Source organism: Alligator mississippiensis, chromosome 1, assembly GCF_030867095.1.
Source record: "Alligator mississippiensis isolate rAllMis1 chromosome 1, rAllMis1, whole genome shotgun sequence".
Lineage (NCBI taxonomy): Eukaryota > Metazoa > Chordata > Crocodylia > Alligatoridae > Alligator > Alligator mississippiensis.
The window spans coordinates 125,479,721-125,601,616 of NC_081824.1; the positions used below are offsets into that span (position 1 = coordinate 125,479,721).

The following is a 121,896-nucleotide window of genomic DNA, read 5'->3' on the forward strand; positions in this document are numbered from 1 at the left end:
AAAGTTTGGTACTGGATGAATTTCATTGTTTTGTCAAATGTAGAAATATTCCGGGTCACAGATCATTATGCTCAGACTATCAACAAAAGCAGTATCTCTTTTCAAGTCTTAAAAAAGATTAGTACCAGAGACCAGAAAATGTATCTATCTGACTTCAGTCAGTATATTGGTAAGCCAAGACCTCTCAAGCAGAAATCTCAAAGGCCTTAGACAAAATGCAAGTCATGAACATTCTGAGTTGAAGTTCAACCCATCGTTCTGTGCTCTCCTCCCTTTTCTCTTTCCCTCCCACCTCTGCTTTATAATGACATTGCACTCAGGTACCTCAGAAAGCTGCACTGTGGCCAGATAAGTGCTTTGGCATGCACATATGTATTTATGGATTGATTTGCTTTTTATGCTGCCTTTCCCAGAAACGGATTAGGCCAGCTTACAATAGAAAACAAAACAAATAAAGAAACAGAATAAAACATTAAAATAAGAAGATATAACAAAACAAGCCCCAAGCCTCTAAAATTCAAAAGCAATCTATCCCACTTACTCTCAGGAGTGGGTCCCCCCCTACCCAACCTAACCTTGCTTCCAAACCACCTTCAATATCTTCATAAAGGAAAACAAAAATCCCTGGTTCCCTCCACCCCATATTTCTCCCACTCCTTCCTGTGCCTCATACTCAGGGTAGTTTTTCTTACCCTCACTGGATGCATCCAGATGAACCTGCATGTGCCTCTTGCCACATCTCAAAGCAATTTGAGATGTGGCAACAAGAGGCATGCTAGAAGCAAAAAAATGTTGCTTGCACTGCATATTTGCAGTGCAGGCTCAACGTTTGATATCTGGATATCCAGGTATCAAAGAAAAAAACCAACCCAGAAAAAAATGGGGCAGGGCACAGGTCCATGGAGGCAGGACCCAGCCTGGCATGACAGGTAGTCCCCATGAGCAGCACGAGGCCCTGAGTGACAGCCCGAGTGGCCTGGAGCTGCCTGAAGGCACACAGTCCTGCACTGAGCAGGGCCAGGCCTGTGCGATATGGCACAGGCAGCATCAGATGCCAGGTGGCCAGGGCCGAGCCATGCGACCCCACGGCACACAGGGGTGGGGGGGGCTGTGCCTGGAGGGCCCAAAGTGCCCCAATGGCTGCTGCTGCTGCAGGTGAGCTGTGGGCCATGTGGGAGGGCTGTGGGCCATGCACGGGGGGCATGAGGGCCCTATGGGGGGGCATGTGAGCCCTGCAGGGGGTGCATATGGGTCTTGCAGGGGGGGCCTGTGAGCTGTGTGGGGGGCTCATGTGGGCCCTGTGGGGAGTGCATGAGCCATGTGAGGGGGCTCATGAGGGCCCTGTGGGGGGCATATGGGCCCTGCAGGAGGGGTGGTCTGTGGCCCTGCAGGGAGGAGTTATGGGCAGTCCATGTGCTGTGTGGGGGGGCTGTGCCCTGTGGGGGGGCATGGGACCCACCCCTCCTGGGAAGCCACCTACACAGTCCCCCACACCCACAGTCTCCCCACAATTCCCCCACACCTGCCCACAAACTCCATACCTCCCCACATCCCTCCACATCCACCCACGTACACACGCACATCCCCCCACCCCTTCCTACCTCCTCATGCAAACCCCACACCCTCCCATCAGACGTCCATCATACCCAGTAGGCCTGTGTGAAGCTTCAGTAGTCAATTCAATTCAGAGGAGATTCGGCCTGATTCGGTGGTCAAATCTCTGAATCTGAATTGAATCGGGAGAACCATTAAGGTCTGAATCGAATCGGAAGCCTCCAAATCAATTTGGAAAGGTTAGGTGCCAATTTGGAGATTCAGCCATAAGCTAAACAGGCAGCAGTCCTCAACCACACTGGACTCTCTGAATTGACGCCAAAACTTCAGATCCAATTAAGCCAAATCAAACTGGGACAGTGACTAAAATCATCAAAGTACCTCTGAACTGCTTGCCAGGGCAGCTTTTTATACCACTGAGGCCAGCACTGAAATTTTATTGCATAAAAAGATGATTATCAATAATAAATCAGATCAAACAAAATTCTTCAGCCATAAAAACTCAACTGGGCCCCCATGTTTTATAAAATATTTGGGATGATTTAGGTATAATGAAATCAGCTTTTTACTGATACAGGTGAATAAATAAAACAGCCCACAACACATCCCTTCTAAACAAACTAAGACTTGGATTTATGTACCAAGGTGAAGGGGTCCTATCTTGAAATAGTAACAGATAATCCCTTCCACAATTTAAAATGGATTTGTTTTTATACGGAAGAAAGCACAGTCTCTGAAATTTTAATCTATATTCCAAAAATTTCCAAATGTATCCTGTGCAGTGGAGAAAGTTATGAAGGCATCTCAAATTCAACTTGCCAATGACAAACCAAGATGGTGACTGTCTATTGTCATTCAACAATTTATGGAAATTTTGCAGAGGTTGATATTTATCCTTGGTATATCCCTGACCCAATCTAAATTTCAGTAATTCTGTTCTGCCCACAACTCCTTCTAAGGTTTCAAATTAAATCAGTACCTTTAATCTCTCCTAAATTGTAGTTTGCTATAAAACTACTGCATTCTCCTTACCCCACCCCTATTGCATATTGTTTATATTTCTGTTGTGAAGGACATAATAATCCTTATTCTTATTATCATCCCCACAGCCTGCACAATTCAATGTTTAAGAATATCCTAGTTTCTCTTTTCTCTGACATTTTATACTGCTGGGGCCAGCACAGGTGGCCAGCGCAGGTGGCCAACACATGGACCAGCACAGGTGCTGGCCCCAGGCTCTAGCTCCCCCTGGCTGCAGATCCAGGAGGAGCTGGGCAAGGTTATTTTGCCCCAAGTGGCACAACTTGCCCCACACCAAAATGCATGTTGAGGCATATGCACTGAGGCAAAAATCCCCAGCTCAAATTTGTACCACTCCTATGTGAGCTGCTGCAAGTGCATGTGCCTGCATGTGCGGACATGCCCACAATGTCTGTTCCAAGACAGGAAATGCTGGGAAAATCCTAAAAGAGTAGCCAAAGATAAAACAAAATTAGCAGGTGCTTCATATAGATAGGGATCTATCCTATTTGCGATTTTGCAGTTTTCAAGGAAACTAAAAAAAACAGTTTCCATGAACTCCATAACAATGGTGATCACCATTATTCTGGCACTGAAATCACCAGGAAGAAAAACAACTTACTAAAAATAAAATGCTGGCTCCCCAGTGGGAGCCAGAGATCCTCAGGGCCACTTCAACCCAGCCTTACAGCCCACAGGGCAGGGGGAGAGCCACCAGCATGAAGTGGTGCAGCAAAGATAGCAGCCATCTCCCCCCACACCCCTCTCTGCTGATTGGCTGAAAGAACTGCCTGTTGTGCAGCCCCTCCTGTTTCTGCCAATCAGCAGCAAAGGGTGGGACTGCATGATGAGCAGCCCTCTTGGCTAATCAGTGACAAGCAGTGGGGCTGCCAGGACTCCTTGGGCAATCGGGGCAGGCCACTGTGAAGACTGCAAAAATTGTAGTGTGTGCTGTGAGTGTCTTGCAATTTCTCCTCACCGCTGCAGGAATTATGTAGATCCTACATATAGGAGGATGGCTCTCCCACCTTCTAGCCTACTGACCTAGTGGCTAGGGCACTTACTCATGGAACAAGAGAATCAGGCTGTAGGCTCCCCTCATGCCAGGGGTGGGAGCATTTCCCAGCAAAGTGCTCTAACTAACTGGTTATGGGAAAGGCTCCTCATGAAGCTGACCCACTGGGCACCCAGAAGAGGAAGATATGTGAGACCAGAAGTATAGCAAACTAATGTCTTCTTAATCTATTTGAGCTATAGCTAGAGATCACTAGACTGAAATTGTCCTGAGAGTGAGTATCATGTACTGAGGTCTAACATCCAGCTATGGCTGTATGGTCATATGATTGTACTCAACAAAGTTAAAGTAGAGCCTTACCCTTTTCTTCCCCCACACTGTTGTGATGTTTAGCCTAAAATAGAGTTGTTTCCTAGAGGAACAAACATTACAAAGACAGGGAGGGCAAAAAAACAAAGAGGTAATGGCTCAGTGACATGGTAACTACCCTAGATTCTGGCTGCCATTTCTAATGGCTTGTGTGCATCTTACTAATATTTATTAGACAAAGAGCAGGATGGCCAGGGTCAAAACTCCAGGCCCTCTCTCCTCTATGGCAGTATCCATCCCATTGAAACATCAACATCCCATTTATCTTTCTCTTCTGACTGGAGAGTGTTCTGTGCCAAGCCTAGATCATGGCCTGGTGCTTAGATCTTTTTGCTGGAAATTGGGAAATATGAATTCCAGCCACCTTTGACGAATAGGGACTTACAACTCTCTGCTCCCTTGCCAAGTGCCCCAACCACTAGGTTATTGGGCACCTCCTCCAACCAAGAGGCTTGTGGCACCTCCTCAACTGGTGCCAAACATCTAATAATTGTGTTTTTTCTGCCACATAAGATGTAAGACTTATGCATTGTTTTGTATGCATCTGGGACAGTTCTATTTCACTTGGTGTATAATATCTGTACATGTGCAGGCAGGCTCCTCTGATTCACTCCAATGTATTTACAGCACATTGGAGCCGACTCAATTAATCACCAGGAAATCACCAGGAAAAAAAACAACTTACTGAAAATAAAATGCTGGCTCCCCAGTGGGAACCAGACTTGATTAATCAAGTCTGCTGGAGTGTGCTAATTAGCACACGCCCAGCAGCCTCTGCATCTCATGTATCAGTGTTTTTGTGCTTCAAAATGGTGACGGGGGTCCTTTAACTAAAGGTAGTTTGATGTGCTTTAGTTAAAGTGCTTCTGCTGCTATTTTGAAGTGTGGGGATGCTGATACATAAGATGTCATAGGCGTTTTAATTAGAGCAGATCTTGCAGCTGCTCTACTGAAGCACTCCCCCCACCCTTGAAGTACATGTAAAAACTCTCTAAGTGGCCAGAGAGGAGATTTCTGAGCATGCTCAGAATAGAAATGCAGAGAGAGTATATAGCCATATAAAAGCCAAACTCTTTTTAAGTGCCAAAAGTTGCACCAGTGTAGCTACACATGAAGAGGTAATAAGTGTATCTCACTGCCTAAGCTCCTCCTCTGTTGTTATCTTAAAGACCCTTTCAGATACTCCTGCTTCTGTCTTGACTTCTCTTTTCACAGGGAACAAAAGCACACACTGCTTGCCTTATCATGCAGATAGAAGAAGTGCTGAAGAGACCGGAATATCAGTGCCCACTGAGGCCTATGATCTGACCCAAGCATGGGTAGCTGGGAGGGTCAAGTACCCTATCCCTACTGTTTGTCTTCCCCGACGTTCCAACCCAAGGCAATTCATAGCATGACAAAATATGGCTTTTTGCTTTATAGTGAGTGATTACTTGAACCAAAGTGGAGCTGTTTAAAAAACCCCCAAAGATATTTAATTATAAATTATAAAAAGATAGAAAACACTACAGAAAGTGCTCCCCTAGCACTAAATGGACCACTAATATAAAATAATTTGGAGCATCATGCTCCATTTCAGTCACCTACCCTTTGAAAACCATGGAAAAACTCCAAGGAAGGCCAACATGGTTAGTAAGAAGCATGGTAAGATCTGTGTATTAGAGATTGCAAAAATATGGCTCCCTTAGCCTGAGATGATGAGGAGAGAGTAGCTGTCATTGTGACTAACGTGAGGAAAATTACCCAATCCTCCCTCTGTATCCTGCCCCTGATGAGGAGAACAAGAGAACAAGCAATGATATTAACTTTCAGACAAATGAAAGGGAATCATGCTTTTGAGTCCAACCTGTGGGATTTACTGGTGTGAGAGGTCAGAATCTACCAATTGTGAGTGACTTTTAAAAGAGATGAATCAAGGTTCATGTGATTATTAACCACCATTTACAGCTTAGCATGCTGAAATAATAAGAGCAATTGAATATCATGCTTCGGGGTGTTAACTAATTGCCTGCAGGGTTCTGGAAGGAATTTTCTCCCCCGTACAGTATAGAGCATAATTGGATAGGTAATAGGCATTATGAGAGCATTCCACCTTCCTTCTCAAAATTCACTTCAGAAGGCAAAATCTCATGCTAGATGAGCAAATGATCTGATCTAGTATAGTAAGTCCTCGGTTCTTTTATCACTATGGTGGACAACAAGGCAGAAGCAGAATAACATACTGCTATTGTAGAAAATTATTTCTTGAGTAACTTGGGTTGCCATTTTTTTAACCTGAGATGCCAGAGCGGGTCCCAAAAGGCTTGAAATGTCGATTGCTATGGCAACATACATATAAACCATTGTTCAGCCACAGATGAATATGTACTTATGCTCAAAGGGGATCCAGAAGTGAATACTCTGTATTTTAAAAGCACAATATCCCACTGATCCCTTTAATCTTCTTTCTGCAATACTAAGTTTAAGGTAATGGAGAGGCACAGTATGAGCTCAATTAATTTAAAATGTTATCAATGTAATTGGGCAGGATGACCTATATTAGTCCATCAAAGAGAACAGAATTTCACATTTTAAAGTTACTAACTCAAGTTTACAGTCAGCCAAATACAAATAACTGAGTAACATTTAGTAACTGATATTAAGTAGTAAACAGTGTTTCTACATAATTATTTCTGATACTTATCAGCAAATTACTTCATTATGATTTATTAGAGTTTTGTTTATTATAATGAATAACATGTTTCTGGTTAGACTCTGCAGAAAACTGAGTCACCTGCAAATAATTATTCTCTCTTTACAAGTAGCTTAAAAACACAGAAACAAAAAATAAACCAAAAAAGCCCTTCTTAACCACCCAGTGCTAAATGTTACACCAAAATGTCTCACCTCTTCCACCTCAGCATAGGGGTGCTTCATAGAATCAGTAAAGTTCAAATGATAAATAGTATGCCTGAAAGGCCAGCCATATAAATGACCTGACTACTTTCCTCACCCGTGAAAAATTGACCTGTCCTCTGTTAACACTAAACTTTGATTCTTCAAACTTTTTATTTCTATCTATTTTTTTCTGTATGTGTCAGCTAGTTGGGATTCAAATCTTCCACTCTAATTTTTTCTTTTACCAGGCACTCATTCCTATCCTTGTAAATGGAATCATATTCTCTATTCAAAGTCAGAATAATTTGTGTTACAGAAAATTAAGAGTTCATTAAGCAAAGAATGATACCATATCCAAGGCATCTACTTTCTAGCCCAGCCCCAGTCAGATGCTGGAGGGACTTGCAGTAGCTACTGAGCAAGTGCTGCATTTCTTTCTGGTCTGTTATTAAACCAAGGCCTGAGAACATATTGTTATCCTGCTTTTGGAAATACCATTCTTGATATCAAATGTTATAAATTTGCTGCATTCTAACTCATTATGGTTACTTAATATCCCATACCAATCCCATGAGAATAAAAAATACCTACTGCCACCATTCCACTGTATCTTGGCCAGACACTAGTTCGACGTAATGTATTTTTCAAACCTTATTGATGGCTACAGAATGGCATTGCTTTTGGGAATTGACTTGTAGGTAAAGTAGATTGCATTAAAACAATAGTCATGGGGAATGGCAAGGGTTAATTGATTTCTAAAAGCCTGTTTGTAACAAAGTTTCCTTCAAGGCCCACTATGTCTGAATTAAGAAGACATATAGGGTGGGAAATTGAAGACATGTACCACACTGTTTCATAACATGAACAGTGTACCCAAACAAAGATAAGGGACTCTGCAGCATTGGTACTGGGTCACAGTGCCCAACCACAGAGCCCTTGGGATTTCCAGTTTTGGTGAGCAGACCAAAGTAGAAGGCCCAGTAAATAACCACATTAAGATATGTGCATGTGATGGGTCTGTTGAAACAAAGGAATATGCTGACAGGACAGTATAATGACCATAGGGAAACCAAACAATGATGCATGAAGATGAAGAGTCATCAAAGGGGAGAAAGAATACAAAAGAAGGGATTTCAGAGCAACAAAGGGTCCTTGAGAGGGAAACCCAAGGCTATCATGGACAGAGGGAACACCATCCCATTTCACCTACTCCACGGAGGGGAGGGGAGGTGGTAGAAGAGGAGCCTTGGCCCTTGGCCACCAGGATGCTGATATTTGACATTCAAGAGAGAACCCCAGGGTGAAGATCATGTGCTGGCCAGACATACTTTCCCTCTGTGACAGCTCTATGACTGGTAGGTATACAATTGTTTGCATTATTCTTATCTGCTATCACTGTGTATCAATAAAATTTACCTATTATCAAATGCAGGGGTTGTGATCAGTCTGAGGGTTTGGGTCCACCCAGAACAAGGTATCTGGGTCATAAATCCAGTGCCAACACTTATTAAATTTTTGATACTGGCCCAATTTTTCAGAAATGTTCACTAAGTTGGGGTATCTAAGCACATTCCTAACATGGTAATTAGCCTTAACAGTGGTGTGAAAAAGTGGAGGATAAATGGCAAACTCTCACACCAAGATCACTTTAAACAATCCAGAGAAGAATTGCTTGTGAAATAACTGGGGATAAAACTACAAGTGTGAAGGTAAAACTACAAGGGTGAAGGTGTTATAAGCCTATAGCACATCATAGAGTAGCTGTTTGCTCAGTAGCATAACTAAGGTGGGGGGAAACTGGGGCAGTAGCTCTGGGTGCTGCTTTTGTGGGAGTGGAGAATGCAAAAATTGGTGCAACCACAATGACAGCTGATTGCACTGCTGTATCCAGCACTGCCTCGGGCTTCACATGAGTGTCCAGAGAGTGGAGCTGCCAAACTACCTCTCTGTATTTGCTCAAGGCAACCAAGCTATTATATTACTTGTTCACCTGCCCCCTTGAGATACTGAAATAGCCTATTACATAGAGTAAGCAAGAGATAACTGCACATTTGTCCACTCAAGATCCCAGGTGTAACATATTTTGGTGTACCAAACCAGTATAAGTTACATTGGTGTACATGTGTGATTTGTCACAGTCCTAACTTAAAATACCTAGGGCTTGAATTTGAGAGAGGTGGAAAACCCAAGTCATTTTGATGTAAAGTGGAAATGTTGAGTTCAACTGCTCTGAAATTCAGCACTGAAGAATTACCTATGGAGTAACAAAAAATCACAATGTCCAGAAATTAGTGGACACCTTTGCAAATGTTAGCCATAGCGGGCGCTTGTACATGCGATGAAAATTGCCCTTTTGTGTGACTTAATGGCATTACACTTTACAAGTACACAAATTTTTGGAGATGTAAATTAGTTTACGTCATCATAAACTAATACCCATCCTGATGTAGGTTAGTTTGCAACAATGCTACTTGGAATGGTGCAGCCATTAATCTGTCATGTGTACATGGTAATTCACTGAATGACATGTGGTGAGGCCTTTTGTCCATCAGGTGTTGCTACAATGTTTGTATAATGAGCCCTTTTGTCCACCAAGTGTCACTACAATTTGCAGGCATTTGTAATTAATGAATGTTTTAAGACATCCTTGGCAGGCCAGGGGGGAGCCCTGTTGAATGCAGCTGACCAAAGCTTGCAACAGTTGCAGAGCATAGCTCTTGTGTTCCCAGCAGAAATCCCCAGACTTTGCCTGGCAACACCCATGAGGAACGCCTGCTCCCCTCCACCCTGCACCTCTAAAACATCTCTTTTCAGCTGGCTGTGGTGTAATTGTCCCTCTAATGCCATTAATTCATTCAGTGGTTTTACATAACCTGACAAGTGGAGTTCTGTGAACGTTAAGCATGCCCGCTATAGATTTCATAGACATTAGGGCTGGAAGAAACCTCAGAAAAACACTGAGTCCAGCCCTCTACCCCAGGAACAGGAAGTCAGCTAGGGTCAAAGGATCCTGCAAAATAAGCATCCAAAAGTTTCTTAAAAGAGTCCATGAATAGCAGGTGAGTTCTGTCGGCTATGTTTGAATTGCTCAGCAGTTCAGATCATGTGCCACTGGGAATGGTGTCTTGACACGTGGGTCACTGGGTAGCCTGCTGTTGTGCCATGCCCTGACAGGGAGCCTGTGGGACCCATCAAGGGCCTCCCTCTCAGTACACAGCTCATTGGGTAGTCTGCTACTGTGCCATGGCATACACATGGCTAAAAGACCTAGCATGGCTAAAAGACATCCAGAACAAGTATGCCTATAAAATACAAAGTTACCCCTGGTGCAGACCCCTCCCCCGCGCCCTGCCTTGACCTGCCTGTGGCCAGTATGTCCAATGTCCAAACTTTGCTCAGTAACAACAGGGTGGAAAGGGGATGAACTTCCAGTGTCACTGTCACATCAAGACTTATAAATTGAGCACATAGCTCCCAGGGGTACCCCTTATTGGTTCAAGATGTCTGATGTTTGGGGAGAATAGAGTGGACTGGGGCATGTAGCTCTAGGTCCAATTGGACCTTTGCTGAAACAATGAGCCTGAGGTCATGCACCAGTTTGTCAAGTGGGAGTACAACAGGACAGCAGTCCTGTGCCATGTCAAGGCAAAGATGCTGCAGGCTGATTTCCACAGGGATGTCATCAGAGCACAGTGGCAGGGCACCCCACTGAATGATGTGACCCATTACAGATACGTCCAGCCACCAATGGAGGTACTGGATCATTGTGAAAGCACAGGGACAGAGGTCTCTGGGGTGTCCTTGCCTGCTGAGACATCACCAACCAACGCTGTGACTCGCAAGGGCTCCAGAGGAGAAGAAAGTGCCAGGGTCCCAGTCATGTCACCTGCCACTTCTGAGGAGGGTAATAGACCATGGAGCTTGATCTCCACAACCAGTGTGTGAAGCTTGGGGGACCCTTTAAGTCACATGTCAGCTGAACTGACAGCTACAATTAGGCTGTACTGTGAGCTGAAGGGGAGTAAGGGGATGGTGTAGGACAGTGCTTTAAAGACCCTGGGAGTTAGTAGGCAATGCAGGTAGATACAGGGCAATGCACAGCATAGAGGCACATTGGTGGCCAAAGCAGGTGGGCACTTGTTTGCAGCCACTTAGGGCCTGCTACCACACATGTCCAGGCACCCCTTCTTGGTCATTTTCATAGATTTCATAGACATTAGGGCTGGAAGGGACCTCAGAAGATCATTGAGTCCAGCCCCCTGCCTGAAGGGCAGGAAGTCAGCTGGGGTCATAGGATCCCAGAAAGATAAGCATCCAATTTACTCTTGAAGGTGTTCAATGTAGGTGCTTGAACCACCTCCAATGGCAGGCTATTCCAGACCTTTGGGGCTTGGACAGTAAAGAAATTCTTCCTTATGTCCAGCCTGAAATGGTCTTGCAGTACGTAGTTTATAACTGTTTGACCTCGTCATCCCTTGGGGTGCTCTGGTGAACAAACGTTCCCCCAGATATTGGTGGTCACCCCTGATAAACTTATAGGTGGCCATAAGATCACCCCCGAGCCTTTTGGGCTGACTGCTTCTTATCCACTCTCAAGATTTGCTGAGTGCATCTTTTTAGAGTGCTGAGCTTCCTTAATTCACTCTATTTCCCACGTTTCTTGATTTTTAGCTCTGCTTGTAACACTGCCATTGAGGACATGCAGGCTACCGAGGCAGGCTGCCACCGATACACACATGGACAGATCGTGAATGTCCTCAGGGACTATGAGCACTAATGCATGAGATGGTGAGACAGATCTGTCTGCTATGGAAGGATTCATGGCCATCCAGCACGACAGGAATCACTCCATGTCCAGGAGGCATTCCCAGATCCGGGAGAACTAGCAAATAATGTTCAAGTTCCTTGCAATGATTCAATGCCTGCTGGTCTTTGGCCCTGCTCCTGTCTGGGAGAGGGACAAGCTGGTATGGGTCTGTGCTCTGCCGTCCACCAGTTCACAGTCAAGCTCGGAAAGTCCACCTTAAAGCTAAGGTCTTTTAGCTAGAAATGATTATTGTTTAGATTGATTTTTTTTCACAAATCTTGCATCATTCTGGTAGTAAAAAGAAATTCCTCTCTTGTAGTAATTATCATTATCTTAAAAGCTGATCTGTGGTTTGTTTAATTATGGTTAATATCTGGTTTGTAAATAAAGGTTTCTATTTGCTTTGTTCAATTCTTAACTTCATGTTCCCTGGGTGTAAGAGGGGAAGTGCAGAAGGATGGGGTAGGGAGTTTGCTGGTTTATAGAGTGAGGGGCTTGCATGAGCTGCTGACAGGTACGCCTGTCTTTCACTAGTGGCAATTAGCAGTTAGTCAAGCTTTCCTGCCTGGTTTTGAATTTGCTTTGTTCTCCTCCATTGCCAATCACCAGCTGAACTCCTGATCCCTGAGAAGCTGCATGAACCCAGAGGAAATATTATATGTGTTGTGCAGCACCCACTGAATTACTGCTCCCCACATTAACAAAATTCCGGGACAACCCACCACCACTCAGCCTTGGTTTGGCTGCTGTGTCTTTTTCTGGTCACAATAATAAAAGCCTGGGCCTTGACAGCCCCTACCCACTGAGAGCTACCCTTTGGGTAGGATGGCTGGGGAGCACTGAGCAGCTGCAGGTGCTCAGAGGAAATATTATGGGCACTGTGCAGCACCCCCAATTACTGCTCAGCACCATACCCCATGATACCCACATTCTGGGCAAACGACCCCACCCCCCCCATCAGTTCAGAGGTGAGCGTGTCCTCTTTTATTAGTGCAATGTGTCTGAAACAAGCCTTGTGGCAGCCTGCATGCTCCACAATATTTGCAAGACCAGAGGGGAGGTTTTCAGAAAGTCCTGGTCTGACGAAGTGTGGGAGGCAGCAGGCAGACACAGATGTGGGCAGGCAGGACATGGTGCCACCTACGATCAGCATGCAAATGATGGTTAGGGAGCCATTGTATGGAACTGCCTGGCAGCACACATTCTGGCTGCTGTAAATGGTGAGGGTGCTCTGTAGGCCACTGATCCATCAGTGATGAATGCTAAAGCATTCAGCAGGTACCACTGAATGTTTCTGTAAATAAAATTTAAAAAATAACAAAATAAAAAAATTAGTGCAGCACTTCTGTCTGTCTCATGACTATATTGTCTTTAGTGGGGGATTGGTTCAAGGGCTGAAGTCTACAGGCTTTCCTTTGCTTTGTGTGCATGTGGGGGGGGAGTGAAATGCAGCAAGGACATTAAAATGCATTGCCTACTGCTGGTCATGTTAATTCAACACCCAATATGCAGGCAAAGAAATAAGAAATTCACGGAGTGCTGATTCATGCACAAATAAGTGCTCGGAGAATTTCAGCACCATGTACAGAGACGGGTGAGATGATAATGAAGTGACTCCCTGCTCTTGTCTCCCAGGGAGTGTGGTGGGGATGTTCAGTCAGAAGGCAAGGACCTCTTGTTAGCTTGGGGGGGAGCTGGGATGGTTGGTATGTGGATTTGAATTTGGTGGCCAGAGCATGGGGTACAACCCTAAGAAACTGGGACTTGGGGGGCTATGGGAACAGAGACCTAAACACAGATGTGATGAGCAGTGTCAGGGGATGGAAGGGAAACACTGAATGAAACAATAACCCCCAAAAGTGAAGGCATGTAAATGCACAAATTTGGGTGCAGAAGGGCAGGCTCCAGGGGTATTCCGGGATTGGGACCCCCTGTGAGATAATGCAGGGAGCACATTATTGGAGCTCCAAATGGTGCACCACAACACTCCAATATGCATGTTCAGACATATATAAGAAATTAATGGGGTACAGATTTGTGTGAATATTATAAATCCTTGGAGAATTTCAGCGCCCTAGTCATAGTGTTGGCACCGGATTTATGATCCAGATACCTTGTTCTGGGTGGACCCAAACCCCCTGATTGACCATGACCTTTCCATTCAATAATAGGTAAGTTTTATTGATACACAGTCATAGCAGATAACAATAATGCAAACAAATCTTTATCTACCAGTCCGTGAGCTGTCATCAGAGGGAAGCTACATCTGGCCAGCATGCGAGCTTCACCCTGAGGTTCTCTTTTGAACATCAGATGTTAGCAGCCTGGAGGTCAGAGGCCAAGGCCCACCTCCCCACCATGGGGTGGGTGAGACAGGCTGGTGGTATGTCTTCTGTCCTTGGTGGCCTCATGTTCCCCTCTTGGGGACCTTTGCTACTCTAAAATCCGTCCTTTTGTATCTTTTTCCCCTCTGTGATGACTCTTCTTAGACTAGCGTTCAAGATCAAAGATAATAAAAAGTCCTTTTTCAAATATATAGGGAGGAGGAAGAAGGCACCGGGAAATGTGGGGCCCCTGCAAGATACGCTGGGCAATCTGGTGGTTGCACCAGAGGAAAAGGCAGACCTCTTTAACAAATTCTTCACCTCCATTTTCTGGTGCAGGGACCAGGACTCCCCCACCGTGATTCAAGATGGACTCAAGGAGAACGCCTCCAGACCTAAGGTTGAGGAGGACCAGGTTAGAGTGTTTCTGGAGGGGCTGGACGTGTTCAAATCAGCAGGTCCAGATGCTCTCCACCCCAGGGTGTTGAGGGAGCTAGCAGGAGTTATTGCAGGGCCCTTGGCATGGCTTTACAAGTGCTCGTGGTGCTCAGGCCAGGTGCCGGATGATTGGAAGATAGCCAATGTGGTCCCCATCTTTAAAAAAGTGAGGAGGGAGGACCCGGGCAACTATAGGCCCATCAGTCTTACCTCAATCCTGCGGAAACTCTTTGAGAAGATCATCAAGGAGCACATCTGTGATGGGCTGGCATCGGGGATGATGCTCAAGGGCAACCAGCATGGTTTCATTAGGGGCAGGTCATGTCAGACCAACCTGACTGCCTTTTACGATCAGGTCACAAAAGCATTGGATGCAGGTGTCGCCATGGATGTAGTCTTTCTGGACTTCAGCAAGGCCTTTGACACTGTCGACCGCCCCATCCTCATTAAAAAACTGGGTGACTGTGGCATTGATGCCTACACAGTCAGATGGATTGCAAATTGGCTGAAGCGTCATACTCAGAGGGTGGTGGTGGATGGGTCATATTCAACCTGGGGGGAAGTGGGCAGCGGAGTCCCCCAGGGCTCAGTCCTTGGGCCCGCGCTGTTCAATTTCTTTATCAGCGATTTGGACGACGGGGTGAAAAGCAACCTGTTCAAATTTGCTGATGATACCAATATTTCATAGATTCATAGATGTTAGGGTCGGAAGGGACCTCAATAGATCATCAAGTCCGACCCCCTGCATAAGCAGGAAAGAGTGCTGGGTCTAAATGACCCCAGCTAGATACTCGTCTAACCTTCTCTTGAAGACCCCCAGGGTAGGGGAGAGCACCACCTCCCTTGGGAGCCCGTTCCAGACCTTGGCCACTCGAACTGTGAAGAAGTTCTTCCTAATGTCCAGTCTGAATCTGCTCTCTGCTAGCTTGTGGCCATTGTTTCTTGTAACCCCCGGGGGCGCCTTGGTGAATAAATCCTCACCAATTCCCTTCTGTGCCCCCGTGATGAACTTATAGGCAGCCACAAGGTCGCCTCTCAACCTTCTCTTGCGGAGGCTGAAAAGGTCCGGTTTCTCTAGTCTCTCCTCGTAGGGCTTGGTCTGCAGGCCCTTGACCATACGAGTTGCCCTTCGCTGTACCCTCTCCAGGTTATCCGCATCCTTCTTGAAGTGTGGCGCCCAGAATTGCACGCAGTACTCCAACTGCGGTCTGACCAACGCCCTATAGAGGGGAAGTATCACCTCCCTGGACCTATTTGTCATGCATCTGCTGATGCACGATAAAGTGCCATTGGCTTTTCTGATGGCTTCGTCACACTGCCGGCTCATGTTCAACTTGGAGTCCACTAGGACTCCAAGATCCCTTTCCACCTCCGTGCCACCCAGCAGGTCATTCCCTAGGCTGTAGGTGTGCTGGACATTTTTCCTCCCTAGGTGCAGCACTTTGCATTTCTCCTTGTTGAACTGCATCCTGTTGTTTTCTGCCCACTTGTCCAGCCTATCCAGGTCTGCCTGCAGCTGTTCCCTGCCCTCCGGCGTGTCCACTTCTCCCCATAGCTTTGTGTCATCTGCAAACTTGGACAGAGTACATTTCACTCCCACGTCCAAGTCGCTGATGAAGACATTAAAGAGTATCGGTCCAAGGACCGAACCCTGCGGGACCCCACTGCCCACACCCTTTCAGGTCGAGACCGACCCATCTACCACGACTCTATGGGTGCGACCCTCTAGCCAATTCGCCACCCACCGGACTGTGCAGTCATCCACAGCCTCTTAATTTGTTCACCAGTATGGGGTGGGATACCGTATCGAAGGCCTTCCTGAAGTCCAGGTATACGACATCCACCCCTCCTCCTGTGTCCAGGCGTTTCGTAACCTGGTCATAGAAAGAGACTAGGTTGGTCAGGCACGATCTGCCCGCCACAAACCCATGCTGGTTTCCCCTCAGCATAATTTGTCCTGCCAGGCTCTCACAAATGTGAGCCTTGATAATTTTTTCAAATACTTTACCAAGGATGGAGGTGAGACTGACCGGCCTATAGTTGCCTGGGTCCTCCTTCCTCCCCTTTTTGAAAATGGGGACCACGTTAGCCCTTTTCCAGTCCTCCGGGACTTGGCCTGTGCGCCACGAGCATTCGAATATTCCCGCCAGTGGCTCTGCAATGACGTTGGCCAGTGCCTTCAGCACCCTGGGATGGAGCCCATCCGGGCCTGCCGACTTAAAGGCATCCAGTTCTTCCAAGTGACTCTGCACCACCTCAGGATCTACGCATGGAAGTCTGGCACCTTGCTGCTGCCTCTCTACAACCCCAGTGAGAGACTTGTCGTGCCCCTCGCTTAGGAACACTGAGGCAAAGAACTCGTTGAGGAGTTCAGCCTTGTCCCCTCTATCTGTCACCAATTGCTTCTGCCCATTTAGCAGGGGTCCTATTCCTCCCTGGGCCTTCCTTTTACTCCCTATGTATCTAAAAAACAATTTCTTGTTGTCCTTTACTTGGGTTGCCATCCTCAGCTCCATGGTAGCTTTGGCCCGCCTAACTGCCTCCCTACAAGCACGAGCAGAGGAGGTATATTCATCTTTAGTGATCTCACCCTGTTTCCACTTTTTATGTGCTCCCCTTTTGGCCCTTAGGCTGCCCTGGATTTCTCTGGTCAGCCATGGAAGCCTCCTGGCCCCTTTCCCTCTTTTGCCTTGCTCGGGGATCGTCTTGCTTTGTGCCCAAAGGATCGTTTCCTTTAGGCACAGCCACCCTTCTTGGGCACCCATCCCATCAAAACTCCTACTCTGCAGTGCTTCCTTGACTAATCGCCTGAGTGCAATGAGATCAGCTTTCCTAAAGTCTAGCACTTTCACCCTACTAGTTACCTTACCCACTCGCCGTCTTATGTTGAATTCTATTATAAGGTGATCACTGTCTCCCAGATAGCTACCGATCTGGAGGTCCCCTATCATGTCATCTCCCGTTGCCAATACCAGATCCAGTATGGCATTCCCCCTAGTGGGACCATACACCTCCTGTGTCAGGTGGAGGTCCTGTACACAAGTTAGAAACCTGCGTGAGCGATGGGACCTTGCTGTCTGCGTCTCCCAGCAGATGTCCGGGTAGTTTAGGTCCCCCATGACTACCGCCTCTTTAGCTTTTATGGTCTCCGAGAGTTGCCTCAGGAGCCCCGCATCTATTTCTTCCCCTTGGTGTGGGGGTCTGTAACAGACCCCTACCACCAAATCCCTTTCTCCTTGCCCCCCATGTAGCCTAACCCACAATCCTTCTACTTCCTCCGCCTCGGATTCTGTCTTGATGAGGGTTGATGTATATTGCTCACTGACATAAAGTGCAACCCCCCCACCCTTTCTTCCCCGACCTGTCCTTTCTGTACAATCTATAGCCCTCAATATGTACCGCCCAGTCATGGGATGAATCCCACCAGGTCTCTGTTAGCCCCACTAAGTCATAGGTGTTTAGTGCAAGCAGGAGCGCTAGTTCATCCTGCTTGTTCCCCATGCTCCTATCATTAGTATATAGGCACTTGAGCCCTGCGACTGGCGCCTTTGCTGCCCCCCTGCTCCCAGTCCCATTTGAGGTGAGGTGGGCACATTAGCAGGGAGGGAAAGATTGCAGAAACACCTGGATAGGTTGCAGGGGTGGGCTAACAAAAACAGGATGCGTTTCAATACTGACAAGTGCAGGGTGCTGCACTTGGGCAGTAGTAACCAGCAGCACACTTATAAGATGGGCAACTCCCTTCTTGAGAGCACGGAGGCAGAAAGGGATCTTGGAGTTATCATTGACTCCAAGATGAACATGGGCCGACAATGCGAGGTCACGGTCGGCAGGGCTAACTGGACTTTATCGTGCATCCACAGGTGCATCTCAAGTAGGGCCAAGGAGGTGATCCTCCCCCTCTACACGACACTGGTCAGGCCACAGCTGGAGTACTGTGTCCAGTTCTGGGCACCCCACTTCAAGAGGGATGTGGACAACATTGAGAGGGTCCAATGGATTTGGACAACATTGAGAGGGTCCACAAGTTGTTGGAAAGTAGGTTTAGATTAGACATCTGTAAGAACTACTTCACAGTTAGGGCGGCTAGGATCTGGAAGCAACTTCCAAGGGAAGTGGTACTGGCTCCTACCCTGGGGGTCTTTAAGAAGCGGCTTGATGTCTACCTGGCTGGGGTCATTTGAGCCCAGTTTTTTTTCTGCCCAGGAAGGGGGTCGGACTTGAAGATCTACAAGGTCCCTTCTGACCCTACTTCTATGATGCTATGATTCTATGATTCATCTTAGGGCATTGCTGGTTGGTCTTTCTGTGATCGTCATCTTGTCCATGTTCTGTCATGTCAGGATAGTCTTTTGTTTCACAAACCCATGACGTGCACACATCCTAATTTGGACTTTACCAGTCTGCTCCTAATGTGATCTGTTCCCCCAAAACTAGAAACTGCAAGGGCCCTGCAGTTATATTATGAAACAGTGTAGTACATGGCTTCAATTCCCAGCCTATGCGTCTCCTCAATGCTTGCCTTTATAGACACAGTGGGACTTGAAGAAACTTTGTCACAGACAGACTTTTTAGAAATCAGTTAACCCTTGCTGTTGCCCTGGACCATTATTCTAATGCATATCTACTTTACATGTAAGCTAATTCCCAAAAGCAAACCTCTAAATATCATTTTCTAGCCATCAGTAGCGGTGGTTATTTGAGTGAAATAAAAACAAGCCAACAGATTTACATACGAAATAAAGTTTACTTGATGACAGAAAGATAGTAAAATAAAAAAATAAGATACGAATAAAAATAAAGATAGGAATGACAAAAATAAACACAAAATAAGAATAAAAAAATAAAAATATTGGTGTACAAAATTAAAGAATTAAAATGTGTAAAATATGTGTAAAATTAATTAAATTAATGTAATTACACTTAATTCAATTAATGAAAGTAATTAAATCACAACACTTTTGGTCATTTGTACATATCAGTGAGCTGTGTGCTTTAGACATCACTGGTTTGTAGAGGGGATTAGCAGTGTGTCGCACCCCTTGCTGTAATTTAGTACAAAGAGATCAGCGGGGTGCATTGTTATGTGGCACCCCCTGCAGTAATTTACTATGAATAGTGCGCTGCACATTTCATGAGATTTAGACCAATGACCTGTAAACAGTGATAGAAAAATAAAACCACTATTGCAATTTAGGGGGCATAGAATCCAACCCTGAAGGACTAAATCTCCATCACGTGTATAAGGGCCCAGTGTTCCTAGTCACGTGACTAGGAGTAAGTGACCCAAATAAGTGACAAGTCCCCCCTCTGTAAGGGGTCTTAAAGTACAAACAATAAGCAGACCAAGGATGAAACAAAGAACGCTGTTCTCACATTGCAACATTAGCTCCATATTCGTTTTAAGCTCCAGTTTTATCTAATTTCCTCCTCAAGTTTCCACTGAGTTATTGTTTAATTGTCTTCTTAACTTCAGGGTAGCATTGCAACACATGGGGCGTTTCTACACATGCACTTTAATGTCCATAAACATATTTGAATACGCATTAAAGGGTCACAAAAAATGTGTGCTTTTGCTAATACACATTAAATAGGCTAATGTGCCTTTTTCTAGTACCTCACAAAGGAGGTACTAAATTTAATGTGAATCAGCAAAAGCTCATTAATTAATATGTAGCTGTGCCCACTGTTAACAAGCTGCCATTTTCTACTCTTGAGCTTTCTAGTGGATGCACTTCAGTACTGGCTGAAATTATTCTTATAAACAGACCAGATAGATAGTGAAATGCTGTGGGTCCTTTGGGATGACAGGTGCTGCAGAGATGTAGGCTGTTATCCTCTAAAAAGGAAAAATGGATTGACAGCCTGCTGAAAGGAGTGAAAACTGACAGAGGAAAGCATAGCCCTCTGCCAGTGTATATCTAACAGACTGTGTTGGCTTCATTTTGGAGAAACAACCCCAAACTAATGTAAGGAGTGTCACCTTCGTCAGCATTTGGTTTCATTTTCTTCCAAATAAGTGATAACAGAGAATCTATATTAGAAACACATCCAAAATAAGCAAATTATCTTCTATAAGAGACGAAGGCTCCCTTCAAGAGCTCACAATGAAGTATCTAAAAGTTGTCATTTGCCACTTTAAATATGAATCAAGCCTTTCAAAAAACCTCAGCCAGTGCAGTATAGCATTTAGTCTGACACCAGTAAAACTGCAAGATCCCCCAAATCAAAGAAAGACATAGCATGGGCACATCGCAGGAGAGAGAGAGAGAGAGAGAGAGAGAGAGAAGGAATCAAGTTAATTTGCAAGAAATGTTAAGAGTAATGAATTAAAGAATATGAGTGCTCTAATGACAGTTCTTCTGGGACACTCACTTGTGCATACAAGTCAGTAAGGAAGGATGATTCTGATATGCACTTCAACATTAAAACCCTATTTAAAAAAAAAGTTTTGTTATGTCTTTCCTTGTGAATTTCTTACTCCCAGTGGTGAACTGTTATTCTTATAAACAGCTTTGCCAAAGTCAAAAAGAACTAACTGAGTGAATACCTGCTCACTTGTCAGGTTTACAATCTTGCCCTTTCTGTACACATTACAGCAAGAATCTCCAGTCAGCCAAGTTGACATTCTTTTACTAACTGACTCCTAAATGATACATGTAAAGGGCAGTGCTCCCAGGATTGATATACTGATGAGCAAGTGTAACACCTCAACCACCCTCCTCCCTGCTAGCCCAGATCAGTGAGAATAACGATATTGTGGGATGTGTGGACACCAATTCTATTTTTTCACAATGCTTAGCCTTAACCCATGAAATGACCATTCAGACCTATGTAACGTGTTCAAATAGTACACCTTAATAGGCTTCACAAACTACCATACTTTCTTGCATAGCACCTCTCTAGATAAGACACACAAATTGTTTTGTGAAGGCAGAATGAAGGAAAAAAATATTTTTCTAGAGCCATGGCTGAATTCTGGCCACCTGGAGCAGGGTCAGAGTTTACTTATCACTGCGTTACTTGCCCTCCCTTTCTTGCTCAGCCAAAAGCTAGAAATATAACCCTCACAGCTGCTGCTAAATTGGCAGCAGTTTTTAGCCACTTAATATAAACTGCCAATTTGGCAACGGCTGTGAGAGGGTTACACCTCTAGCTTTTGACTGCACAGCAGACTCCACGCCTTTTCCATGTGGCCAAAGGCCAGCTCCCAGGAGCCACTGCAACTCCCAGCAGCCAGTGCAGTGTCTCCATGCCTCCATTCTAGTCCACCCATTCTCCATCAGCTTCTTCACTTAAAACACATGCTCCAATTTTGTGGGGTTCATTTTTGGGGGAAAGTGCATGTGGTATAAAAGTAAATATGGTATTATTACTTGTAACACCTGGGAACACCAGTCATAGATAAAAATCCCTAATCATAGACAAAAAGCATTTTACGAGGTGCTTTATAGACACAAAGGAAAAGGATGACCCCAACCACTAGAACTAAATACATTTACCTTCTCTGAAGTACACATTGTTATCCCCATTTACGGATAGAGAAATTGAAGTACAAGGAAATGTATCACCATGTAGTTGTGTGTCACATGGAAGGAGAACACTCTTGAAAAGCAGAGAGAAAGGAATCTTCTCCTGGACTAGAGCAGCTTCAAGGCTATTTAGGCCCATCCAAACACAGAAAGGAACAACTAATGAAGTAAGTTCTCCATGAGGTGCGTCTACAAGGGCTCCTGACCATGCAGTACTTGCCAGCCCCGGCAGCGCAAGGGTTATATTCAAACCTACTGCATAGTAGTGGTGGTGTCATGGTTAGTGCCCACTGAAGCTCGTCACTACAGTGACACAGCTTTGCATATAGACGTGCCCACAGCAGTTGATCCTTCAACCTCACCCACCTATTTCTTATGTATTCAAAGATCCTGCAGGTCTTTGTGCGGCAACATTCAAGCATCAAGTCTTCCAAGTGAGTCTCTCTGAAGCCTGCCTACAACACAACAGTTTCACAGTTCTTTCCTTGCAAAATACTGCTTGAGGTTACCACAGAGAGCAGGGCTCTTTTCAAGGTTTACATTCAAATGATTTAGCTGAGGGGATGACTATGAGGAAAGATTATCTTTCAGCCTTTCCAGATTGATTTATAAAATATTGTAGAGTGGGAATGTGCCATCACATTAGGAAAACGAAAAGACAAACTAGGGGCTTTGTTACACATTCATTTTAAGCAGCTCCTGGAGCTCTGAACCCTTGGATTGTCCGCACATTAACGCATAAAACTAGTTTTAGGAATCCTTTCGACAACTTAAAGCTACGCCACTCCAGGGCAAGTTTATCTGTGATCCATGTTAGCCAAATCATGTTACACTAACCTGTGGCCACTCTAGGCTACACATCAGTGTAACACCTCAACCACCATCCTCCCTGCTAGCCCAGATCAGGCCTACCATCCCACACCACCATCCTCTACCAGACTGGATTGGACCACTGTCTCCTGCTCCCCCAGCCCCCCAGATCCCCACTCACACCTCCCACCCCCCTTCCACAGCCCTGGACTTGCTGTTGCTGCCAGCACTATCCCGGGGGACCAGGCAGGGAAGGGAAATCTGCCCACCCAGCTGCTGCTGCTGCCACCACTGCTGCTACTTGAATCACCACTGCAAGCCAGTGGTGACAGCCAGGCAACCAGGTTCCCCTTCCCTACCTGGTCCCCAAGGACAGAGCTGGCAGCAACAAGTAATTTAGGGGACACAAGGTACTTAGGTGAGTCATAAGTGCCAGGGGAGCAGAGGAGAGCCTTGGAGCAGGAGAGGAACCCCAAGGGGCAGGAAGGAGCCACAGAGGTGGGGGGGGGGGGCAGGGGGGAGATTAGAATGGAAGGGGAAGGGAGATGGGGGGCATTATTACCTTTCAGCCCTCAAGATCCAAGCTGGCCTAAACATGTGACTGATCCAAACTCAAGCTAACACTAACACCCATCAACATTTGAGAAGCTTAATGTGGAATGTGTAACAACGCCCTAGGAGAACACATACCTGGAATGAAGAAAAATTTCTACTTGGAAGAGAAAGAAACACAGCAGCCAGTTACAAAATGGTTTCTTGAAAGCTGCAAGTGCTACTCTTTCCCAAATTTAAATAGGAAGCCCGTGGAAAGGCATGCTGGGAAAATACCTATGATAAGGCAAACCCACACTGAAGAAAAGTTGTAATGTTGAAAGAATACGACTTAGTAGGCACATCTACACTTGACGCTAAATTGCCATAGCAATGCACTATGGCGAAGTAGCATCCACAGGCAAAAACCATGACGCTACAGATGTGTTGATGTAGAGATACACTCCCTCAGTATAGCACACTGCTACAGCCACGTAGCAGCTAACAATAACCATATGCCACTGTAACAAAGAGCCTGGGGCTCCCTGTTACTTTAAGGTAAAAGCAGCCCAGCCAGGGAGCTCTGCAGGCTAGGCAGAGTATAGCAGCTGCAGGTTGCTGGGGCAACAGGTTATTGAGCTATTAGCAGGCACCTGCAGATGGTCAGCTGACTAGATGTAGGCAGGGCCCTGGGACCTTATAAACCCAAGGCTGAGGCTGGCTTGGGGGAGTCTCTCCCTGGTTGCCACTGGAGGAGGACCCCCCATGTCCAGGGGAGCCACCCAGGGATGCTGGGCTGATCATTTGCAGCCTACAGGAACCGGGAGGCTCAGGGAACTTGCAAGGTACTGTTGCAGGGCACTAAGGTGCCTGGTCCTTTAAGGGCTGAAACTGCCTACGGAGAGAGCCCTAGCAGTTACTCAGTACCCTCTCAGCTGCAAGTTACCACGGCAGCAGGAATGACGGAATTAGCCTGCACCTGCTGGTGGTCAGCTGACTGGAAGAGGCATGGCCTGGGGCATATATCAACCCCAGGGCTGGAACCAGAGAGTGAGTTCTCTGCCAGCAGCTAAGGGGGAAGGAGCTCTCCTAGAGGAAGCTAAGTGAAGAGGCTTGACGGCCCATCTCCTGTTTCTGGTAAGATTAAGAGACTTCAGGAGCTCACCAGACACGGGCCTGCAACACATGTTGTGCTGGGGGAAGGGTAATTCATTTAATGGGACAGAGCACACCCTGAGCTGCTTGCATTATGTTATAGCCCAGGGGCTCATATTTTGATTTCTGTTTGTAAATTGGAGGATTGGGTTGAGGATATTGGGGAATGAGGAGGCCTCGTTGCAGGCCCACTACAGTGTGGGGACCCCAGCACCAGTGTGGGTGCAGTATCCAGGGTGCACAGACCCCAGCACCAGTGTGGGAGCAGTGACAAAGGGGGTGAGAGGACCCCAGCGCTGAGGGGCACAGAGAGAGAGAGATAGGGCTGCGGAGAGCCCAGCACTGACCAGAGGCCAAGTGAAACTAAGGCCTCAGAGGGACACTGTGTGAATGCCATCTGCGAGGCTTGAGGCATGGCAAAAGGGTGGTTTGGAGCCATGCATCTAGCTCATAGGGCTGACAGTGTCCCGAGAAGCATCCATTTTTGGAGCAGGACCCAGAAGGGGTCTGAGAACCCACAGGGTTCAGTGGGGTCCATCAGGACCGTGTCCAACATTACAAACTCAAGGGCAGCCTCCTCATCTATTATAGTTATAGCAAGACATGGCAGAAGAGAAAGAGGGTGCCCCTGGGGCAGGATTAGCATGGTCAAGGAGCCCTAGGGGTATCATGGACATCCTGAGGGACCCCATTCCATGACATGTACCCTGGCTAGGAGGTATGCTATGCTAGGGGTAAAGGTTTACCCCCTTAAAGGTACAGAGGGCTGCTATTTTGTTATTATTAAGGGGTAGGCTCAAGGCTCAAGCAGTTATTGAGCCCAGAATGAGCAGAGAAGAAGGGTGCAGCCAGACAGGGACCAAGGGCCTGGTGACAGAAGGGACAAGCAAGAACTAGAGCCCCAAAGCCAGGCCCAATTCAGTAGACCCAGGCTAGAAGGCCTAGCAAGATTAAAGGGGCAGAGGCTGAGGAGTCTGAAGCCCCACACAGGGAACAGTATTGCAGTAACACCTGCAAGGCATGGGGTGTGGTAAAGGGGATGATTTGGAGCCATGCAATTAGCCCTTAAGGCTTTGGGTGTCCTGGTGGGCACAGCGGATTACAGTGAAGCCCAGTGAGTGGTCTGGGTGCAGGCAGAGACCGACGGGGTCCAGTGGGAATGAGTCCTAGCAAAGGCCTGTGGGCAGCCTCCTTAAATATTATAAATAACACCAAGGCATGGCAGGAAAGACAGGAAGGTGCCCTAGGGATGGAGCAAGGCACGGTCATGGAGCCACCATGGGGCGTCAACCCTGGAACCCCAACATGTTACAGCCTCACACACAGTACAGTACAGGCTGTTACTGCACTGTCATTTAGTACTTCTAAAAGGAAGTACTAAATGACTGAGCAGTAACAACGGTGCCATAGGGGCATGTGTAGATGAACCCTGTGCTGTGGGAATAGGGTGTTTCCTAGCTTCCTAACCCCAACCCACTATCTCATGCTCAACTTTCCAGCATGCAAGATAGCCAGGGATTCTGTTTTTCTGTTTAAAAATCACAAATTCTCTGCTTAAATCCCCCCAAATCTGTTTTTCTGTTATTAATATGAAATTCATATATATGCATTTCATATTATATATGTAGGTATCAGTTAAACACAATATTTTATTGATATATTTACAATTTGAAAGCAATTTGGAAGCCTACCAGTGCCTCAATCACTGTAATAAAATAAATTATAAATACCTATACATGTTGGTGTTGGATTTTGGGATTTTTCCCAAAATCCCAGGTTTGTAACCCTCTACCCCCTGCAGCAGCACCTAAGTCCCAGCTGCCACCTGTGCAAGGTGGCAGGTGCTGCAGCAGAGCAGAGCATGGAGCCTGGTTTCCCCCCCCCCCCCATGGGTGGCATGGCTGGAGCAGAGCCTATTGGTGGGGTGTATGCAGGCTCTCCACTGTGGGTTTGGGCTTCCTGCCCTGCCTACCTCCCTTGGGGCCTCTGCAGACCAGTGGGTGGGACCTGGCAGGGCAAAGCAGAACTGGGCAGGGAAGCTTGGTACCAGCACTAGGAGCTCCATGGCACCATAGCAAGGCACCCCCTTCCTGCCCAGCAGCAGCAAGGGGCACAACTCCATGCTCCCATCTTCACTGCTGCTGGGCAGGCAGGAGGCACTTTGCTAGGGTGGCATGGAGCTTGTGGTGGTGGCGTCGAGCTTTCCTACCCCACTCTGCCTTGCCACACTGGGTCCTACCTGCTGAGTCACAGAGGCCCCAGAGGAAGGACAGCAGGGTGGGGAGCCTGAGCCTGCAATAAGCAGCCTGCCCCCCTGTGCATAAATCTGGGAGGCATGTGCCCCCATGCCTGGGCACAGTGGTGGACCAACGGAGGGGTGGGAGGGGGCCATGGCCCCTGAGTGCCAGCCGGGGGAGGGGGGGGGAGGGTGGCGCATCCTTCAGAGTTCTTATCACATGACATGAGCAGGGCTGGCCTGTCCTGTCTGCAAAACCTGCAGCTGCAGGGGGCCCGCAAAGCCGGTGGTGGTGGCGGCTGCATTTGTTGTGTAATCCACCTGCCCAGTCCATGGGCTGGATGTTTAGTTAGCTGTTCCAGCTGGAAATTCTGGCTGCCACCCCTCCCCTCATGTCCAGTGTGCCAGGACTTTCGTTTCCTTCCCAGCCAAAACGGGTAACCAAACAGGGCTGGGGAAGGAGACTTTAAGAATTGCTATGAGAAGGACAGCGGGGTGGGGGGAGTGCAAATGCAAGCATTAGACCCCAGGTGCCAGAGACCCATGGTACATCACTGCCTGGGCAGCAGCCCCAGCCCTAGCCCTGCCCAATCCTCCCTGCCTCCCTCCCTCAGTATGGAGGCCTCGATTCCAGCTTCCCCCCCCCCCCCCCCCCGCTGCCAGACTTACTTGTGGGGAGCAGCTCTCTAGGCTGCCTGGCAGCCATGTGCATGTGTACATGTGCACATATACATAGCGCCCCCTGCTGATCACCTTTCTCCTGTTTCTGCCAGCCTGCAAGGGGAAACCCAGTGTTTACTGCGTTTTTCTCCTTTAAAAAAAGAAAATCGGTGTTTTTCTCCTTAAATTGAGACAATCCAAGTTTTACCACATATTTCTGTGGCAAACAGAAAACCACGAGCAACGACTTTGCTTTCCATATCAAGGTCTGAATCTGACAAGGATCCAAGCACCAGAGCTCATGCACTCTTTCTTATATGTAGAGGCACATGTGCTCACAGTGTTTTGAATGAAGTTGCAAGCACGCAGGTGTCCCTATAGCACCCCTCTCCACTTTTTGTTCTTGTTTTTCTCTGTCTTTTTTTCCCTTTCTACCCCCTGTTTTCAATGGAGCACAATTAAATTGCCAACTTTTGCTTCACTTCTCTGCTTCCTACAGAGCCAGTCAGCATGGGATGCAGAGGCTTTATATATTGCCCTCTGAAACATCTCTAGGGTGTATGCCTAGCATTGTTTTATACTGTGATATACCAACCCCCTTTTCTACACTTCTCAACACCTTACTCTTATGAGAAGGTTAATGCATTTTAGCCTTAATTTGTCTCTCTTTTTGCTCCAGCCATAGCTATTGCAGCTGACATTTCTAAAAGCTCTCCTTAATGCTAATCCCTGCTGACTGAGTCTGTAGAATGTCATGATGAGTAATGGTTTCTGTGCACTGACATCGCTCCAATTTTCTCCTCTTTCCTCTCTCCAAGGGGAAGTATGCACAGTGTAAGAGGCTGAGACTTCCACGGCCCAAAATACTGCAGCAGTAGGCACTCAAGAGCCCAGGACTAAGGTATATAAAGATTGCCTAAAGCTCTGAGATGAAGATCAGGTATCTGCCTAGCAGATGCCATCAAATCAACTCCTGTAACACAATGGAACTTTCTAGCATATGAGTTAAAGTTCATTCGTGCAGGAGACAAGAGTTTTTTCAGAGGTCGATCTGATACTTTCAAATGAAGTAGCACTGGAATTAAAGACCCTCACAAATCTTGACATGCATTTTTTAACAGAGTACTGTGTCCTGATTTTTTTCTGGTTCCATGTCCTAAGGATTTAGTTTCTGGCTTTGTGCCTGTGAGATTTTTATAACAGATGTCATAAATCAGATCATACCCCAAGAGTATACACCACACAGCATATATAAGGGTGCGTTTCTCTCCTACACTTCTGTTCCCACTTGCTTATAAAACTTCTCATTCAGGCAGATGCTTTCTATGATTGCTTTGTGCCTACAGAAGAATTCATTTTATTTTAAGACAGATTACCCACATCTACATGAGCAGTAGACCACACAGTAACCAGCATTACTGCACAGTAGTATCCCTGCATGGTTTTTTGCAGATGCTACTGCACATTGTTACTACTGCACAGTACTATCATGTCACAGTTAATGCCCACCAACACTACTGAACACTAGCAACTTGTATAGACACACGCATTAAAAATAGCTCAGCTGTTTGGAAAAAGAAGGAAATGGAAAAAAATGCCCCCCCTCCAGTTATAAACTAAACTTACACATTTTCTCTGTTCAAAAATAGAACTTGGAACTTGTTTTGAAACGCTCACGGAGTAAAAATGATTCAAGTGTGTAGGGATAGGGAGGAGTAGCAGTATCTTATCAGCTAAAGAAATAACCCTGACCAGAGAAGAGTAGGATTTTAGATATGTCCTTGTCTTTAGTGTTTTTTATTTGGTGGCCCTAGACAGCTCCCCACTCAGCATTCAGGCTTGTTCCAAGTCCCACTGTGAAACACTTGCCTTTCTCCAGGTGTTGTGCAGATATACTACCGAGGGCTCTGCACTCCATGTCAGTAAAAGTGCCTGATATTTAGTCTAAGTACAGACAGTCAAAAAGCCTGAGGCTGAATCAATTCAGTCTTCACAGGTTAGTCTAAGCTGCAGATATTGAATTAATAAGCAAATGAACGCACATTCACTTTTGATTCCAAAAATACAGCCACATGTCTGCAGTGGACCAGAACAGAAGCTGGGGGAGCTAGACCATAACTCCCTGCTCAGCTGGAGCAGATGGCTTGGGCCAAGGCTAGTCTACCCTCCCTGTGAAGGTGGGGGTTGCAGGGAGGTACAAAGCATCCTGGGATACTGGGGGATTGTGAGTTAACTTGAATCTAGAGGGGATCTGAGCCAGAAGTTCAATAAACTGTTTTAAACTAAATCAGTTAAGTCTGATGCATCCAGGTTTACCTTCAACCAGTTCTGGCAAATTTTGAAAGTGGTTTGTGTGCACTGAACTTCTGTTGTGTTACAGATTTGAACTGACTTCCAATCACTTATACAGGTTTATGTGTAATTTCTGTCCCTAGCCTTAGAGGCTAGAGTACCAAACATGTAGGTGGCCTGAGACCTTTATTTATTTAATCCCAACCCACTGAATGGAGGCATAAAAACAAAGATAATGTAATTATTTCCAGATCCATTTTTTTTATCCTAGAATAAAAAACTAAACAGTAGAACTGGAAGGGACCTCTAGAGGTTTTATAGTTTCATAGTGCTTAGTGTCGGAAGGGACCTAAACAGATCATCAAGTCCGACCCCCGGCCCCGGGCAGGAATGGGTGCTGCAGTCATATCACCCCAGCTAAATATCTGTCCAGCCTCCTCTTGAAGACTCCCAAGGTAGGAGAGAGCACCACCTCACTTGGGAGCCCATTCCAGAGCCTGGCAGCTCTGACTATAAAGTAATGTCTCCTGATGTCCAGCCTGAACCTTCTCTCTAACAATTTGTGGCCGTTATTCCTAGTAACCCCGGGTGGTGCCTGGGGGAACAGAGCCTCCCCCGATTCTTGCTGGTTCTCCCTGGTGAGTTTGTAAATGCCCCCAGATCCCCTCTCAGCCTTCTCTTGTGGAGACTGAATAGGTTCAGGCCCTTTAGCCTCTCCTCATAGGGCCTGCCCTGCTGCCCCTTGACCATATGAGTGGCCCTCCTCTGCACCCTCTCAGTGCTAGCCCAGAACTGGATTCAGTACTCCAACTGCGGCCTGACCAATGCCGCATATAGGGGAAGGATCACCTCCCTGGACCTGCTTGTGATGTATCTGTAGATGCACGACAAGGTGTGGTTAGCATTACTGACTGCTTCCTCGCATTGGCAGTTTGGCGGGCCAGTAGGGGGAGCTCCTGCATTGAGCCTCCCACCTCATTACGCCCGTCCACCTTCCAGACTCCATGTGTCTCTCCAGGGGCACGTAAGCCCTGGCAGACCCCCTTTCAAGCCCCACCCCTGAGTCCAGGGGTAACATGTGCTGCCACTGCCCCGAGAAGAGACTGTCTGGGGCCTGTGTCCTCGGGGAAACACAGGCCTAATAGTCCTATGGGTACTCAATCCAATACAAGAACTTGGGGCATTTCCCCAAATCAGGGGCCAAAAAGGATAGTCTCCCTTAGTCCGCAGACCCAAGGGGCCTCCTAGACATAATTAAACCCACCCCTCAATAAATCTCCCACACTAGGTACAAAGGAAAACTTTATTGGTTACAGAGGGTAGGGTTAGAATAGGGTACAGGGTACAGCAATATCAGAGAAATCCCATAGAGCAAACTTCTGTGGCTGGGGTAGCCTTTGATCTCACATCCAGCTCAGGTTACCCAAAGAGATAGGGTAAAGGTATGTGTCCTCTGCTGGGCCCATCCTAATCACAACTGTCACAGAGCAGAGGTTTTGGGGAAGAAACAAAGGTGGCTTTCTGCCACAGGCAGCTCATGTTCATCCTGGAGTCAACAAAGACTCCAAGATCCCTTTCTGTCACTATGTTGACAAGAAGGGTATTTCCTAGCCTATAAGTGTGTTGCTGGTTCCTTCTCCCTAGATGCAGTACCTTGCAGTTGTCTGCATTGAATTCTCATCTGCCCACCTCTACAACCTGTCTAGATCTAGCTGGATTCTGTCCCTTCCCTCCAGCATGCCCACCTTGCCCCACAATTTGGTGTCATCAGCAAATTTGGACAGCTTGCCTTCCACGCCCACATCCAGACTGCTAATAAAGATGTTGAACAGTACAGGCCCCAAGGCTGAGCCCTGGGGGACTCTGGTGACCACATCCCTCCAGGTCAAAAACAACCCATCCACCACTATTCTCTGGGTGTGACCAGCTAGCCAATTTGCCACACATCTCACTGTGTAGGCATCAATGCCGCAGTCACCTAGTTTTTTTAAGAGAATGTGGTGGGAAACCATGTCAAAGGCCTTCTTAAAGTCCAGGAAGATGACATCCACCTCGACACCTTCGTCCAGGGACTTTGTGACCTGATCATAAAAAGAAATCAGGTTAATCAGGCAGGATCTGCCCTCAGAACCATGTTGATTGCCCCTGAGCATTACCTCCCCTGCTGGGCCCTTGCAGATGTGCTCCTTGATAATTTTCTCAAAAGTCTTCCCAAGGACCAAGGTAAGACTGGTTAGAAGCTGACCTTCCTTTACACAGTTTCAGCTGTGTGTGATGGAAGCCTTTACATAGAGGGTTTTTTACTCAGTGATGCACGTTGTCAAGAACCAGCTACCTAGATTTAGGTTTAGCCCAACTCCTTTCCTGAGGCAGGATCATCTCTATCCAAACCATCCTAGACAAATCCTTGTCTAACCTATGACTAAAACTATACAATCAACTCTGTCACACAACCAGAAGGCATAGCATCATAACCTGCCACAAGTAAAGCATGGGGACAATGGTGCTCAGTGACCTGCTACTGCAGAGTTGTTAAAATGCATAAGAGATTGAGGAAGAGGGCCATGCCACAACTACATATGAAGGCAAAAACCCCCAGGGTCCATACCAATCTGACTGTAACAGGTTCTCTGTTGGGAGCCCTGTTACTTGGACAAACACCTGGGGGCCATTAATGATGACACCCAGTCAGGTTGGGGGAAATTCTCCACCTAACTCAGGATTGACTGACGGATTAAGCTCCCAGGGATAAAATCAGAGGCACGACCCAGGAAGAATGCCTTTGGGCATGAAAAGGACGGCAGGACAATGTGAGTCAGGCACTCACCCAAAGGCATAGTTGCAACGGTGAGTCCAAAGGGGCCAAGGCTTCTCGCCACGGTCTGGGGGGAAATCCTGTGATCAAAGGAGGACCCCAGCTTGGGAGAAACTAGGATTGGCTGCAAGCAACAGCCAGGGACATTCCCAACTCCAAGGAGGGAAGCGGGAAGCAGGGCGTAACGAGCGCAGCTGCAAACTGATCAATTACTGGCAGGGAGCGGCGGCACAAGTAAAGAAGAAGAGAAAAACAGGGAAAGTCTCAGTAAAACGAGGGAGGCTGAGCACAGGCTGTACTGACCAGCTCCAGCAAACTTGTTAGAGTAACCGAGAAAAGGGGTTGCCCGGGTTTTATGCCGGCAACGGGGCAAAGAGACTGTGGCCACACTTGCTAATGAGTTAATTAGCATGATGGAGCATCAGTGGGGACTTACCTTCAGGTTCTTGAGGGCGGGGATCATCTCCAGAGCTGACGATCAGTTCTGAGAGAAAGTTGAGGAAGCTGTTGTCTGCAACTTGGGCCTCTGTAAAAGAAAAGAGAATTAAAAATCTATGGAGTGACTTAACGTGTCTGGGGAAGTCATTCTGCAAATACCGACTAACATCATACCAATCTCTTTCCTCCCCTCAAAGTTGTGGCAGGCGAATACAAGAGGAAATGGGCAGTATTGTGCAATCCCAACAACACTGACCATGGGGTAAAATTTCTTCCTGACCCCAATGAGGCAACTGGTCTGACCTTGAACATAGAAGAAGCCGTATGGTGTGCACTCTGTATCACAGGCACACCACTGGGGTTCCTGAGGGTGACACCAGAACTTGAACCAAGGGCCTCCAAGAGCCTCGGAGGGCTCTGATAAAAATATGACTGTTTTGGAATATACTGGAGTCTCATGAGCTTATTCTTTAAAGCTTTACTCCACTACCTCTAGAAATATGTATTCTCAATACGATATAAATATTTTATTATACAATACACAGGGCTAGGCCTATGTCTATAGCATTGGAGTAAACTCATATTAATACTGTGTAGTTACCGAATTTTTCTCCTTTACCTGTAGATTTAATCACTTACAAAAGCTATTTACTGTGTCCAATATTTCCCCACCCACAGACCTTTCTGTGGTAGGCAGCTATGCAGAATTGTTCACATGTTCCCTTGCTTTCGCTGATCAAGAGCAGCAGAGAAATGAAAATCACAAAGAGATAAGCAAATGTTAGAATTAATGGCCTGTGGGAATGATGGCTGTCTCTTTAGGCACACACATTTATATTTTATACCTTAATATACTGTGGCAAGAGAGGCTATTGAGGTACTGCATAGCTAAGATGCATGAGGAAAATATTGCTCTTGAAGCAAGAAAAAGGTTACGGGAATGGAGCTATTGTATGCTTTCCCCACTGGCAGGAGAATAATGAACAGGAACAGGAATAAACTTTGTTTCATAGTTTAGTTTCCCTTTCTCTGGCCCTTATCAGCCAAAGCATTTGCAAATGTGCTTAACTAAGTATGTGCTGAAATCCCATTTACTTCAGCAGGACTTCAGCAAAAACATAAATATTTTGCTGAGCAGGGATGGACTTCAGCATATGCTTAAAGTGAACTGCTCTGCAGAGCCAGAGCCTAAGGGAGGTCAGTCTTATTACTCCCACACATAAATGCAATGGCTGAGAAATAAAAAATGAAGCCCCCAAAACCTGTTCCCAGCCCAAGTAGCTAAGCTGTGCTAAGCACAGAGAGTAGAAAGAGAACAGTTTTCTCATCAGGCAGTGGAAAACTGAGTAAAAAGAAAAGAAAAGAATAAATTCAAGCTGTTATTGATTGGCCCTATTCTGCTACACTCAGTTGTACCATTATCTACTCCTGTCCACCAGCTGCAGCTGCATTACAAGGAAAAAAGTTTTTCTTTCCCCCTATTCCTTTTACAATCTCTTATTCTCAACTCAGAACAAACCAAAGGCAGTGCACTGAATGTGGGGCATATGGAATGACCTCCACACAACTGGTGCGTTATTCAGTTCTGACACATGCCTAAAACAAGTGCACACTTGCCTAATTATTGTGCAGGGTTAATTGATCTGATTTCCTGAAATGTTGTGTAGGTTTTAAATAAACGGCAGAACAGATTTAAACACTGATCTATCTGCCTCATGTACTATTCCACCTAATTGCGGGCAATGCGATCAAGTCACTCATGGTGTGAAGACTTAAGCATGCTGCGTTAATGGCATCATTGCTGGCAACCACCATAAACGTTCAGTGAAAAATGAGTTAGCATAAACCCGGGTCAAAGTGCAGTAATAACTAACGGTAATCAGAGAAAAGCTCAAACAAATCCTTACCAAAATTACTGTATAATAGAGCAGCCGCACATGACTAGGCACCATTCTATCTGCCTCATGAACTGTTCTACCCAACTGACAGCAATGCAATAAAGTCACTCATAGTGTGCAGAACTGAGCATGTGGTGTTTTTGGTGTCTCTGCTGAAGACAGCCAGGAAAGTTCAGAAAAGAAGCTTTAGCATAAAGCTTCAGGCACAGGAAATTTCCATCCATCGGGTATCTGACATGCAGGAACTGATGGTTCTATGACTGCAGTACTTCAGAATTTGGTTTTGTTTCTTTGGCAGTGATGCCAAACTCACTTGGTCCCCCAGTTTGGATCTGGACTCTGGGGTTGCTTGTGGACCTACTTCAGGGAAGCATGGGATTAATGCAGTCATTGTTCACATTGCTGCTGCTGAAATGTGTCCCCACGGGGGATCTGTACCCCAGAATTGGATGGCAGGCCCTATCCCTGCTCATCCTGTCTCCACATTCAGACAAAGGAAATTTCCATCACTCTGGTGTCTGACATGTAGGCACAAAGGGATATATGACTGCAGGACTGCAGGATCCCTGAGGGCTGGATCACAGGGCCCTATGGGCCAGATCCATACTGTGAGCCATATCTTTGACATCCCTTATCTAAGTGAAGCTATCCACAGACTCTTTGCTTACTGAAAGATCCTGCAATGCTCTCCAAAGCCACAGGATCCACTTGCTGTAACTGGGAGAAACACCTGATTATGCAAAGGTGGTTATTCAAAGGTGGCTAATATTAGCAAATAAAAAGACATTAATGCAGACCATATCATCAAAGGCTGGAAAAACTGAAGGACAAATTAATGCCAAACTGTAGCTGGCACTCAAATCCCTTCAGAGATGTAGGCACATTGCCTAGATAGTTGTCTGGCCACAGTTAGTTTGCATGTCTGTCAGATAAATCAGTGATCCCGATGCACTTGGAATCATTACGTGGATTTGTGACTCTCCCTAAAGGGTTTTGAAGCCATAAAGGAATACATTGCAAGGAGGCAGCACTCAGCTGTGGCAGATATAATCTTGCTCTGGTATTTTTCAAAATCTGGAATAAGCCCTTATTGTCCATCGGCTGCCTGGGATAATTTAAGAGAGATCTTAGGGGAATATAAAAGCACACAAGGGAAGGAATCTTCCTCAGAGTATCTGTGTTGCATGGGCTTGTCTCAAGTGGGAGGGAAAGCAAAAGAAGTCATCAAACCAGAGAAAATGCATGCACATGTGCATATAATACAGCAGAGGCATTACATACTTAACAACTGCAGCCTCTGTGTAAAGGTTGCCTAATGATCCTGCCAACAGGCAGTGTGATAGTTTGAGTTTTAAGCTATTTAAGTGTCAATTAAGCACCTGGAGCTCATCCTTTACATTTTCAAAATGCTCTGTCAATCTCTGAATCTTTGCTTGTTCAGCAGGTTTTACACCTCTTCCTGTGATTTGTTTTCCCTTTTGGGCTGGTGCATGCATTCAACACATGCAACTTATGAATATGGATGTTTCGCCAACACTGTTAAAAAGCTGAGTACAGATTTCAGATGGTGCACAAGAAAATAAGAGAACAAAACTTCAGCTGCTTGCAACCACTTGTGTCTCCTCCCCCCAAAATAAGCTACTTCATCTGATCATTTGTAATAGGGATTGTTTTTTATATTGAGATGATGACTTCAACAGCAGTGTCCTGGGTGTGTTACTAAGTGCTTGACCTCATGGCCTTTGCACAGGAGATTCTGAGAGAAGAGGCATACATGTTTAGAAGTTATTTCATTTAAAGGTAAAGTTGTGATCAATTCAGCAATACATAGGTGATGTTAAACTTGATGTCCATCAGACTATCCTCACACATGAGGGTGGCCATCATAGAGGACAGTCTGGTTGTCGTTTGTCCTCTATTGATACAAAACCCGGCGCCTTTATTTCTTCTATTTTTCTCTTCAAGGCGTTGGGTTTCATATCAATAGAGGACAGAGGACAAGAGTGGCAGAAAACCAGAATGTCCTCTATGATGGCCACCCTATTAAGCTCCTTGTGTGCTGAAGTGCTTTGCTGACTCAGGTGCCAGCTGAAAGACCTATAAGAAAAACAGAATTTTAAACAAGAAATAGCTGAAAAGTTTACCATCCTTCTCCACCCATTGCCAGAAAAACAAGTTTTTTTCAGTTTGAATGTTCCCTATTACCTTTCTTCTTATTGCCCATTACTTTTCTCACCGAAGTTGATTTCCTAGGATACTGCCTATTGATTTTGATATGGTGAACTCAGTGGCTTGACAGCAGCCCAGAAAGATGCAGATTTGGGAAACAGTTTGGGAAGCAGCTTTTGACAATATTTCCCTGTGCTTCAAACTGGAGGGTGTGGGGGAGAGGAGAGCTGTGAAGACAGGGGAAGACAATATGGTAGCTATACACAATGAGCCTCAGAAACATCAATATAAATCTAGAATAGCTCCATTAAAAGTAATTGAAATTACTGTCTTCACTAAAGAATTCTGGAATCCAGAAGACCAGTATTGGACCCTATATTTGGCCTTTAATCTAGTAGCCTTTGGAACAGCAGTAATGTTGGGTACAATTCATAAATGGAAAATAAGAAACCAATTCACAACCAAAATAAAATTGTCGATTTCAGTTTCATAAGCAGAAACATATGAATGTCTTGGCTCAGCATTTTCCAAAGCATATTCAGGTCATGTTCTCAGTAATCAAGAGAGGACTAATCCAATTTTTCTTTGCAATAATTATCACAGCAGATTTTTGTTGAATAGCTTGTCAGGCTTTGGCTTTTTGTAGGTGTTTTATTTTGTTTTTCTGAAGTCTTGATTGTGGCATTTCCTCAAAAACTTAGTCCCTACTTGCATGTCTACCAAACATGAGACTAGACAGCAGTGAATGGCTGACACTAAGAAGGCAGTGAAATGAGCCTTTCAAAGCAAAAAGAAATAATCGTAACCTGAATGCTCAGGTCACACGGCTCTCAGGAGATGAAGCCATCTGTCATCCCATCCTCTCATACTTTCACCCAGCTCAGCTTCATTTCAGACCTGTCCTCCTGATTTTCTTAGCTCTGCATGGGTTCTCTGGCTCCTGCCTGATTACTCTGTTTTGCCACCCTTATCCTCCTTTCCCTTCTCCTTGTTCTTTCCATGTGACCTGGCACCACCAAAAAGCTGTTCAGCCATTTGTTCTGCCCCATCTAACTGGAACATTCAAATCCCATTTTCTCTTACTCTGGCTTTCCAGCCTTCTTTAATACAGGCCTGCCTCACATATTGAAAATGTCCTGCGGTGCTTTGTGTAACAAATACATTATTTTACAAATGCGATGCCACTTCCCAGTTGTTTTCCATAGCAGACATGTACATTACAGAGCAGGGTTCACATTCTGAATTAGGTCACAAGTGACTTGTAGTGGCAAACTTGGAAACATATATGTTTTAGGAGAAGTGAGTGGGGGCTTCTATGACAGCTGAATCAATCATTTAGAACCTCAAAATAATTTGCCTAATTCTAATTGCCAAAGTAGATGGCACAGAGACATGTCCTCAATGGAGCGCACACTACCGCTGCAGGGGGTGACACTGAGCTGAGTAGGTTCTCTTCCTATCCAGATAGAAAATTATCATTTTAGAGACAAGGTACTGCAGGCACAGCCAGGTGAAGGGGTCTGACCAAATTTACTCATCGAGCCAGTGACATAAGTGGGAGCAGAACCCAAGTCTCTTATTTCCTACTCTGCTTCTCTTATTTAATTAACTTAATTCCTTGGCCCTGAGGTGGCAAGACATTAGTGGCGTCCTTGTCTCCACTGCTCTGTTTGTGGTCCACTAAGTTTTAGAGGGTGCTTTGTGACTGTGGTGTGCAAGAATAGATATTCTTGTGGACCCTTTTGGACAAATGGTTATCTGTGAGTGCGGGGGACAGTACTTGATGGTCTTCACAATCCTACGCTTCAGTTTACCAGATCATACAGGATGCTTCCATGCTTTTACAAATAACAGCTTTATGGCATCCCTTCTTCTCTGAAGGCAGCTAGCAATGCTGAATAGCAGATAATGCCGGCACCACTTCAAAAATGATCTAACTTGTAATTCACTGACTTTGAAGCCGCTGTTGAGACAGCTGCATTCTCCTTTCCTAGAGCTCCAGCACCATACACTGACCTCCTCTATCCCAAATATAGCTGAGAGGCTGTGATGTAGTGGTATTGTATTATACAGCATTAAGCCTCTCTTAGTTCTGTTTTGCCAATTGGGGTAATTTAGGCACGGCTTAGAATGTGATTTTTATTCTCACCTACCTACTCCAAAACAGAGTCCCACACATCAAAACTTATCCCCCTTGCTGAAGATTGACTTTTAGTACCAAAAATAACCATATTGAAATCCATTATTATGCTAGGAATCCATTTTAGTGTAGCACCATATGTTGAAGTGCACAAAGTGTAATTATATGTCCAAATAGTTATGTCTAAAGCCTGAGTCTTCTTGAAAATTTACCCCTCTGGACTTTCCCTCCATCCAGTTACAATATTGCACCCAAATTTTTGTCCTAAATATTTTGATGGTGTTGCCTTAAATTAAAATTTTTAATAGCTGTATGTTATCCTGTTATAGTGATTACTTTGGCTAGTTTGAAATGATTTCATTGTTATCACATTTTGAAATAATATTTTCATTGGCTATTATACACAATTATATTATGTGCCTTATAGATTTCCTTTTCTCAACTACAATCTACATATTCATTTTTTATATTGCTGTTTACATTTTTTATTGGATTTATAGTGATCACATTCATTTTTCAACATTTGATTTGTTGCAATAACATTGGGCTTTCTTCCCAAATCAAACATGGCTACTTCTTTTGGATGACTGCCTGACTGTTAATTATTTCACTACTGAAATTGTATTACCATCAAATAAACCTGTTTTTTTCTACAAGAATGGCTCAGAACTTACTTATAATGACATTAGGTAAAGCCCATTGAAAGCCAGCCTAGTGTTAGAAAATTTATTTGGCAGCTTTTCCACATTTTTTCATCATGTCACCTAAATCAAGAAGGATGTGTCATTTAATTTCTTCCAGTCCATGAATAAATAGTCCTTCTCTTTTCCAATGTGTGAATATAATACGATGATAATGTCAGCACTGAAGTAATCAGCCTTTTCAAAGCAGAGGATTTACTCTGCAACCTTTATGAAAGTCTCCCAGCTAAAACAGAAAAACTATAGAATTCATACTCATGTTCATAATATTGTCCTTACTTTACAAGACAAATCTAGTCTAACATGGTTTAATGCAGACCACTTCACACACGTACAAGAGGTTTTATAAACAGTTAATTAGTTGATCTTTACTTATGTGATGACTTATAGCTATACACTTTCCTAAACTAGTAAAGATCAGATTAAAGCACCAAGGACTAACAGGATGACATAGGGGGAAAAGACAGCTAACTTCTCTGATGAAAATTTATAGTGAAGCAACAGTTAATTCAATGTTAACATGACTGAAGTGTCAATAACAGGGCTGGTGGTGAGTTAGTTATATCACAATTAGGTTTACACTGCTACAAAGCATTATCATTCCTTTTAAAAATTTGCATCCCTTAGCTAAAATTAGCTCTGAACTATCTCTGCCAGTGGTGTCGTTCTGTTACTTATACCAACAATAACAGGGTCAACCCTTTAATACTTATCCTATTCAAAGCTCTGGATACCAAAAATATTGCCTTTCCATGTAGATTACTACACCCAATAAACAACATGTAAATTCTAGGGCTGCGTGAAGCTACAGGTGGTGATTCAATTTGGAGGAGATTTGGTCTGATTCCATGGCCGAATGTCTGAACCCAAATTGAATCAGGGGACCAATTTAAAGGTCCAATTCGATTCAAAGCTTTCAAAATCTTCAGAAAAGACTCGGAGAGCTTTGATGTTTTGGGCAGTCCCCAGTGGCTGCAGCAGGGAGCTGCAGCCAACTCCAAGCTGCTAAGTACTAGGGATGGGGGAGGGGACGCCTCCCCAACCCCCGCGACCCTCCCCTGCTCCCTCAGTCCCCCCATGGCTACCTCCACCCACCCCAGCTTGGTACTTTAATAAAAAGCCCCAGTGCTCACTGGGTGCTGCCGGGCGGGGGGGGCATCCCTCCTGCCCCCCACTGCCCCATAATGCATGGGAAGCTCTGCCATGAGCCCCCCCTCCCCCCCCGCTCCCCTGGCCCCACCATGGGCACCCCGCCTGGGCCAGCTCCGGCCCTTTAAGAAAGAAAACCCAAGAAAAGCCCTGGGACTCACCGCTCCTGCAGCAGCCTCGGGGATTCAGGGGCTCGTGCAGTGCTCCTCACGTGGCGTGGGGCAGTGGGAGGCAGGGAGGATTGCCCCCCTGCTGACAGAAGTGGTAAGTCTCGGGGGGGCTGTTCATTTTTTTTCTTTCTTAAAGGGCCGGAGCTGGCCTGGGCGGGGCACCCATGGGGGAGCTGGGGGAGCGAAGGAAGGTTGGGGGGCTCATGCAGAACCCCCCATGCATCATGGGGCAGTGGGAATCACCCCCCTGCACAGCAGCACCCACTGAATTGGGGCTTTTTTTTGAACAAGCGCTGGGAGCTGGGGCAGGTGGGGCAGCCATTGCCAGGCTGGGAGAGCGGGTGGGGGATGGGCCAGGCCTGGCTGATTCAGAGCTTTGGAGATTTGGCAGTGCCTGAATAGAATTGGGACAGTGATTTGAGTCACCGAATTGAATCACTGTCCCCTGAATCAGCCAAATCTGAATCCAAAGCGAATACTAGCCGCTTCGCACAGGCCTTAAAATAATAACTGCAGTTGTGTTCATTTACAACTGAGAACACAAATTTTTCAGGCCTTAAGACATAGCACATTTACATTGGTGTGACCTACCTTTACATCAATGGAAACAAGGAGCAGCCACACTAGCAAAGAAAAAAATTACACATAAACCCATATAAGTAATCGGAAATCAATTTAATTCTGTAACATAACAGAAGTTCAGTGCACTTAAAACACTTTCAAAAATGTCCAAAACCAGTTTCAGATAAACTGGATAAACCTGGATGGATGCAGTATCAGACTTAACTGATTTAGATTAAATTGATTTATTGAGCTTCTGTCCCAAATCCCATCCAGATTCAAGTTAACTAACAGGGTGCAGACAGAAGTGCAGCTCCCAGCTATAATTCGGAACAATTTCTGCAAAGTGTTCTGAGTTACGTTATCCCAGACCAAACAGAAGTTCACTGTTGGTTCCTCGGGAGGAGGGGAGCTCCAATATACCCACCCCACCGTCCAGTGGGGAGGAGGGGAGCAGGGCTGAAAAATCCCAGACTGAACTACCTCCACTCTGCTTCCCCCTCCCATTCTAAAAACAACGATAACAGACACAAGTTACAAAAGACACTACATTTTGAAATGTCTTGAACATTTTGAATATCTGACCCCATACAATGAGGGGTCAGATGTTCACTCGATCGGCCATTTTTGCAGCTGTTTGCAACTGTGCACTTGTGTTTGGTCACAGCTATAAATTGCTTTGTATGTCCAGATTGGGCCAAAATTGTCACTTCTGTCTGCACCCACACTCCCCCAGTATCCTATGATGCTTTGCACCTGTCCTGCAACCCCCACCCCGCTCATAGAGTGGGTGGACTAGCTTTGGCGCAAGCTGCCTGCTCCAGCCGAGCAGGGAGGCATGCTCTAGCGCTCCTTGGCTTCTGGCCTGAGCCACTGCAGGCATATGGCTGCATTTCTAAAATCAAAAGTGAATGTCTGTTCATTTGCTTATCGGTTCAATCTATGCAGCTTAGACTAACCAGCGAAGATTAAACCATAGATTCATAGATTGTAAGGCTGGAAGGGACCTCAGAAGATCATCAGGTCCAGCCCCCTGCACCAGGCAGGAAAGACAACTGGGGTCAGGCAGCCCCAGCAAGGTGACCGTCCAGTATCCTCTTGAAGATTTCCAGAGTAGGTGATTGCACCACATCTGGAGGGAGGTTATTTCACAGTCTGGACACCCTGACTGTGAAGAAGTTTTTCCTAATATTGAGTCTGAAATGATATTCCAGGAGCTTGTGGCCATTACTCCTGGTTTTCCAAAGGGTGCCCTGGTGAACAGCTGTTCACTGAGCCCTTGATGTACTCCCCTAATGTAGTGGTAAGCAGCTACTAAGTCCCCTCTCAGCCTTCTCTTTTTCAGGCTGAAGAGTCCCAGATCCCTCAGCCTTTTCTCATATGGCTTGCCATGCTAGTCTCTGATCATACAGGTGGATCTTCTCTGGACTCTCTCAAGCTTGGCCATGTCCTTGTTAAAGTGTGGTGCCCAGAACTGGGTGTAGTACTCCAGCTGTGGTCTCGCCAATGCTGAGTATAGCAAAAGAATCACTTCCTTGGTTTTTCTGCAGATGCATTGATTGAATACCAGTGTATTATTTGCCCTGGTGGCTACAGCGTCACACTGTCGGCTCATATTCATACTGTGGTCTATTATAACCCCAGGTCCCTTTTATTTGTGGTGCTGGTCAGTCTGGAACTGCCAAGCCTGTAGGTGTGCAGGGGATTATTCATCCCCATGGGGAGCACTTTACATTTCTTGATGTTGAACTTAATCTGGTTCTAATCCACCCAATTTGCTAGCCTGTCTAGGTCTGCCTGTATCTGTAGCTTATCTTCAAGCATAACCACGCTCCCCCATAACTTGGTGTCATCCATAAACTTGGCCACTGAGCTCTTCACTCCCACATCCAAATCACTGAAAAAGATGTTGAAGAGTACTGGACCAAGAACCAACCTCTGTGGGACACCACTGCCCACTTCTTGCCAGGATGGCACAGATCCATTCAGTAGGACTCTCTGGGTCCTATCCTGCAGCCAGTTTCCCAAGCACCTGACTGTCTTGGAGTCAAGCCCACAATCACCCAATTTTCTCACAAGGACATCATGGGATACCAGATCAAAGCCTTTTTGGAAGTCAAGATATACAATGTCAACCTCCTCTCTCTTGTCCAGGTGGCAAGTTACCTGTCATAAAAGGAGATGAAGTTCGTAAGGCAAGACCTGCCCGTGACGAAACCATGCTGACTGTGACACAGAATCCTACCTTCTGCAAGCTTATCGCAGATAGACTCCTTGATGAATTTTTCCTGAATTTTCCCTGGGATAGAAGTTAGGCTAATTGGCTTATAGTTACCCGGGTCCTCCCTCCTCCCCTTCTTGTGGATGGGCACAACATTGGCCCTCTTCCAGTCCTCAGGGATTTCTTCGAAGTGCCACGAGTTTTGGAAGAGTTTCGCCAGGAGTTTTGCAATGACTTCGGCCAGCTCCTTCAGCACTCTCAGATGAAGGTCATCTGGTCCTGCTGACTTATATATGTCTAATTTTTTTAATTGATCACACACCAGTTCTACGGCAATAGTAGGAAGGCAGTAATTCCTACCCTGCTCATTCTGCACCCTACCTGGCATTATTTTCTCCTTGGCCCAGTGAGGCAAACACCAAGGCAAAGTAGACATTCAAGAGCTCAGTTTTCTCCCAAATGCTGGTAACCAGATGTCCTGAGTTGTTGAGCAATGGCCCCACACTCCCATTTGTTTTTCTCCTGTTCCCTATCTACCTAAAGAAGGACTTCTTGCTGTCCTTGATTCCCATTGCTAATTTGAGTTCAGTCACTGCTTTAGCCTTTCTGATCTGTTCCCTACAAGTGCAGGCCATCATTGTATAGTCCTCCTTGGGTCCTGCCCTGAGCCTCCATTATTTATAAGCCTCTTTCTTCTTTCTTAAGAGGACCGTGATTTCACTGTTTAGCCAAGGGGGCTTCCCAGCCTTTCTGTTTCCTTTTCTCCACATCAGAATGGACTTCCTTTCGAGGATCAAGGATCAGCTTCAAGGATTGTGTCCTTAAGGAACAACCGCTCTTCATGCACACCTTTCACCTTTGGTCTTGGTTCTGCAGCACTTCCCCTACTAGTGACCTGAGCTTGTTGAAATTTGCATTTTTGAAGTCCAAGACTTCAACCCTGCTATCAGAAGTCGGTCACCAGGTCGTCTCCTTTGGCCAGGATCATGTCTAGTAAAGTGTTGCTTCTAGTTGGCCCATGCACCTCCTGAGTCAGGAAAAGCTCCTTGACACAGGTCAGGAAAGAATGAGGCTGATCTGACCCTGGCCAAGTATTCCTCCCAGGAGATGTCTGGATAATTGAAGTTGCCCATGATGACCATGTCTCATGCATGCGTGGCCTCAGTCAGTTCTTGGGCAAGCTCTAGATCAACTTCCGTCCCCTGGTTTGGTAGTCTGTACTATACACCTTCAGTTAGGTTTCTCTCACCATGCCCCCTCACCCCGCCCCACCACAGCTTGACCCAGAGAGTTTCAAGCTGTTCTTTTTTGGAGCCGATGTCAGCCACCAAGGAGGTGTCCTGCTCTTTCAGGTAGAGAGCAACACTTCCTCCTTTCTTCGCTACCCGGTCCCTTCTATGCAGGGCATAGCCCTCTATGGCTATGCTCTAATCATGTGAGGAGTCTTACCAGGTCTTCGTGATCCTTACTAGATCGTACTGCCCACTGGAGAGCAGGAGGGCTAGCTCCTCCTGCTTGTTCCCCCTGCTCCTGGCATTGGTGTATAGGCATCCGAGTCCTCCTACCAAGACTGTCAGCTTCCTGTCATGCTGAAGGAGAACTGTTCTCTCAGCTCCGGCAAGAGTGGCTTTCCTAGTGTCCCTGTCTATGGGGATTTCTTGTATGTTGGTCCCAAGGCAAGCTCCTGTCAGTGTTTCCCCATCCCCCAGCAATCTTTGTTTAAAGCCCTATCTAGAAAATTGGCCATCCTGGCTGAGAAAAGGAACTTACCTCTCCACATGAGGTGGATACCATCTCTTCCCAGGAGTCCTCTCCCCCTGAAGTACACGCTGTGGTTGAGGAAGCCAAAGTCCTCTCAGTGACACCACCGTTGGAGTCATCAGTTGACTTCCTCAATGCATCCTTCCCTCCTGGGACCATGGCCTGACAGACGGTTCCCTCAATGCCCTGCAGGAGAGAGTCCCCCACCACCACCACCACAACTTTGTGCCTCCTCTTGGGATTGCAGTTCACTGCTTACCTTCCTCCTCCTCTGGTGTCATCATCAGAGCCTCCTCATGCATGGGGAGGGAAGCGTACCTGTTATGCAGTACCAGGGGAGGGTCAGCCCTGACCCTGAGTTTCCTGGAGCGTGAGGTGACTATCATCCAGTTAGCTCCGGGTGGGTCTTTGTGGTTAGCCTTGCCGGTGGCCACCATCTGTCTTCTTCTCTTCTTCCTTCCTCTGGAGAAGGGCCTGGCAGTAGTCATCAATGAAGTCTTCATGGGCCCTGATGGTGTGGGGGTTTCAGTTCAGCCTCAGGCTTTTTGACTGTAGTTAACCACTATCTCCAACTAATTTAGGGCACATCTACATGTGCAACTTAAGGTGAAGCAATAAGCTCTGGCACAGAGTTTATTGCTGCCAGGCATAGCATTTACATGAGCCAGGGACCGCAGCACATTGAGACGGGCTGCAGGCAGCAGGCAGTCCCCCACACTGAAGCACCCTTGTGCCCCAGGAAGCCCGGTCAGTGTCTATATGCGCACTGCTGTGCACAAAAAAACTACACAGCAGGATAGTACTTGTATTTACAAGTACTACCCTGCTTCAGAGTTTATTAGTTTCTGGTTTATTAGTTAATAGGGTTGCACATATGGGTGGCAGAAGGTGGGGGCTAACGGGACTTAGCCTTCCCAAATGCAGGGCAGCGGTACAGCCTCAAGGCAGCCTGGCTGAGGGCTTCTGGCAGCTGCAGCAGGGGTGGGGAGGGAGTTGGGCAGGAGCTAGGGGAGGGACAGGCACTGCACAGCCAGTGAGGCATAGGACTGAGCCAAGAGTGGCTCATTCTGGGGGTGCAGCTCTTGCTGCTACACCCTGGGAGGCATGGGGGGCGGGCACGTGCCCCCAGATCTGTGTGAGGCAGAGAAGGCTGCTGCTGGGGGCTGGGGCCAGGGCTGCGGCAGTGGCATTGGAAGGGGGCTACGGGGGGGTTGCAGCCACCCTAAAATTCTCCGTAGCCCACCTGATCCCCCTCCCAGTGCCACCATCACCATCAGTGCCCCGCTCCCCCCACCCACCAGGATCAGCCCAGCACTGCCCTGGCCCCAGCCTGCAGCAGCAGCCTACCCTGCCCCATGCGGATCCAGGGGCACATGCCCCCCATGCTTCCTAGGAGACATGCAGGGGCTGCCACCCCCTCCTCATACCCCCCTGCATGAGCTGTGGCTTCATCCTGCACCCTGCCCTGGCTTGTGGCGGGGCAGGTGCGGGGGTCCCAGGGGCTCCGGCCCTTCTGGCCCAGTGGCACAGCTGAGGCTGGCTCCACTCTGGCCTCTGGATCTGGGCCCCGTCCTGGGTAGTGTGTGGCCAGGACAGTGCAGGGCTGTGGAGCAGCAGATTCAGTCGTATGAGGGGGCGCCGGTGCCAGGCAACGACCCCAGGCATGGGGAAAGGGGAAGCCACATGGGCACAGTGATCCCGGCCCTGATCCCGGCTCTTCTCTGTTCCTTCCCAAGCCCTGTCCAGTCCCAGCCCCACTTTCCCCTCCCCCCGGCCCTTCCCCTGCAGACTTTCCTACCTGGGGGGGCATGCACACACATACTCGTCCCCCCCGCAAAAATAATTTTTCTCCCTCCACCTATGGCTGCACATATAGATACCAAGATGTTTACTGTGGAGCTAATTAGTCAGTTCTGCAGTAAATATCTCATGTAGACATGCCCCTAGAATAAATTATTAGGATCCAGTGTAGAATTACTCCTGGAAAACTCAGGTAAAACGAGACTGGTGTATTACATTAATTTATGTCATGTGCCTCCTTCTAGCACTTGGTAACTACTCTGCAGAAACAGGCTGTTTCTCACTCCCTGCCCACCTACTGGCAAGACACTGTAATATCACCTACTGCAAGTGCTACACAAGGAGAGCTGGTCCTGTCTGTTACTTACCTCAGTATACAAAACTGACATGAGTTACACCAGGTCCTTTAGATGCAGACACATGACATGTTTTCAGTAGTGTAATCTGCTCTACACCAATGTAAAAATGGATCATACTCAATATATATAACAGTACATCAGTGTAATATACTCTCTACCCAATACCTTCCAAGAAAAACATAGGAACTATACACTGATGGACATTTCTAAGTTACATGGCTGCAGCTCCAGCCTATTTCAGATGACTATCCAAGAACTGTGCTTTGCTTAAGCTATTACAGGTTCCCCCAGCATCTATCAGTGAGATGTTGTAGTAGTGACCTAGAGTCTGCAGTTCTACAATATTCTAGTTATTTGTCCATTCTGGATCCCCGTGGAATTTATATTAATGTATAAAAGAAAAAAAAACCCAGGCATGTTGATTGTCCACACCCATGTTGGAAGAGACACTCTCTCCAATTCTGCTCCAGTTCCACAGATGCAATTCCCTTTTAACTAATACCTTAGGCTGGGTTCATTTTCTTTTAAAAGGTTGAAATGTTCTTCCCAAATATGTACTTTCCCTGCAGTTATTTTGCTTTTAAATACACCTTCCTGGCTTCCCCTTGTGTAGTTTCAGTGTTTCTTTTATCATCTGTATTTTTTTTTAACTCAACACAAGTTTTGCAATATCTCACTACAATTTAGTATGGATAAATAAAATGAGAAATGGGAAGTATTATGGCAAATTTCTCCCACTATATTGAATCATCAGTTTATTTTGATTGCCAAACAGTGAAATCTGTGTAATCCTATAAATCAGAGATGAAAAAGCCTATCATGGTAGGTAATACAGTCCATCCTCTTGCTGGAGACAGATTATTCCCTACAGTACATTTTTTAGTGCATTGTGCATTCTCTCTTTAGCAACTGGGCTTCCATTACCTCCCATGTGCAACTAATCCAGATGCATAACTCTCCCATTTCACAGCACCACCAAATTCAGAATGATGGATTAAATTAAGTCAGAGGAACCTCAGAGTTTATCTGGCTGCCTGACTCATCTCCATGAGTTTTCTCAGCTACCTCTAAAGCATGCCCAGGGACAGGGACCATATCTTCAGAGTGTCTCACTGTGTTCTTCTTCTATGGTGTTTAATTCGCAGATATGATAATGGACATAACTATTAATTACTTCAGTATTTGCATTCTATTAAATAGAGACTCCAAGCAAGACGAAGGTTTTTTGTGCTATGTAGTATACAAACACAATGTGAACTCCAAAGAGTTTAAAATGGAGACAAGTTAAGCAGACAAAGGAAATGGAGGAACAGAGAGTACTCGATGTAATGCACTGCTATGGAGAGATATCTAATTTGCACTAGAAACATTATAGCTGCATTAGTAAAGAGCTCTACCCAAGCTAATACACTCTAATAATGCTACTTAGCAGAGCTAATTTGCCTGGGCAGAGTGCCACACAAACAGATTTCTGGTTCTTCTAAGAACCCATGTTAACTTGGTCTGAGCTAGCTTATGTGTATCTCTACTTGGCACAGGACTATGATGTGCTGACATACCCAGAGAAGTGAAGTCTTTTTATCCATGATCACGCTTTAAGTTGACCCCAAACGCAGGTCCTCTATTCACTCGACAAGAGTGTCAAACTTGCAAACCAGATCCAGACCCACCTCTGGAAGCAGAGCTAGTTGTCAGGGAGCCACAGAGGTTAACACAGCCATTGCTGGCCTGCTGCCACCAAAACACACCCCTAACAGGGGGCCTGTACCCAAAAATTCAGTGGCAGGCTGCACCATGGCACACACCACCCCTGAATTCCTCACCCCTCCAGAAGCCCTAAGGGCTGGATGAGACAGCTCTGTAGGCCAAATGCAAACCTCAGGCCAGATGTTTGCTCCCCTGCAGTAGACCTCCCTGGTTTCTATCCCACCCAGTTTTGTTAGCTGTTGTATATTAGTATTTCCTTATCAGCTATATTCTGGTCACAGATTGAAATAACAAAACTCAACTCTTCAACACGATCCTACAGTATTAGAGACTGAATACCCATTACAGAAATACTCAGGTGAGCTTAGAGCACCCTTCAGGAATAAGTATGCATAACTGAAAAATAATATTTAGGTCCTGGTAGTAACCTGGAGTTATGAACAGCCTTGTTTCATTCAGACAATTTCATTTTTTCTTTAATTAAACTAAAAAATATATTTAAGAACTGTTGCCCCCCATCCCATGCAGAGCTCAAAGAATGCTCTATGTGCCAATTCTAATCACCCCCCCTCGGTGCGATACCCCCACCAAAGATACTTTCCAATGATGAGCCTTATGTGAGCTTGTGTCTCATCTCTCCTATTGCCCTTGGGCATTAACTCAGTTTATTTTTTCCAATTTAAAATAACTATTTCTGTTTATCAACTCAACTTTCTTTTTAGGAATTATTCTGTTCTAAATATATGAGCACCTTTAGAAATAGATTATTGAGAGGAAATACATACAAATATTAACAACTGAAATACCCTCCTTTTCACCCAAATTACATTAAATAGTCTAGTATGTGGAAATGGCTAATGATCCAATCAGCACAAGAACATGTTTCAAATTAGGATTTTAATAGATAAGCACTAGATGCAGACTTATCATGTAATTATGCAGCTGGAAAAATGGAATATTTTGAAATGATTGCTTTTTTGTTGCTGTAGTCTTTTGCAGGAGGTTCTTTATCATTTAAATTTGTAGTGCTTACTAATTGCATTTGATAGGCAGGACGTTCAATTAATGTTACCTGATACGGTTGGTTTCAATAAGGATGGTGGAGATTGGAACTCTGGTGGCAATAGGAAAACCGAGCATTTTATGGCCATGAATAATGGGACCACAACTCACAGGAACCTTTATATATTTCACTTGTACTTTCTTGGGTCATTTTCATCTATTTATTCACTTTATGGCATAGCCCTTATTGCTGTCAAATTTGAGGGGTTCCAATTTAAAAATACACTGATATTTACAAAGATAACACTATACCATCTAGAAGCAAACTTGTGTGTAGCACTACAGTTCACTTGCTATTTGCAGATGATATCCTTCAAATTCAGTATCATTTATGTTTTTGTCACACAAGGGATGGAACATAAATCCATCTGGGATCTGCCATATGTTAGACCACTGCTCCATTTTAAGCAGCATCCTGGCTCCAAAATTAGAAAATTCTTGATGAAGCACACACCAATACCACAATGACCCTACTTAACTGTGTACTGGAGTATAGTTGGATAGGTCATACAGTGGAAACCCTGAAATATAAAATGTGTTGGCTTTAGTTTGCAGCAACTACAGCATTAACAGTGAAAATATTAGTTTTACTCAGCCCTCTGGGAATACTTCATGTTTTAAAAGCTTATGGGGTCAAAAGTCCTTGGACCAAACTAGAATTAGTTCTCTGGGGGCATGTCTCCACATGCAATTAATGTGCCTGAATTTTCTGTGCAGAATTTTCTGCGCCCCCCACATGCATCTGAACGTGTGCCCATCAGGAGTAAATTTGCTCCCAACACGATTTCAATCCAGGGCTGCTCCTGCCCTGCTCCAACCTCCTGCAGCAGCCAGGGGGAGCTCCAGACCCAACCTGGCAGGGGGGATGGGTGCTGGTCTTGATTTCCATGGGACGAGAAAGAGCTGTCCTGGCTACCAGGCAGCTGCCTCCCTGGCCTGTGGATATCAGGATGGGTCCCAACCTCCACAGGGCTGGGAGGCAGCTGCCTGACAACTGGGACAACTCTCCCTGCCCTGTGAAGATTGGAATGGGTTCCGATCTCCATGTGGCTGGCACACACCATCCTGCCAAGCTGGGATGGCTCTCCCTGCCCCCTGTGGCCCCAGGTTGATAGGCACCCAGCAATTTGCTCCTGGTCAGCATCTACACTTGCACTTTGGCACATTAGTTTAACACGCAGATTTCTAGCACCTGTATCTACAGGTACTAGGAAATGGTACATTAGACTAATCTACTGCAAAATAATTGTCATGCGTGTTTAGATGGTAACTCTTTACTGTGCATTAGTCTACTGCGCAGTAAAGTGTCTCATGTAGATGCACCCTAGGATACTGAAGGTTACACCGAATACCAGGGGCAGGCAGTTATTTTGGGTTGAGGGCCGTTTACCGAGTTTTGGCAAGCTCCATAAACCCCGGCTAGCCTATGCCCTGCACTCCTGACACCCTGCTCTGGGGCCCACCCGCACTGGCCCCAGGACACCAGCACAGGCCCCACGCTCCCATGCACCTGATCTCTTCCACTCCCCCTAACCCCCCGCCACCTTCTCCACTTTTCTGCCCACCCACTGGCCACTCCTGTACCACATGGCTCCTGGCTGCATGGCCATGACTGTAGGACTCAGCTGGAGCTGACCTGGCCCTGAGGACCCCCCACCATTCTTACCTGAATTTCCTGCTCCAGTGCAGGCAGGCACAAACAGCTTCACAGTCCCAGGCCAGAAGCGTCTGTTAGGCAGGGGCTTCTGGTTGCAGGGGGTGGGGGCAGGCAGGTCTTGCTGCGGTTGGGTCCTGCTGTGGCTTCCCCTGGGTCCTACTACCCCTGGCTCCTGTCATCTTTGACAGGCAGCCAGGGACAGATAAATATTAATTTTCTGAAGGTTTGGGGGCCTTGTGGGTTGGATAGAATGGCTCGGTGGGCCAGATCCGGCCCGCGGGCTGTATTTTGCCCACCCCTGCTGTATACCCTTACAAGGGAGTAAAGAAGAATGATCTTCAAAGTATAATGGCCCAGATAGGAATTATCAACATACTTCCTCTAGTTCACAAATTTCTGGAAACTAGGAACAAAAACCAGACTTGGTCTTTGCAGTATAGTTAACTTTTGAATGATGTTAACATACCACAATACTTGCAGCTTTTCCCTTGCAGCCACAGGACACCAACCGGCATTGTCCTGTTTTACTTGTGGCAGGTTAGGACCTTGTAACTGTGCAACAGAGTTGATTGTTTAGTTTGAATAACAGGTTGGAAAAGGATGTGTATGGGATGTTTTGGAAAGGGATGATCTTGCCTTCAGCATGGGGCTCCACTAGGAGGCCAGTGGAGGTCCCTTGCAGCCCTACTTTTCTATGATTCTAAGGTAATATGGAGCAAAAAACCCAAAACAAAACATGAGACAACACACAGTGATAGACCTGGAATTGGGTTTTATTTAACAAATATTCTAGTTTAATTTACTTTTTAAACAGATGATGATTATTATTTCAGAACAGAAATAAAAAATAAAATGATGTTTGAACAATTATTTTAAATAATTTTCACTAGCATCTTCACATTTGAGAGTGTTTGGGTAGAAAGTAAAGGGAACAGGCTATGCTGGCCATTCTCCATGAACAATTCAGAGAATATAATAATGGCAATAGCAAAAATAAGTCTCCAATGAAAGGTTACCATATCCTTATCATTAAGGACACATGCATTGGCTAAAACAAACTACATTGGCAACAAATAAATCTTCACATGGGCAAATAATCTGGCTACAAAAAAGAGAAAACAAATTAACTGAATCATTGTCCTACAAAATTACTTTCTTTAATTATTGTGCGTCTGTAATGAGGAACTTGGGCTGCTTCCCTTATACTCCCTGCTCCTATCCACTTCAGATTCTCAGCAGAGGAAATTTTCCAATCCCTTTGCTCAAGGCCATGAGCAGCCGTACCTATTTTTGTCTGAGATGGGCTGGTTTGTACTCTGAAGTCTATTAAGGCCACTTCTAGGTTACCAAAAACAGCAGTGTCTGAACAGCAATGGGAAGTCCTGTCTCCCACACAGACAAGAGGCTTTTGCTGCTGCAGAACAGCCAGACCAGGCCAGCCAGGACAATGAGAATGGCTACTACATCCAGGAAACTCTCTCTGGCTGTTATCATGGCATCACAGACTGCAGAGAGGCTCACCAGACCAACTCGCATCGCTTTAACTCAACCCATTATTATTATTGTTTTGTGGTTGTTTTTACAAGAATTGAGGTACCACCTGGAGATTCCAATCAAAGATCAGGGCCCCAGTGTGTTAGATACGGCACAGACAGTGAGGACAAAATGAGTTCCTGACCTAGAGAACTCACAGTCTAGGATAACCTAATAAATAGTAGCTCTCTCTTGCAGTACAATAAATCTGTATAGGTGAGTTTTTCTTCTTTTCTTTAAGCTGAACACTAAAACATATATGTCACAATAAAGTGCAGCTGTAAAGTTTAGTAAATCATATTGATTATAAACCCAAAGAGAGAAAAAGCTATTTTTTTCTCAAAGTGAATTGTGTTTAGTTTCCTGTTTGTTAAAGAAACCAAATTGAATAAATCCATCTTCTTTTGCACTTTGTTAAAAATACTATTTCATTATAAAGTCCTTGGTAAACACACCACTAAAGCATGCTGTAACTGAAATGGTTCAAACCTCCTAACTACCAACCCAAAGATCTCAAAATCACACAGTCCCCTTTTATTTATCTAGCACCTTTAAGAACCCCTGACCTTCTGCTTATTGTTGTGTTGCCAACTCCTACAATTCTATCACGAGTCTTTCGATATTTGTTTTTTTTCTTATGGCTCCAGCTCTTGAACCGGAAGCTCAGATTCTGAGCTTCCAGTTCCCACTTCAGAGAAACCCTTTAAGAACACACAAAGACTTAAAAAAAAAAAAAAAAAAAAGCTAAGGTGTCTCTGTATTTGCCTTCTATTGGATATCTGTATTTCTTTATAAATATCATGTTCTTGAAGACAAGTTCCTAATTTTGCAGCTCGTGAATTTTCAATGTTTGGGGTTGGCAGTACTATTTCTCTTTCCTCCTCACCCCATCTATCTGCTGTTCTACCACTAAGGTTTGCACGAAGAACGAAGAGGTCCAAATTTCTGATAGAAATCATCTTCAGCACGAACCAGAGCTTCCTCATCTATGTAGACAGCTGGTCTTCTAGAGGCCACAAAGTACTGCACCTTTCTCAGGTTCCATCCCATCACATACTTTAACCAACCACAAATTGCAGCTGTGGACCTGCCAACGCCGGCATTGCAATGAACGTAGACAATGTGTCCGTTCTCTAGCAGCCCATGCAGAAGGCAGACAGCCTGAGGCAACATCTGAATTCTTCCTAAGATTAAAACACAAGTTACAGTTCATATGTATTCAAGAAAGTTAGAACTGCTGTTAAAAGTATGTCTCAACAGCCTGTTTTAAGTGAAATTATACTGGCAGGCAAGGAGACATCTAGTAAAGCTTGTTTCCTTTTTTTTTTTCTTTAGTAGGGAAATATAATAATATATGTAGATGTTATGGACTGTCAGATAGCAAACACCTTTCTAGACAGCCAAGGGCCAATATTTTCAAGAGAATAATCTGAAGCATCTACATTGAGACACATTACAGATGCTTAATATTAGGTATGCGCTATGCTTTTTCTAAAAACTGGGCCCTCTTACTGGTTGTTCAGACAAAAATCACATAACAATTTTGGAAATTTTGGCCTGGATGTGAAATCAGTAACAATTACTATCAATAATCATCAATTAACTGGTATTCATGTCAATGTTCCCAAATGCCCTTCCTCTTTAACCATCTCCTTATTCTTAAATTAGAGGTCCAGGTAATATGAAGTTAATTTAAAGCTGACTCTCATACCTTCTTGGAAAACAGACTATGATCTATCCTAAAATGCATATGGCAGGCTGTATGTCATCCAATATGGACAGAGATGAAGCAGCCATTGTATTCTGTATGACATCTTGTTTTGTTATTAAAGCTAGGGAGCCAGAAATTTAATACTTTTGATATATCATGTCTCTGAAGCCACTCATATTCCCTTTAATTGCTTATCTCATTCACAGAACAAAGACAATAATAATAATAATAATAATAATAATAATAATAATATTTTGCTAGCAGAAGCATAAATATGTTTAACAAAAATAACACAGACAATTTAACATTCACAACAGAATTGATCCCAGAACTATAAAAGGAAAATAAGTATTAATTTGATTTCTGTTCTTATATGGTCATCTTGGATAACATATATGGTAAAACACAGCTGATAAGATAGTAAATTAATTCACTGCCAAGAGATCCCCTATAGATTGTGTTATTAGTACAGTCATAGATGAACTATTGCCTTTAATGGGAACATAGTGCCTCCTCCAAAAAATCAACTTTCACTGAAATATAAATGTAGTTTTGCAAGTGACTGGAAAAAGCCAGTTGCATTTTCAATTTAAAACTAAAGTACTGAAAATATATTTTGCATTTTGCACAAAATACATTAAAAAGAGCATCCTTATAAATACATGCCTCTGTGGCATTTTTTTTTCTTTTGCAAATTAGCAGCTACTATACATTAAACCGTCACTAAAAACCTCTCTACAAAAATGTTGTAAACTGGAACATTCAGTACCAAGACCTGCCCTCTATACCATACATAATTTTGAACAGAGGCAAAATGACATAATCAGACATCTTGCACTATGTATATGTGTTATGGCTTGATCATGCTCTGATTAAAATAAACAGCAAACCTCTCGCTGCCTTAAATTGGCATAGGAGGAGGTCCTAGGTAGGTAATTAGCATTTTTAAAATCATGAGGTTGCCATGACCCATTTTCTCCAATGACTTTCATATGCTACTACCATGTTCCAAGGCTCTGTTTTGAGGGCCCCTATTCCTTTAGTTGTCCATCAAGTGACAGCGAACAATCTTTTCACCTTGAGGGTGAAGTATACCATATCTCTACAGTTCCCAGTCCCTATTACCCTTTCAAGTCAGGCTACAACAAAGCCTATTTAACCTATGGAACATCTGAGCAAAAAACAGTAGGTCAATTCATATGCCAGTTTCAAAGTTTTATCTTCAGGAAAGGTATCTAACCAAAATTACAGTTCTCTACTTGTGGCTGCAACATTTCACTGTATAAAGATGCCCTACATATATTGGAGTAGCACTGATGTAAGGAAGCCCTGGAGTTTTCCAGCCTTTTGGTTACAAATAAAATGTATCTATTCATCTATTTTCACTGGTGAACCCAGGATTCTAAGTGGGCAAATACAAATCCTAATTTGTGTTATATTTTGGTGTCTTCTATTTATCCTAAATAAATTCAGAACTATTATACTCGACAGTCTAAGGAAGTAATGGACTGGCAGACTGCTGAAAAGAGGCAGAGAGTGCCAGAACAGGATATCTTGTATTGCCTCTCAGCAGGTGCAGCAATTTCAGTGTCCAGCTGCGTAAGCCAGCGACCACACATGTGATGTGTATGTTTTCATGATAGAGACTGAACTAAAGCTGAAAGAAAAGTTTCAAAGCAGCTACCAGTTTCTGCTGGGTTTTAAATGGACACCCATACACATAGACACCATCAATAGTAGCTCAGAGGATCTCTCTGCATATGACAAAATATAAACAATCCACTAGGGAAATCACAACAAAATTACCATTACTACTGCTATGATCCTAATTAAAAACAAACTATTCATAAAAACCACATCAAAGAAAACATTTTATTGAAAAGCTTTGCTAATACTTTGCAATACCGCTTTGAGCATTACCTTCTGTACTCATGTCTGGAGTTGGCATCCAGACGTATGCGAGCCCTTCCTCCTTATACAGTTTCATGAGGATTTCTGGACTCATGGGTTCTGGATAGCGGTTGCAGCCCCAGGAATTCTGGTTGATATCCCATTCAGTCTGGAAATTCATTACAGCTGTAACACCCAATTCATGTTTTAGCTTGATAGTCACATGCTCCACCTGCCGAGGGCAACTTCCCAGCCAGATGTTTGGCAGAATTCTAGCACGGAGAAAACATTGGAGTGCAGGTCATTAAAGTCTTTCAGCAAAAACGACACCCTCATTCTCATACAAAATGCAAATTTTCTGTCAAATTAAGTGGCTCAAGATCCAACTAGAATTATATGAAACAGATTGTTAACAAACTCTTATGTCATATATTAAAAAGCTTCTAATTTCTTTATGGCATAAGCAGTAATGATGTATTCTGAAAACCAGATTATAAACCCAACACCAGAGCCAGATTTGCTTGGTTTGTGTAGATGGCAGCCTAACAAAATCATACCATAATTAACAGCAAAGGTACCAGTCATCAGCTCCTACAAAGGAAGCTAACAAGTACATAAAACCCACTACAAAACCCAGAAGACACACAACTTTTGTGAGACGGAAAGGGAGACAACTGTGGAAAGCTATAGAAATAAACCACAAGCTATGGAACGCTTGCTACTTTACAGATACTTTTGAAGTGAGTGAAACAAATCAGGCACCAGTTTAAACCAAATCAAACCTCTTGTGGTGTTCACAAAAGTCTGTATTTCAGACTCTGAACTCCAGACAGAGAGGGATGAAACATATTTGGCCTCCTTGGAAACTAGAAAAAGCAGAAAATATTGCAAGAAAACACGAGAGGTTTGGAGAATTTGGACAAACATCCACATTTTGGAGGATTACCCAAACCAAACCTTCAAACCTTTTGAGGTTTGCCCGCAACCAATTATCATGAAAATTATTAAATGCCTTGGCAGTCTTTGGCGCATAAACAAACTAAAATAGCAAGGGCTTTATTCTGAGAAAGGGATTTCTAATTTTCACATCCAAGTAACATGATTTTATTCACAATATTTTCACCATGCCTGTGTAAATGCAAACAATTAACTGTGCATATAACTAGTCTTGTATACACTAAACTATCAATTTTGCATCTGCAATCACAATAACCACATATGTAAAATATGCAAACTGTGGCATATGCAAATTTGTGAATCAGAGACTAGGCCAGCATCATGCCAGTGACAGCAAAAGTATACCCTTCAAATATGAAATGTCACAGATTTTCTGAATTTTAATAATTTGCATACAAGCTGTGTAGCCCTTGCTTCTTCTGATAAGCACACTCATGCTCACATGAGTAGTCCCACTAAATTTTCATATGGATAGCCCCACTGCATTCATTGTGGCTATCTCAGGGTGAAGTGCTCGCTAGCAGAGGTAAAGACCTGCCAACCAGTACTTGATAGACTCACAGATTCATAGATGCTAGGGTTGGAAGGGACCTCAAAAGATCATTGAGTCCAACCCTCTGCATAGGCAGGGAAGAGTGCTGGGGTCAGATGACCCCAGCCAGATGCCTATCCAGCCTTCTCTTAAAGACCCCCAAGGTAGGGGAGAGCACCACCTCCATTGGGAGCCCATTCCAAATTTGGCCACCCTCACCATAAAGAACTTTTTCCTGATGTCTAGCCTAAATCTATTCTCTGTCAGTTTGTGACCATTGCTCCTTGTTACCCCAAGAGGTGCCCTGGTGAACCGAGCATCTCTGATATCTTGCTGCATGCCGCCCAAAAATGAATTTGTAGATGGCCACAAGATCACCTCTCAGCCTTCTCTTGCGGAGGGTGAAGAGGTCCAGGTCCCTCAGTCTCTCCTCATAGGGCTTGGCCTGTGAACCCTTAACCATATGAGTGGCCCTCCTCTGGACCCTCTCAAAGCTATCCACATCCTTCTTAAAGTACGGTGCCCAAAACTGGATGCAGTACACCAACTGCGGTCTGACCAATGCTGCATAGAGGGGAAGTATCACCTCCTTGGTTCTGTCATGCATCTGCTGATGCATGATAAAGTGCAGTTAGCTTTGCTGATGATTTCATCACACTGACAACTCATGTTTATGTTGGAGTCCACTATGACTCCGAGATCCCTTTCTGCTTCTGTGCTGCTGAGAGGGTCACACCCCAGCCTGTAGGTGTGCTGAATACTTTTACGCCCTAGGTGCAGCACTCTGCACTTGTCCTTGTTGTACTGCATCCTATTGTGTTCTGCCCACTTTTCCAACCTGTCCAGGTCTGCCTGCAATTGTTCCCTACCCTCTGAAGTGTTCACTTCACCCCACACTTTAGTATCATCTGCATACTTGGACAGAGTACACTTCACACCCACATCCAAGTCACTGATGAAGATATTGAGGAGTACAGGACCAAGGACCAAACCCTGCGGGACCCCACTACCCACATCCTTCCAGGTTGATACCGAGCCATCTACTACCACTCTCTGGTTGCAACCCCCAAGCCAATTTGCCACCCACCGGACCATGTAAACATCTAAGTCACAGACTCTTAATTTATTTATGAGAATGGGATGAGATACCGTATTGAAGGCCTTCCTAAAATCCAGGAAAACAACATCTACCTCTATTCCTGTGTGTAAGAGTTTTGTGACCTGGTCATAAAACAAAACCATATTAGTCAGGCAAAAAAGCAACTACCAGGAGTGGGGTTTGAACCCACAGGGATATACATCCATTGGATCTTAAGTCCAACACCTTAACCACTCGGCCATCCTGGTGTAGGGTTACAGTACACTCTAATGACTCAAATCCTGCAAACTACTTCTATAAGATTACTAGAACAGAATTTAGTATCTCTGGGATTATACTCCTTACATATTTATAAACAAGCCAGCCTGAGACAAAAAAGGCTGACTGAGGGCAGCTTATGAAAAAAAGATAAGATTATAAAGACAAATAAAATAACATTTGTAATAGAACAAACTCCCCGAACAATGCCACAATACATAACCCTGCTTGCTGAGGGCTCACCTAAATAAAAAGGTCCTGCAACTCTTCTGGATGATGCCCAGGCTTGGGCTCTGATGAATCACACGGAGGAGGGAGCTCCAGAGCTGAGCAGCAACTACTGACAATAACCTCCCACATTTTTGCCAAATGAACTTGGCACACAGATAGTAGTTGGAGCAGGATGCTTTTGGCTGACCTTAGGGATCGCCATGGGACATAACGGAAAAAGGGGATCCCTTAGCTATGTAGGGCCAAGACCACTTAAGAGTCCTGGATGGAGACCACTTGAATTAGCCAGGCCATTCACTACCTGGAACAATTTCTTCTAGATAGCATCACTTACAGATGCAATGGCAGTGGGGAAGAAAAAATATTTTAAAATGCATTCCTGTAGTGACAGAAACAGCTTCAGCTAAACATACAACAGAGCTCAGGAACTAGCTGAATATGAAGATAAAGACCACAATTCCAAAATATGGTAATTGCAGCAGGGGGCTATCTCCCGGGTTTATAAATAACAGATGAAAGCCCCACCTTGGGGCATATTTATTAGACAGCAACCAACCATACCTTGAGGATTGTCAGCTCAAGTTATGATAGCAATTTCTATTCATGTCACTACAGCTTGTTTGGCTAGACACAGTTCATTTGGTTCAGCCTTAATGAGACTGCTAAAGTGATCAGTATAACATGTCCTAGAATAGACAGTGATAGCTCTGCCTTCCCTCACTGGTGCAGGATGTTGATGGCTGTAACACAGGTCACCCAGTGCTGGCTAAACATAATCAAGCTTTAACACTGTAGCCCAAGGAAACTAACATTTATGCCACAGAAAACTCATTTAATTTGTCACTAGTCTTAGTTCTACTGCTTGTTCTGCATACTTTATATTCTTCAGACGACTAAGCAGAGAAAAGAAGAGGAGAAATGGGAAGCTCAGATTTTGAGGCCCTTTCTTTCTAAACCTACAGATTAAATTTATTTAGTTTTATACAAAATATCAATACAAAACCAAACCAACAGCTGTGCCCACAGACTACCAGAATAAATCAAAATAAAGTACAGGTTTCCGTATTGTCAGTAGGTCAAGTCTGAGCCCAATTCTCAGGTATATTAAGAAATCTTGGTATTGTTCCCTACATGGATAGCTGCCTGTGACAGGGAACCCTAATCCTGTCACGAGGAAGAAGGTGCGCCCCTATAAGGCCAGGACCTTCTGGGCACGGAGGGCTGGTGAGGAAGGGGTTAACTGCTGAACTGGGACAGCTAGTCAGCTGACTGGAAGAGGAAAGACTATAAAAACCCTGGGTTGAACAGCAGTAAGGAGGTCAGCAGCCGAAGGGGAAGCAGTGCCCCTGAGAGTTCCAGAAAGAAGTTTGGGAAGCGGTCCATGGCAGGAAGGGGAAAGCTACAGAAGCCCCTGTGAGATGACGACTGCATCCACAACCAGGGCTGCAGCCAGCGGTGTGGAGCTGAGACTCGAAGAGAGTTCATGTAAGATGACCCGCTGTGTTGATTGAGCAAGTGCAGTTATTATTATTTTGTTTTTGGGATTATTGAATAAGACCGGAGGTTTGGGTAAGGCTATTAGGGGATGGAGGAGGCCTCATTTTTGGGGACCCACTCCAGAGTGGGAGCCCCGGCGCCAGTGAAGGCACAGCTTTTGGGGGCGCAGATCCCAGCACCATTGAGGCGCAGAGGGAGACAGGGCTGAGGAGAGCCTGAGTGCCAGTAAGGGCGCAGTTTGGGGACAATCTTAAAAAGGCCAGGGAGGCCTGGTGCACCTGGGGGTGCAAGTATATATTTTTTCTATTATTTGGACTGGTGGGGTTGTACCCTGGTTTATGAACTTGCAACCCCCTGGCTGTGAGGCTGGCGCCCATGCTTCTGGGCCAGGGAGTGCCGTGCTTTAGAAGGGAGCAGAAAAGGGGGCCACGAGCCTCCAGGCACTGGAAGGAAAAGCTAGAGCCTTGGAGTTGAACCCTGTTTAGTGGGTTTGGATGGGGAGGCCTAGCTAGAGAAAAGGGGTCAGGCCAACCTAGGAGAGACCCCAACATACCCAATATAATAGGCAGTCTCCCGCTCGCATAATAATTTCCATCAAGACATGGCAGGCGAGATTAGGGCAGGACAGAAGAATTCCAAGAGGGCTCCAAGGGCCCCCCACGTAAGGTGCGGATAACCAGGAAGATGGTGCTGGGGAGGGCGACCTGTTATACTGCCCTAAAGCTGGCAAAATAAGCCACAGCAGAACTCTTATTAATTTCAGGGGAATGCTTGAGTGACAAAGGCTCACTACAGGGACTGCTACACCCTACCACTTATAGTATAAAGCAAATTGCCTAGAAAAGTGACATAGTCAGGGCTTTCTTCCATCCTTGTGACCTGCCACAGTCATAAGCCCTTAATGCCATTGGCAGCTGATATATAGTAAAAGTGGTAGCTCCGGCTCCCCTGGTCCAGTACGACCACAGCAGTTCCTGGATTGTCCCACAAGTGGAAGAGCAAAACAGTGGCTGAAAGACATCTTTATGAATCCTCTCTCTATTCTAAGTGGCATCGAGACCATGGACTGACATTACGCTTGGAGTGTAAAATATGTACTTGCTAAAAGTGAATGTACAGCCGTTCAAGCAGGTCAGAGGGGAAGCAACATGGACAAATGCTACCTCTTGGCAGCGAGATGATTTCTAGTGCCACGTGTAATGCCTATAAAGTTACATGTTGCAGTACATGGAATTGCTTAGTTTTTCAGCGTCTTGGATGTAACAGGACCTGCCTCTAAAGGAGGCTGTGGCACTCGCTGGCAGCCACACTAACCCCGTCTCACTCTGGCTCCCCAGTGTACTGTCCTGTCCTTGCCTGGCATGTCTTGCTGGTAAACTCGTATTAACTGGTGAGGCTTCCCACAGAATACCAGAGTGAGCCTTGGTGTGCTTCTCTCCACCCTGCTCATTGTTGGCCTCCTCACCACATCTTTGAACTCTAAATCTCGAGCAGGGCATCTCCCTACAGTTGGTCTCCGAGTCTATAGCCAGGCCTTTTTTTTAGCTCCCTGTTAACAATCCTTCACTCTCTAGCCCCTGATAGCAGTCTTTCTGAATGGCTTTATCTTCCTAACCTGTCAGCAGTCCTTAGCTAGAGCTCTCTCATGAGCCTCCCATTGCTAGTTCTGTCCTGGGGCATGCAATCTCTGCCCTTAGTGAGTCTCTCTTGGGCCTACAGTTTCCACCTGAGTCCACTGAACTAAATGCACAGTGCTTCCTTTAAACACCTGCACTGGCTTTGCAATGCTACAGCCCTCTGCAAACCAGATAATTAACAGCACCCCTAGTGGCCTCCATTTTCCCCCTTCTTGCCTTTCATCTGACATAAACAATATAAGAAATAAGTTATTTCTTTATGAGACTTTCTGCAGAGCTCTTTCTCCTCCAAGGATCTGGGCCAGAATTAGCTTATATGGCCCTGAACTCCACCCTTCTGGTTCTCTCCACCAGACACATGGGTTTCTCACTGGCCTCATCAGCAGGCTTACTGCTTTGCAGTCTGCCTTCCCGCAGGCTGTGCTCTGCACTTCTTGTAGCCACTTAGCTCTGCTTCTTCTGTCTCTCCAGTAACAGGAGTTAGGGGGCCCTGTTGCATGGAGGGCTTTGTGTCTTGTCTTCCCCATTCCACTCAGCTCCAGGGTGTTTGTGACCAACACCAAATTCTACTGCCTCAGGGAGGCAGAGCCAAGGGCACACATCACCATGCCAAATTGCTACTTGCTGCTGTCTCTATTTATGAGGATAGACTTCTTCCTTATTTGCATGGAAGCAGATTCCCAGGCACTCCCAGAGGGCTGCCCGATTTGAGTGGACTCGGGTGATCATTTTGCTCATTCTCCAAACTAAATCAGACTAGCAGCTTCACTCAGAACCAGACCTACGTCATCATTTAAAAAACGCAGCATGAATCCATCCTGCAAAATTTCTGGCCATGCATTACAGGTAACATCAGTCTCTCTGGTCCTACCTAAAACCTCAGCAAGGGCATGGAGCAAGAAGCTGTGAGCAGTTGATTCCATGCATAGGTAATCAAATTGGCTGGGCATGATTCAAGGCTGCTGTAATGGTTAAAGGCCATGGCTGGGGAGAAGGAACTAAATGCCTCTCCTGAGGCTGAGACTATGTCAGAGCCCGATGGGGTATTGCTTACCAAAGGCTGTTACGGTTGTCTTAGCCAGAAGGTGCATATGTGCTTCACAGCACAAGTCCAGAATGCTTTGACAGCGAAGCCTCAGCCAGGTCAGCAGTTCTGTCCCCCAGCAGTTTGGTGAGGCAGGTCAAGCACAGTGCTAGTGCTCCCTGGAGAGACCTGGACACCTCCTGCGCTACCTCATCTGCTGTGGATTTGTGCAGACCAAAATGGCTGGCAACAGACCAGAGAGGTTGTGCATTGTGAGCTTCCAAGTGACAAAGGCAATGAGCTTCTCCATAGTCATGGATGCCCTTTTGCCAATGCCCTGTTACCTACTGAGCTGGCTCCCACCCACATGTATCTCCAAGATGCTCAGGCACATCTTGAACTCCTGTTGCCACTGCTCATCATTCCAGGATGATTCACTCAATGCTCACTTCATACACCCTAAAGTGCCAGTACCTGGTCTGCAAGTGGGCCCAAAGAACTGTGGTGAGCATGGTGTCCAGTATGGCATTATCAATGTCAGCCATGTTGCTTGTTGCCAGGAATAGGGAACAGAGCTTGAGGATATGCATAGCAAGGGCCTCAGTCATGTCTGTATGATTGTGCATGGCACTGCACACTAGCCTGTGCAGGACCTGAACAAGCTCGCCGAAGTAGTAGTAGCAGGTCTTGATTCTCTGCTGGCAAGTATACAGTCATCATGACTTGCTGGCACTGCTGGGTCATGAGCTGGAGGAGGCCTGGATCCACAGCAGGGCTTTGGGAGTAGAAAAATGACCAGTGGAGCTCTGGCACTTTCAACTGTCCTTGGAAACATCAGGAGATGGGTACCCTTGCAAAGCATGTTGGGATTTCAGCACTCTGGATCCCTAGCTCTAGAGCCTTAGCAGTACATGCTCTGGCCATGCTTTACAGCACCATGGACAAGCAGGCACTTGACCTCTTGCATACACTTGTCATGCCGTATTTTTTAGCACTACAAATTTAACAAAAATTTTTAGTGCCTTGAATACCTGTCCATGTTTCATTTATTAACAAAATTATGACAATGTCAATATATGTTTTTACAACGTATTCTCCCAGGAACTTAAGGCACTGTCTACAATAAGTTCTGGATCTTCTAGAATCCACATAATTCCACACTACTGTTATAGGCCCATAACCTACAGTTGTCTTTGGCTCAGATGTCTCTCTAGGTCCTTGTATCCAAGCTATGTTTAAATCTTCCCAGCTACCACCTTGAAATACAGTCTTCCCATTCTATCAGTCCAGCAAACTCTTGTTCAAGCTGTCATCATCTCACATCTAGATTACTATTGCACGACATTCTTGGTTTTGACAAATGAAACCTTGTCCACTAATATCCTTCCAGAAAGCTGCTGAAAACATTTTTCTAGTGCATTTTAAAAATATCACAGCCTCTCTTTGAATTCCTTCTCTAGCTACCCTTTCTCTATCACATAAAATATAAGCTATACTGATTCTTCTCAAGGCCTTCATAGCAGTCCCTTTCCTACTTTCACCTCTCATTTAATATTGAAAAGTTGATTTGAACTATCAGTCAGCTCATAATACCAGCCTTCATCGCCACCATGCTAAAATTTCAAACAAGTTCCTTTTGTGCTTTTTCCGTGCTGTCTCTGTAATTGGGAGAAGCTCCCAATAAACATCCATAAATCACTTTTTTACTCTCCTTTAAAACCCATCTTAAAATCTTGCCAAGATGCTTACAAAAACATTTGCAATGGTTACGTTGCTAGTGTGCTGAGACCACTGCCTACAATGCTGACTAATGGTGTTTTATCATTCCCTTTATTCCCTGCTCTGCTGATCTCTTCTATCTTTTACCAAGATGACACGCTGTTTGGAGCAAGGACCATCTTTTTGTCCTGTGTTTGTAGCAGAGTGGAGTTCTGGCCCACAACTAGGGCTCCTGAGCACTATAATGAAATGTTCTGATATTTAGTGAATTGTTCAGTGTTTCTTTTTTTTAAATAATTGAATCTCGCGCTATTTCTATTTATTGTGATTGGGTGAAAAGCAGGAACACAGAAAAGGACCAAAATGACAGGTGGCACCTACCATTACATGGCCCAGCTGACACTTGTGAATTGGGTCCTTGAGACCAACTCCATTATTTTTACCATTCATTTTGACAAGACCAAAATTTGCTTGCGAGTCTCCTGCACCATCTCTACTTATCAGTGATACCTGTATAGCTTTAGGCCATGAACCAGCATTCATTTCAAATGAAGGAAATTTCCCAATCTGGAGAAGAGGGAAGTCTGCTGCTCCCCTTCTCTCCCAAACCAAGACTGGTAGGGGAGCATACAGGCATTCCTTCTTGTGTAAGGGAGGGAAGTCTTCCAGGTGTTTTAAATCTGGAAGATCATTCTCCTGCAGGAGGCATGTTTCCCCTGGGAGAAACTGAATGAATACCTGCACGCTCCTAGCGATTCTCCTGGTAGAAATGTATTGCTTAACTGTTCTTTTACCAGGAAGATATTTGTTGTCGATATCATGCACTGTACAATGAGGCAGAGTTGATTTATTTATATAAACCATTTATTTAAAATATCTAATTATGACAATGTTATTATTTGGGTCCTGTGTTTTTTCTTTTGGGCTTTATTTCTTTATTTTCTCTTTACTTAATCAGTGATTGGGGGGTGGGCAGGAGGGCGTTCAGTGAAAAATACAGCCACAGATGCTGATAAACAGTTTAGTAACTGTTTTCTAAATACTTCCATATATTTATCCCACTAGTCTTAACAAGAGCATCATTACATGAGAGATTATGAAGATTTAAAGAACTGGTAAAGTTATTTTAGTCTCATAATCTCTTGCGTTAGAAAATGAGCTGCTTGGCTTTATTTTTAATATGAACTTTTCCTTCTCTTTGACTGCTACTATATCATGAGGTAATCAGATCTGGACTGGGTTAGTATTTGGTGAGCAAAACTTCATTTTTGCCTCCCTGAACTTATCATGTACAATTGCTCTGAGCTGGTCAAGAGTTTCTATCTTCTAACCCTGAAGTGGTTGCTCTGCAGATTAATAGATCCTTATATACAGACTGAAAAAAGGGAAAGAGTAAATGTCACAGATAAGGGAGTAAATGTCATAGGTAAGTGTAAAATTATTTCAACCATTACATTTTTCTCTCCGTACAAATAGGTTGTTAAGACTGGCTGCTTTCAATATAAATTAAGCCATGCCTACTTGGTAAAATTATCATGAGGCCTGCAGTGAAGCCAAGTTGTTCTTCATGGCTGCTTTGTAAGTCAGAAGCTGCAAATCCAAATTTGTGAGGTGCTCTGGTCAGGTTAATTAGCATTAAGAAGGTGCTCATATCATCATACTGATACTACACTGCTTCCTGAAGTACAGTGCAGTTGAGGGTACCACTGCTGGGCACAGTGGGCATTTTTACACATGCTCTGGGGTGGAGGGGCAGGTACTTAATTAGGATGTCTCTGAAAGCTACTATAACTATATAATTCTCATGCATCCCCATGCTGTGTCCAGACCATGGAATAAACTCCCTCCAGAGGTGGTGCTGTTACCTACACTGGAGGTTTTCAAGAGGAGATTGGACAGTTACCTTGCTGGGGTCACCTAACCCCAGCTGTCTTCTTGCCTAGAGAGGGGTGGCTGGACCCGATTATCTGCAAGGTCCCTTCCAGCCCCTTACAATATATGAAATTCATTAATCACAGAATCATAAAATTGTTTGGAAGGGACTCAGGAGGCCATCTAGTCCAACCCTCTGCTCAAAACAGGACCAACCCTAACTAATGAATGCAAAGAACTCAGATCCTACAAGTGATGAAGGCTTAATAGATATTTGTTAAACTTTACTTACCAGAAAACTTTATTGCCACTATCACTGTAGAGATGTTCTTCTTCAGCTGCACCCTGACCACAGGCTTTTTACTAGTGAGAATGCAAGAAGCAGAAAGAGAACAGTTTGCCTTTCACAACCAGGTTGAGTTCTTAAGGCAAGTAGCAAACAGATCTGCCTTTTGACTTAAAAACTGACACACCCAATGAGGACTCATCACTTCTAGTGAATAAACATGGCACCCTGTGAAGTCACTTTTACAGTTTCTTTTCTAACTGTCACCACACTTTAATTATTTTAATGATGCAAATAAATATATATCATGCTTGAAAGACTCTCCTCCAGGACTCTGAAGCCTTGATTAAATGACAATCCACTGTAGATGCAGCTGAAACAACAAATTTATTTAATTTAATCAATACATATTATGTCCTTATGGGTGAGAAGACTATTTGCATGAGTCTGAGGCAGTAAAAGATTAGCATTCTGACACTATTTTTTTAAAGATCAGATTGCAATTTTCAAGCAAATTTAAAAACATCTTCCAAAGAGCCAGATACTTTGCCTTGAGATGCTAGGTCCTCACCTGCAATACAAAGCTAGTTTCAGTATTGGAAGTGTCAGAGAAAACGTCTGACTCAAGCTCTCCAGGTGACACATTTTACTAGTTTACCGGTGATCACTCAGGAACAGTATTTCAGAAGGTCTGCTTGCACCCATCATTGCCAACTTTAGTCAAGGAATAGTATGTTGGCAGAATAGGCTACTTTGCACACGGCATTTGCAATAGCTGCTTCAACCAAGCCATTTGTTCATATCGCAGATTTCATTTTCATCAAGGTCCAGTATATTATTTTAAACAACAGGAAATGGATTCTTCCATCAGTGCCAAATCAAAACGTAAACTGATGTTAAAACTTGCAAGTCATTTCACTTGGCTGCACTATACAATCTCCCATGGATCAAACTAAGAATCTGAAGATGGTAAGAAGAATACTAATATAAACATATAAGCAATCAGAGTGATTCGGCTGAAGCAACAAACAAAGCAGTCCTCAAGCCAACCATAAAAGCCTTGAGGGAAGATATTTCCTGAGGGTCTAAGGATGCAGCAAGAAGAACAAAAATGTATTTTACGTTCTCAAAAAAGCCATATAGATAATCCAGTTGGAGTTACCAGCACAATTCTATGGTGACTATATACTGGTCCCTCCACTTCTGACAAATACTACATGCAAGAGCCAGAGGGTAAAGAAAAGAGAGGGTGCAACTTGATCTAATTTACAAAAGGCTGCAGCACTCTGCTTCAGGCAAGTGCTTCAGTTCAGAGAGCATTTCTAATTCCTCCCCCGTGACAGCATGATTAAAGCCAATTGGGAATTTTCTGGTGAAACAGTGTTTTATTGGAAAAAACCTGATTTATCTAAACTGAAAGTCTGTACAAGAACGTACCAAATTCTAATTACATTTTTATTAGAAAAGGTTTTGTAGGTGTAGGAGGGAATTTCTGGACGAGTCTTCTTGGGGAGGAGGACCAAAGAAGAAACCTCCCCGCTCAGCGTTTTTCCCCTAGTCTCTCATTATTTTAAATAAATAAATAAATAAATCCCTTGGGTTTTGTAATAATGTGGAATGAGATCTTGTGAAATCCTGTCTAGCTCTGGTTGATGCTCTTCCCTTTTCTCCCTACCTTCTATCTAGTGGCATTATACCTTCATAATGATGTAACATTGAAAAGCAATGTTGCTACATCATGTTGACCCATAATTAACATCCTCAGTTAGTTGGCAGTGTTAGCTATTTTTTACAGTTGACGTTTTTTCAACCCCAACAGGCTATTTCTGCCTTCCCCTGAGTATCTAACTGGACCTATCATTTCTGGGCCTTCCTAGTTTCCTTCCGCTGAAAATTTAGGGGGAAGTCTCAGAATGAGTTTACTCGCTAGCATTTAAGTAGGGTTTTTGCACTGTACCATGATGATGCTAACGATAAAGGAGGGAATTTTCAAAGCAACCTATAAAAAATATTTAAGCAATAAACATATATCTTTGGATAAATGTATAAACATAGGAGGGAAGGGGAATTTTTCAAACAGCTCAGCTTTGACCTGTTTTCTTGAAGTCATAAGAAGTTAGGGATGGGGCCACGGGTAGGTGGGAAGCAGAGTCCGGAAGCAGGATGGGCAGGTGGGGCTGGGATCGTGGGGTGGTGACAGTGCAGGGCCGGGGCCTGGGGCAGAGCTGTGGTGCACTCCCTGCACCTCCCTGTGACAGGCACCAGTTCTGTGGGCAGCGGCTAGTCCCTGCCTGTGGAACTGGCACCCACTGCAGGGACATCACGGAGTGGAATGCTGCTCTGCCGCAGGCTCTAGACCTGTGCTGTCACCATCCTGTGATCCCGGTCCCAACCCCAGCCCTGCCTGTCCATCGTGCTCCCCGACGCTGCTCCCTGCCCGCCTGTGGCCCCATCCCATCCAGCCCATGGGATTCCCAGTCTGGTCTCTCTGGAGACTCTGCCTGTCTACCCGCCCACTCCCTGGTGCCCTACACACATGCCATGGTCTAGGCTGCCCCCGCACCTGGGCTGGGCAGGGCTAAGGGACCTATTGTGGGACAGATACAATCACTTGGTGGGCCCAATCCAGCCAGTATTGCCCACCTGACTCAGATCTATTATAACAATTTATCAACACTGATACCTGTGCATATCCTGACTAATTCTACTAATGAAGTTATTTCATATTTTCATTACAGTAGCTAAAATGATATGGAGTACTGAGTCTACTCGATGCCTTTCCCAGTGTAAGACTGTCCACTTTGTCCAGCTTAATTTTAAATGATCCAAATGATGTGGCTTCCGCCAACTTTTTCTCCAGTAGCGCTTCAAGATTTAAGTCCATGTAGTTGAGGCTGGATCTCCTCATATCAAACAGACTGACAACTAAGACAACATCATGGTGGACCTGTCTTAGATATATTCTCTCTCCAGTCAAGAACTGAAGCCCACTGTTCTGTGGTCAGCTTTGAATGGCCAGTGCCTGTTATACCTGTGAAGGAATTCAGTTTCCAAACCTACATGTTAATATCCTTCACAAAAATGAGACGGAGAGAGAGAATGAACTGCAAGATGGCACAATCCATAATCAAGTGCAACACAGAATTATTGAGGACAGTCAAGACAAGAGAAGCTTGTTAAGAATTCTAGCAGTATCAAACACAGCTGGATGAATATGCAACACAATGAAATGCGCTGCACAAATTAAATTCATTGTTGACAAATGAAGAACAACAGATCTTGGGATAAATAGCCTGAAGAACTCATACATATCACTGGGTTCTAAGTTAACTATAATCAGTCAGGAAAGAAAACCAATGCATCATTGTGCACTGCTCCATGAAAACATTATTCCATGAAGTGGTAAAAAAGCATGCATACATTATACTGTATGAAACACTGGATTAAAAGTAATATATTCCCCCCCAACCAAATGCCATCACATAAATCAATAATAAACTCACACCTTGAATCCTACAATCCATTTGGGTCACCCTACCTTAATAAAAAAAACAGCAAAAATAGAACATGCCCAAGAACAAGAGACAAACTTTACTGGAGTCATGAAAAGACTTCTAGATGAGAACAGACTGATAAACAGGACTATCTGGAAGAAAAGAAAGGACTATTTAAGGAAAAATAAGACCAAACATGATAGAGGGATATAAAATTATGAGTGGCATAAGGTAGTTAAATCAGGTAATTCTATCCATACCTTCACAGTATGTGAGCAAAGGGATATCTGATGAAAATGGAAAGCATCAAGATTTTTTTTGTATACTGTATAATCATCAATCTGTGAAACCTACAATCAAAAAATATCACTATGGCCAAGAACTTATTAAGGTTCAAAAAAGGATCAACAATGTTTTATGACTGATGGGAGAATCCAGTTATATTACGTAAAATAAAAGTGTAAAAGATGTAAACAGCAATGCTTTAGGCACAAACCAACCATTAAGAGGAATAATGGACAGGTTGTGCCCCCTTTTTCCATTGATGCATCTTTATCTGAAGTATCAAGTACTCACCATTAATGAATGAGTACACACCCAACTAGACAGATCCCTGAACTGATCCAGTAAAACATTTCCTGTTTTATTAAATTCACATTAAATGGATGAAAATAACATAAGGAAATAATTCCTTATATAATGAAACAGTGGTAGAACCGGAGAATGAGGACACAAATATTTTAAAGTGCATCTCAAGGCTTCTGAGTGACTGCAGTATCAACGGCTTCTACTGGTGACTTCCTGGTAAGTCTTGCTGCTGACACTTTGTTGGATCAAATCTTGTGATGAGACTTGACTTGATTATGACTGAGTGAATGTAGGGAGACATACTGAACTACAGACAGCATGGGGAGAAGCACTAGTGACTGTAGTAACACAACAAGATTTGTCAGTAGGATGGTCCATTCACTGAAAACTGAGATCTAATAGTCAGGTTTGATAGCATCAATCTGATCAATAACGACACATGAAATAGCCCTAGCTTGTGCAGAAGCAAACAGAAGGAGTTGATTAATGATATAACTATATTCTGCTGAAATAACACAGCTGCAAACCTTGTTAAAACTACTTGTGCTCCAGAACAAAAGTTTACTATTATCTAAAGGTCACAAGTATAAGCAGTATAAGTCAGTGTTTAGAAATTTGTTCTAGTTTGCTGCTGAAGCTGTATGGTTTATATTTAAGTAAAGAAGTCTACCTCAGGATTTTAATTGAGGAGAATTAAATAGACTACAATGTAGTTCCAATGTTCTTTTTCCCCTTCTCATTATACATGGCACTCTGATGAAAAGTAATTAAGCTCTGGCAAATTTTCTTCTTAGATGTAATTTGGACTACTTATCTGGGACTCTCACATGGGAGCAGACTTGGCATCTAAAAGGAAACACCTGTTTTTATCAGTGTAGAACAACACTTTGTCAGCTTAGCAATATGCAAAAATTTCTGAAACCTTTGAATACTGGGTGAAATGCTTAATAAAGTCTTATTTATTCACTGTTCACAAATTTATTTATGAAATGTGGCATCAAACAGCCTGGTTTACTGATCTGCAGGGTGAACAAGTCATTAAGATTCAAGCTTAAGTTAATAATGCAGTAAAATGAAGGCAAGAACTGAGAAAGACAGTATTACACTGATGAGTGAACTATGAGGCTATGCAGATATCAAGATGCTAAGCAACTCCAATAAGGACAAAGCACACTCAAATTCTATTGTTTTTAGGAGGGTAAAACAATGGGGTCTCCAAGCTGCAGCCTGCAGTGGAGTATAAAGATATCTGAGCTGGCTTTAAATCAATTAGCTTAGGTACACAGCTTGCCAGAACAGTATAATCTGCATTGCCTATAAACCCTATGCTAGAAAGTCCCAGAAACAGAAATAAAAATAGTTTTTTAGATCATTTGCCCTCTTAAATGGCAATAACAGGCCAAATTGACAGTCCCCACTGGTGCAATGATGCAAGATGGATGGAAAGCTGCCCACAGTGATTAGGGATTCTCCTTTATGCATTCCCTGACACCCATACTGCACTCTGCTCATGGCTCTTCCATGAGAAGAGTGCAGTATGCTCCACTGATCCTCAATGGTTAAAATTACCTTCAAGGGGTAATTACTGCTGACATAAAATAAAGTAATTATTTTGTGCCAGGGCCAAAATATGTCCCTGGCTTACTCCTAGAGAAGTGTAAAAGTAAATTTAAGACAAAGCTCTTCCTCTGAACCAGTCATAATTCAACTGACCCCTAATATTTTTATTGGTAAGACTTGCCTCTGCTGAATTCAATGGAAATATTTCTGCTTTTGTTTGCAGTGCATTTGATTGCAAGTAAAAATACACCATCACATTTTTCTTTCCTCACCCCAACAGAAGCCTTAATGTCAATGTATTATGTTTTAGAAGCTCAGGTTATGGTCTTACGAGATATCAGCCATTCTTATAAAATGGTAGACAGCTGAATAAAGTACTTTGATTTTAGTTTTCTACTCTGGGGATATCTTAACACAGCTAATCTTAGTCTTGAAAGTCTTTAGGTATATGCCCATCCTAACCTGAGGAGAGCCAAGTATTATCTTCACCACTCTGAATGTTAATCTCTCACTTGATAGTCTATTTAGTATTTCTGTTTTAAGTGGTTACTGTATTCTTGCCACTTTGTTTATATGCACTCTGCCACTATACAGGACTTGACGGCCAGCATGAGCCCTGCAAAATTCTGAGTCAAATTTTACGCTCAGACATGCATGCTCAACTGTTCACTGACACCTGAGGAGCTATATGCATGCAGTATACAGAAGGCAGAATTTGGCTTTCTTTCCCTACCCCTTCACCAGTATAAATCAGGTTTAGCTCCTCTGCAACACGTGGCATGTCACTGGTGATAAGCTAGCGTGAGGGGAAGTTCAGGTCTTGTGAACTTATGCCAAAAGATCTCAGGAATTAGTTGTGAAGATAGCTTCTCACTTGGCTTGTGGAAATTAATTCTTAAATGCTTTAATTACAGAACACTGCCTCATGCATTGGTTGCCAATGGTTACTTCCTACATATGTCTCTGTTAAATTGCCAGCGTTCCAATTTGTTTTGAATTAGAACTAATAATCATGGATGTGAAGAACAACAGGCTGCTAAACTAAGCCAGATAGTAATGAGCTATGAATCTCTTGGCAACAGAAACAAGGATTTCTAACGTTAAATGCTTAGGAAGAGGAGTGATACCACTGCTGGAAACTTTAAGTTAAAATGTCTGACAAAATTGGCATTGGCCACTAGGGAATGAACTTTAAGTACTTAGCTCAGAAGACTCAGACACTGCAGGTGAATATTTCTGATTTCATCCTTGTGGTTGAATGTATTTACCAGCAGTTGGTTAGACACATAAACTACTCAAATAATAAGCTGCAAACTGCTCAAGATCCAACTGGTGTGATCCACTGACATCATGTTAGAAACAAGCACTTGAAGATAAAACACATGCAGTTGGAAATTAACTTTGAAGGTTGGCTGTATACACTAGTGGCTGTATATAAATATACAGGGACAGGTATTCCTGCTGGCCTGAGAGGGGCCAGATATCAAAGTGAAGGCATGTTCAGTACTGGTGGTGAAAAGGATAGGAACAGATCACTCTGTGCTGCTCAAATGCAAGACTCTTAGCAGTTTTAACACCTGCAAAGATTTAGAGTTAAAATGTCATATCCATTTTCTTCAGTATAGAACAACGGTGTATTGTAAGGTTATTAGGAGACCCACAGACATGGCAGAGAACCGAAGATGGGAGCACCCTATATTTTAAATATTGATAAAGCAAAACTGAAATAATTCATCGAACTGCAAGAAAGTATGTAAAGTTCCAAAATCATAACACAGAACCCCAAAGGAGTAGAAGGAGACAAATAAAGGAGACAAAGGGTTTGTGGACATTATAGTAAGGATACATAAAAATGTCAGCAGGGCACTTCATTTCTGTATAACATGCAGGAGTACAGGACTGATGATCGTTATGTACTGCCAAAATTTTAGCAAGGGGTTCTTCTTCATTTATTCAGCCTCAGACAAAAATATAAATATCACTTCACACTTGAAGAACCAAAAGGAATCCATTCTTCAACCTAGCATATCAGAGATGATCAGATACCCAACTAGTTATCTCATAGCCAAAGGCCAAAAAAATATTCCAAATGTCACTACTGCCATCATCCTACCTGCTGGGTAGGGAAGATGCCTACCAAAAGGAGCCTTTAAAAGATGCTAGATAAGATTTTGAAGCACAATAGATTTTGAAGTACTGGACTGGGTTAGCTGTGGTGGACTGATGGGTTTGAGTAGTGTTCCCCTCTCTATTGGAGGTGTACCCCTAGTGGGCTAGAGATGAAAAGAAGGGAAAAGAAGGGCAAATCACTTCCACCTACCTCTAGAATGGTGAGGTTTGAGTAGAGAGCAGTATTTCCTTTCCAGTAGGATGTCTGCAAATTCTGGACTAGGCAGACTAGCAGGCAAGCAGGCAGCAGTGTGGAGAAGGGTGACCTGCACTCCCATTCCCATTCAGTGCAACAGGTGACTGCACAATCAGTACATCAACAGATTAGCCTGGTCTCCTCTTCTCTGGCATTTAAAGAATAGCAGGGGTGAGAATGTGACATGAATTCTTAGAGGAACTAAACAGATAGCACAGGAAGAAGGTAGTCCTCCACAGCTGTGGGAAGGCACAGTCCTGGTCTGAGGGAGAATTAAGAGAGGTAACAGGCAGAGCAAAGAATGATGGTCACACAAAGGGCTTATTTTTTCAGGGCTGCCCTCCATACTGTGGACTCTTGAGAAAGGTTTTGAGGTCAAGAGGGAAAAATAAATGGGTCGACTGTAACTTTTAAAAGTTGACATACTGCAGGTGTTTTATGGGAGCCCTAAGATTACCTAGAACTGGTGAGAGAGAATGAGTTGTCTACATTAAAAAACATTTTACTTAGATTTACTTCTTTGCCTAAGATTGTAATTTCACCTGCTCTGAAATAGGAACTGCAGGCACTTTGATAAACGTATTAAAAGTGATCTATTGTTACTGTATTTTATGTAAGTACTTTCATATCCTCTGCCGATGCACTACTTTGTAACTGTAAAGCATAAGTCATCACACAGTAACAGATGTCCTTGCTTTCTACAGCATGAGTGTATTAGGGATTTTTCCCCCTTTATCTCTCAAGATAGAACACCCCAATGTTACAGAAAATCCAGCAATACTTATATACTTTCTGTGCTAAAACAACAGGTAATGATGTGCTCAGGATAAAATTTATACAAAGAGAGGCCCTCACAAGACCTCCCACACTTCTTAAGCTTGGATGCTACAGATTGTAAAGATACTGAAGTAAGCGTGGGACGTGTACCGCAGTGCACTTGTTGTAACTATATCGTAACTTGAAAATGATCCTCTTATTATATCTATGCCTACAGTGCTTAACTATAATACACTGATATGCATGCAGCATCCACAAATAGACATGCAGTTATTTTTCCTGAACATGCTACTGAGAAGAAAAAAAAGCAGTATTTTTTCTACTTTATCACTGCAAAATATGGAAATATGGGAGATCTAACAGTTCACAATAAAAAAAAGTTATTTTGGAGATGTCTATTTAAAGATAACCATTTTTACTTTAAGTACACCAGATATCTGATTGATCTTGAAATGCATTCTAAACTTTAATTAAGCCGTAAACCATTTCTCTAAAGTAGGCAAGCACACCCCAATTTGACAGGTTGCTAAACTGAATCAAGGTGTGCAAGTCACTTGTTTAGGTCATTTATGAAATATGAACAAAAAAGTTCATATTTAATAGTTCTCATCATTGTTACATAGCAGGTCAGCATTAGAATGGAAAATGAAACTTCATTCTAGCTGCGTTATTTGGAGTGACCAAACTATAATCACGGTATTACAGTAGACTCTGGAAATTTTTCCTAAATAAAAGATCTTGCAGTATTTGGCTCAGAATCATCCAGTAGCATCAGTTCAGAGTAGGATTTGTGCTTGACTCATCAGTTGTTGAACTCCCATTATTATCTTCAGAAAATATTTTATTAAACCTCATAAATAGCCACTATCCTGCATTTTGCCAGGTTTATTGTGTGCTGTGGTGTCAGCAGGACACAACACATTACCTAGACATTGGAGTGACAGTGTTGAATTAACTACTGAAGAATGGCAAATTGGACAGATATAATGAAAAAGGAGAAAAACTATTTTGGCAACAAAATGGATCCATCTAAAAACTTTGCAAACTCTGTCAACCATTTTTTAATGTCAAACCATTATTAAGTGACAGCCATCACTATTAAGCTTTGCCTGTTTGGGGAATGTTTTTTTTTTCCTTTCTTTTATTTCCATAGTTATCATGCATATAGCTTGCATTATATATTCGTAGTCTAATAAATATTAGATTTAATTTGTAATTTAATTTCCTTTGGACTTTTGTATGGCTTTGGACCATCGAGCAATTGGAATCATGCTTCACAATTTTTTTAAGAATGCTTCACATTGATACCAATAGATTTCTAACCACATCTCTATTACGAAGAATATTTTTTACAGTTGGGAAATAATTAAACGCCAGTAAAAAAAGGTCTAGACTTAATATTTGCTAAAAAGCAATGACATTACATCTTCTTTACCCTTTCATTTTTTTCACTTATCTCAGTGTTCTTTGGGGGAAGAGAGGAGGGTACCAAGCTTCGGAAGGACTATTCTGCCCGCTCATCTCCCCTCTCTGCACACACAAAAAAGCAGCTTTTGATTGTTTTACTTTTAAAGAAAGTGTGCCTCAATCAAAATTTCTTTCAAGATAAATGAATAGCCATATTGCTCAGCAACAGAAGAACCAGCTGGCTTTCCTGATCTTGCATAGATGGGGAGGCAGTATGAAGGCCCTATATCTTCCTTACTTTATTGCCAAGATTCTGGCAATAGGCAGTCTACAAACACAGCACCAAAGAAATAATAATCAGCAATAGCATTTAACAAACTACCTATCCATTTTCTGGGTTTATCCCCCCCCACCTTCCCCTCCCATTTTCCTGTTTTATGTATTAGGAAACTGGTTATTTGATTGAGACTAGATAATTAGAAGAGATGACTGTGAATGGAGACACTATAAAACAGGAGTTGTCAGCCAGGGGTACGCATACCCCTGGGGGTTCTTGGGAAGGCCCCAGGGGGAACATGGCAGCGGGACAGAGAAGTGGGGACAATTCCGGTTTCGCCCGTGATGCTTTTGGTTTCGCTGCTGTGCGCAGGGGATCTCCATCCCCCTCATTTGTCAATCAGTTGCTGGGGAACCCCCCCCCCCAAACCAGCCGGGGGACTCCCTATTTCTTGACTGGCCACCGGGGGTACATCAACCAAATAAGGTTGAAAACCCCTGCTATAAAAAATAGAATGACCTTCCAACGTAGCTTGAATTAAATTTCCAAGACGGAAGTGAGGTAAAATCAGCTGTTCATGGCAAAATGGATGATATTCTTTAACTAGCTTGTAATGCATAACATGTGTTTAACATTGTTGCTCTTTGACAGGGATGCTCATATAACTGTGTTGCTCTCAGACAGCTCTAAGCTGTTGCCTTAGATAATGCAGCCCCTGAAGGACCAACCTGTGGGTCCTGCGCTTCCAGAATGGGTATAACTCCTCCCTGTCTGCAAGCCTCCCCTCCTGGCCCAGTTGTTCCCCTGCTGCAGTGGCTGGAGGAGTCTCTAAGCTCCCCTTCCCTTTTCTGGGGGCAGTATGGGGTAAGGCAGCACAGCCCATGCGACTGAGGGACCTCTGGTTAGGGAGCTCAGCAGAACCAGTGTAGCACAGCAGGCAATGTACTCATGTCTTATGCAAAATCCTTCCACTGATTCGACTTCTTCCAGAAGATGAAAAAGCAAAGGATAGAAAACAATCCTTAATAAGAAGGAGACTACAAAAGCAAGCATCTGTTTTCAACAGTTTCTATCCTGTGCACTACAAACAGAATATTATGTGGGACTCCACAGTTGCAAGGGCAGGAGAGGCGAGCAGGGGGGCTACCTCCATTCATTACTCATGTTAATATGCCTCCCTTCACCTCACGTTAGAAAATACAATCAGAAGGGGGAAAAACAATTTTAACCATCTCTTTTTTTCTCTTTAAGGTTCAGTGAAAGAGAAAACAGCATTGTGCTTCAGTACAGAAGCTGTTTTCCTACATTGCCAGCTGTGAATTAAATTGCCTTGGATTGCAAGATCCTTGTCAATTTAACTCACAGCCAGCAACACAGGTACTTCCAGGCTAGAAAACAGACCTTAGATTCCTCAGCATCTGACAGTTCCAGTTGTCTGAAAGCACTGTTTGCTTGCTTTGTTTCACTTGCATTTTGGTTTGTTTTAGGTACCATGAAGTACACAGGCACTCTTAATATAGTTTTGTATCACGATAATATGATTGTTTCCAAAATCTGGGGCCATATGCTCAGCCTTCTTCTGCAGCAATCAAATCAGTCTTCCAGAACAGAATAGCCCTTGGATGTTACTAAACAGGAAACTTCATTGAGAAAAATGCAACAGCAGGAATGAGAAAAGTGCCTGAGCAAAGAGGGTGATTTTCCAATGTGTTTTAATAGTGTTCAGATGCAGCTTTTATAGATTTTCAACAGGTACAAATTCCAAAGCTGCCTCAGTAAGGTTACCCTTCGGCTGGCTCTTGAAATCCTTTCTTGGAGGCAAAGAGCAAAAGCATTCATGCTGAAAAGGTCTTCAGCCGTGTACAATGAATCTCCAAATCTGAAGCCTGACATAATCAAATAATCTGACACGTTTGCAAGCTGACTTTGTTTTTGCTTTGCTTTCAGTTAGGTACTTGCTGTAGGTAGGGAATTAATAACTTCTAAATCACAAAGATTGGGAAAAATAAACAAACAAGCATTGCTTAGGTATTATATTTTGTATTCTATCAAGAAAAAGATTAGGAAATTTCACTTAAATAGTCATTAATTATAGCTAAACTGTAAACTCTGAAATTCCTCCTCATGCCTTAATTTATAAAACAACTTACAAATCCAAATGCAGATTTTCATGCTTAAAAACCCTGGGTATTTGAAAGATGAATTTCCTTTGTACGAAATCTGAAGAATCAAACTTGAATATTGCCTCTAGTATCCCTGCAGTTTAGTCGGAGAAACATTTCTGTTTTATACCCTGGGAGTAAATAAATATTACAGAACTGTTGCTCTATTTCTCTGAGCCTTGGTTTATTTCTGCAGGAAAAATAAAACAAAACAAATGAACTGCCGCTGCCTTCCCAGGGACCATGCTAAGAGAATCATTCCCTCTTTTTATGTTGTGCAGTGGGATCTTTCATTTCATATTCAGAGACTTAGGTATATAATTCCTGTTACTGTTAAAGAGCATTGTGCAAGTCCTCTGTGAGCTATGATAAAAAGTGAGATAAATGTCATATAGATTGCCAACCTATACGAAATATAGATTTCATCTCTTCTTTACTGGCTCAAAGACATGAAGATTTGCAAATTAAAATGAAATGTCTTAGGCTTCTCCCATCCCCTTGGCAAAACTGCATTACATACAAATGATTATAAACATCCAGCAGGGAAAAAAAAAAAAAAAGCAGGAAGAAATTCAGAGAAAACAAAATCATTCTTTCAAGGCAAAGAAATAGAATGAAAAGATCATTATAGTGGTGAATGTTTCCGAATGCTGTGGTGGTTCCTATGATTTTATATTGAAGAGTGAATTTAAACCTCTCCCCACACAGAGCAGAAGTAAATTGGAAACCGACTGAGGGAGCAGTAGTAGAATGGCCTATTTTACTCCGAAAGTTTGTGCTGGGCTGCAGGCTTGTAGCACAATCCCTCAGTGGCTGCTGGTTCATATACTGTTTTAAGGGTTCCTACCTCTGGCAAAATAGCAAGGAAAAAACAGCCTCCAGGATGAAAGATCACACTTTCACCTCAAATTTCCAGGCTCTACAAGATGTTGGTATTAAAACTATAGTTAATTATTTTAATTTTTTTTTGGCCTTTAAAGTACTAAAGATTCTCTACTCATTATTAGCTGGTTTTGTAACATTCGAATTCTAATCCTGCTCCCTCTGAGCAGATTTTTGCTCCCTCAATGGCAAAACTTTCATTGACTTCAAAAAGGCAGAAGCAGGTCTTTAGTGAGTTTTAAAACAACCCTCTTTTTGCTCCTTGCTTTTAATGAGAACCATTGTCTGGATTATATTACTTGCAGTACAATGGAGCTCATTATTTTTTATTCTGGTACTGATGCTGTTATGAGTCTTCCCTAGACAGAGAGGGGAAATCAGTCCTTAGCTTTTAGTTCTAAAGGTGGAATTCCCAGAAGATGTCATTGCTCTACTCTTAATTTATAATTTAACCACAGAGTATCATTTCCATTTTCAATTTTATCCCATCATTGCACAGTTCATTGAATTATAGTCAAAAGCTGTGCTATCTTCCTTACTGGAGCTCATTTTATAATTTAGTTAAAAAATTCGCTCCAAGGCAATACAAGACCACTCTATTACAAACAGTTGAAAAGTGGGGTTGAGTTGGGTCGGAGCAGGAAAGGGACAGGCATCTGTTCAAGGTAAAGAAATTAAAAGCCTTTTTGTAAATTATTTTTTTATTTTAAGATTTTTCTTGTAGACACATCATTCAAAGATGACATTGGTTGAAATGTGAACTCAATGGACTTGAGGTGTTTTAAGTTTAAATCTACCCCAAATCCTTATATTGCTCCAAAAGTCATGTTTTATTCCTTGTTAATGCGACTTATGTTACCTGATCAAATCAGTGCCCACTGCAATGGTTCTCACTGGTCTGTGCAGGCAAGATGTTGCCATGCATCCTAAAGTTTCTCTGCTCCACCTTAAAGTTCCTAAATCAAACAGGCATTCTTCCTCAAGAAAGAATTACTGCAGCTCCGAGGAAAGCCAAAGTTCAACAGTTGAACTCTGTGTCTCAGACGGCCAAAGCCGACTCGAGGTGATTTAATAATTGCTCGTTCGTCGGGGTGGGCTGGTGAATAGAGAGGCCGAGAAAGCTTTATGGTTGTAAAACTTTACTTACGTCGCTTGTGGTTGTGATGAAAACGGTCCGGTCGTCTGAACAACTACGTTAGTTGTTCCAGCTGGCAGGGCTCAGGCCAGCACGTCCATCTACAAATCAGGCCGGCGGGGAAAAGGATACGTCTGGGATTGCGCTCGGCGACAGGGAGAAGAATCGATAGGTGATCAGTCTATCGATCAGCTCAGCCACGAGTCAGATCTCTCCAGAGGCACTCTGCAGCGTGCTCAAAGTTCTCCGACTTGGGCGGAAGTCGCGCTAATTTTTAAACGGCTAGCAAGCCAAGTACTAGCCGCCATGTAGGAATAATTTAGAACTGGCCAATAGCGGGACACAAATTTGCATTCGAATGGTGGGAACTCTCTTGCACCGGGGGTTTTCTGCTGCAACAGAAAACCTTTACTTTGCAAGAGGTTCTCATGTGGCAGGAAAATTCCACCGTGCCGAGGCACCAAAATCACTGGGTTGTGACACTGTATCAGCTACTGTCGCTTCATGACGGTATGCAGAAAGCATCATGCTTTTTTTTTTAACTCAGTTCCTCAACTACCCAGAGCTATCCTCTAGCCTTGGAAAGGAGTGAAAGGGGAGATATGCTGCATCTTAACTGATTCACCCAGCAAAAAACAGTATTTACTCATATCCAAGACAAGGTTGTTTCCCCCTGTTCAAGCTGTCATGGTGTTTGCCCCCTGCCCGCCTCTTGCCTCCCCACCATCTGCCCCCATCACTTGCCTCCCTGCCACTGCTTGTCCCACTGCAGTGGTGTTTTAGGGACAAATTTAAAATGACTCTCTAATAAGCAGACTCCATAGTTTATAATGTTCCAAGCATAGAAACTATTTACGGGGGAGTTGTCTTAAATTCAAAACTATCTTAGATTGAGGTAAATACAGTATCTGAAAAGCTTTAATAGTTGTCTAAGACCTTAGGAGAAAGATAAGTGTGTATTGTACTTCCTGAAGAATTGGAATTTGTGAAACCTATAATGCCCTTGGTAGATCCAAGATACACTCTTCCCTTCCTCTCTTTGGGGTTGGCGTAGAAGTGGGAAAGAGACATCTGACATAAGTGAATATCTAAAACCATCTTGTGCATGAAGTTTGAGTAAAACACTACCTTTCTGGAAAATGATCAAAATTCTTGACAGAAAAAGTTTGTTTTCTGACTGGGCTGGACTTAAATTCAACTGATTAATGACCTGTTTAAAATAAGATTATGTTTCTGAGTATAGGGTCTTTCAACTTTTAGGGCTCTAAAAATTGGCAACTGCAACACCTTAATCAGGCTGACAAGTTACTTGCCAAAACAACTCAGGTAAAGGCAATCATCTCTATTATAGTCACTTATAGGAACTTGTATTTGGTACACTGACTGACTTATTTTCATGGCATTTAATGTGCCAACAGCTATTATTATAAAGCTACTATTATAAAAAGCAGCCAAAAAGTAACTGCAGGGATAAGAACATAGGAATTGCCATTTACTGGGTCAGACCATAGGTCCATCTTGCTCAGCATCCTGGGTCCCACAATGGCAGACAGCAGATGCTCAAAGGGAGAGTGAACAGGGCATGACCAGGGTTTTTTTTCTCACCTGTTCCTCTCTCAATTGCAGCCTCCAGCATTTAAAGTATAGGAAGTTCTAATTTCAGAGGCTGTATCCCTAACTTCCAAGCTTAATAGCTTCTGATGCCCCTTTCCTCCAAGAATTTGACCAATCCCTTTTTGAATCTGGCTAAACTGTCATCTTCTACAACATCTGGTGGCAGTGAGTTCCACACTTCAATTACACACAGTATGAAAAAGAAATTCTTCTTGTAGTTTTAAACTTACTACTTACAAATTTCATTTTGTGAGCCCTAGTTCATGTACTGAGAGAGAAAATAATAAATCCCTATTTGCTTTCTCTTCGCCATTTAGTGTTTTGAAGACCGTCATCATGTCTCCCCTCAAGCAGCTATTTTCTCAACTGAGTCAGCTTAGCCTCTTTAGTCTCTCCCAGCGACTAAAGATGAAAGCTCCTCCATACCACTAATCATCCTTGTTGCCCTTTTCTGGACCTTCTCTAGTTCTTCTATATCCTTTTTGAGGTATGGGGACCAGAACTGGGCACAGTATTCAAGGTTTGGATGTACCATGGATTTATGAAGAGGCACAATGATACTTTTGGTGTTGTTTACAATTCCCTTCTTAATAATCCCTAATATTTTGTTCACCTTTTTGACAGCTGCTAAGGATTGCGCTGATGTTATCAGCAAATTGTCCACAATGATTCCTGGATTTCTTTCCTGTGTGGTAACAGCTAGTGTAGAGCCCATCATAGTATAGGTATAGTTGGGGATATTTTTGCCCAGATGCATCATTTCACGCTTATCTACCTTGAACTGCTTCTGCCATTTAGCTGCACATTTGCTCAATTGTGCCAGATCCTTCTGCAGTTAATCACAATTTGCCTTGGTCTTTGAATAATTTTTTAATAATTATTTGTGATTGCAAAACCATTGGTCATCATGTTTTAAAACTCATGGTGATCAGGAGAGGCCCCAGATGATTGGAAAAGGGCCACCAGTGCCCATATTTGAGAAAGAGAAGAAGGAGGATCCAGGGAACTACAGACCAGTCAGCCTCACTTCAGTCCCTGGAAAAATCATGGAGCAGATCCTCAAGGAATCCATTTCCAAGAACTTGGAGGAGAAACAGGTGATTAGGAAAAGTCAGCATAGATTCACCAGGGGCAAGTCATGCCTGACCATCCTGATTGCCTTCTATGAGGAGGTGACTGGCTCTGTGGATGTGGGGAGACTGGTAGATACGTTGTACCTTTATTTTAGCAAGGCTTTTGATATGGTCTCCCACAGTATTCTCATAGGCAAGCTAAGGAAGTATGGGCTAGATGAATGGACTGTAAGGTGGGTAGAAAATTGGCTGGAGCATCTGGCTCAGAGAGTAGTAATTAATGTCTCGATGTCTAGCTGGCAGCCGGTTTCAAGTGGAGTGCTCCAGGGGTCGGTCCTGGGGCCGGTTTTGTTCATTGTCTTCATCAACGACCTAGAAGATGGCACAGAGTGCATCCTCAAAAAGTTTGCAGGTAACACCAAGCTGGGGGGAATAGTAGATATGCTGGAAGGTAGGGCTAGGATTCAGTGTGACTTAGACAAATTGGAGGATTGGGCCAAAAGGAATCTCATTAGGTTCACCAAGGACAAGTACAAAGTCCTGAACTTAGGATGGAACAATTCCATGCACCGCTAAAGGCTGGGGGCTAACTGCCTAAGCAGCAACTCTGCAGAAAAGGACCTGGGGGTTATAGTGGACAATAAACTGAATTAGCCAGCAGTGCACCCTTGTTGCCAAGAAGGCTAATGGCAAACTGGGCTGCATTAGTAAGTGTTGCCAGTAGGTCCAAGGAAGTGATTATTCCCCTCTATTCAGCACTGGTGAGGCCACATCTGGAGTACTGTGTTCAGTTTTGGCACCCTACTACAGAAAGGAAGTGGACTAATTGGAGAGAGTCCAGCAGAGAGCAACAAAAATGGTGAGGGGGCTGGGGGCCAATATTTATCTGGAAAGACTGAGAGAACTGGGCTTATTTAGTCTAAAGAAGAGGAGACTGAGAAGGGACTTAACAGCAGCCTTCAACTACCTGAAGTAGAGTTAAAGAGAGGATGGAGCTAGACTGTTCTCAGTGGTGGCACATGACAGAACAAAGAACAATGGTCTCAAGTTGCAGCAAGGGAAGTTTAAGTTAGATATTAGGAAGAATTTTCTCACTAGGAGGGTAATAAAACAGTGGAACAGGTTGCCCAGAGTGGTGGTGGAAACTCCATCCTTGGAGGTTTTCAAGACCTGGCTGGACAAAGCTTTGGCTGGGATAATATAGTTAGGGATAGTCCTGCAGCAGGGTGTTGAACTAGATGACCTCCTGAGGTCCCTTCTTACCCTAACTTTCTATGATTCTATGACTCTCTGATATTTCCAATAGAATTAATGAGAGCTGCTAGAATCAAGCACCTGTCCCAGACAGACTGCTTAGTTAGGTGCCTAAATATTGGTTTGGACCTGCATTTATATTTAATAAATATTAAGGCTCACAGCACCCATGAATTAAGGATTTATCACTTCTCATGGATGAAGAAGCTGAAACAGATGCACCAACTTTAGAGACTCCAAAGTCTTCCACAGAAAAAGATGTCTATAGATTTCAGTCACTTCAAGAAATTGCTCTCTCTCAAAATAGCACTGCAGTCCTGCAATGTTGTAGTCTCCTGTTTCAGAAATGTCTAAAGGATGTCCTACGTTAGATTTCAATGATGTTCTAACATCGTGTTTCCAAAATAAGAGAACTTTCTGACATTATGGAGACACCAGTTGTGAATCCACAGTTAAGCTTGAGTCCCATTTTGTACTTTATGAAAGGATTTACATGCTCCCATACATATGAAACACACAGCATAATATCTCCAAGCTCAGTACAGAGTGAAATTATCAGAATTTTAAGTAAATTAAATTGAATAAAAATTGGTTAAAAAACAAATCCCTCTGGGTCATCTTTTTCATTCAGCACAAATTCAACAGAATAATACACTCTTCAAACTTCTCATATCAATTAACCTCAACAAAATCTTGGCTGTACATTATATTTGAAAAAATCAGGTTACCATTAAGCTATTAATTGCTGTATCAAACAATTAAGTTTATAAAGCTACCAAAAAGATCCATTCAGTAGCTCAGGTGGAACCATTTGTACTTACTATAAACCACCTTCTTAGTATAATTAAATTCACATGCAGCAGTGCTATTAATTGCATTAATACATATGTGAGGGAGACTTGATCAAGACTATTTCTTGATAAGTTACTTGCCCCAACTATCACTCGTCTTTAAGGATTCCACGGCTACATACTAGTTTAAGGGTCTGCACCACAAAGGCTCCCTGTGCTGCAGCTACTTCAGCTTCACTGAGCAACAAAATCAGCTCAGCTAGGGTACCAAGGTAGAGCCTTAAAATGCAAGCACGTAAGGACTGATAAAATATCTACCCCCTCGCTTTACATAGCACCAGTTTCCTTTACAGTTCTCTGAACCAATACATCAATTGCAAATTAAGGGACAGGTATATCAGCACTCTTCCGTTGCTTTGTGCTGCTCTGGTGATACAAAACAGCACTACAGATAAGTAACATTCCTTGCTCCTTCAAATGTTTGTTCATATGTATATACCGCTCTTAGTAATTCATAAGCAGTGGGTATCTGGAGTCTACCTAGCAAGAGAATGCAAAACAGCCTTGCCAGAAAAAGCATCTGCTCTGGATATTTCCATCAACAAAGAATGCTTGGTAAAATTATGTATGGAACCCTAAGTGGCTTCTTTGCAAGTGTCAATGGTGGAGATACTTCTTAAGGAAGCAGTAATGCAAAGGACAGAAATAGCTTCAGGGAAGCTCTGCAGGCCTTAGTTCTTTGCAGATAAAAGGCTAGGGCCCTACAGGCAGAGAGGCTGAAGCTCCCTGATGAGAACATGCGTGGGGGAAGAATATTAATACAGGAATATTTTTATTTAAATAGAACTCTGATACTACTTTTGGCAAGAATTTGGGATGTTACCTAAGAGATACTTTATCACAGTGGAAACCCATGTGAGGTCCTACAATGAGTACTCATAACATCCTAATCCTCCTAAGGAGAAGTTACTGCCACTACAAGGGAGGTTTTTACAGGTCAATGAAACAACACACATAATGCTACTGACAGGCCAGGTTCTTTGGGTAGATGTGATATCCTTCATTAGACCAACTGAGTAGTTGGAACAAAGTTCTTTGCAAGCTGTCAGGCACAAGCACTCTTCTGCTTGTGCCCGAAAGCTTGCAAAGGACTTTGTTCCCACTACACAGTTGGTCTAATAAAAGATATCACATCTACCCAAAGAACCTTGCCTGCCTATATCCTTAGACCAACACGATTACAACCAAAACCCCTGCATAATGCTAACGGGTCCTTCACTGGAATGCTGTGGCTTGCAAAAAAATTGTTGAATCACAGAGTCAGAGAGAAGAAGGACTGGAAGGGAACTCCATAGGTCACCTAGTCCAACCTCCAGCCTGAGACAGGATTATCTCTATCTAAGCCTCCTGTTTCAGAAATGCCTAAAACTATGCAAAGGGAAATGGATGATATATTTTCCAGAAGATAGTGAGAGTTTATAGACAGATGCTTAGAACTTCTGCTTTACCATGCAGGTTTCCTAGTAGAATTTCTTACAACTCATTAAAATGTTTTGTACGTGTTCTTTCTCCTTCTGATATCCATCTACCTGATAAACTGTGAATGGTAGGGAGGGCAGGTTCAAGTGTAAAATGATTCATCTTTCTGGAAGGAGCAAGTGTGTTGGAGGACAGCTCACTAATTGCATTCCTGCTGGGTACTAAACCACACCTCAGAGAGGCAGGAGCTATGAGGATGACTGTCTCTGTCTTCTTTGATCTGGGTATGGTGGGGAACAGCAAGATGGGTGAATAAGCACACACCAATGTATAGGTTCAATGAATGAGGAATGCACCTGAAAGCGATGCTGGTCTTGACACCTTCTGTGGCACAAGATTTGATACTTCCTGTTTCTGTTCTTACAACCAGACCTATTGAAAGATTAAACCTTTCTCTTAAATTGATCTAAATCATAGAATTCCTGATTGTCCATTTGTGATCTGACAAAAAACGTCTCCATTCGGATAACCTGTCAGACCCCAAAAGTGAATTGCTGTGAGAGGTAACTGATACAGAATGAACCAACTGAGCCTCCACTTGGCACAGTGATAATGCTCTTAAATGCCTGTTTATATTAAATGTGGCCCCTGCACTGTCAGTCATCATTTGGACAGGGAGTTCTTCTCACAGGCAATAGTTCTATATAAAGTGACCATACATCTCAGTTTGGCCAGGACAGTCACGGATTTCATAGGTTGTCCTGGCTGGTTGGCTAAAATTGAAGCAAAGGTCCTGGATTGGTGGTGCCACGCCACCTGCACATACTCCGCCTGGCTCCTCCTGGGCAGTGGCTGGATACTGGCGGGGTGGGTTGTGCTGAGCACCACTCCTATTTGGGGCACGTATCTGCTGGGACAGGAAGGGCCAAGAGAGGGGCCCGGGGCACCTGCGCAGGGCAAGAAGGGATGGCTGCCCACTGCCAGCAGCCTCATGCCCTGCTGCTGTGGCTGCTGCTGAGCCCCAGGGTGTGCGTGGTAGCCCTGGGCAGCTGCCAGTATTGGTGGCAAGGTGCTGTGTGTCTGCACAGCCTGGGCTGGCAGAGCCTGGTTGCCACATAGGAGATAATCCCCACCACTACTGGCAGCTGCCTGAGGCTACCACATGCAGCCTGGGGCCTCACCAGGAGCAGCAGCAGCCAGGCATGAGGCTGCTGCCAGTGGGCGGCTATCCCGGCTTGCCCCACACAGGTACCCAAGCCACACAGGGCACAGAGCCTTGATGTGGGCCTCTACATTGTCTTGCCCCACCGTCAGGGCTCCTGAGAGCCACGGGATCATGGTCAGGGTGTTTGTGTGGATAGGTGGGTCTAGAGGTACATGCCCCACATCCCAGATTTTCTTCAAAATATGGTCACTCCAGTTCTACATATGCCTAGTAAACCATGCTCATAGAAGTGAGGGGTAGGTGTAGAATGAAACTGTACAAAACGACCAGCTCAGAGACCTTCTGTGAACCCTTAGTTTGTAAATATCAGGGTCTGAGACTCTCGGTGTCTAATCCATAAGAATTTTTAATTCACAGATCTTAACCATTATTGGTTACAGGTTGGTTTACAAGTCAATGTAGGTTGGTATGTGGAGGAAGATACTGCTGAAAGTTTTCCTCCTGGAAGCACTACCTTTTTCTAAATGGTTCTGTTGATCTTTGGTAAAATAAAATATCATCCTGTTTATCTAATGTAGGACTGTACTTCTATTTTATTTTAGATATATATTCCCTCAAGGAGTGAAGTGTGGCATGGGAACAGTCTTATATTTGGATTAAATAGTCTTATATTTGCACTAAACCTGGAGCTCAAATAGGAGACCCTCTTCTATTCACTGAACTGCCCTTGGAATTGCACAATTCTGAAGCAGGGAAGCCAGGATCTTGAGATTACTATGTGCAGCAGCATGAGCTGCTTGCAAAGATGTTCTTGCCACCATCTGCTTTTACTGCAAGTAAATTCTCCCTTACATTCCTGTGTCAACTTATCAAAAAGTCTGTAAATCTACTGTCATTGCCATAATGGTCCAGGAAATGAATGAGAAGCAAAGACTTTTAGTGATATCTTTTACTGGACCAACTGTATACTTGGGAGAGATGCTGGACAAGCTTTCAGGCATCAAGTGCCCTACCTCAGATCTCAGACTTGAGAAAGAAATCACTAAAAATCCTTGCCTCTTGTAAGTTTATTATAATTTAAGAAATCATAATGTGAATGCAGAGCTGAATTGTAAATTTGCAGAGAAACAACTTTTATAACCAAGTAGGTGTAGTAGTTTTGGCTCTATCAGGAGGAGTCATCTTTGGTTGCATAATCCATTATTCTTGTTCAGTGCCATAAGGCAGGATAGAACCAGCATTAATAAATATATTCTGCTCAGACAGATGCCACACGCTATCTTTTGTTGGGTTTCTTTGAGGCTGGAGTGAGTGCTGCTGGTATGCCAAATATTCTTGACAGGTTCCAATAACACCTCATTAATAAAAAAAGCCATTCTTCCTAGTCAATTTACATATAATGACTGCATTTGCATGCAAGCTTAGATGCCTCTTCTGACCCAAAAACTCCATGTCTCTAGAAGAATAAGCAAGGGATCTCCCCCATTGAGCTGTGAGTTTGATTAGAATATGGACTTCCACATCTAACTGTAGGGCAGCAGAGGCAGGAGGACTGATCTTTGCAGAAGTTGTTAGTGCCATTGAAACGGTGGCACATGTATGAGAAGAATGTTAAAGCCAGCTGAAATCAAGGAATAAGTTACATACTTCTTCAAAACTAGGAGTTTCTTTGGGGCAATTAATTCCCCCAGGGCAGATATAGATGGTTTTGCAAAACTATCATTCTACAGATGTTAGGGTTGCTTGTGTGGCAGATGGTGCTGAGGAAGAAGTTGATATCCATACCAAAGCATGAGAATAATATGCTGGTCTCATAAGATATAGTCTCAGTGCTGGACAACAAAAATCTTTTCTCCTGATACAGTACAAATGTGTGAGTATCATGTTGCATCAGTTCCCAATTCATGCCATGGAGTCTTACTGGAGTGAGAACAAAAAGGCAATTTAGTCCCATTTTTTTTAGCAGATGCTTTATGAAAGATCTGCTTCCGGTCTTAGAGGAGAGATTCTTCTTTCCCTCAAAAGGGTTAACAGGAACGATTGTACCAGAGTCACACTAAGCCAGAGCTTTGGAAAATGAAGATCTAGAACTAATAAAAGCTGAGCTAACGGCGGCAGTTCTGGACACAACTTGTGCCATCATTAGCAGGATCCACAGCTTTGCAAGAGAAGTAATATCTAAAATCCAGGAACTTAAGATGTTGCATAGTAAAGTCCTGGTACCAGGAGACATCTCATGTACTGCCACAACAAACTGTACTTGGCAAAAGACTCCAAACCCAAACACAAAAGACCAAAGGCTAAAGGGCAGACACTTTACATGCCTAAATGGTGTGAACACAACCATGAAATTGCAGTTTGTATTGCATGTTTTCAGGGGGCTGTAGTAGGGCTGTGCGAAGCTTCGGTCACTGATTTCATTTGAAGGAGATTTGACCCAATTTGGCAGCTGAATCTCCGAATACGAATCAAATCAGGAGACCCATTTATTTTTCTGAATTGAATCGGTAGCCTTGGATTCTTCTCAGAGAGATTTGACGATTCGGCCATAGACACAGCTTTATATGTTTTTTGTATGTACCTCGAGGTACCAGGCACGGCTCGTGAACACTGAGATGGTGGGGCAGATGGAGCACTGGAGCATCCTATGGGGGGGGGGGGGGGGGGGGGGGGGGAGGGGCTGGTCGGGTCCTCCGTGCACTTGGTGACAGACTTGGAAGTGCACCAGAATTAATTCTGGTCCACTTTCAGGTCCACCACAGAGTGCACAGGGGACCCTCCCCCACCAGCATCCTGGCTCGGTGACTGGTGTCTCCTGGGTCTGGGCAGGCACCCAGGATCCCCCCATGGCTGACGGGTCTCTATGCTCCCAAGGGATGCTTCATCTGCCCCACCATCTCAGCGTTCACGCACCACACCTGGTACCTCAAGGTACATAGAAAAAAAAAACATATGCTGGGTCTATGGCTGAATCACTGATTCTCCAAATCAGAATCAAATCTTCAAATTCAGCTGAATTGAATTGGGACAGTAATCTGAATCAACGAATCAAATCACTGTCCCCTGAATCGGGCTTCATCCGAATCAAATACTGCTCACTTCGCATACCCATGGCTTGCAGCAGCCTGCAGGCTTTCAGGGGCTGAAGCCCACTTGCAGCTGATAAGCGACTGACAACAGGCTTGCTAGAAGGACTGGGCCAGTTGCAGGGAATAATTAGCTGGCCCTTACCGAGTTAAAGACTCCCAGGGAATTCAGTCAGGAGGAGTCAGAGCTGCGGGCTGGAAGCTGAGAGATGCAAGCAAGAGCAGAGTGAATGGGAGACAGCTGGCAGGTCAGCTCATGAAGGAGCCCCAAGCTCATACCAGGAGTGCTTCTTTCCCATAGGAACATGCGTGCAGCAGAGGGACTGAGTGAAACTTCCTGTTGCTGAAGGGACTGGAGGGACAAGAGAAAGAGCAGGCAAGTTGCGGTAGAACCTAAGGACTCTCTTCGAGTCTGGGAGAAGACCCCACATAATATAATTGTTTGGTTTATACACGGAGTTGTTTAGGTGGACTCCTGCCAGGACAGAGTTTGCTCCTGGGGAATAAAGATACTGGGAAAGATGATAAGCAAACCTGAAGGACTGCATGTTTGAGCTACGCATATCCCTGAACCTGCTACAGGCTGCCTAAAAAATGACCCATGTCTTAGGAATTCATATATTATTCTTATTACCTGGAGTAATGCATGGCTTGATGGCCTGCAATGTTAAAATAGAAGTCAGTTGTGTGCTTCATCTCATCAGTGTGTCCAGAAACTTCAATCCAGTGTGCTATTGGGAGGCAGTAAACTCCATCTACAAAGTTGCTTTCATTGTAAACACAGCATCGGTCATGATGAGGCCCATTACCTGAAACAAAAAGGAGTAATGCAACAGCATGAGAGTTAACACTGTCTTTACAGACTCAGAGAACATGTAAATGTAAAGCCTTTTGGGCAAGGACTATTGTTGCTATTTGTCTGGACACCATTTAGCAAAATGCAATGCTACATCACTTGGTTGGCCTCTACACACTGCCAAAAAAGTGTATTCAATAACAACTGAAAAACCACCTTGTAGAATAAATCATAAAAATTGAATAGAATCCCAAATGATTAACACTGCACTTCTTAAGTTATAAAGCAGATATAAAAAGAGTTAGATATGTTTTAAAAAACATAAGTTCCGCCTTTACTTAACTGCTAATACCCAGTTTCAAGGCTCTGTATTTCCTTTGCAACATTTGAGGATGCCACTGATACTTAAAGAAGGCCTAATCTTGAACAGGAAATTTTTCTACTGTTACCAACACCAGTTCAGCTCCTATTGCAGCAGCAGTAATGAGAGCTCTAGTATAGATTAGGTACTAGATTTTGAGTCCCATCCTGTGGAAACCTACCTTGGGAGGTAAAGAGGAGGAGAGGAAGAAAGGAGCACACACAGCCATGTCCATATTAGTATTCACATTACTGTGGTATAGACACAACACTGAAAAAAGCAATCTTTCTTTCCAATTTTAGACACATTTATAGGTTCTAAAAATGGTGCAAGAGAAACTGCACATTAAAGTGTGGCAGATTAAAAACAAAAACAAAAAACCTTCCACCTCATTTTATAAAGTTTCTAGCTGTCATTTTAAAACCAGATTGAGAAGGCTAAATTATGCTACCTTCTACTGCTAAAAACCAGAGATGGCCAAAAACATTTGTAACCCTGTCTCTACAACATGTTAACAGTATTCAACAAAATATACATTTCTAGAGACAGACTGGGTATCTCTGTAATGCTTAATCTATCATTAAAACTTCCGATAAGAAAAATCAATTTTCAGAACTATTCTCTTCAAATTTTCAGGTAACGAAAGAAGAAAACATTCTGGGATTTGTATGTGCGTTTTCCAATATTAGAGAATTAGTATGGAGCAAAAGAAAGACCTAAAGAAGATAATGATTTCTATTTTGCCACTTATTTGACAATCTAACAAAAACACTATTTTCCAAAGGTCTAATAAATGGAAAGTCTTATTGCAGGGAAATTGTATTTGTAAAGTATAATTTATAGGGACAAAATAAAAAGAAATATTTCAGTAGACTCCCTGAGGTTGTTAAAATAGACTGAATAACATAGGGGTCCTAAAAGATAATAGTTTTATAATGGCTGCTTGTATAGAAAGATAATGAGCACACTGCTTTCAAAGCATTAGTACCTAGCAAGTAACTGTGTCTTAATCCATCACAGGGAATGAATATATTAATAATAAAAAAAAAGAGTTCTAGTAGCTCTACCTTGGAGAGTGCAAGTGGCGGATGCAGCATGGAGGAAGAAAGATGTATGAGAGAAATACTGAGTAGGAAAATTAGAAGGATATGAGAGATGAAACAAGGCTTCTGACTTTATTTTATTACATCTCTAATACACCAATGATTGATAACATATCCCTTCTTTATACATTCTTTGACTTAATCTGAAATCTACATTTGGGTAGGTAGCTTCAATGTGTCCTAGAAAGGAAATATGAGCAGAGGACAAGACCGTTAAATAAATTCCCTGTAACAAAATGAGAGAGAGTCTGTTTTGATCACAGGCAGTTTCAGGACCACTAGTGCGTTCATATTGCAAAGAGATCTCATTTCAAACTCTTTTAATTTGGGCTGAATTGGGTCATGTTTGTGATCAAAAGGTTTTTCAGACACAAAAAAATCATGTGACTATATATGCTTATTTGTCATGCTCATTCTCTTTTTATTCCAAAACAGTGTAATACTCACAGCCATGTAGGAATTATGGCAGATTAGAAGTAATCCAGTGTATGGTCTGATTTTAATATAAACCTGTTATAGTTTTATTTTCTTAATGATGTCAGAACACTTCTAAGTAAAAATTATGTCTGAAGGACTAGCATCTCAAAGTGCAGCTCATTTATGACCCCACTTCCAAGCACCACACTAAAAGGAAATTTCTTAGTCTATGAGCATTGTAGGAAAAATATTAAAGCAAATGGTTAGATAGCCAAGCATTTTAATAGTATAGCTCAACTGTGAACAGCACTTTTATGCTGTAGTTATGCATTGCTGTTTTTAAACATAAAACAAGGAACACAAGCGTGCAACACAGGAAACTACTTTTCCTCCTGCCTGCTGCTGAAACATTATATTCCATACCCAATGATATGAAATAATTTCCATTAAAATAAAGGTAATTAAGACCAGTTTAGAGCTATGCATCTTACACATTTTTATTTAATATGTTTATTGTATGTGCTTTTTTCTTACCACTTTAAATAGCATTTCAAGACTGCAGAGCACATCAACAAGTACTATTAGTGGGGAAATACTATGAAAGTTTATGAACGCTTACAAGTACACACCAAATGATCCAGGATCATGGTTTTCTTTGTTTAAAAAAAAAAAAAAAAAATCACAAATTCTCCGATTTTAAAACCCCATATTTTTCCATGATTAAAATGAAACGCGACTGTGTATATAGGTATCGGTTGAACACAATATTTTATGTCCTTCATTCCTCACCCACAGCCCCCTGTCCTCTGAGGGGGTCCCCCGCTGCCAAGGCTACAGGGCCAGGTACCCAGGTCCACAGCCCTCTTCCCCCCACAGCAGCACCTGAGCCCTGGCTGCTGGCCATCAGAGACAGCAGCTGCTTTAGCTGAGTAGTGTGTGAAGCCCAGTTCCCCCTCCCCAATGGGTGGCACAGCCGTAGCAGAGCCTGTGGGTGACGGAGCAGGGGGCAGGTGCAGGCTGCCCACTGTGGGCTCTATCTATCTATAGATAGATACGCCCAAAGTGTACATGCCCAAACATGCCTTTCAATTTTTAAAACCATTTCAATAAATGGAACTCTATTGTTTAGCTTCTGTCACACTTCTAAGTCCTTTTTCTTACCTTTTATTCCTTTTCCTTCCTCATCCTATCTCCCTATATCATGTGATTATTTCCTCTCCTGTCTCCTGCTCCCACTCCACTCTACAATCTTATCTCTTCCTTCACATTAGCACCGGCACACCTCTCTCTTCTTTTCCTTATAAACCATCACCACAACTCTTTCTCTTTGTTTGCCTCTGACAATTTTTGTCCAAACCCTGGCCTTTCCACTCTCCCAAGTCCCTCTCCTGCTCCTTCCTTTACCTGCTTGGCTCACCAAACTATTACTCAGATTCCTTTGCTCTGCTCCCCTCTAGAACGCCTGATTTAATTTAGAAAAACATCAAATTTATGTTCTAATTTCTTCTGTGTCCTTCCACGGAAACCTGACATCCCCTCTCCCCGCAAGTGTTAGCCAAAGGCAGTCTTCTCTTTTTCCTTTGATCCCTAGCTCTGTATACTCCCAACAACCTTTTCCTCTCCCATGTCTGTCTACCTCCTCTCTTTCTTCTATTATTCCCTTGAGGTACATGTCACCATTTCCTTTCACTTTGGCTTTGAATCCTGGTCCTTTTAATTTCCCTCAAATTCACAATCATAATTCCTAATGGCATAAGTTTCCTTACTAAGGATCTGTCTGACTTTACCATAGTTCAGATCCTTTTCTTTGTTTCCTACATTACTAGCTCTATCAAAAACAGATTAAAAGTCTGTCAAAACCTATGTGACCCACAGGGCACCATCAATATATGTGGCCACTGGTACATAAGGGAGTGATGTGGTTTACCATCACATCTAGCCAACTTTGATGTCCCAGTTCAAAAACAAAGCACCCATTTATAGCAGAGCTGACCAGGGGGTGGGGCTGGAGGTGCCAGACTTTGGTACAAGGCTCAGTCTCACACCTCTGAAGTGAAACACCTTAACCATTCTGCCATGATGTTCCTATTGGGTCTATAACCACAAAAACATTCCCTTTGTCTAAGGCTAAATCCTAATTCACCTTTATGTACCTAAGTGGTATGTACACACTCACAGGGCACATCTATGGGAGATGTTCACTGTGCAGATGTCTAACTAGCTGCATAGTAAATGTCGTGTGTCCACATGTGTGCCCGGAGTTAACGCATTTACTATGCAGCAGGATAATACTTGTATTTACAGCATTTACAAGTTCCCGTTGTGGAGTAAAAAATTCCACAGCAGCACACATGTAGATGCTGTCCCAGCTGGCTGAGGCACGAGGGCGCTTCAGTGCAGGGCTGTCTGCCAGCTAGCCCCACACTGAAGCACCCTCATGCCCCAGCCAGCCCCTCCCGTGGCACGCTGAGCCAGGTCAGAGCAGCCCTGGGCTGTCCGGCTGACCCCCAAACCTCCCCGCCAGCCGGGGCTGCTCTGACCTGAATCAGTGTACTGCACTCCCAGGAGCAAGAAACTCTGGAGCTCTGCAATAAGCTCCAGAGTTTATTCATGCACATTAATTACACATGTAGATGCACCCACAGAAAAGCAATTTTTGCCACTTATTCACAGTTTGGATTCTATTTCCCTTTGTGGTGGACTTAGGATCCTCAGGTGTGCATGTGCTAGGCAAAAATGGGGGTGGAAGAGGAGAAGAGGTCCCATCCAGCTTTTAGCCCAACAGTTTACTGGTTAGAGTACTTGCCCAACACACTCGCTCTCTCACTTTCTCTCTCTCTCACCTTCTGGGCTGTCCTTTAGGTCCAAATATCTCTCCACTGTCTGACAATGGACCACTAAGAATAAACTGAGTTTTACCAAGGAGCTAACTCAGTTCCATGTCTCAATTCAGGCCCTACCAGCTCTAACAGAGGACATTTTGGTAGGTTAATGAATCACAATCTTGTCTGGATTGTTCAGAAAGAATATGGGTCCTCATCCCTATAGAAGTAACTAGTCTGGAATTAACAACTGCTGCAAAATACCAGTTAACACAGAAGATATAAGAGACAGCAAAAAGATAGACTGAGTAAATCACACATCAGAAAAAACAGTGACTGTATATTAAGACTAAGACATGAGAAAAAAAAAAAACTAGATATGAACTTACTGTCCACTTTCCCCTTAAAAATACAACTTTTGGATCTGACCACATCAGGATCTTCTGCAAGCAGCTTGTCAGCTTGTACTACCCAGCTTCTGTCAGCTGGGGGGCTAAATCACCCCAGGAATCCTTAGATAACGATTTCCCTCTCAAGACATGCCTTAATTATCTTCTTCTTATCCATCCATCTATATTGTTCTATTCAATTCTTGGAGAGTATATGTATATTATGCAGATAACTTTCTCTCTCCAGATACACATCTGTTTATTAGGCCAAGCGTTCACGTATCTCCTGTCCCTACTATATCTAGGAAATATTTACTTCCTTTCAGAAATATAGACTACTAATCCAATATCCTTAACAATTAATTATTCCAGAGAGAAACAGTCTTTCATTTATTTTCCCTAATGAAGTGAAATATCAGCCTGATTAGACTTCTCCTCAGCTAATTTTTCTTCCCTTTAAAATCTAAACCACCACTGTTTGAGATAAAGCGTGACTCACATATGCATCCACCCGCTTTGGTTGACCAATACGCACAGCCACCTCAAACACTGAATTCTCAGAGTTTATTTTTTCCTCAGTGAGCCAGACATTGTTCCTCTTAGGTGTGAACAGCTGTGGTATAGCCTTGATGCCTAATCAGTACTCACTTGACTGACTCAGTAATTACTTGACAGTCACATTATAAAAATACATTCAAAGCAAATATTAGGATTCCTACCAACATGGAAAAGATAAAATTAAACACAGCTTAGCATTAGCTACCAATAGAGGCCAAACACCATAGTAATAAATCTAATTTGGGAAAATATCTGTGCACCACAGTGCAAGAGCACCCCAAAATAGTCCTACTTTTGGGGTAAGTTTGTGATATCAAGGAACAAGAAACCTGGGTTCGAAAGCCCCTGCACCCAGAGGGCATTTGACCCTGAATTTCCTGCTTCCCAGCAAAGTGCTCTAACCAGAGCACAAGGCATTGTCCAGAGCAGGCCCCAGCCCACTTTTTGTAGGACTATCCATTAGGTAGCTAGGCAGGGAAGGTATGTGGGCCAGAAAACCAAGCCAGCAGGTGGGTGATTCAGTGAGATGGATGCCACCCTAAAAGGGAGGGGGCCCTAGCTTCTGCCCCTACCCACTGCTGCTAATGGGGAAAAAAAAACCCTATCCCACTGCTCTTTACCCAATGAATATTAAATAACTAGATGGAGAAAAGCCACAGGGGTCAGGTGCGAGAGCTGACTTTCTCTGATCGTTATTAACGATCAGTGGGCTAGGAGAATAAACAAAACAATCTCCTGTTCTTTCTAGACCTTAAAATCAACCTCATCTTGCCCTAATTCCTTTTGTAATTTAGTTTTTAAACAAACTGCAGTCTCTTACATGCATACAATATTATTTAATTCAAAACAACACCACATTCCTTCAGCAGCTATTATTCATTCGTATTATATACACATATATGAATCCCCCCTGCACACACTGAAATGTGTCAGTGGTAAAGAGCAGGGCTGTCCAACTGACATCCCTCCTACAGCCTGAGAGGAGTTAAATTGCTGCCTGTCAGGCTGGCTGGCATGGTGCCCGCAACCACTGTGATGCTCCAGAAACCAGCAGTGAACTGCTAGCCCCCATGCACTGTTGCCCACCACCAAATTCAGGGTCACTGCTGGAGACTCAAATTGGCAACAGGAGGAAAAATGGGGAGGGGGGCAGGCAAACAATGACAGTGGCATTCATTCCCTGAATTCCAGAGCTGCACTGACAAGTTGCCACCCTAACATCAGAAGTGGATCCTCTCACCCACAAGAAACCCCACAGACCAGATCTGACCCACTAGGCCAAGTAAGTTGGACAGCCCTGGTACAGAGCACAGAACAAGCTTCAGACAGAACGGGAGGTAGTTAGCCATGCTAGTCTGAAGTGAAGCAGAGACAGGGCAGGGAAGCACTTTACAGCAGTGATCCTTTGAAGGGTGCATGGGGTGTGTGCTGATAAGGGAGGTGTAAGAAGATAAGTAGGCAAGGGCAGGTTCAAGCTGGTCCCTGTTTGGCTAATCCCCCACCTCCATTGTCTGGCCCCTCTGTAATATAATATATAAATTTGTTTTTGAAACTGGGTGTCACTCAGTTCACAAAAATTATGGAGGGGTGCCTTGAGTCCCAAGAGGGTGAGAACCACTGCCTTTAGAGACTAACTGGTTCAGAGGCATGAGCTTTCATAGGCAACAACCTACTTTTCAGGCATAAACAGGAAGGGAAAGTCTACTGTATCCAAGAGAAACTGAAGTTAACTTGAGTACACTGAATAAAACTAACCATTCAGGACTTTGCTAAGACACTGAAATTCACATCCCTTTCTCTTCTGAGAAGTGCCAAGAGACCTTAATTATCACAAGCAATCAGGATTTTAAAATCTAATCCAAATGAGGGCACCTCCAGGATAAATCTCTCCCAACACATGCTTGTTTTACAAGATAAACGAAGTATGGTTTCAACAGGATGTAAAAACAAAGGAAAGATCACTGGATCAGTTTACATGATGTCTCTACTATCACAATTTCTCAAGGGATGACTGTTAATTATTTAGGTACTATAAAGTGACAAACAAGAAAAAATGGTTCTACTTACTCAGAGCTGTATGGCATAAATTTGAAGGAGTGAGGCAGCATTCATCTGCAATTTATAACTTGTTTTTAAAAGGGCGTACAATTTACATCTCTTAGCCTTTGCCCTTCTTATCAACACAAATAGCAGCAAATATAACCAATAGTATCCTCTGAGGTAACTGATCATACCAGTTCATTTTTAAAAGAAAATGCTCATCACCAGAATCAGTTTCTTATAGTTTGGCAGTACACAGTGGGCATGTCTACATGAAAGTTAATTCTACTGAGCATTAGTGTGGCACAAAAAACTGTGCTAATGCGCTAACATGCAGTAGAATTAGTCTACTACGCATTAGCATCACTTAGAAAGTGTGCACCGGTGCTAATGTGCAGTAGCACTGATTACAACACATGAAGTTAGTACCTCTGAGTATGGGTACTATACTTTATGTGTTGTAATTATGGTGCACTACCAAACTCGTAGATGCACCCACTACTTAGAAAATATGGATAATTTAGGAGACTAAGAGAGATCATTTACAGATGATCCCTTTATTTCTTCCTCTCCCACTCCATTTATAATCCCTGCCCCAACGCCCAAGGTTGCCTTAACTTCCCTTCTCCAATGCAGGCTATGAAAGCATGTCAGATTGTGCAACAGGCTTAATTTAATTCCTCCCCAATATCCTCATTAGATGACACGTCTGGCTTCCTGCACCAACTCTCACACTAGTCCCTGGTTCCCACTCATGAACCAGGGCCCAGTCCAATATCTCTGGTCCTTGTAGAAGTTTCCTTTAGGAAGCCAGCATACATTTGAAGTTCAAAACAAAGCATTATTTATTGATTTCTTAAAGTTCCAAAGCATTTGGGGAAATAAGATGACACAATCAAAGGTCTAGATGCATATGGATTTACAGGATCTTAAATTCTATGTCAAACTCAAGAAGGTCCAATTACTCTCCGTCTCTGAGTTGGAAGAACCACATACCTTGGCCACAGCAACTCTATGACAAATCACACGTGTCCAAGCTCATCCAAGTATCAGAGGGACATCTGCTACTGATGAACACTCCCCATGCAGCCCCCTCCTAAAAACTCCTAAAAGGCTTTACCTAGGGTCAGGCAAAAGGATTCTGCCAAGCATGTGTGTACTACTGCTTCAGCAGCACTTCTAATAGTGCAGAAGCTTAAGACTCAAAACTGAAGACTGTTTTCTTGTACGATATTTCAGAGCACTTGGTACCAAACCACTGATCAGGCTGCAAAACATACTGTAAATAACGGTTTTGGTGCAGTGTGATAGTTTTAGTTTTACATTCAAGAAAAGCAAGTATGCAACAGCAAAGTTCTGGGGACCTATCACTGCCAAAACATCAGTTTTTCACACATTTTTTCCTAACATCCAGCATTAAAGAAAATTATGTTCAAGTTACATTTAAACTCAGCTCTCTTTCTTTAGGGAATAAATCACAAATATATTTTGGAAACAGGAAATAGGAGATATTTTTAGAGTCAAGACCACTTCATAAATGAATCTCTTTCTTTAATCTTGATCGTATTGATTTTTTCCATGTGAACAAATGTTGGCTTTATTTTTTTGGAAAGCAAACTCTCAACCCTTCTGAAAAAGTTATGAAATAGAATCCAGCTAGGTACAACGCTGCTCAAATATTTAATCCACCTTTTATCATCTAAACACCTCTCTAATCAATCTTGTAGGCCTTTCTAATTAAAGAAGAAACGAGTTTATGAGCAGATAAACATCCTGGAATAATGATACACAGTGCTCTGGAGTTCTGTCTAAACGAGGTCTAGAATAATTATAGTTGATTTGTTACAAGTCCATCTTTGTGAATGACACATCAAAGCAAAAGTACTTATCATCCTTAGGAGTAACTTAGTCAAAATAAAATATGTCCTTGATAATTAAGCTACCAGGATCTGCATCTTGCATCCTATTTGCTGGTTCTCTCTGCTGCCAAACACTGTTCAGTGGAATCCACTAGCACAGGGATTTGCTCAAAAACAAAGCAATCGGCAAAATCTTGCTTACAAATCCATCTTCACAAACAGGATTCTTTCAAAGCCTGCAGGATTACACATATGGCTCCAGGCTTGATGCATATGGAAGATGATCAAAAGAAAATACCAAAGAAGTCACTGGGTGTATTAAAAATAAGATTAGAACCAAAGATCTCTGGGCAACTGAAACACAGCACTAGCATAAGGGGTGAGGCGAGAAAAAGGCAACTCAGAAAAGAAGATGTCATGGTAAATCAGATGAAGTAATCCAAAATGCAACATTAAAGAAGTAAAGGACCCAACAAAGGCAAAAGAGAGAAACCTTAAGACAGTGACCCTCAACCAGGTTGCCAAGGCACTCAGGGGTGCCTAGAGATCCTTTCTAAGGTGCAACACAATGTTAGTACTGTTAGGTGTGCAAACATGATTCACAAGATAAACCCAGAGATTTCAAATACAAATAGTGTCAAAAACTTTCTTACCTGTGTGCTCTTTCTAAATTCTCTGCAACAGAAAAATTGTTCTACTTTTCTGTAGTCAAAAAATAAGTGAAAACTAAGAACTGGCATTTTCCAAGGAGTGCCTCGGGTCTAATGAGGGGTACCTGGAGTCTAAAAAGGTTGAGAACCACTGCCTTAAGCCACTGAAGACAACAACAAATTACAAAGAGAAAATTTAGCAACCCTTTCCTTCTGCTGCAAAGATTTGATATATATGTGTGGGTACAACTTCAACTAGGTGCCTAGGATAGCCAGGCATACATCTCATTATAAAGAGAGAATTTAAAACAGATTTTTTGAAGCTTTATTTATCTCTAATGTAAGAAGTGTTGGCTTTCTCCTGACAGATACCAACTGAGCAGCTGCAAAGTCACAATATGAGTGGAAGGTTCTCAACATGTGTCAGGATCATGTTCTGTAAAGAGACCATAAACCTTTCTTCTAGTCTCCTAGGACCCCTTAACAGCAAACCAAAGCATTCCTTGCCCAGAGAGCTCTGCACAAAGCAAAGTCCCCACCGAGCTCACTGGAGGCAGAATCAACCTCCACTTACCACCTCCAACCATTTGCTTTTGGGCAGTGGTTCTCACCTTTTTAGACCCAAGGCTTTTAGACTCAACCTTTTTAGACTCTGTAACTTCTTGGAATTTAGCAGAACCTCTGTGGATACAGACAGAGGACACCTCTCTTTCCCCATGCAAGGGAGACATGCCTCCTCTCCCCAACATTTGCCTTGATGTATAAAGCCCAGGAGTGTTCTGCTTAAGAATCACTGTTTTGGGCACTCCAGTTTTTGCTGGGTTCAGCTGAAACACTTGAAAGGGACCTGATTTTCCAGAAGTGCTGAGCTCCAGCTTTCCAAAGACCAGGGCCCCAGCCTGTAAGTAGGGATGGTCCTACCTAAATAATTGGTGATGACGTGCCTCCCTGTCTTACAGGCACTTTGTCCACCCCTGCTCCTCCTCCCCTTTCCAGCCAATCCCAGCCCGTTTTGAACAACATTTCTGAAATTAGGTAATGTGGAGCAGCAGGCAGGGGAATCATAGAAAATAAGGGTTGAAAGGAACCAAGGTCATCTCGTCCAACCCCCTCCTCAAAGCAGAACCATCCCTAACTAAATCATAAATTCATAGGACTGGAAGGGACACCAAAGGATCATTGGGTCCAGCCCCCTGCATGAGCAGGAAAGACATTTGGAGTCAGGTGACCCCAGCCAGGTGACCAGTCATCTCAACCAAAGCTTTGTCTACCCAGGTCTTCAAAACCTCCAAGGATGGAGATGCCACAACCACTCTGGGGAGCCTGTTGCAGTGTTTTATTACCCTCCCACTAAGAAAGTTTTCACTATCTAACCTGTTTCCCTTGCTGCAACTTGAAACTTTTGCTCCTTGTTCTGTTATCTGCCATCACTGAGAACAGTCCAGCTCCATCCTCTTTCAAAGCCCCCTTCAGGGAGTTTTAGGCCACTATTAAATCCCACCTCAGTCTTCTCTTCTCCAGACTAAATAAGCCCAGTTCCCTCAACCTGTCTTCAGTAGTCATATCCCCCCAGCCCTTTAAACATTTTCACTGCCCCCAGCTGGACTCTCTCCAATTTGTTCACATCCTTTCTGTAGGGGAGCCCCAAAACGGAATAGATTGGACAGGAAGCTTTCCTGAGCTGTCTTCTGCCATAGGTGTTCCTGCCCCTAGGAACTCTCAGTCCTTTCTTGGGCTTTGATTAATGAAAAGAGAGGCTGCCTTTCTGTGAGGTCCTGTTGCTTAGACCCTCTGCTGCCATCCAACTGAAGGCTGCTCCTCCCTGTGCTTGGCATTGCTCAGGGCAGCACAATTCAGGGTTAAACTGTCCCATCCCGTCACTTCCCACCTCTCCCTCCCCCCCCGGCAAGTATGGCTCCTGCCTTCATAAGGCAATCTCCCCAGATCCCCAGCAAACTCTGGCTTCCCTTACAAGGAACCACCACTCCTCCTTCAGCTGCCTTCACTGCTACGCATCCTGATCCTGAGAGCCAGCTGGCCCCAGGGAGCAACTACGGAGGACAGCTCAGGCTGCTGGTCCATGGAACTGGCATCCCCCACTCCTACTGCCAAAACTGGTATATCTGAATGCAGCAGGTCTTAGGAGTTACAGGGAGCCATGCTGCCTGATCCATCTAATACTGGTTGCTGCAACATTGGCCCCCCATGCTTCTCCTGTAAATAGATGCATGGGACAGGTCCATCTATCCTACACGCCTGTTTCTGGAAGACACCACATGAGGTCAGAATGGAAAAGGCTACAGTAGGACCAGGGACTTCTGTCCCCTTAAGACTTGTCGGAGAACCCTAACGTAGGCAGAGTGACCTTCCTGGTTGTGCAACACCCCTGAAAGGGTCTTGAAACACCCTAGGGTGCCACGGCACCTGAGCTGAGAACCACTTCTGTAGCAGGCTGGGGACAGTAAAAAGCACTTGTGGAAGCTATTCCAGACCCTTGAGTAGAGTGGCTTTTGAAAAGTGGCTGTGGAGATGCTATGTACCCTGTAGAAGAAGGGTTCCTGTCTTACTTTGCATCTGACCAGAGATTTTTTGAGTTTAGGTGCATAAATTCTTCCCTTCCCCTCTCTCCTCACTCCAATCAGGGTCAGAATGATTTCCAAATTGTACTGGAGCAGGGACCCACTCTTAGAGTTACTGCTATATCTTCCAGGGACATAGCAGAAGTTATATATGTATAATACTAGTGGATACCAGCCCTTATATATGTCATCTTAAACATTACCCAAAAATACATTAAAAAAAAAAAGGTTCTTTTACCAGGAAGAGGAAAACCTGAGTTTACAGTAAGACTTCCCCTAAAACAGTTACTACCACAAACACCATCATAAGCAACAGAAGAACAGAAAATCTCCAGAGATATTTTAAAAAGTGAAAAAAATTAAGAGATCAATAGGGAATAAAAGAGGATGGAAAATACTCTCCAAAATGAGGGGGATTGCTCCTCTGAATGTTTCCTTGATTGTTCCTCCTAATGTCTGTACTAGGGGTGCACCAATAAAGATTTTTTTTGGCTGATACCAATGACCAATTATTAACCAGTCACATTGGCCAATAGATCCGATAGCCAACATGCAGCATGACAGCTTAGACAGCAGTGTCCAGCCAGTGCTCTCCAAGCTGCCAGGCTGCATTCCTGGCCGTGTACATGGCAGTTGTGTGCATGCATGTGGCATTTATTGGTGACATTATCGGCTACACTGGTCAAAAAAAGTCAATTGCTGATAACATCAATTTTCCTTTTATCAATTCCAATCTGATATGGACCAATATATTGGTGTACCTCTAGTTTATACTGCTCTGGACAAAACCCTTGGGTTTTATTTTGGGCCTGATTCTTTCAATTTGGGCCTCATTGTCTGCAAGCACTACAGCATGGTGTCATTATCACAGATTTATTATAATTGGACTTCCATTGATACATATACTCAAGTTTACTTATCTTTTACATCAGAGCCTGTTATGAAAGTCTCCCTGCTGCCTAATTGTTTGAGTGAAATTCAGTCTTGGAAGGCTTCAAATAAGCTCTGCCTCTATCCTACCAAGACCAAATTCCTATTGATTGTTAAAAAAAAATACGAAGGTGTCACAACCCAAAGGTGTGATTTTTTGTTTGTGTGCGCGTTTCGGCACCGCTAAATTATTTTCCCGCCAATTTGTCGCTTTCTTTGCACGGTAGAGTTCTCTGCTGCAAGAGAGAACTCTGGTGCAACGGGGGATTTCCCACCAGATTACAGCTTCTTTGCAGGGTGCATTTCTTTTGCATCATAGTGATACACGCTGCAAAGGAGTTCCCGCCATTTGTATTCGGATTCGCGCCACATTATTGGCCCATTCCTAATATAGGCACATGTGGCGGCTAGTGATTGGCTTGCTAGCCGTACAAAAGGCTTGTGTAGTTTCCGCCCAAGTCGGAGGAGGGAGGACGAGAGAGATTCTGTGTGAAGATCTCCAAGCGCTGCGGACCCTCGCTGACCCGACGCGCCTCCCCTAAGCAGGCAATAGAGGCAATAGAACCAAGCCTACGGAGCTTTCGCTTCTCGCCTCTCCCCGTCGCCGAGCGCAATCCTAGACATATCCCTTTCCTGTAACTTCGGACCCGCGGAGTTTAAGTAACTCCGGGGAAACTTTTCGAGTCTAACCGAACCGGACCCGCGGAGCCTGAACAACTCCATGGGAGCAATCGATTTGTCGTGTTCCTCTAGTGAGGATCCAAGCAGGAGCTGTGCCTGGAAACCTGTCCAGCCTACACCAATACCATCTTTGGGTGTAAGTAAACAATCTTTTCAATCAACCATTATGCCTCCGTAACTAATTCTAACTCGCGTGCGCTAAACCGCCCAGTGGTTCTCTCCAGCCCCGTGTGCCCGGGCTGCTGGCCACAGCCCGTGTGCAACGAAGACGGGCCCGGCTCACCCCTGGCTCGCACATGGTGACGGGAATGAGATCGGAATCACCGCCGCACGTGGCGACAAAGGTGGGATCGGGGCGCGGCCCGCACAGAAGGAAGGGCTGAATTTCCCCCACCAGAATTTAACCAGGTCAGCTATTTTGGCAATTGCTTTTGGTAAGGATTCTTAGGGCTGTTTTAGACTCCTGACTCTCTAATGTCTTACCCGATTAAGTCATTGAAAATTCAGTTTGTTTTGATATGTCTGCCAACTGTTGCCAACAAAGCATTTGATTTTCATGTGTCAGACTAAACTGTTATTCCTGTGTTTAATAAAAGTACCCTAATTACTATGTTTTTAATGTTGGCTGCCCTGCAGTTTCAAGACTGTACTTCCATTAGACTCAGGAAGTAGCAGTTGCATTTCTTACACTGGTTAAGTAGGAAGACTATTTATTTGTTGCATTAGCAGCACTAACTCCTTGTTGATTGCCAATTTTATTTTTGTTTGAAAAATCAGAAGATTTTTCCTTTATGAGCCAGAACTATATGACTAGTTTTCTTTTCAAACAAAATATTAAGAATTTGAGCTTAGAGCTTTTGAGACTAGAGAATAAAATTGACAGATTTCTTGCTATCTGAGGGACTTAAAGGAAATCACAATTTCAATCCCCTATTGATTCAGAACACACATCTGGGAAAGTAATGTACTCATTAGTATCTGATACTTGCTGATCAGGGAAAATTCTTTTTTATTAGAGGAAGTAGGATTTTAAGTTTGTTGGAGCCCTTTCTCTGGAGAGCTGACATATTATTTTATCAAAAGGATGGGTAATAATAGAAAATTTTACCCAGACACAGATTGGATCCAAGATTCAGGCCACTCAATCACAACAGTATCCTTTTTAAGGATATATGTATTTAATACCTTTGGATCAGATTTTGAGAGAGAAAAAAGGAAAAATGAGCACGTTTCAATAATCAAACTCCATTATCTGAAATTAGAAACACAAGAAGTTTTAAAACAATTATCAAAACCTCCTGTTTAAGTATCTCTATAGGTGTGAACAGCACAGGTGCATCTCAGTAGGAACTGCTATTTTACTCACAATGCCTAGTCAAATGTCTAGTCTAATGATGAAGATCAAACCAGAAAAGCAACTCGAAGAGAATTCAACTGATGCAAACCACAGATACTCCCAAACAGATGGTGCAGACTGTGATGAAGCAAACAGATGCTAGAGGAATGCATGACTAAGCAAAATTTCTAAATAGGGTCTACCTAACCACTTGAAAAATTGACATGGCATTATTTTCCATACAATGATTTATTTTCCATTCTATATGGAAAAGCTATTACAGCACAGCTAAGCTATGGGCTACTACAAAATAACAGCAACATAATATTCAATGAGTTTTCATCTACCTAGTCATATAAGTGAAGTTTTATTAATTTATCTTAACAGTACAGGCCTAGACCATACTCACAATCAGGTATAAAGCGATAATAAATTAGTTCTCAATGCTATCATAACTGGCTGTAAACAGACTCCCTCAAGAAACTATGTGATATTTTAGATTTGACGTGATAAAACACTATATGCTATTGTAAACTGAACATTTACCTGCATGGGCTCACCAAGACATGGATTTACAAGCAGTTACAAAAGAGGAAAGCATAATTAATTCTGTGACTGATTGCAAAATTATTCCTTTTTTATTCATACCAAAGTTTTCACAAATCTGAAAATCATCAAAGTGTTTAACATTCTCTCTCTCAAAGTGGCAACAGACACACCATAAAGCGCTGTATATTAACAGAAGTATTCTGCTGTCAATATCCAATTACATGTTATGTTCCCTCCCTGATATTATCAGTTTAAAACTAAGTTATGTAGGTGGAGCAAATAAAGTGCTAACATGCCATTAAAAACAAAACAGATCACTGTAAACACTGGAACTAGTTAAGAATGTCATTAATCTGTACACACTGTGGAGACACTGGCTCTACACAAGTAAGAGGGCGACACCTAGTGGGAATCAGATCAGCAAATAAAACACAAATATTAAGACTGAAAAATTGTATTTGTTATATAAAAACAGCACTTTTTTGCCAGTGAGAAGTCAGTAGCTTCGCTCAGTAGATTTGTGGTGGACAGAAAGGAGCATAGGAGGTGCACCTCAGAAAATAGGAAGATTGACTCGTCTAAAATTCTTCTTCTCCAGAGCTATTATGTAAGATCTTTGCTTGTGCTCTACCCTGCTACCTTAAGGGTTTAGAAGGGGAAGAGGTTTTTTTTTTTCCAATTCAAAGCACAGCTAGGCAACCATCTGTTCCTTATTCCTGTTCCCCTGATCCATATTATAGCTCCATACTGGAATAGCTAATATCAAGTGCTACAAGCTCCACAGGAACCCCATAGGTCACATCTTGGGACCTCTTTCTTTGTACTGCTCACAAGGATGCTAGCATATGGCCCCACTCCAGAGCAAAACTGCTGAAGCTACACAGGCTATGTAGCATGTAGCCTTCTGCTGAGTGGGCAAAACTGGGATAGGACAGCTAAGAAATGAACAACAGAAAATGAAAGAGCAAGTAAGACAGGAGTAAGAGATGCAGAAAGGGAAATGAAAAAAAAATCAATTGGAAAGCAAAAAGATACTGGAAATGTGATGGAGCAGTCTCAGGAGATGCACGGAATAGGAGGAAAGAAAGGGCATTCACCAACCCATCACAAAATGATCTCCAAATTAAACCAGTTAGAGGGCTTTTTTTCCTCTTTACATAAAAGCAGCTTTGGAAAAGCTGCAATTCTATCAAGAAGCTATCTTTCAGTCTGAAATGGAATGGCTGCAATCAAAACAAAGGGATGTAGTGACTTGCAACATGGATAGGATTTGAAAAAGATGGGCAGGGGCACCTCCCTAGATATGGGCACACAAGATTAGGAGCCACAGCATCAAAGTTACCAAGACAGTCAAGCACTGCTGGCAGGGGCACTCTTCATCAACCAAGAAAAGAAGCAGACCCTTGATGAGACATAGTGGCTGAACAGATTTGGCAATGAAAAGTAGCAAGAACTCTCCAGACCTCCAAGAGAAGGTTGGCAATTAAAAGCACTAGCAGTACTCTTCTCATGTCCAAAATTTATGCACCTAACACACAGGCACTGCAGCTGACATACAAAACCAATACATTTAACGTGAAATAGTACACTCTCTTCTTGAGCAGCCAACAGAGCAAAATTTCAAACAGACAAAAAAATGTGCTGTCACATATGAAGAGGTTTTTTTATTCCACATTGGGAAAAGTTAACAGTAGTCTGTTTTGGTGGGAGGGGCAAAAAAAGAGGTCTGAATGAAAGCTGACAACCCTGCTTGATTGTTCTTGAAGGGGGAAGTGGCGGGAAGCATACTATAAAATATGTAGTTTGTTTTAATTACTATTTGAGCTGAAAATTTTAATGGGACTTAGCACCAATAATGTTTTCAGAGAGTTAAATGCTCACAGCACTTAAAAGTCAAGAGCAGATTTTATTTCTGTGAATATTTTCACAGAAAATTACATTTTCACAGACTAATGAGCTTACCAAACTTCTGAAGCACTTTTCAAAGGTGGACATTTCCCAAAGGAACTGTACAACTTCACTTGCTTAACACAAGTCAGCAGGAAGTAGTAGAGCTATAGAAGGAATGTGGTCAGGCCCAGCATGTGCAGTATGCTTGTTTTTAAACTTTTGTTTTTTAAGTTGCCATAAGGCACCAAATGTTCCTGAAAGACAGTAAAACAAGACCTTTGTGCTTTTACTTGGAGCTCAGAGCATCCCCAGAAAACAAAAGTAGGCAGATTAACATGAACAAGATATAATTCTTTTTCTTAAATGGTGACTTTTTGCCAAATGCATAATAATTATATGTATTAGGAGAGTAGAAAAAATAGTGTGACCGTAAATGTTAGATCTCTCAATCCTGGCTGAGATAGGCATTATGCACTGTCACACATTTCCCACACATAAACTGGTCATGCTCTTCCATACTGGGAGCGTATACACAAGGCATTTACTATGGAGTTGACGAATTAGCTCTGCAGTGAACGTCTTGGCATCTACACATCTGACCCTATTAGGCTGAGTAAACTAATAATCTCTGCAGCAGGGTAATACTTGGTGCAGCTGGCTGGGGTATTCATAGATGCTAAGGTCAGAAGGGACCTCAACAGATCATCAAGTCTAACCCCCTGCCTGGGCAGGAAAGAGTGCTGGGGTCAGATGACCCCAGCCAGATGCCTACCCAGCCTTCTCTTAAAGACTCCCAAGGTAGGGGAGAACACCACCTCCCTTGGAAGCCCGTTCCAAATTTTGGCCACCCTAAACACTCGAGTTATAAAGAAGTTTTTTCTTGTGTCTAATCTAAAGCAATCTTCTAGCAATGTATGACTATAAGTCCTAGTCTTCCCCTGGGGAGCCCTGGTGAACAGATGTTCTTCCAGTCCCTGATATGCGCCCCTTATATAGTTATAGGCAGCCACCAAGTCCCTTCTGAGTCTTCTCTTCTCCAGGCTGAACAGACCCATGTGTCTTAGCCTATCGTATGGCCTGCTCTCCATACCTCTAACCATACGTGTAGCCCTCCTTTGGACCCTCTCTGCATCTTTCCTGAAGTGTGGTGCCCCAACTGGATGCACTACTCCAGCTGCGGTTTCACCAAGGCCAAGCAGAGCAAGAGGATGACATCCTTAGTTTTGCTTGAGATGCATCAGTAGATGCATGCCAGTGTATGTATGCTTCAGTACAGGGGCTGCCTGCCAGCTAGCTCCATACCTGGAGCACCCCCTGCCCCAGCCAGCCCCTCCACTGCACACTGACCTGGGAGGGAGCAGCCCCGGGCTGGTATGCTGACCCCCAAGGGCCTCCTGCCATCTGGGCTGCTCCGATCCAGTTCAGCATGCTGCGGTCCCGGTGCACATTCAAACAGTGCACCCAGGAGCAAGAAGCTCTGGACTTTATTGCTTCACCTTAATTGCACATGTAGACATACTGACCTGCACTGGTCTCTGCAATGCCACAGGCAAAGCCTACCAAACTATGTTAATTTAATGGTTGTGTGACATGAACACAACTTAAGTAAAACAGAATCAGCATTTTAAAAAATGATCTTCAACTTCTTGAAGCATACTTTTTCTATTACAAAAATTTACAAGAGCTATTCTGCAGCAACATGGTATTTCCAGGAGACAATTACAGTTGTATTCCTTGAAGTTCAAAAGTCTCCTAGGTGCAGAGAAACAAAAATTTTAATTTTCCTTTTGTAGAATGCAAACCCTATACATTCTCTATGGTTTAAAAATAAACTGAAATTCAGTGAGGGAGAGTCAGATAGGCATCCTATGATGATGTTGGACTAAGAATCTAAACATAAGCCAGGAAATTAAAACTCTGTCAATTATGGTAGTAAACAACATGATAGCATTTTATAAACTGAAAAAAAGCTACAATCCCAGTTTTTATGATTTTGATACAAAGGTGAAAAAGCAGAATGTAGGGAGACATATAGGATGCAGTCATTGGAAAGTTATATATTTTAAATAGAAAATACTTCCCAAATTATTTGCTGTTATCCACCAAGTCTTCCACAGATATCCTGTCAGAAGTAGGTCAACAGAAATATCTGACTATAGAGAGTTAAGAATCTTTCAAGTGAGATCAGAATAAAAATAAGGTCAGTGACCTTATTTGGATCACAATGCACATGAAGATTTCTGTTCTAAGGAAAAGCAAGCAGATCCTGATGCCTGACTTTAATGCTGACTTGTTTCTGTAACTAGAGAGAATCACAATCTCTCTGCCTAAATTTTGTCAAATACCAATTCATCCCAAAACAATGTTGTGGTTATTAGGCAAGTCTGAGTTTGCAATACAGTGCAACTAGGTAAAAAAGTATTATATACGTAATATTTGTGGTTACTATCAAGATTGTTAAATGTATTATTTAACAAATATAAGCAATTTAAAAGCATATTAAAATAGTTTTCTTATCTAAAGCAGTTGCCTTTAACGATTCAGAATTATAGCCATGCCATATCCAATTTAACATAATCAGACAGGAGTCTGGCAGATTACAGTGAAGTGTCTCAGCTTCTATAGTTCTGAACTCCCCAATATTAAATCACATTTCTCACTGTGACTATGCCTTCAGAATATCTGATGTTTTCACAACTGGATTATATTGTTTCTCCAAGAGCATTTTCAGTTAAACACAGGAAGTACTGATCATCAAACACAAGGCAATTTATCTTTCATAATTTTTTTCTTGAAGTACAGGCTAGAACATACTCAGTATACCACCCATTAAACAAGCATCTAAGGATAAGCTACAGTATCTTTATATATTTTGCATACAAATACTTGTTTAATGGGTGGTATACTGAGTATGTCCCATTTTGTACCTTTAAGACTAATCTGTATGGAATGTATCCACTATAGGTTACTCATGGTAGTCATCAGCCAGCACTTTCTGCTTGGCTCTGAAAATGGAAAGCAAACTGAGGAACATCAGCCTATGATTGATCTTTTATAGCAGTCATCCAAGTCAGACACTTTTTCATCTTTTTCTCTGTTCCCAGCTACTCAAATTGTTAAGCTCTTAAGTCCTAAAATTTCTGGCCATCATTTTCCTTGATAAGATGTAGAAAGGATTTTGAGTATTTTTTTCTGATCTACTAATTAAAAGAAGAAAAAAAATAAACTTGTATGTCAGACGCATGAAACTTTAACTGTGCTCCTCTGTATATTCCACTAGGCCCAAATGGCTACAGAATCTCTGCTTAAATTGGCTCGACCCTATCACAGAAGAATTAGGAGAAAGATATATTTTCCAATGTACGCAGGTCTGCCTCACTGTGACTAAAACATCCTTCAACTTCTCATAAGATTCAGTAACACAACTGAAAAGAGGATTGCTCACTTTGGATCAGTGATTCTGAACCAGATTGACTTGAGATCCTTTCAAGGGTGCCGCAGGGTACATTGTTAGGTAGGAAAACATGACTCACATGATAAACTTAGAGATTTCAAATAGGAATCCATAGCACTAAAAGTATTTTGCCCTTTTGCAGTCTTTCTGGGTTCTTTCAATAAAAGAATTGCTCTATTATTTTTCTGCAGTCAAAAAGCAAATGAAAAGAAAGAGTTGTGGCATTTTCAAAAGGATGCCTGTAATCCATTCAGGGGTACCTCAAGTACAAATAATAAGGTTTAAAACCACCGCTCTAGATAAACCAGCCGTTTTATTTTTGACTGAAATAACTCAGCTTCAAAATCGTAACACTTGCATGAGCACTGCTCCTACAAGGAGCAAGTCAACCACTGTCAGTATATCTGCTGTTAAAATTGCCTACGCTTCCACAGCTTTCTGTTTCTCATACAAGCCTTGGGGCAATAACTTCAGACTGACACCAAAGCCAGCTCAAAACATGAAGCTCTATTTCTATAAAATGTGTAAACTTTGAAAGTCTACTTATGATATGTGTAGAAGAACCTAGCAAATTATTATACTGAACTTGGCACCTACTATTGATCCTTTGGATGAGTGAGAGATTTTGATTTCATAAATTCACTTTTCCAGGACTTCTGCAAAAGAAAGATATTATCAAAACAGGTAGAGCATGCTGTGTAATTTAGTCATTAAATGCAAGAAATTTAATCAGTGGCACATCTTATTTACATCACAAACAAATGTCACTCTCGAAGACTGAATGTTAACGAACTATTCTCTTTCCTCAGTGTATTTATTTTGCTTTCTTTTACATGCAATTATGGCAACTTGTTTTCCTCCAAGCAGGTGTAAGTAACTCCTGAGATTTTGTATGTATCCCTCCAAATGTGCGAAGTGCAGCTGTGCTGTCACGGTTCCTCTGTGTACAGATTCAGCTTTTAAGGAACTATTTAAAAAAGGTAAAATGCAAAAATGTTTTTAATCTAAAAAATGAATGGATGCTCCTTATTAAAAGAGTAAGGATTCTTAAGTCCAACTTTGCTCCATCCACCATCTATAATGCCTATTGCTAAGAAAAAAATCAATTCAATTTTTAGTTGGTTCAGCAAATGTCAGGATACTCATTCTCTCCTCTGTACAAGATACTACAGTGATATTCAGTGAAATAGCACAATTAACATGACAAATACTATGCAACACTTGATGGCTTTGTGCAGTGAGGGCCAACTTTATTAGCAGGCATACCACAAATTAGCCCCACACCCTCTTGGGAGTGCCACTCTGCTTCCCTTCCTTTACCAAATCTGCTGCTGTGCTTCCTCTTCTGTGCTGTGCTCCCTGCCAGATCCGCTGCTCTGCTATCTGCTCCCTGTCCATGTTTCCTGCCTGATCAGCCACTCCACTTTCTGTTCCCTACCTCTATGCTGCCTCTCCGCTGCCTGATCTGCTACATGCCACCCCCTGCTATTATTCCTGCCATTTGTGGCTCCCGAGCCACAGATTGATCACACCTAGCACTAGCACATGAGGTGGGTAAGGAGGGAAAAAGGCCAACACATCCAAGTGATGACTTGTTGGGCTAGAGACGCCACAGGAAACCCTCTAGCCGTTCTGTTTGATAGCCATGAATAGCAAGAGAACGATGTCAGAGCCAGGCTTGATGCTCCTGATGATGCAGCTCGCTTGAGATGCAGCGTACCATGCTGGTGGGGAAGCTGTACTTGTATGTCTCTCACATGCGTGCACAGAGCATGGGCTTGACACCTGATTGCATACCTGTGCAGGGCACGGCTTTGGCACGAGCCCAGGGTGGACAATGGGTGCAGTGCTCGCTGCGCTGAAGGTCCTCCCTGCCCCTCTTGGCTTCCACATGCTCAGTGGGTGCCAGAGCCCTGCTGTGCGCAAAGGAAGGGGCCACCAGGATGCCACCAGCTGAGGCAGGTGGAGAGGTACCATGTGGCCCACCTGCCCTCGTGGGGGGGGGGGGGCCCTGGAGGGAGACTGAGCAAGGCGAGACCTCCTCATAGCCTCCTCCCAGGGGAACCCTGAGCTCCACAGCCAGGACACCATCAATGGGGGTGGAGCCAACCAGCCACATGCCAAATGACACCTCATTTGCAAACATGCATATTCATGTATGTCAGTATCTGCAGCTGTGGCACAGGGCAGCCCCGAGTTCCACAGCGACATCATCAATGGGGCGGAGCCAACCAGCCACCTGCCAAGTAGCACCTCATTTGCATGTGTGCATATTCATAAATATGTCAATGTATTAGGTGGGGGCCGAGGGCAGCCTCCAGCTCCACAGGATGAGATCAGCAACGGTGGGGGGGCGGGCAACCAGCAACATGCCACGTGACACCTCATTTACATACGCTTATATTCCTACACATGCAAATATATGTAAATGTACACGGGCGCAGGTAAATATGGGGGAAAGGCGCAGCAAACGATACCTTCACGCTCCGGGGCGAGAGGAGCCCCGCCCCTCCCCCCGGCATTCGGCTCCAGAAGCGGGGCCACTTAACAGCCAAGGAGAGCCGCCCCGCCCCGCCCCTCCCGTGACGTAAGCATATTGCGTCACAACGGGGAGGGCAGGCCGTCGCGGCCGCCCCGCCCTTACCTTCCCAGGTGACGTCATCGCCTTGCCGCCGCAGGAACTTGTACCAGAAGGGGGCGGCGGCCTCGTGGTCTGGCAGCGCCGCCTCCGCCAGCCATAGCGTGGGCTCCTGGGCGGGCCGCGGCGCCGTGGGGCGCGCCGGCTTCATGGGCAGCGCGCGCTGCGGGTCCCACTGGCCAAGCTCCGGCCGTGAGCCGGCCACCAGCAGCGCCACGCCGCCCTCCGTCATCCGCGCCGGCACCACCACCCCGAAGCGGAACAGCATGGCCGCGCCTGGGGCTGGGACCGGGAGTGAGGGGGGCAAACTCAGTCCCCTCGTGGTTGCCGGAGGGATCGCAAGCTCTAGCGTCTTCCGGGTTGTGACGTCATGACGCCGGCGCGCGGACGTCCCCAAAGAACGGGGGTTCGAGCCCCACTACCCGACCGGCACGTGACTGACTGGCTGAGCAGGTGGCTGCATACTTTGCGCATGCGCGGGGCTTGGCTTCCCACCCCAGCTCCAGTGTCGGTCTACGCCCACCCGCAGCGGCGAGCGTTCGAGGCTGCATGCTGTGAGCATGCGTAGGGCATAGACGCTTGCTGGTGTCCAGGAAGCGGGCGGCCGCTGGGCTGGTCGCGCGTCCTTGGCACCGTTGCCACGTGCACGATCAGATTGTATTTGTAGGATACTTTCAACCCCGGCACGAAGTACGATCAGTAATAGTAAAAGTGCTCAACATACATGTAGGATAACTTCTGAGGCAGCTGACTGACGCAGCATGTGCAAAACCCAAGTCACTTGGGGACTCAACCCCCTTTGGGGTCTGCTGGTGGCATTTTCTTACCACTGCTCGCTTCCAAATAAAGAAATGCTTCAACTTCTATGACCCAGTTCTCACTCGCTCACTGTCACCTACAGGGAGCATTATAAAGTAAATAAGCCTAACTTGCATGCTTTTTTAGCATATGATAATTTCAAGCTTCCAATATGGTAATTTCATATTTAAGACCTGCAAAGCTGTTCCCCTGCAGACACTGCTTCAGCTGCTCTGGGATCTGGGCATGGGGCTCAAGCCGGTGCCGGCTCAGGTGTGCTGGGGGGATGGGGTCCATGGGTAGGGTCCGTGCCCTGCGTAGGTCTGATTAGACCTAGGGGCCAGATGTCTGACACCCTTCCCCTCTTCAACCCCCTCTCTAGCATCCATCGCTTATTGGGCTAGAGATGCCACCGGAAACCCTCCAGCCTTTCTGTTCAATAGCCATAAATAGATCTGTCATCCACAGTCAGTTGGCATGTGCCTAATTGCCCAACCATGCAGCCACAAACACATCTAGCCCCCTTTTGAACCCAGCTCTGCTACCAGACTCCACCACCTCCTGTGGCAACGAGTCCTAAACATTAACTGAGGGTTGCAGAAAAATGGGCCATTCCCTTCTTAGTTGTAAACCTGTAACCTGTTCATTTTGGCAGGTGCTGCATAGCTGGTGGTTATATAGCCACAGTAGGCTATGAAGTAACTTTGGCAAGATTGTCAGACTGTGTTAGAGTTGCTTCAGGCGCTGGTAGACACGCAGCTCCCTGCTCTGACTCCTGGCACTTCACAGAAAGCCCCATGAGTTAGGCTGACCACCGTGGCCCCCCCCGGCCGCCGCAGGCATTCGCTCTTTGGTCCAGTGGGGTGGGAGAATAGAGCTGCGCTTTGGAGCTGATTTAGGGAAGGAGCTGCCTACCTGCAGCTTCTCTCCCCTAGCCTCAAACCCCCTCCCAGCTCTGGTGCTCTCTACAGGATGAGACGGGGAGAAAGGAAGGGAGAGGGCTCCCATCTGGGATTTGCCCAGACTGAGCTGGAGGGGAATGGGGGAGGGACTATGAGGCAGAGGCAGCTCCAATCCATGCCCTCACTTCTGGTTCGGGTTGGGCAAACCCCAGCCCAGAGCTCCCTCCTCTCCTTTCCCCCCATCCCATCCTGCAGACAGCAACAGAGGCTGGGGGTGGGCTTATGCAGCCCAGCCCCAATTGCATGGAGGAACTGAAGTGAATGAAGGCGAGTGCATTGGTGCACCTTCATCTGAACCCTCATTAGATGAGGGCTAATTTGTCATGTCATCGGGCACTTTCAAGGGGCTCTGCAGCCGTGCACTTCTGTCAGGGCATGGCTGTAGAGTGTTTTCAGGGTGCCAATTGCACAACAAATGTCATTTCTGTCAGCGCCCTGCAGTGACTCCTGAGTAATGCTGTAAACACATGACTAAGTAGCGGGTACATGCGCCACTAGAATTCCCAAAGGACAAAACTCTGCATAGCTGAGCTCAGAACGCCATTGGTTTCTGCTGCTTCTTACATTCTTGTCCCTGTTGCAGACAGATAAGCTGAAGACATATACTTTTTTTAGGGGCTTTGATAACAACAACAACAATAATAATTATAATAATAAATCCAAATCTCCCTCCAGCCTCCTAGACTCAGCATAACCTTGGCAGCATAACCTTCTAGACTCAGCATAACCGTGTGCGTGTACTTGTGAAGAATGTGCAACTGAGAAGGGCTCTGTGCTCACAATATTCTTAGGGCAAGCCCTGGCTTGAATATCAGAAGATCCCCTGGAAAGGAAGTGAGGACCAGCTGCTGGTTGTTTGGACCAGTCCTAGGCAGCCTCCTGCTGACATCAGATGGAGTCTTACAGTAAACCAAAAAAACTTCTGCTTCTAAGACATGGTTGCTCAGACCATCTAGGCACCCTGAGGTGCCTTGAGATCCTTTCAAGGGTATTGCAGTGCATTAGCACTGTTAGGTGTAGAAACCTGATTCACAAGATAAACTGAGAGTTAATAGGAATCCATAACATGTCAAAAACATTCTGACCTGTTGTGGTCTTTCTGAGTTCCTTGTAATTTGCTCTATTCTTTTTCTGTAGTCAAAAAAGGAAATAAAACCAAGAGCTGACATTGTTTCAGGGATGCCTCAGGTCTAATGAGGAGAAGGTTGAGCATCACTGATCTAGATGGATCAAAATTCCAGCCACAGGTGTGCTGCTCCTCTGACAGGAGACATTTTACCAATGGTTTGGATCATTCTTTCATGAAGTTCCTTTCTAACCATTCTGTTGATGAGGAAGATTTCCAGCACAATCAACTTTATAAGCTTGGCACATTAGCAGGTACCTACAGATAGCATGAATGACTGGTGCCTCCCAAGACTGTAGGCAGCAGCATCAGCGGTGAGTGGAGACTGCCTGCACAATACCGTCAGTAGGGGGTTCATAGATTCATAGATGTTAG

General features: G+C 43.9%; 1 protein-coding gene and 1 non-coding gene across 4 annotated transcripts; both read right to left on the bottom strand.

Annotated features, from left to right (window-relative positions):
* Window positions 1-52,983: 52,983 nt before the first annotated feature.
* Window positions 52,984-119,139, bottom strand: EPM2A (EPM2A glucan phosphatase, laforin). Of its 3 annotated transcripts, XM_059713764.1 has the most exons (5): window positions 118,475-118,565; window positions 116,595-116,653; window positions 94,218-94,392; window positions 57,393-57,634; window positions 52,984-54,945 (listed from the first exon to the last, which is right to left on the bottom strand). In XM_059713764.1, exons 3-5 carry the CDS (start codon window positions 94,277-94,279, stop codon window positions 54,671-54,673), a joined length of 579 nt encoding a protein of 192 aa, XP_059569747.1. In that variant the 5' UTR covers window positions 94,280-94,392; window positions 116,595-116,653; window positions 118,475-118,565; the 3' UTR covers window positions 52,984-54,670. The 3 variants fall into 3 exon arrangements, with proteins under 3 accessions (XP_059569747.1, XP_006270495.1, XP_059569756.1); XM_006270433.4 differs by lacking the exons at window positions 116,595-116,653; window positions 118,475-118,565 and adding an exon at window positions 118,642-119,139; XM_059713773.1 differs by lacking the exon at window positions 116,595-116,653 and having other exon boundaries at window positions 118,475-118,576.
* Window positions 60,116-60,198, bottom strand: TRNAL-UAA (transfer RNA leucine (anticodon UAA)). The gene has a single exon. It is a non-coding gene; the product is annotated as a tRNA-Leu (tRNA).
* Window positions 119,140-121,896: the final 2,757 nt, after the last annotated feature.

What these genes read in the sequence shown, in the direction of transcription:
- EPM2A (XM_006270433.4), bottom strand. Translation starts at nt 118,903, where the DNA reads ATGCTGTTCCGCTTCGGGGTGGTGGTGCCGGCGCGGATGACGGAGGGC. An exon ending in CGATGACGTCACCTGGGAAG is followed by an intron (nt 94,393 to 118,641) that starts GTAAGGGCGGGG and finishes TTTTTGTTTCAG; the next exon opens with GTAATGGGCCTCATCATGAC. An exon ending in CAAGCCATGCATTACTCCAG is followed by an intron (nt 57,635 to 94,217) that starts GTAATAAGAATA and finishes TCTCCGTGCTAG; the next exon opens with AATTCTGCCAAACATCTGGC.